Raw genomic sequence first — 143,309 nt, 5'->3', positions numbered from 1 at the left:
TGGTCTTGAAGCTTACTGTGTTGGTGAGAGGCATTAAATGCCATGGTGCCTTTAATATTGGGGACTGGACTCAGTGATCCAAGAAGGCACAGCAACTGCTGTGTTTTTTGTATGTCTGCTTTTGTATATACAGTATTGGGTAGTGAGTGTAGTACCCAAAGTTTTTGAAAGTATTTTATTTATTGATTTTAAAAAAAAAAAAAAAAAACAATACAAAACACCTTTGAACCTTGTTGGTGGAACTGGTGTCTAACTTTGTAAGACAAAAACTCTCTTTAAGGAGTGCTTAGCATGGCAGGATACACAGTTTGTGTATCATCATTGAATGTTTTTCTATTGATCATCACTATGCCCTTTTTTTTTTTAAAATAATAGCTGTATGCTGAGTACATGAAGGAACTCAGCAGCTGCTACTTCCACAAGAGCAAGAGACTCTAGAATTCTGTCAACTTTTGATTGTTCTACTAAGTAGCACCTGGCTCCTGCTGAGTTCAGAACCAGTTCCACTTTTTCTTCCCATGTCAAACAGTCTCAACAACTGGATCCTTAGGAAATTATTCTCAAGCAGAAGCTAAAACATACTGCAGTTTGACAACCTGTCCATATGAAATCCTGGTATCAGTTCAGTTCTTTGAGAAGAGATAATTGCATTATGGAAGTTTGCCAATTGTACAGTTATTTTCCAAAGCCTACAGAGTTAATTTCTAGGAAAAAGTTTATTCTTTTGTGGTAAACTTCTAGGCACATTTTAGCAGGCTGTCGGTAATTGGGAAGTATCTCTTCCAACTAGTAGCTCACTCCATCTGCCCTGGGGACAGAGGGCTTTGTCTTCAGGTACTTAAATTCTGTGCCTAACTTCAGTTAATGGTAATTGAAGGAGGAAAGTAGCTCTTCTTATTATAGTGCAAGTTCATAGGCAACTTCAGATAAAAAGTCAAAGCCTGTACATTCTAAAGAAACTGATTAAATTATTCTCTCTAGTGTGGTTTACACATTTTAAAAAATGTATTAATGAGAAAAGTTTAGTTAAATAGCACGGGGACTAAAACTTAATGAAATGTGCCTGTGTATTGTCTGTTTATATGTTGTATGGATCACATAGTATTAATTCTAGAGCAATGTTCATGAACTCGTGCCTTTCAGAGTACATTGTAACCTCCCACAGAAGGCAAAATGAAAACACACCAACTGGAGGGGAGAGCAGGGTGTTGCTCTGTATAATTTCATTGCTTCTGGGCGTGTGAAGATTAGAAGCCATTGCTCTAGAGTGAGAGAGATTAGCACCAGCACTTCGTGGACCTAACTGAGCCGTGCTGACTGTGTCAGCCAGTGTTTTTATTTAGATGCACTTCAGGGCGAAGGCTAATTTTAATGAAAACATTACTTCTAGAAACAATTTTTAGAGTAATTATCTTTGTGCAAAGGGACTGCTGTGGCTAACGCTGTCACAGTGCCATGTATTCAGCTGTTCTGGTCATTCCCATCCATCCTATGAAACAGAAATGCAGCAAAGGCTGTGTGCTGCATTGCACTGTACTACATTTTAAACTTGTAGCATTAATCATTTCCACCTTCATGTTAGGACTTCCTAAGATGTGCCATAATGCTGTGGAATATGTTGTAATAATGAGTTTGAGACTTTAAAGTATGTTTTTATTTTACAGAAGCTTTATTTGAATTTTTTTACGGCAAAAGCTGAGAAGGAGAGAGGTTTTTAAGTGCCAATGTTAGAAGCATAGGCTGCCTGTGTGTAGAGAATATTCAATGTCTGTAGTAAACATGGAATTCTACTCTGGGTCATTCTGTAGTGGCACCTACCCCATCCCTGCAAGTTATACTGAACTTAATATGGTGACTTCTGTGTCTGAAGTGTTGCAGTGTTAACACGGATCCACCACAGTCTCCCTCCTCCCTGTCAAACCAGTGCCGTAGCACTGTGGCAAAGGTCCTCTGCAAATAAACTGCTTGGCTGATTTACTGCACTTCATGTTTATTAACACAAGTATAAAACAAAAGTATTCTTGATACTGAATCTGTCAATGTGTTAAACCAAGACACAGAATCTTTACTTCTGCAAAATGTCATAGGCATCATCTTTCTTGCTGCATGTTTTGCCACTGCTGAGGGTAAAGTCTGTCAGAGTACTTTTCCTAACTGCAGAATTCATACCCAGCCAAAGCACTGTACTCTAAAATTCTGCATTTGCCTGTTTCTTATGTTTCCAGCATTAATTTCAAGGAAAACTAGAGGAAGGTAAACTGTATGTAGCTAATGGTACTTTGCAGCGTATAAAACTTGCTGTCATATATCTTAGAGGTAAGAAAAGGTTTAATTAATGAAATGTAGAACTAGTGTAACACTGAAAACTGGAGAATATAAATAAATTAATATATGTAAACATCTTGGTTTGTTATTCTTTCTCACTTTTCCAAGAATTTTCTTCACCCTCATGCTCACTCTTTTAGAGAATCTTGACAGGAGAACTCAAGAACTTCCATCAAAATACATGCCACCAGTTTCAGCTTCTCTTGGCTTTCAGCACTATGTGCAGGTGTGACTTCGGCAGAAAAAGAGGAAACAGGTCCTGACAGTGTCGCAATTTGTCCTTTGTTTGCATTAGGGACTACAGAGTTCTGGAATTAGTAAGATTTTCATTTTTCTGTTGCCATATGAGAAAACAAGAGTTTATATTAGTGATTGCTATGTGATACAACATGACGCTGAGTGAATTTAGAGAAAGCATCTGCAGAATCGAGTTGTATGGCAATCACTCAAACATCTCAGTGTAACTTTTCAAAGTGAAACAGGCTGTGAAAATGAGCTGAAAGCAGCAGTAGCTTGGCTCTGTCATCAGTTTAGGTGATTCTACATCTTTTGCGTTGCTATAAATCAATATTAAAATCAGTTTATTATAAACACTAGAACAGGCTGGACCTGGCTGAGTAAATTCTGTACCTAACTTCAGTTAATGGCAATTGAAGGAGGAATGCAACTGCCTTCCTTGCAGTGTGAGTTCATAGGCAAATTCAGGGCCTTCACATTCTAAAGAAGCTGATGAAATTATTCTGAATGACTGAAAGAATCTGAAGGGAGAAATGTGGGGAATTGATTTGGTTAATTTAGTCTTTAAGATGAGTACATTTTTTTAATGTTTCCCTCCACTTTTGATATTTATAACAGGGTCATTTGCATCACAGATCGCATTGTGAAGCAACAACCCTGAGCTTACATCACTGAATGAAAGATGGCCTGAGCCTCTGAAGTGATGTTCAGGGTGAAATTGGAGCAGAGGGCTTGAGCAGTCTCTTAGGAAGCACCATCAGAGCTAGAGGCTGTGCAGTAATGGGGGAGAAGGAGGCGGGGAACAGGGCTTTGTGAAAAGCAGAAGGCTGGGGCTGAAGGTTACTTGCAAGTCTTCAGTCCTTCTCTATTACACAACAGGCAGGTGCGTCACTTGTCCTGTCCCAGCCCCCACCCCAGATAAGCTCACTGACACCTCGAGGACTCACCTGGGCGGTGTCAAGTTCCTGCTGGAACTGAAATTTCAAACTCCGCAGCAGGCTGTGGGCTAACGACGACTGCGACCAGCCAAAAATATCTGTACAGACATCTACATTTTGTGCTTATATGAATAAGCAATGAAGCCAGCAGCTAAGGTCAGTTTTTCCTGCCTCCTGGTGGCTGTCAGTGTTCTCCTCAGGACTGCAGAGGCATTTTCTGTGCGTGCCTCTGTAAGGTTAGTCTATTTCGACAGCACTAGCAACAGGTCTGAGACTGAGCAGTGCGAATGCGGCCTGTATGGATTAAATTCTCCTCTGCTCAGCACTTGGGGGCTTGTGAGCATTCCAAAATCTGCTAATCTTCAAGCCTGTGACATGAACACCCAGTTCAGCGTCACAAAACTGCCATGGATAGCGCTGATTGAGAGAGGCAACTGCAGCTTTGCTGAAAAAATTAATGTGGCAGCCAGAAGGGGTGCAAGAGCAGCTGTGATCTACAACACACCGGACAAAGGCAACACCACCGTCCTGATGTCGCATTTTGGTGAGTAGCACGGCGCAGAGGGTCAACACCTGAGCATTTCTCGGAGCAACCTTATCTAATGTGAGGTGTCCCTGCCCATGGCAGGGACGTTGGAGCTAGGTGATCCCTGAGGTTCCTTCCAACCATGACAATTCCATGATTCTCTGGAGGTTGCTTGGCCCAGCACAGCTAGGCTATAAGGAAATGGTTGTGTTTGTGGATGATTGTTGCTTTTATCAAGGAACTCAATGGGGAAAAAAACGTGTTATGCAATTTGAGTCTAGACTGTAGTGCTGAGTAAGAAATACTCTGCTGTAATGTTCTGAGCTTGGTACAGTGTAGCCAAACCAGTAAGCCTCTGAAGTTCGTACCAGTTTTCACTTCTATAGCACACGGATTATTTTAAAAACCCATAGAGGGTCCTCTGAAAGCATTAGTAGGGTTTCAAAGTTAGAGGACACAAATGAACCAGCAGCACTGGTATATGCCTTGCAGATTGCAAGTCAGAACTTGCCTTTTTAAAGGTAATATTTTTTTCTAAATTGTTCTAATCCTTTCTGAAGAGTGACTGATCTCACCTTCTCAGATTCCCTAATTCCTTAATGAGAGGTTGGGCAAAATTGTTGTAATTGCCCATTCTGGCCCTAATCACTAGGAGCTGTCATTAGGGGACACTGTATTGCTTGGCATTTATTTCTCTGTGTGTTCCTCTGGGTCAACTCGTCTAATTAGCATTTTAGTACAAAGCATGTAGCTAATTCCATGAAGTACACCTTGGTGGAGCTGCACTAGAAATCCTTTGGCTTAAGTCTTGCTTGTCTGACCTGGTGAGCAAACTGAGTGATTTTTAATCCAGAGATGAGGCAGCATTTTACTGATCAGATCCCCATGCTGGGTCAGGTTGCCACTTCAGGAAGTTTCCAGCTGTGAGGCCCATGCCTGGGCAGTTCACTGGAGTCAGCCTCCACCAGCAGTTGAGCAGGCTGGCTCAGAGTCTTAGCTAAGCACCAACAGAAACATCACAGGTGTTTTATAAATGTAACCATCGGGAGAGGCTCAGCTCAAAGAAAAAAAAACGCATTCTAAGCGTGGCTTAGAAAGCACTGAAAGTGCAATGGCTTGTACTGCACAGCTGGTTTTGACTCTCCTGATACTGTGATAGACCTAATGTTTCCAAATGGAGCTTAAATGTTTCACTGGAAATACGTAGCAAATAAACGAAGGCTTTTGTTCTACTTCTGGAGAAGAGATTTAGACTTCAGTGGCCTGCATGTTGATTCAGATTCACTGGCTTTTTTCATTTAGTTTTGGAATGTGCCAGCTCATGCTAACACTGAATGCATAAAGAAGTAGCTGTACTGGCTTTATGTAGCTGCAAAATTGGTGCCCACTGCATTTCTTGTGAGCAATGGTGGCCCCAGCTTGGCCCAAGCTGAGAGCATGGCAGGAGCAGGTATCCTGTTCCTCAGGAGATCAGGTGAGGAGAATGGGCTGGAACCTTGTTTAGACATACTGAGTTATTGGGGATGTAACAGTCCCAACAGTTAGATTGGAGTCCAGAGTTCAGACAACTATTAATTACCAGCTCTGAAAGCAGACCCTGATTTTTCAGAATTTTTTTTCCCAGAACTAGAAAGACTTTTTAAAATCTTGAAAGCAACAGATTTATCACCTGAGAGTACATTTCGTGAGACAGGGGGTCTCATCTTTCTTAAGTTTGATTTCTTTTTCTCAAAGATAAATTGTGATTTTTACAGAGTCAACCACTAGGACTGAACTGGACATGAGAATCTGTCTGGGGGCAAAGAGGGTTTATAAATCAATACAGTAGTCACGTGTTAAACACTGTGAGGGCAAAATACTTCAGTGAGATGAGCTCTTTGCCTAATCAGTGTAGGAGAAATATCTCCCTGTCTTTGTGGCCCTCAGTGCAAAGTGCCGAGCCATACCTTCTTCATGTGAAACAGGAAAAGACTGGGAGGGGGGCAGTCACTGCAGCACAGTGCTTAGAGCAGAAGAGTGCTTGGAGATGACTCATTTTTCTACTGCAGAGCTGTTAACAGGACTGGAATCTGCCAATAGTGGCATTGTCTGGAGAGGAGACTGCCATTGGGGTAGGAGACCTTTGGCAATGAGACACCCTATTGGCAGAGCAGTGAGAGAAAAATCTGCCTTGCTGTTGTCAGCAATCTGTAAGCTGACTGAACAAGGAGCAGCAGTCTGGCCTCCAGGTTATGGGCCAGCTCTTGGTTTGGCCAGCCCTGACATCTTTAGTCATCCGTCTGTACTGCTCTGCTGCTGTCTCCTTGGTTGTTTATTGGGCCTTGGCTGAAGTTTCAGAGAATCACGGAATACCAGGTTAGAAGGCACTTCGAGGATCGTCTTTTGATCAACCTTTCTTGGTAAAAGCAGGATCTAGACAAGATGGTCTAGCACCCTGTCCAGCCAATCTTTCAAGTGTCCAATGTTGGGTAAAACAACCATTGCTCCTGCTGCCCTCCTCCCTTCCTGCTGAGCTTACCGTAAAGTCAACAGAGCTCTCTAGTGAACCTCATTTTCTGTTAGAACAGTCCAATGTAGGTATTTCACATCATAAAACACATGCTCAGTCTTACAATGAAATAGTTTGTTGAGGGTGAAGTCCAGGTGTGCAGTAAACATTGGTAATTTAAAGTTGCTGGGAAGGAACAAAAATGAAAAACTCCCCTCTTGGCGACTCCTCCTTTGTCCTCTGCCACAGTTCCTTTTACTGGTCATCAGTTGTACCTGTTACTGGGTGTTGATTCATTGGTACACATGCTCAAGATAAAACCGAGGTTTTATGATCAAAAATTTTAGCCGTCAAGATATTAGAAAGAACTTCCTCGTTCCTCTCCAGGTACACAAATCAGTGGTGGCAAAATGCTCTACTTGGATCTGAAGGATTTTCTGTAGATGTTTGTGTCTTATTCTCCTGAAGTTAGCTTGATCCAATGGTACAGAAACTAAGTTTTTGCTAGAAGAAAAATGTATCTTTTTTAGTAGTTTCAGAACTTAGTTGATTTGCTCTGGAAAGGAAATGGAATATGCATCTGTATCAACATTTTTCCGGTTCCACTCCTTGAAACTTAAATGGAAATTCCAGAAATTATCAAGTTTTTGAAACGTACCCAAATTTAAACAAGGTGTTTGGGGGGCCCTTTTTTAGTGACAAATACCAGATGACAGCTGGTAGCAGAACAACACCAAGTCTGCAGGCACAAAGCAGCTGGTTTTGGCCTGGTGAGGGCTCTATCCTCTCAGCACTGAGATTTTTCTCCTGTTCATTAACAAGGGAAAAATAGGAGACTGGAGATAGTAGAAAAAGTTGTTATAATAAAATTAAAACACTGTTATTGCTACTATTTGAATACTAGTCCAATATAGCAGCTAAGCTAAAAACATCGAGTGTCTTCTGAAAGATTTTTCCCAAGGGATTTACTAAGACCCAGTGAAAGGGAACTCTCTTACTGATTAAATACCCACCAAGGGTCATGAAGAGCAGTAGCCTAGCAGTATGGTTGTACAACAGGAGCAAGCAGACATCTGTTTGTCTGTACAATAGAAATAATTGGCAATACAAACAAGAATTGGGAAAAAATAAAATTATTGTGGATCTGCATTTCCTTCCAACTTATTTCTAGGATATCCTGTAGCCTCAAAGTCTAACTTCTGTTATCTCAGAAATATTTTGAGATAGGAGCTTATCAGCTCTTTGTGCAATACCTGTTATACACTTGAGGGTTACATGTCTGATAATGGAGTTTGATTTTTCCTTTTGTTTTGAAAGCTGATATAGAATCTTGCTCAGATTCCCCTCTTAACTAGGTTATTGTTGCTCATTTATCTTCGGAGTCATTTCTGGTTTACAGCACATTTTCAGTCATCAGCTGTTTACTGTAAAAAAAGCCTGGCTCTCTGTCCTAGCTTTGAACAGCCTGTGGGATCTGCACGTGGAAGCAAATGAACTTCCAAGAATGGTCATGCAAAGCAGATGCCATGAACTTCCCTTTTCATCTATTCCTTGCGAAGTAAGAGGCTCTGCTAGCAGCAGCCCAGATGTCTCCATGAAGTCAGTATTCTCATAACATAGACTCAATTCCTCCATTTATTGTCTGAGAAGATTGTCCCAAGTGCCTTCATGTCTTTGATGCAGTGAGAGGCCCAGAGGCAGGGAGGGAGCAGCAGGAAGGGTGAAGCACACAGCCCTTCACCAGTAGGCTGTCGCTGCCAGGAGAGGCTGGGAGAGCTGGGGTGAGTCCATCTGCAGAAGGCTTGAGAGGTTCTCATCACTGTGTACAAATTCCTGATAGGGCCAGGGAGGGGAAATATGATGGAGCCAGACTCCTCTCAGTGGTGCCCAGTGTAAGAAGCAGAGGCAATGGGCACAAATGAGAAGTTACATAAGGAAAAACTGCTTCATTATGAGGGTAGTTGAACAGTGTGGAAGGCTACTCAGAGAGGTTGTGCAGTCTCCATCCTTAGAGATACTCAAAACCTGACTAGACACAGCTGGGCTCAGAGCCAAGTTTGGCTATCTGATCTCCAAAGGAGGCATCCTTTTCATATGATCATAGAGTCATCATAGGATCATAGAATGGTTTGGGTTGGAAAGTACCTTAAAGATCTTCTAGTCCCAGTCCCCCTGTCAAGGGCAGGGACACCTCCCACTAGAAAGAGGAATTCCTTTCAGAAAGGCTCCCAAGCAGCCGTAAAAAATCCTCTCAGGCTGCACTTACCTCCACAGAGCACAGGCTGCCAGAGATCTTTGTTCAGGTTTGGGATTTTCCATAGCTCCCAGAAAATGGAGCCAACAAAACCCAGAGCTTCATGACACTGGCATTTAATACTGTTCCTTTAGCTTCCAAGGTAATCAGTGTGATGAGCACTGGGTTTATTTCAGGTGACTGCAAACTGTGGCCCACTTGTTCATCCATAAACTTGGCAGTGAACACATACAGGGGGCCCAGATTCTGCTTCTGGAAACCCAGCAGAAGGTTTGCCCTGGGACTACAGCGAGGCTCTCTCATGAGCTTCCTCAGTTAGCAAAGCTCAGGAGCGGCTTTGAAAAACTTTAACTACCAGAAAAAGAAGCCAAGCTGTTGGCTGACCATTTCCCCTAAAAAAGAGTAAGGTGGCCTCCTCTGTTTAACCTGCTGGAAACAAACAGCAAAAGAAATATTTGCATCTAATCAAGCCAGTCAATCTGACTTCTAACTAAAAGTGTGTGATATATTATAGAACCTGCACAGCTTTCCTCAGCCACTTATCAGTGGAGCCTCTCTTATCAGTCATGCCATTGCAGCTGAAGTTTTTAGTTGCTACAACCCAAAAACTGAAGAGAAAAAAACCTGTAATGGTAGGAGCCTGAGGGTTGCCTGCAGGTGTGGGTGAAATGAATCCCAGGGGGCTCTGCAGAGAGCCAGTGGTGAGGGTCAGCTCCTGGTGCCTCTTCTTTACCCTGGCATCACTGTGAAACAGTGAAACACTGTGAAGGATCAATGAAAGCCAAAAAGGCAAACTGTGAACTGCCTGAGCATAACCACCTGAGCAAGGAGCTGGATGAAAACATCTAAGAGTAAAAAGCTCGAGAAAGATCAAGTTTAAATTCTGATCTCCTGAAGCCTCCGGTGATTTGGAGTGTGGCTGAGGCTCAGGCCAAGACTCAAGCTTGTAACCCAACTGGATTTGAGCATTTCATGCATTGTTTCTCATCATGTTTTGTGACAATTTCTCCTGGTGAAGCACAGAGGATGTGGTGGAGAACTACTTCTCCAGGAGCTCAGTGCACTGACTCACACCAGGCAATAACCAGGTTTGGTTCCTTATCACCTGAAAGAATTTGAACTCATTTTCTTGCTTCCTTGAAGATCCCCTACCTTCAGGCAATGCATGTTTTGCACCACAGCACTGCAGGGCTGATCCCTGGCTCTACCCAGGACGGTGAACATGTAGAAGTAGAACAGCAGCTGCTTGGAGTAAATAAGCTATTTTGTGAGCAGATCACCTAACAAAGTGTTTTTGGTTTTTTTTTTTTGTTTGCTTTATGCCTGTTCCCTCTGACTCCATGTGGGTAATGTTTTGTTCTTTTCCCCTTTCCTGTCTATGTGATTTTCCCTCTGTTCCCATCACAAGCCTGAAAGTCTTTTTGCTTCCTTGTTCCTTGAGCTACTAAATCTAAGTCACACAGAGGTCGGTCTCTCCCTGGGCAGGGGCAGTTAGGAGCTGGCAATCCAAGGACGACAGCACGTGGCTGTTGAACCTCAGCTGTCTGCCTATTGAGGCCACTGGCAAAGTTCCATTGACATTACTGAAGTTTGTCACAACCTGCATGCTAATTATGCTGTAAGCACTGAGCTCTTACAGTTGTCTGATCTTTAGAGAGTGTTGCTGCCTTCAGCTCATGGTTGTATAAACAAGGTTTTCAAGACCAGCTGGATTCACTTCTAAGCTTTCCCTGTTGGACATAGTGAGGGCTTTTCACAGAGCTTGTGCAGATTTGATGGAGAAAAAGTCAGAACTGAAGCTGGGCATGCTCGTGCCTTGTGACAAAGCACCTCAGGGATGTGTTGCTGATTTGTGCAGGTAGCTGCAGTCTGTGGCCCTGTAATTTGTGCATATGCACAAACAAGCATCGAAAGGGCAAACATTTTGACTTGGACTCATTTTTTCCTCTGAGGGCCAAGTATCACTCTGTTTTGCTCTCAAGGATGTGTTCAGGCTGCCAGTCACCTGATGCTTCTCAGTTGGTCAATCCTATGGCATGCACTATATGGAAAATCTCAGTTCCCAGCTGGATAGAGATTGCCCAATGCACTGCAGGGGAAGGAAGGCACTGATTCAGCCCCCTGCATGGAAACTCCACTGTCACTGAATAAAGACCACCACTGAATCAACAGGTCTGAGCAGCATCATGCTTCAGCTACATGTGAAACCAAAACAGACCTAAAGTACATGTTGGCTGGCAAGTCCTGGCCTTTCTTGCATGAGTTTGGGTTTTTTTTGGTTTAGTTTTTCAGAGGACTTGTAGGTGCGTTTTTTTTTGTTCAAGGCTCCTTGTCGTAACTTGTGGGGAATGCTTTTATCTTTAACTTGCTTGCATCTCTTAAGTATTGCTTATTTCTATTTATCAATCAGCTTCCTTTGAAATGAAAGAGGGAAAAGGTAATTTCACGAAATTGCAAGTGTCTGTGAGGAGAGGCAGAGTACCTGTGAACTCTGGTCAGTGTATGAGCATCCGTCCCTCCTGTACCTTCTGCCTCTGCTGACTGTTTTACCCCCACTTTCTGGGGTAGCAGAAGGCACATGTAGTGCTGTCAATGATTGGTCCCACTGTGCCAGAAATACAGAGAAACAAAGTATGCTTCCCAGGCACCAGGGACTCTTGTGCACATCTGGCTAGCTAAGGGAAAGCGTTCAGGGCCAGCACACAGGAGGATCTGACGCACCTCTATTTTCCACACCCAGCCAGCAGAGAGTTGTAGGCTGGAGCTTCCAAGCTGTGTTAGAGCTCAGATTCATAGTAAAACTTAGCAGCAACTGGCCACCTTTGTGTGTCTTCTGCATCTATGTCTGAGGATCACCTCAGATTCTCCTGGAAGCTCCTAAGCCCTGCAGGCAGGAGGTAGGGAGGTGTCCAGGCTCTCCATCTCCTTGTCCTGAGCCTGCCCTCCTTGTAAAGCAGTGAAGGACCACAAGTTCCATTCTCGTACCTTATTTTTTTTTTTTTTCCAACTAGCTTACAAACTTGGAGTGCTTTAGCACACACCATTGCCTACTCTGGAGCAAGTCACCTACCCAAGCCCCTTCCATTGCTGGTTGTGGACATGAGCTGGTTCTGGATAAGGAATGCACCATCTGTTGTCTTTAACTTGTGATTCATGGATTTTTTTGTCCCATGACATTCAGTTTTGGTTTTCATTCTGGGGCACTCCTTTTGATTGCTTTTTCCATTTTTGTAAGTGCTTCTCCTTTCCACTTTGTTCTTCAGTGGAGAAGGCCCAGAGACATGGTTCACATCTATATGCAGCAGTTAGAGGGTTCAGTGCTGGCCCCATTAATGCTTGGCCCTAATAGAGGTTTCTTGTGTCCTTGTGAGCTTTCTTCCAAAGACAGAGATCCAGAGCTGGGTACTTGAATAAAGAAAAAAATGCAGTTTTAAAGGACATGAACCTACAGGTCTCTCATCAGCAAGATGCCCTGAGTGATCTGGCTTGACATTAAAAAAGAAATACTTAGTATACACCTATTTTTTTTTATCTTGAAAAAAAAGATGTTTAAATATTTATTCCAGTAAGTTAAAGCTCCAGATAATGATAGGGTCTATCCCTGTAGAATGCAGTGACAGCATTCCCAGCATTTCACTTTATCTGAAAGTCATGTCCTACTTTTTGAACTTCTCAGAGTCTTCACCAGTAGCCAAGGGGGAAAAAATGAAAAGCAAAATTACACAGCATAAGCTTTTAAATAAAAATCTTCTAAAGTTAAAAAAGTCAGCCCTGTGCCAGAAATGCCTTCATGCTCTACTTGTTTTAGTTATAATTCTGATTCTGTGGGAGCCCATTAATGCTGCCTATCCTGTCATTCTCACATCTGTGGTCATTATGGGCCACAGTGCTTTGAATTTCAGGAACTCTGAAACAAACTCACAAACAAACACAGCAGAAGTAAGTTGTACTACTGTAGGATACATTGTACTACATGTCACAGCCTCTTTCTCCAAAACAAAATGTGCTTTCTCCACACTACAAAATCTCAGTGTTTAATAAAACAAACAAACAAACAAACAAATCACAAAACCAAGCCAAATCAAAACAAACAAAAAAAAAAAAAACCCAAACACACTACTAATCATCAAAAATCCCCAACCTATCAACCTTCCTCTTACCTGGTCCTTGTGGGCTTCCTGGCAGCAGTGACTGTTTCTATTGCTACTCAACGCACAGCTTTTCTGTTGTGAATTGCAGGTAACTGAGGTGCAAGTCATCAGGCAAATGATACTTTTTCAAAGAGGAGTGAAGGTCACACTTTGGCGAGGCTGCAGATCTGTTTATTAATTATCATTCTGAAAGAAAATTTAATGAGTGAAAGCCCAAAAAGTTCTCGGTGTGAGACATGCAGCTTAAAATAGGTGTAATCAGCCCACTGCTTTAAAAGACATTGTTTTGACTCTGCTGGGGTACCCCACAGCACTCCAACATAGATCCAGCCACCTCACTTGGCTGTTTTCAGTTGTGCTGCTGGAGGACCTTCTAGCTGTGCCAGAATGCACAGGGTCTGCTGGCCTCTTGCAAGTGGTTTCCTTGCCAAGCCAAGCAAGGCTGGTGACTTCCAGTGTTTATGTGGAAGGACAGGCTGCTGTCACCACGTGTGCACTTTTTTGCCCCAGCAGAAGCTCTCAACTCCCTTTGCTTTGCTTGCCTGAGGAATTCCTGAGCTGTGGTGAACAAGCTCTCTGTGTGTGCCAGCCCTTTGCTTACTCTGTTGTTTTCAGGCAAGTGGAAACATTGCCTGAACAAGGAGTCAGAAAGTTGGTATAAAATAATGCCAGGGCAGCAAGATGTTGCCAGTCACGTTCAGAGCAATTTTGTTTCTTGTCACTGCTGAGCTGCATGGTGAGAAGCTTGGGTTGAAGCCCCATGTTCATTTTGGTGAGATCACACCAAATGTGCTGTGGGCATGTTGCCACCAGGAAGTAGCTTGGACAGCATGCACGTTTCCCACCAGCTGCTGAAGAGCAGTGAAGTTAGCTACCACCACCCAAAGCCAGGCTGGGGGTGAAGAACAGCTGTGTCCCACCACAGAGCTGTTGCCATGCCCTGCAGCTTTGCTCTCCGGCAGCAGAAACATCCTCACAAACAGCTGCACCTGCACCCATGCTGCTGCTTTATTAGAACCACGTTACAAACTCTGATGTATGGAAGCATAAGAGAATGTGGATAAGCCTTATAGTCAAAATTCACAGAATTATAAGAAGTTGTGTAACCTGAGGAGGTTCCAATCTTTGTCTTTCATCCTATTTCATCTTGGTGAAAATGCCAGAACAAAACATCCCTAAAGCTTTAGAGGCATTTGAAGTTGAGCACTTTGGTTGGCGTCCATTGCATCAAGCTTGGTTATATTTTCAGTGTTGTTAAGTTGTTCCCTGCACCCATATGGAACAGGTGTTGAAACAAAACCATGCCTCTCTTACTGCTTACAGATACGCTTCTTCTTATAGCTAGAGATGTTACTGTTGTCTGTGTAGACATGGAGCAAGAAAATGTAAGGTTTGTTTAGGTTAGGACAAAAGCGTTCTCTTAGAATCATAGAATGGTTTGAGTTGGAAGGCCCCTTTAAAGGTCATCTAGCCCAGCCTCCTGTAGTCAGCAGGGACATTTTTGACTAGATCAGGTTGCTCAGAGACCCATCCAACCTGATCTGGAATGATTCCAGTGTTGGGGATTCTACCATGTCTCTGGGCAACCTGGGCCAGTGTTTCACCACCCTCACTGCATAACATTTCTTACTTGTATCTAGTCTAAATCTCCCTTCTTTTAGTTTAAAACTCTCACCTCTTATACAGCAGGCCCTGATAAAAAGATTGTCCCCAACTTTCTCACAGGTCCCCCTCAGGATTGAAAGGGCACAATAAGGTGTCCTTGGAGCTTTCTATCTTCCAGGCTGAACAACCCCAACTCTTTCAGCCTTTCTTCATAGGAGAAGTGTTCCAACCCTCTGATCATTTTTGAGGCTCATTCCAAGAGGTCCATGTCTTTCCTGTGCGGGGGACTTCAGAGCTGAATGCAGCACTGCAGGTGGGATCTCACAAGAGTAGAACAGAGGGAAGAATCATCTCCCTTGACCTGCTGCCCACACTGCTTTGGATGCAGCCCAGGACACAGCTGGCTTTCTGGGCTGTGAGTGCACATTGCTGGGTCATATTTAGCTTTTCATCTATCCACTTGGTAAACTTGGTGTGTTTAGCAATGTTGATCTTTAGCAAATTGCTTCATCTGCTCTTCATTACCTGAATGAAGATGAAATGGCAGGGGTGGACACCAGTGGACTGGGTTGGTTTCAAAGCTTCTGCCCCCAGCTGTCATTCAAACCTGAGCTGAGTTTGACCATGTAATGCTCATTGTCCTGCATTTAGCACAGGTGAAGTGAAGGAAAACATGTGCCATGGATCAGCTCCGAGCTATCAGCCACATGGATGTAGAACCAGCCAAAAGCCTGCAATGGAAATGGAGCGGTGCCAGCTCATACCAGATAGGGTTTAGCTCTGTGTTTACACTAATTCTGTTGGTGATTGCCCAGGCAGCAACTGATCTTGTGCCATGTAATCAGGGCACAGGAAAAATCCTTTCTAGAGGATGGGCTCCCACCCAGAGAGCCTGCCAGTGTGTAGTGACACGTGGCCATCTGGGGATGTGTTTCAGCAGCTCCTGGTGCTGGGGGAAAGTCCTGCAGGCAAGCTAATGGCAGCAGGGCCTCTCAATCAGGAAAGCAGCTATTTGGAGAAGAGGAGCTTGAAATGTTCTTGTTTCTCCTGTTATCTCCCTTTCTTGCCTCAGATTCCCTGGTGAGGCTCCACAGCATGTCACACTCATGGTTGCAGTGATTCTGCCAGCACTTTGACCACACTGCCTGGTGCAGACCAGCCTGGTACAGGAACGTGTATGCACCAGAGCAGGGGCACAAACTAGCTGCCCAAAACATAACTGCAGAGCCCTGAAGAAATGGGGATTTTCATTGCCAGTCACACAGACAAAATAACAATTAACTGTACAAACACAACTAAAACATAGATAGAAAAAGGTGGTTTTGGTTGAAGTGGTAGGTTTATGGTGTATGTCTAATGAGAAGGAGAACAATGGCCAGTGAGTTAACCCAGCAAACACAGTACTCTATAAACCAATTTCAGGTAGAACTGATACTGTGTGTGGCTGAGTGTTCAGCAAATATTAACTCAACAGTGGGAAGCTGGCTGGGTAATGGCTGGACCCTGAGAGCTGGGACTGCTGTGCCCAGGAGCTGCTGTGGAGTTGGCCTCTTTAGGGGGTGATCAGAGGCCTTCTGGGACTCCTGGTGCTCCCTTCCTGGAAGCAACCTGGGAGAGTCATCCATTGCCCCTGAGAGGTGATGTCAGGAGGAACCACCGCTTCTGAGAGGACAGGCTCTGAGGCTGGTGAAGGGTCTGGAGAACAGGTCTTATGGGGAGATAAAGCTAATCCTACTGCTCTCTACAACTGCCTGAAAGGAGTTTGGAGCCAGGCAGGTGTTGGTCTTTTCTCCCACAGCTAGAAACAGGGTGAGAGGAAATTGCCTTAAATTGTGCCAGGAGAGGTTTAGGTTAGGATATTAGGAAAAATGTCTTTAACCAAAGAGTGGTCAAGCAATGGAACAAGCTGCCCATGGAAGTGGTAGAGTCACCCTCCTTGGAGTTGTTCAGAAAATGCCTAGACATGGCAGTTCAGGACATGTGGACATGGTGGTGTTGGGCTGATGGTTGTACTCGATGATCTTTCTTCTAAGGTCTTTTCCAGCCCTAATGATTCTGTAAGACCTGGGTGGGTGACTCCTTGCATCTCTCCTGGGGAGCCACCCCACCTTCTTGCCCTGGGAGGTGATCTGGTGGCGGAGGCCCCCGGTATCCTCTCTCGGGGCGGCCGCGGCTTCAGGGCTCGGCACCCCCTGACCAGCTCCGGCATCGGCTGCAGCGGGGTCCAGCAGGGCCGGGGACTCCCGGTGGGGTTCCCGCGGCGGGCGGGGGGTGGGGGTGGGAGGGGGCGTGCCGCGGCGGAGGCGGCCCCGCTCCTCCCCCGTGGGCGGTGGCGTGGCCGCGGCGATTTTAGGCGGTATCGGCGGCGTCGCGCTGTGCCGTGATGTCGTCGGGGACCGCGTTGCTGGCGCTGTCCGCGCTGCTCTGCGCCGCCTCGCCGCTGGGTCCCGGCGGGGCGGCGGCGGTGGCGGTGTGGCCCGCCTGGCTGAACGTGTCGTGGGAGGACGCGGCGGACCACAACCGGAGCGGCTGGGAGGCGAGCGAGAGCGGCCTGTACGGGCAGGACTCGCCGCTACAGGGGGCCTCAGGGGTGCTGGTGCTGCCCGACGGCCGCGACTCCTTCAACGCCTGCAGCGCCGGCACCAACTTCAGCGGGGCCCCGGCGCCCGGCAGCGGCGGCTCCCCGGGCTGGCTCGCCCTCATTCAGCGCGGCGGCGGCTGCTCCTTCGCCGACAAGATCCGTCTGGCCGCGGACCGCGGCGCCGCCGCCGCTGTCATCTACAACTACCGCGGCACCGGCAACGAAGTGCTGCCCATGTCCCACCACGGTGAGCGCCCGCTGAAAGCCGGGTGGGGGAGAAACGCATTAGCCAGAGAAGGCTCCTTGCGCTGGGAATTGGCCCTGCCCGCCCCTGTAGGGTGCGAGAACAGAGCACGTCTTGGGTTACCCTTCAGGTGATACAGCCTTTGCTGCATAAACCCAGCTTTGGTATTCAATAAGAGGCTGAAATTCTTCAGACTCTCCTGCACAAGAAGAGGTTTTGCCTCGACTAGCCCGTCGTGTGCACGGCGCCGCTTTTGTTGAGTTCCCTCTCATTAATGAGTAACGGCTGAGGCTGCTGCCGTGGGCTGGGGACGAGCCGGCCGCTGCCTGAGCTTGCCGACCTAGGTGGGCTGAGCACGGGCTGCAGGTGTGTGTGGGGTGAAGGCAGGAATCGTGTCTCCAGCTTGTCTGGGTTTCTGGCGTGACTAGGTAGCTGCCCGGAGTTGATGGATGCTAGGGTTGTTAAAGCCTGTAATGTCTTCAAAGTAGATTTTGGGCCCTGAAAGTAGGCTGCCTTTCCACACGGACACTTTGCCCCCCTGTCCCGTGCTAACCAGCTCAGAAATAGAGGCTCGTAGTGGGTAAATTCACAGCAAAATGCCACATCCAGTGCAAAGTGGTTAAAGCTCTTTAAAGGTTGCTTACATTTGGCAGAGACTCATGACAAGCTCTCTTCTTTTGCTATGGAAATTTTTCTACTTGCCAGCAGTGTTGTTTTGCTTTGTGTTTTTATTTTGTTTTCTGAACTGCCCATCTTTTAAATGAAGAACAACGTTTGGCTGTATTTTAGGTTAGTGCTTACTGAGAATCAGCCCTGGGTTGAAAGCTGTGTGACTGCCTTCTGGTAACAACAGGAGCAGGTGCCCTGTCTGTGGAGGGGCAGGGAAGCTGGCATTGGTGGCTCTGTCGAGCCCTGGGCTGTTAGATTGGTGCTCATGCACCTTGCTGGAGTGTTTGGGTTCTGATAAATGGCACTTTTTTTGGGGAAGCTGCATCTTCTGGAGAGAAACAAAACTGTGAGGATGAATAGTGAGTATTAAAGCTTTGACTGGTTTGAAAAACGACTATATCCTTGCAGTACCTCTCTTAGAAGGGGTAGCGAGGGTTTTTATCTTAGCCATGGCAGTTTGTGTTCTGGTGAGACAAGGAAGCAGTAGCTGCCTGGGGAGGTTCGTTGTCTGCAACCTTAATGAGCTGTATGACCATCTGCACTCAGTTTTAAGAATTTAAAACATATGGTCTGGCCTTTCTAAGGCAGAGCTTTCTTATGTAATTAAGTAATTTGCTGACCAATGCTATTGAGATCTGGCTATTGCTGGGTGAGTTCCTGCTGCTGACAATAGCATCCCTGCCCCAAGCCCTGTTTGCCATGTGCCTGTCTAACCCTGCAGCTCTCAGAGGAGCTCCTTTGGCACTGCTGACCTGGGTAGTCGCTGTTGAACCTATTCTTGAGGGGATGGTATATGTCCTCCCGCCCCCTTCTCCATCCTGGGCATCAGGAGACATCTTGGTATGGCATCTTAATCTTGCTAGAAGCTGCCTCTTGAAATAAGCCATCTGCTCTCTGCAGGGCCTGCTTGATGAGAAGTTCCCTCCTTTTCTGTGCTGTCCTTAAGCTTTCTGGCTGAGGGATTTAAGTCAGAGTGGCCCTCGCTGTCCTGATTATCCTGCATGATGAGTTACAGTCTTGAGGGCATGTTGAAGCTTTCCAGCTGAACTGCAGACAAACAGGACAGAGACTACTTGGAAAGACAGCTTCTGTCAAACCACTTATTTCGTCTGCATGACTCCTCCTTGCCATGTCCTAGCACAATTACTGGGCTTGTTGCTGCTGTTGCTTTTGTTCTTTGTCCTTGTTTTAGCCTCTTGCTTTCTCTTCTGTTCCACTCTCCCTTTACTTCCTCTCTGGATTTGAGTTATCTTTTTGTATTATTGTGGTCATCTGAATTGCTCTTCTCACCTCTTCTCACAGTGATGCCCTTCATTCTGCTCACAGGCTTTGGTAGCATGCTATGCTTGGGCTGCCTCTGCCCTGTGCCCCTGCTGTGAGCCAATGCTCTCCAGTCAAACTTGACAAGCGTTGCAGGCTTTCAGCACAGCATGGCCAGGAGGAAGCAAGCTACAAATAATCAGCCTCATTCGTTTTGCCAAGCGCAGGATACTCCTTGTATAATGCTGTGTGGTGCTGTAGACTGAGCTCAAACTTGAGAGAAGAGTTTTTTCTGAACTGTGTTTTGAGACTGATCTTCTTTTCTCTCCAGTGGTGGCACTGGATGCTCTAACTCTTCTGGATGTGGTGAAGGTAGCTGTGCTCATTAAGGACAATTTTTGTGCAACTGCAACTCCTGCTGTTCCTGTTCCTAACGGCTGCAGCTGTGCTAACAGTGACTTCACAATCTGGGTTTCCTAACTGGCTTCATTTCTGCTTTAACTGAGCCATCATATGCAACCAAGTGAAATCAAACAATGCTGAGCATTTCCTCCAAGCTGAGGCAGTGGAAATAGCAGGAGGTGGCTTTGCAGGGCTGAGGGGGAGCTAAGCTAAGCTTTCCCATCTCCTGACGTGGCTGGGATAGCATCTTCTCCTGCTTCTCAGCAGGGCATGGGAGCTGTCATCAGCCTGGCAGAGAAAGAAGGTTCCAAGTGGGTGGGCCCTGACGAAAAGTATGGCACAGCATGCTTTGATTTGCAGAACTTCAATAGCAACAGAAGACAAAATTATTAGCAGAAGCTTTCTAAAAGTACAGTGTGTCTTTTTCTGGGGCTGTCAAACTTGGCTCTTGAAGCAGATTTTTTTTGTTTGGGGACTTTTGTATTTACACTTGACAGCAGTGCTTGTCCTAGTCATCCTGCTTCCAGAGACTTTTTTTCTTATCATATTTAGTCTGATAAAGTCTTTGTTGCCTATATTAGTGCTCTGTGTGGAAACCTTTTAGCATGCCAACTTGATAAACAAAACCCAAACCTTCCCCCCCCAAAAAAAACCACCACCCAAACCTAACAACCCCCCCAACTCACTCTGACAAGAAAAACAACAGAATGCAATAAATAACCAAATCAAGATATAATCAGTTCCTGTCTATCCCTACCTAGTACATAGAATACCAAGGATTTAATGGAGTCCAAGGTAATATTTACTTTGTAGTTTTATAAGCACAAAACTGTATCAAATGGCAAACTTGAGTTTAAGTTGTGTTCATGTTAAGAAGATGGTACCATTCTGTGGCAGGCTGGGCAGGGTTTCGAAGTACAGTTCTGTGTGCTTATAATTTTACCTCTCTGTAATCTATATTGACCTTCTGAAAGACATTTGATTGGAGAAAAAGCACATGACAAGTGGCTTTGATTTAAAGGTGGACCTTGATTTAAGATAGAACCAGGCGTTTAAGTGGCTTTGGTGTCTGAGTATGGTAGTAACCATGAAAAGTGTTCTTTGGTGTTAAGCGTTTCCCTACAGCTGGTAAAGAAGGATTCTTTGCAGAATTCTATTGTGATTATTGTTTAGTTTTGGTTTTTTCTCTTGTCATGTAATCTAGCTGTGAGAAGCAAATCATCTGATCTGATCAGGGCTTATGCTGGAGGAGCACGGCTTAAAATTCTGGCTGAAACAGTGCCAGTGTTTCTCAGGGCTAACAGGATCTGGTTCAAGTGTAAACTTGCATCAGTGGGGGAAAGGGAAAGGAAAGGTTAAATATATAGCCCTGCCACTTAACTTGTTCTGCAGGAATTTCACTGTGATGGAGGCTAATCTCCATATGCTCAGAGGAAACAGCGAATGGCAAGAGTGTGCAATTGTGTTCTGCTCCAGCTCTGTGTGAGGCACGATCTTTAGAAACAAGCTGAAGCTTTGCTGTGACATTGAAAGGCTGATGTGACCTGTAAAACTGTTCCTGTGAAAGATGGAGAGAGGATGGTAATCCCAAGGCAGGCTGCGCTGGCGTTTTGTAAATGCTGCGTAAACAAACAGTGCACCTCTCCCATGCAGTGAGTGGAGATGTGTTCAGGGCTGAGGTGAGGAATGAGGATGCATGGTCTAATTGATACTTGCTCTTCCATTTGCCATGGCTGGGTGAGCCTCTGTAGATTGTTTAGCACTTCCTACCAGCAACTGCCTACTGAGAGGGAACTTAAATGGATCCACTGTGCCTGAATCATATCTGCAGTCTGTAATGCCTGGAGTTCGTAGCTCCTTGAGTCTGAGAAAAGCTGTCTGTGTGCTGCAAATTTTTGTGCTCAGTTCAGTTCTCCTGGCTGCTTGATTTAGAGTGAATGATGGCACAGCTATAGTGGGGTTCAGAGAACTGACTGTGGTACAGAGCCTGCTGATGATCCTTGATCTTCCACCTGCAGGGTATGGTAGGGGTGCAACAGTGAGTTGGGTTGCCCACAGCAGAGAGTTCTGTGAGCAAGTATGAGAGGTGTACTGGGAAACAGGGTTGACTAGTCAGTGCTGCTGACAGCTTCTGATCCCTGCCCTTGCTCTTTGGGTTTACTGGTCTGCTAAAACGTGAAAGGATGAATTAAAAATCCTAAGTGACAGCTGTGGCAGCAGAGGCTTCATTGTCTGGGACATATGGCCCTAAAACAATGTTGGTGCTTGTTTGCCTCCAGTCTTGAATGTGCCAGTGAGCAAACAGTGGTTGGGCTCAGCACTCTTCCTGTTGTACTGAAAGTGACCTGTTGTCTTTCTGCAGACAGATGCCTTCTGGCTTACACTGTGATGACTTAGATTATTTTACCATTAGCTTTCTCAAACTTACTTGTTTCTGTTGAGCTCATAGCTGCTACCAGTATGTTGAGAGCAAGGGATATTAGCTGCAAGCTCAATCTCCTCGAAGAGGGTGAGCATTGCATTCATTAAATCAAAACTGCTGAAAGCTGTCTGAGTAACTTTTCTGAAGCATTTTCATTAGGGAATGCTGATTGCTTTCTCTAGGGGTTTTAGATGCTGTTTACTAGATTGAAAGATGATGCTTTACTCTTCCAAGTGCAACTGACCAAACAGCATGTGAAGAGAGCTGTACTACAGATCTCACTCATCTCAGTGCCCTTACTAAGTCTTGGCTGCTGTTTTAAAGGATGATTTCATACTCTGAATGTTCAAAGGTTTAGGACTTGGCAGCATTTACACAAGTCTTAAAGGCTCAGAAGGGAGAGGGAAATAAAAAAGGATGGTAATTGTTGGATTCACTTGGCAAATAGCAACTTTTAACACTACTTAAATTAAATGTTTGACCTCCAGTATCCCCTGGGGACTCATGGAAACTCAGTTTTTGTGAGAATGGATTCAGTCTTGATGTGCTTCTGTAGACACACAGCCTGTTTGGTAAAAGCTTCTCCATGCTTTCTAATGTGGAAGTTGTATTTATCCACAGTAACTGTTAGGTGACCAGTGTGGAGGCCAACCTCACTGTAGAGTCTCCATAGGCAAACGGGTGGTAGCTCCTGAGGAGCACATGGCAGTCTCCAGGCAAAGGCTGCTGTGGGCATGAATTTTCCAAAATACATGCTGCTTTTGGGGTAACAAACCCACCAGTGAACAGGGAATTTCTCTTCTTCCCTCTCTGCTGTCCTCACCATGCCTCTTCTAAGGCTGTCTCTCATCTTTAAATTTCCCTGTAATGCTCCCTGCCCCCTTCATTTTAATTTATTTTTATTTTCCTTTTTAATGCTCTGGCTATTGCTTCCTACTCCTGCAACTCTGGTAACTTGTTTTCAAGTGTTTTGCTGTTGAATGTTTACCTCTGTACTTTATAAGATTTATATGTTGAGGAGGAAGAGATCAGGCACAGTGCCAGCTGCCAAGTAAAGCAAGCTGAAAGTAGATTTCATTAAGCTTAGGTGCTACTGTAAGCAAGAGGACAGTTCAATCAAAAAGCTGGGATCATAAGGAGCTGGTGCTTTCAATAACTGTGAAGTAGCCTGGAAGTGAGCCATTCTTTTATCTTGGTGCCAGGTAATGTTTGGGATGGAAAGCGTGCAGAACAGAAGAGGGAGGGACAAGCCTACCTACATATCAGCTTATCCAGGCTTAAGTTGCTCCTGGAACTGTGACTCCAGTCACCCTCCCCTCTTGCAAAGGAGAGAGCTTATCAAAGGGCAGTGAAGGCATGAGGATGACATTTCCTCTGATGGTGTCTGCAGTGGAGGATGAATGCTGGCATAGGTGCTGCTCAGTCAGATCTGTATTCCTCATTAGACTTGGCCCTGTGCGGGTGGATGAGAGCAATCATTACAGGTTTTGTCAACATTGTGCCGTGGCTGAGAGCAGAGCCAGTGTGCAGGCATCTGGTTTCACAGCACTTCTCTGAGGCTGAGTACAGCCCTTGCCTCCAGAGCATGGTATGGTGCCAAGACACTATGGCTTTTGTGTGCAGCGCTGGCCTTTCATCCCAGCTGAATTGCATCATGGCTGTGATGTGTGCTTGGGCTCTGTGCTCTCCGTTTATTTTCGCTTCTACTGTAACAGATAGCAGTGAATTTGTACTGGGCTGTTCAATAAACACCAGAAATCCCCTATTTCTTGCTATTTCAGTCCAGTGAGATAGCCAACATTCAAAAGAGACAGTATTTCAAATACTCTTCTTCCATACCTGAAGAGCCAGGTGTGCTACCCTGGTAGGAAATGGTTGGAGAATCATCTGACAGTGTCTTTCATGTTAAAATACAGGAGACGTCTTGATCTCCTACTGCCTTTTTGCTAATGTAGGAGGGATGCCAGAGGAATACTACTAGCTGCTTTGAGGCTGAAGTGCTGAACTTCTGTCCTGCAAGCACCGTATTGCAGAGATAAAAGCAAATATCCCACCACCATTTCATCTCTCTAAACAGTCTTCTGATAGTGAGCATGCTGTGATTAAGGAAAGCTTATCCTTTCTTTGGGAATTCCAACTCTGAAATCTGATTTTTTTTTTTTCCTTGTTTTGTATGTGAAGCAATCAAAAGAGAACCAAGTTTCTTCTATTCTGCTCTTTCTGAGCACGTAGCTTACACAGTGGTCAGCTGGGGCAGTCTATAGCAGTGGGAAGGGGTTGTGATTGGTTATTGCTCTTGTACTTTGAACAGTTTGTGTGTGACTGTTTTCTGAAGACTCCTCTGCAAGACCATGCAAGCTCTTTAAAATCCTTTGTCCTGTAGTAGTTCTATGGCAGAATTTACTCAGCTGTAGCAGCATGCCTGCAGCCTTTAATCCGTTAATAATTTCATCCCTCATTTCTCAGTCTCTTAGAGCGTTCAGAGGAAAACAGCTGTCTGGATTTCTGTTCAATTCCTTTGTAAAACAAAAACATTATATATATATTATTAATTTATCTGGTCTTGATTTGCTACTGTGATATTAGGCAACTTCTAACCAGCTTGCCGTGGCTAGCCTGTCAGAAACCCACTTCTGCAGAGGGAAAGAATGTTTAACTTTGATTTACTGTGCTGTTTCCTTTCCTTCCGCTTCCAGTGACTTCTGTGAAACTGGTTCTCTTCAATATTAAAACCCCATCTGAGTCCTAAGGAAAACTCAGTGTTGGTTGGATATTAGGGAAAAATATTGTTGACATGGCTTGCTGATGCCACTAAGAAAAAGGACTTGCATGGCTATACCCAAGTGAGGTGTTAGGCAAGCTACACGGTGAACTGTGCTGGTTCCTGGGAAGAGGAAGCTGTGGCTGTGCCACAGCAGATGTGTTGGTTGGTTGCACAAGATGCTCTTTGAACAGTGTGAAATGATACTGGCAAAACTCTGGGCACTTAATTTCACTCTGCTTAGAGATAATGCAAAACTTTGGACTTACAGAAAGGGGGAAGAATTACTGCAGCTAGGATGTTGGAGCACGTGTGGTGTGCTATCTTTTTCCTTGTTCTGAAATAACTAAGAATCATAGAATGGTTTGGGTTGGAGGGGACCTTCGAAGGTCATCTAGTCCAACCCCCTTGCAGAGAGTAAGAACATCTAGAACTACATCAGGTTTCTCAGAGCCCCATTCAACCTGGCCTTGAATGTTTCCAGGGAACTCCTACCACCTCTTTGGGCAACCTGTGCTGGGGTTTCACCACCTACTTCTGTCCTTACATTATATACCCTCTTTCTTAAGTCTATTGCTTTTCTCAAACGTTTTCACAAAACTGTTGTAGCTATGTCTACTCCCAAATAGGAAAGGGTCCCATCATGATGTTTTACAGCCTGTTCTTGCTAAATGTTGATAGAGGGGTTTAGCTTTTGCTGAGGAAAAAAGATGTCAAGAATTTCCCCTAAGTTGCACTGAAACCTTTAAACTGAAATTAAAGGCTCTTTTGTGACACAACTGAAGCTTAATTTGGTTGGTTTAAAGCAAGTTTAAACAATGCAAAATGGTTCCAATGCCTGAATGAGTTGAGAAATCAACTTTAGAATCATAGAATTGTTAGGGTTGGAAGGGACCTCAAGGATCATCTAGTGCCAACCCCCCTGCCATGGGCAGGGACACCTCACACTAGATCAGATTGCTCAGAGCCACATCCAGCCTGGCCTTAAAAACCTCCAGGGATGAGGCTTTCACCACCTCCCTGGGCAACCAGTGTCTCACCACACTCATGGTGAAGAATTTCTTCATAACATCCAATCTGAATCTAACCATTTCTATTTTTGCTCCATTCTGCCTAGTCCTATCACTACCTGACACCCTAAAAAAGTCCCTCACCAGCTTTCTTTTAGCCCTCCTTAAGATTCTGGATATTTTTAAGTGAGGCTAGAAAAGCTGACTTGGAGCTGGAGCTTTTGAGTTGGCTTCCATAGCATGCAAAGCTGTCAAACAGCTGGAAGTTAATTATTCACTGCAAAAAGCTTTGCCAGGGCCTCACAGAGTAGGAAACACATACATGGCATTTGTCAATGTCACCTCTAAGTATTGCACAGAGAAAATGTTAAATATTTCTCTTGGACTGAATGAATGTTCTCTGTGGTGTTAGGTGGAGTATTGAGGTAGAGGAGGGGAAGCTGTGCAGAGATGGCATGATTCATAACAGTATTTTTTTAAGTTTTGAAGGCACCTGATGTTTTCTGTTAGATCTGAAAATGGGCTGCACCAGAAAGTAATGACAGTGGTACAGCTGCAGTATGGTTATCAGTCTGAGCCAGTTCAGTTTTCTTGGTTATGGAACTCAAGTGGTGAGTAAGAAATGGGCTATTACAATGAAGATTCAGTAAATTCCAATGCTAAAAAAGGTTTCCTTGAAGCAAAAGTTGGGTTTTGGCAGTTTGTTAGCTGGGAAGCTTAAATGTGGCCTTCGTAACTTGAAAGGGCTTTTTTTTTTTTTTTTTCCACATAGCAGCGATTTAAATTACTGGAGGTGCTCTCCTTACTCCCCTTTCCAGGTTGTGCTGCAGTTTATTAAATGCACAATGCAGAATTCCATTAAGGTTAACGTAAGGGTGAAGTTTTTTCTTTTTTTCTCTAATATATGGAAGAAAAGGCAAAGTTCATGAAGTGCATGAGCAAAGTTTGACTTGAAACTGGTTGAAGGAGCAGCATGCACAAAGCCCTGCTTCTTCCTCTTGAGCTGCCTGTTGTGAGTGGTTTCAATTTGTAGGAACCTGCACAGGAGCATTCAGGAGGCAGGATTTTACCCTGACAAACACACTGCTATAGCAACACCCTGCTCCCCTCAGGGAGGTTTGCTTACCAAAACTGGCTGGGAAGGGATGGTTGCTGTGAAAGCAGCAATGGGTGAAACTTAGGCACTTCCCTGTACTTGGTCTGGTGTTTTCATGCAGTCATATGGCTCAACTGCAAGGCTGGAGATGCAGGACACTAGGGATAAACTTTAATTATGGTTAAGGTAGCATTCAAATTTCATTCTAGGTGAGGAGAGCTGCCTGTTACATTTACACACATAGCTAGCAGCTGTGCTTTTGTAGGGCTGATGGGACCTTCTCATGCTTCCCTAGCAGCACAGCAGACCTCGGGTCAAAACCATGAGCAAGCTCAGCGTCACCATTGTTGCGTCTCTTGTGGGCAGAACTTTCCTGTAAGTCTGCATGCTGTGGCTGTGGTGTCTGGGCTTTTAAGCCTTGCACTTCCACCTAGAGTGCTGGTGTAGCTCCCTTCTGAAGTTATGTTGGAAAAGCTCTAACAATAGTGAGTTTTTTTGGGGGTGAGAAGAAAGTCATGTAGGCTTTAATTACTGCAAAACCTGGTGCATCTCCTTGACACTTTGAACTCCAGCCCACCTGGAAATTTTAATATAACTATGTGAAAGGGTAGATGACTTCAACAGGTCCCAACAGAGAAGTGAGAAAGCAATGCTCATTGCTGCATATTAATAATAAATATTTATGGAAACACAGTTCCCTCTTCATAAAAAAAAAAGGGGGGGGGGGAAATGTCATTAACACCCAGAGAAACCTGTGCATAGTATTTGTAGAAGCTGTACTTGTAATATGCCTGGGAAGGAGGTAGTTACTTTAAGCTGCTGGGGCTTCTCATCTCTTCACTTGCATGGAGGAGGGAGAATAAACCAAAACCAAACAAAAACCAAAGCCAAATCTGAAAATCCCATCTCGTGTGGGAATCGCTTTGCAGTTCAGTTTGCCCTGAACACACTGTGACAGATTTTATGAGTTGCTTCTGTGGGGAGAGAGCTTATGATGATAGTTGAGCAAAATGCAGAGACACTGGAGGCATCAACACTCCTCTAGCATGGATCTTTAATGCAGTTGTTGCCTTGAGGTATGCCGTGGAGTCACATGGCACATAGGGACCTACTTGTCTGGGACTTAGTCAAGCGCAGTGGCCAAAAAGCTAAAGTTCTGGGTATCCTGTAAGTTGTGTATACCTCATCTGAATAGGGCAAACAATGCTTTGCCATACCCTGTTTTGAAGCAGGTGATTTAATTTGCCCAAAGATCTAATCTTTGCCTCTATGTGCTTTAATGCATGAACAGACTAAAAATTACTGCTATTAAGGCATTAACTAGGTTATATTTACAGCCTGCTAAATATTGTGGGTTGATTGTTTTCCAGGACTTAAAATTTGCTTCGTTCAGAATAAATATCTGTAGCATGCATGAGAGTAGCACTGGATTACAGTAATCTCTTTCATGAACATGAAAAAGCAGATGCTTACTGTGCTGAAGTTAATGGTCCCAGTTCTGTGCACCTCCTGCACATTGCATTTCTCTGCTGAACTGCCAAGACTGTGCTTCATGTATACCAGGATCAGAAGTGTAATGGCAGAACAAGTGAAATCTCTGCAGAGCAGAGTTTAAGTACTTATATAAACAGCCACAACTCTACTCCATGTCTAATTAAACCTGATACAGGAAGGTAAAACCTGGATCCCAGTTATGCTCTTCTTGTGTGCCAAATGTGCCTGTGTCCCTGAAAGCCATTTAAGTTCTCGTGCTTCATCTGTGCCATCTGTGTCTGCAAACCAGTATCCTTTTGACCAGCATGTTGTTGTTATGATTTTGGAATTACCTTCTGCAAAACTCCACATGTGCAGAGGCAGATTTGTCTAAAGAATAACTTTCCAATTTCATAGAAGGTGGGAAAGGAGAGAGGCTGGGAAATGTTTAACTAAACAGGTCTTGCTTCTGTTTAGCAATGCACCCATTATTAGCTAAGCAGGCAGCAGCTTAATCTCACCTTCCAATGTCCCTTAAAAAGTGTTGCAGAAAGCTTGACCTGAATTGCAAAAGGTGACATCTATGTGAGAACCTGGGGTTTCTGTTAGATTTTTGCCACGTACAACTAATTGACTTTTCTCTTGCTTTTGCTGGAGTCTGGGAGGGGAGCAAGCTGGCAGCTTAGGGCAGTTGCTATGCTTGAGACACCTCTGCAGATGCCCTCTCAAATAACTTGTTTCCATTAAGATGCCCAAGCATTGGCAGGAGCCCCTGTCTGGGTTGGTGGTTTCCAGGCCATCAGTAACGTGATGGGACCCTTTTAGTAGCTCAGGAAGCATTGGGCAGGGATGATCTTTACTGATTTTATTCTAGAAGCACAACAGTAGTCCAAAATGTGGATTTTGTGCTTCTATCTTACCTTAAGCCTAATAGTACATCATTGAATCTCCTCTTAGCAGGCAAAGGAGGTCTTGTTTTCTGCCCTCATGACAGTGATAGTGTCAAGGCATTGTATAGGCCGTCCCCAAAAAGAGCTTTGGAACTGACTAAACTCCTGTGCTACTGACAGCCAAAAATTAGGTGCAGTTTCTGGATTCCTTAGCCCTGCTGTTTTCACAAGGCATTTGCTTAACTTCATAAGATGCCAGGTTAGCTTAGCCTTTAGAAATTAACTCCTGGTCCCTAAGAGACTGCATTACAAAATATTGAAGGTGGATGCTGATGTCAGGCAGTGGGGGTTCACTCCAAGGTGGGTGGGGGAAGTGGTGCAGGTGCTGATGGAAATGACCACTCTCTCACCTCTGCCTTTGTTGCTCTAGTGCCAAAGCTACCAGCTGGCCACTCGTGTGTTTATCTAAAGCAGAACTAAAATGGCAAGAAAAATCTCTAGGAGGAGAAATGTCAAGAAGACTTAAGCTTGTCATCTAATGACATCATAGTGAACTGAGTAGCCTAAAACTTAAATGGAAGATTCTTTTTCTTTCAGGGTATAACTCGCTCACAACGAATGGTTTCATAGCTGTGAAGTGGTTTTGTAGGTTGGTGGTTGGTGGTGACATTTCACTAACAGGAATCCTTACCCTACATCTTGTATTGAGCAGAACCACAAGTTATATTTAACTAGTGAGACACACAGGAGTAAAGGGGAATGAGGCAGAACAAGCTTTTTTGCCTTTTTTGGCACACTTCTTATTTTCTTCTTGTCACAGCCTGTTCTTTCACACTTTCTTCCATTCTTATGGAAGTAACTCTCAGCTTCTGGCTTGACCTATGCTTAATTCTTTAGTTGCTCCTAACACCTGACTCTAGCTTACTTTGTGCTATAAGTCCTGGTTAATCATAAAGGACAGCAGTTGTTGTCTGGCTGCCTTTTAATATTTTTCCCCCTTCTATGCAATGTACTACTTGTTACATGGAGCTTTCTGAATAAAAGATGAGTTTAGTGACACCAGGAAGAGTTGCTAGACATCATGATTATCCATGCAGGATCAAAGGCATTACATGAACGATCTGGAAAACAGAAAAGTGCTTTTTCAAGTTAAAGCCTTTGTGGTGTAACAGCAGTTGTAGTCGATGTTAATTGGTCCCTTCATTAACAAGTGTTTGGCTGGGAGGTTAGCTGGAATACTAGAGTAGCACTTTTTTTTTATTCCTTCACCATGCACTATGTTATGAATGTCATGCAACTAATGGTCTAATGCAGCGAGACTGCTGACTGGCTAGTCTTCAAATCCACTTCTTTTTTATTTATCTTGGAGAGGCCACTGAGAATATACTTGTCTCTCTGCCCACACCCCCCCTTTTTTTAATTCTCTTAAGAGCTTCTGTTTTATTGAGACTATCTAGAGAGGTACTCAACAATACTGTCAAATTTAGAAAAGAGATATTATGAAGTAGCAATGGAGCAGGAAGGGTCCCTAAGCCACCAGCTGTGCACCTGGTTTCCCTGAGCAACCCCTAGTGACCTTTCTCAGTATGGGATCTATTTTTAACTTGATGTACTTCAAAGGCATATTGAAATGTAAATTGCCAAAGTGTTGAGTCTAAAGTAATGACAATGTATGCCATAAATGAGAGTGAGGGGTGTGCTATGGAGAGGAATGAATTCTAAATATGCTTCGCTTATGCAGCTCATAGGTAACCTGACATATGCTTCAGCTGAACAAGCACATGGTGGTGGCACTTATTCCATCAGCTCTTGCTGAATCTATAAATGCTAGTTAGGAACTTTCCAGTCTGATCTTTAGTGCTTGAATTGGAACATCCAAAACAATGACTTTGATACCATACCTAAGAACTGAGCATGGATTTTCCTTCTCCTTTGCAGGTGCTGAAAGCATCGTTGCAATTATGATTGGCAACCTGAAAGGCATGGAGATCTTGCACCGGATCAACAGTGGCATGAAAGTCACCATGGTTATTGAAGTGGGGAAAAGGCAAGGTCCTTGGATGAATCAATATTCCATCTTCTTCATCTCAGTGTCATTTTTCATTGTCACAGCAGCAACCATGGGCTACTTTATTTTTTATTCTGCTCGGAGACTCAGGATTGCAAGAGCCCAGTCCAAGAATCAGGTGAGTTTGTGTGTGCCACCACTTTGGGGTTTTTTTACACCCCTCAGACACTGTGCTGTGGATCTTGAGGACAAGATACTGGCTAAGCACCAAAAATCACTAAATTTGTTCATTCCATAGGAAGGCAAGAGTGATCTTTAAAATGCTAAGAGATATAAACAGCTTAAAACTTTTCAGAGAAACAGCAAAAAGTAAACTGTCTGGAGAAAGCAAACTGACATATTTAGCTAACTTGTCTCCTACAAATTCTACTCCTTGAACTGCAGTGCAGCCATAGTGCTGATGTGTAGGAGGTGGTGTGAGAGGTAAACTGCTTTTAGCTGACCCTCACGCTTCCCACATAGCACTGCCTATGTGCTAGCTGTAATGTGAGACACGACTGCAAATGCGTCTGCAAAATGGTGCATGACTTTGGCTGACTTTCTGTAGACCACAAGCTGCTCATTGAAAACTGCTTTCTGACTGAAGCCTTCTTGAGAATTGCAGTGACAGCCTCAATTAGGAGTTAAAAGAAGAGCACCTTTAAATTGTGCTCTTTTAAAACCCCAGGCAGGGGTTTGCTAATGAGTTAAGTTTCCAAGTAACTCACTTCTGTGCAATAATCTCATCAGCTGATAGGACTAAAGCTTACAGCTTTGTCTTCAATCTGCCTTATACCTGCTACTTTGGGGCTTAAGTGAAAGCCTTAAAAGTGAGAATAAAGTCCTGGCATGACATCTGTCAAAGGTAATGGGCTCAACAGTGAGTGGCACAGATGCAAGCACTTCTTCAGCCTTGCCCTTAGAACCCTTGGTATTTGCAGTGCCTTTTGCAGGAGCTGCCTGAACTCTGAAAGAAGAGTTCTTAGAGTCCTTTCCTACAGACACCAATAGCACAAAGATCTAACTCTGGCTGGGCTCAGAATATGTGAATTGTCTCTGGATCAGTGGTTAAACGGTTAAAGAAGCAACAGACTTCTCTCCCATTGCAGAAGACCAGTCCTATTAGGTTTCTTTGCTGTGCTGGGGATTTCAGACCCCTTGAGCAACATCTTTCTGAAATAAGCTGATGAAGGTAGAAGCTAGACCCAAGTAGTGAATTTCAGGCCAGTTTTCAGGCTTTCATAACTTTTTAAAATTGGCTTCTTTGAAGTGTTAAAATGCAGAACTGGTGTTGCTCTTGGCAGGCTGAGAGGCTAGCTCTGGTAAATGACAGCAGTATTCCTAGAGTTGAATGCTGGGTTCTCTTTAGTAATCACAGAACCTAACTCACTTGAGTTTGTGTTCTGAAAGCCTGTAATCCAAGTGTAGTCTTGTGGATGATGGTCAGCTAGCTATACTCTTACTAGGTCTAGAGATATAACAGTGACCTGAACTGTATTTGTGTCTTGTGTAAGCTGTCTGCCTCAACTTCTGGACTAGGTCTCCCCTAAATTTTAGCCCATTTGCATGTTTTGGAGTTGTGCCACACATGGCAGTGGTGTGAGGATATGATAAGGGACCAAGGGTACAATAAGAGATGGAAGAGCAGCATTGGAAGTTACCATCTACCTGTGAGATGTACCATTGTTGCTCCTGGATGCCATATGGAGATATTTGTGTAGTGCCTTTCATGAGAGATAGTGTGAAGCTCTGTAACTTGATGCTGTCATCTTGCATCTCTCTTCTTGGACAGAGGTGCAGCTTCCTGTTGATGAATTGTCTTTTTCATTACCTGCCATCTACCCTGGGCAGGAAAAACTGGGTGTCCAAAAGGTGGTCTGCAGAATACACAGTTTATCAAACCACAAGAAAATTTTTCTTCCTTTGAAGGTATTTAACAGAGGAGTTGTGGAAGTCCAGCTCTATTCTGAGCTACCAGACTTTTAACAAGCTACAAATGTTATTAATGCTTCCAGTGGCAGACAGTACTGGGAAAATCCAGCCTGGTTGGCTAGTACCTTCACAAATTATTTCTATTTTGGGCTCTGTGTGCACAAGATGTTTATTGCAGATTGGGAAATAACATTAATAAATGACATGCCAGTTCCACATGATTTCAGGTGAATTTAAATTAAGGAGCCTGTAAAAGTGCTTTATAAAGTTTAAGAATAGAAGAAAGCTTCCCTGTAGTCAGGGGGTAAAAATGTATTATTTTGTTAAAGTGAAACTCAAGATAATCCAGAATTGTTTTCAATTGATTTTTTTTGTACCATGGCTTCTAAAGGCTGACCATGCAATGATTAGATAAGCCTAGAATGACAAAGTTCTTGTCGGTTAAGGTGAACGACTAAAAGATAATGCTGCAATGTTCCCTGTTAGCTGACTGAATTTTCAGTGTATATCAAAAGTTTGTGACTTAACTGCTTTGGCTCCAGCTTGCATGCTACATGGGAACTTTCCTGTCATTGTTCAACCCTTTGGAAAATCTAATTGCCTGGACTTCAGTCTCTTGTTTGGGTGGAGTATAGAAGTCTGTTTTAAAGGAGTGTGTTTTATCTCCTTTATTGCACAGATACAGAAGGGTTATGCATTCTTACAGGTGTCTTTAGGAAACACTCAAATGTTGGTAGTTAAGTATTACAAACATTCCCTCTTTCAGAAGGGAATTGCTGTTCTGAATGACTCCCTTTACCCTGTGTCACTATTCTTCAATGCATTACCTGCCTTTTTTTTTTTAACCTTCCCTGTGGCATTCTATTGTTATTGTGTGAGGAGTCTTTTAAAGTGTCAGTCTAATAGCTGAACCAAAATAAACACTTTTGAATTGCTCTGTAGAGTGATAGGATGAGCCAGTCATGAAATATGGTAATGATCTGTCCAGGCTTGTTCTTTGCAACCAGGCTGCAGCCCAGGAGAGCTCTTGCCCTGGAATGAAAAGGATGAGGGAGCTTGACTCCCACTTGTTTAAGGGGTAGGACAGAAAGAGGGGAGAACATTTTGTAGATGCTTTGTGTCTTTTTGCAAAGGCTTCTTGAAAGCAAGAGCCTGGCTAGATAGTTTCATTCATGCATGGGACTGGTAGTAACCCTGCTTGAATTGCATGACTCCCAAGTATTAACATATTGACAGTATGTTTTTCCTTTTCTTTTGGCTGGGGAAAAAAATTCAGACTTAAGTGGTTTCTGAAGTAATCTCTTGGTTTATAGACAGGCTGTTGAGTGCCTTTTAAACTTGGCTGTTTCACAGAATATTAGGGGTTGAAAGGGACCTTGAAAGATCATCTAATCCAACCTCCCTGCCAGAGCAGAATCACAGGAATGTGTCCAGGTGGGTTTTGAATGTCTCTTGAGAAGGAGACTCCACAATCTCTTTGGGCAGCCAATAGTTTCTGTACTTTTTGCTATGCCTACTTGCTTCTTTTGATGAAAGCATGTTTTCTGGACAGCTTGATCACATAAAATCCAGGTTTTAAACATGTTCTCTACAAACTTTTCTTGAAGCCATTAGCTGTCTCTTAGCTTGAGCAGGAATTGAATATGTCAGTAATGTAAACCTGTAAAAAGTTTCTTTAAAAAGTTGAATGACCATAGAGAAGAGCTAGTTGTACTGTCTTGCAGTCCAAGCAAAAACATAAACTTAGTAGCATGTCTGTCTTAACTGAGTTAAAATAGAGTAGTTTGTTTGGGTTATTTTTTATCCTGAATCAGCTAGCTAAACTGTTCACAACCTGCTAGTTCTTATCTGAATGCATGTTTTCTTCTGGGCTTGAAATTCAAGTACCCACCTCTGTGATCTCTTGTTACATCATGAGGTCTGTGAGCAAAAAGCCAGAAAAACAAGTTAAGTGTGGTAGGTGGCTTGTTGCCTTTCATCTGTGAAGTACTGGCAAATTCAGTTCCTCAATAAATTAACTTTTCTTAATAATGCAAAATGGCCAATGATGTTATCTGTGGCTTGGTTTCTAATTTAAGCTCAAGTCTTCACTTCCGTGATTTCATAAAGATTAGATGTTGCATCTGAGAAATTGCCTAATTTAATGGCTTTGGAGGAGGTTAAGTTGCTCAACTTCCCACCAGCCCAAACCCTCTTCATGGCAGTAGCTACATATGGGGAAGAGCTTCCTTAGCTTATAGGAGGAAAGCAGGAGTTCCTGACCTCCTTAGAGCTTGCTGGCATGCACTGCCATGACCGTGCTTGCAGGACACCAGGAAGGCACCTGTATGCAGAAAGGGTTGGAGATAAAATGAGTGTTTGACTAGGAATGACCAAGGACTAAACAGCAAACTTTTTTTTCAGTTGGGTACCTCTCTACTTCAACTTCCACCACCAAAGGCTGGATGAGAGATGGGATTTGACCTGTTTTGTAACATCTTGATTCCTTTTTTCCCCAGCTTCAGCTTAGTCAGCTGTTTTTTCTAGAGTTGCCGAGCTGGGGCTTTTAGACTTTTAATGTCATCAACATTTGTTTGCTTGGAAAACATGTCTTCACAAAAGGCATTGACATTTCAGGTTTGAGTATCCTAGATCTATTGGTAGAGTATCCAATAAAAAGCTTCCTCTTGTAACCTCTCTCTGTCTCCCCAAAGGGGTGTTCTGCTGTACTTATCAAAATCAGTGTTAAAGGTGACTTTGCCATTGGTACATTTCAGGAAAAACAATTAAACTTGTGCCTTAATATTATATTGTTTCAGTAAATTATTAACAATACAGCCAGTTGAGTCCTGTCTAATACGCTTGGCCTGACATTAGATGTGTAGATTAGATACTTCATGGGGGAGTACATTCCTAGAAAGTTTAATTTTCAATTAATAACAAGTAGTGGTGACAGACAATTCTGGCTGCATGTGAGAAGTATGAATATTGTTGCATTCCTGCTCTGTTCATGTTACCACATTTGCTGCTGAAACTTTTGGGAGCCTCTGTGTTTGCTGAGACGAGTATGTGGCTGCTTCTCCATGGCCTCATTAAAACATTAACAAAGGAAATGTCATTATAAAATTAACCTTAAGTGAAATACAGAAATGTCTTGATGTCTTGAGCAGAAGACCTTCTCAGTCCTCAAATCTGACTAGTTCTCATTCTTAAATACCTGAAAACTTGTTTGCATTCTTCACTTTTGGATTGTATGTGCATCTTCCTTGATAGTTGTTAAGAGCTATCAACTACTGAGCTCCTAAGTGTGCACACTGATGCTGTACCTGAAGATCCCAAAGCAACACTGATACACAAACAGATCATTTTGCACCAAAACTGTTTGACAGGGTCCCAGTGGATCATATAAATCATTTTGTTTGCCATTAACTGTTTCAGCACAGGGAAGCTTATGTAGACTTGAAATACCAACTCTTGCTGAATTTGTGAGGTGTCAGCAGCAGCCCTCCCCCCTTCTGTTGTTCTGCCACCAGCACTGCACCTTCATCACAGAAGATTCTTGTTACTGAAATAAAATGCATGACAGGAAGTAATGCTGGGAAGCTAACGGTGCGGGGCTCCTGCACAGAGCAGCTGCACTGGGCAATCAGTGCACTGGGAGGGAGAGGACAGACATACTCTTTGTGTTGGCAAAACAGCACCAACCTGTGACCTTTAAACAGAGATGCTGGCTCTCCTGCTAATTAAATGTTTTGCAGTGACAGCTGGACAGCAACAGTTGCCAGGCACGCTGGGCTGCTTCTGTCTGCTCATCTCTGTCCTCCTATCCTGACAACAGCAAGTAAATGACTGCATGAAAGGCAATGGGGAATGCTTCCTCCTGCTTACATTTAAGCTGCCCTGTAATCCACCTCGGGCTAGTCACTTGATTTGTTTCACACCTTGTGCCAAGGGGAGGGGAAGAAATAGCTCTGAGCCCTGGTTTGGTTTTTTTCTTGTTTCCCTTCATACATGTTACTTTGAACCAATATTGAGATAAAACTGCATTCTTCCATTTGACAGGAGCAGTTGGTGTTAGGATGCTCCTGAGCTGTATGTGTTCTGTAAAGCAATCATGGCAGAAGCTAGTTCAGGGTGCATTGGTAGTAGTTGAGCTGATTTGCAAAGACTTCTACCTTTTACCAGGATGTGAGTTTGTGCCAGGAAATTGTCATAAAGTGAGTAGTTAAAATTATTGTTGAACTCGATGTTCAGTCCTCTGTACCAAGTCAGTTTGAAGGCTTCTGTTTGTTTTGGCCAGGTATTGTCTTACATCTTCTCAAATAAACCCTTGAAATTCCTGTGCTTTGTTGAAAAGGTAAAAACAAAGCACATCCAAATGCTTTGTCATCCAGAGTCGATAACCACATCAGTATGTGCTGAAACCCTTGTTTCATGTTGTCCCTAAATAGCATGGTCATGCTTACTTGGCTTCTTTTGATAGCATCTAGGTTATAAAACTGGTGCCAGTTTGGAGCAGGCACCTTGGTAAGTATTAGTAACCTCCACTTAAGAAAGAAATGACTGTGTTTAACCAGGGCTGCTTTCTGTTACAGCGACAGCTGAAGGCCAGGGCTAAGAAGGCCATTGAACAGTTACAGCTGCGTACCCTGAAGCAAGGGGACAAGGTATGGCTGATCCTGAGCATTATGGCACATCCTGAGTGTGATTCTTAGTACTGGAGCAGGATACAGAAGTCTCTCTGAGCCTCTGTCTCTTACAGAAGTGGTTTCTCTTTCAGATCAGGTTCTTTCCCACGGTGCAAGGCTTTCCAATGTGCACTTTCAGATAAAATCAGATAATTTTTTTTAAAACTGTTTGCTTGCAGTTTTTCTAAAATGAGAGGTCCTAATTTGCTGGCATGGGTGCCTAAACGTAGACTAGTATATCTAATCAGCTTCCTTGGTTGTTCTTTAGTAACTAAAACTGGAGGCAGCATTTTCCTAAACCTCTACAGCAATGCCTCAAATAATCCAATGATGATTTGCAGTTGGATTTCTAAACTATGAAATTAGACTTTCAGTGCTTCTGTCATCTTGACTGAGTGTCATGGATTGAGTTGAATCTGCTGCAGTTATTCATACCATGCTGCAGTCATGCCAGCTTCAAAAATTAAAGTATTGGCTGGAGCAAAGTATTATGGGGCTTGAAGTTCAGATGGCAACATGGGAGGCTTCCTGTTCTGATGGCTGCTTCTGGGTTCTTGGCTGCTGGTCTTTTCTGCTGGAATAGTGATGGGACAAGGAGGGATGGGGAAGGAGTTTTCTGACTTGGGCTTTTGGCTCGCTGGCTTCTGCTTGCTGCTGCTTTGTGTCATGCCTTTTTTTCTGCAAATAGGCTAAGGTAATTATGCATTTTGTACTATGGTTTTTCTGGTTTTGCTCAGTAAACTCTATTCTGATCTCACTTTTTTGGTGTCTCAATCCAGATTTTTTGTATGTTACTTTTCCCTCACTTCTGCGTTGGGAACATAGGTTAATCTATTGGCTTGTTTGGTTTGACCTGGTTTGTTCTGATTTAAACCGTTGCACTAAGTAATCCACACAACATGTTTATATAACATTACATGGAAGCTACTTTAGATTACTTTAGCTAGACCCCTTTGTATTAAACCTGATGGTCATTCAAAAGAAGCCTTGGATGTCTGTTAAGATTAAATTCATTTTGCCACTTAGGAAACTGGTCCTGACGGAGATACCTGCGTTGTGTGCATCGAGCTGTACAAGCCAAATGAAGTAGTGCGCATTCTGACCTGCAAGTAAGTTGTCCTCCAGACTTGCCCCATAATCCAAAATCTGGACACTTGCCTCTTTCTTACCAGTTGCTCCTTCTGTTATGCTAACAAAGCTGATCAAACTTTAATCAAGCTGTTGCACAGCAAGAATTCCTGCATCTGTCAAGCAACGTTTTGAACAGGAACTGTGTGAATACACACTTGCAGCATGTCCCCCGAAGGCCTGTGCTCCTAACTTCCCCTGTGAGTGTGTGTTGACAAGTATAACCTAGCAAACTGCAGTGCCTCTCCAGGGCATGCCAGGGCTTCTTAAAGATTTTGTTTTTAAATTTTTAATTTTTCCTTTTCCTTTGCTGATGTATAAGAATGTTACCTCTAAATTGCAGGTAACTGGCAAAACCACGTCCATTTCTTGTCACTTAGTTTACTGGTTACTAAGGGGGTTTTGTGCTAACTTCTGTAGTCCAGAAGAAAGCATTTCTATGACTAAAACAGAGCTACAGTGGTTTGTTTTTTCTAGGTTTCTCTATTGTTGTATCCCATTGCTGTGCTTCTGTGGAAGCCCAGTATTGTAGCACCAAGATGTTATTTAATTTGATTGCTCCTAATGAAGCCCTTTCAGGGCTTAAGGAAACCTGTGCTGTGGGACTTCCCCCTGGGCCTGCTGAATGGGACTGCTGGCAAAACTTCTAAAACCAGAGGGCTGCAATGTAAACTGCATGAATTTTGTATGGGAAGAGGTTTTGTAACCTGTGGAGAGGGTTTCAGAAAAGCACTCGGAAAAACTTTTGATGTAGGAAAGATAAAGTTCTCAAGAATGGAAAAAAATCTGTATCTGCTGTTGTGCTGAGTGCAGTGTCTTGGCAAGCACTATAAGCCTGAGCTGAGGTTACAGGTTGTAAGAAGGGGACAGTTTTGCAGTAGCTATCTCTGCTCCCAAGCAGTAGGACTTCTAAGCTGTTTTGATTTCACAAAGTTGGCTTGTTAAGGTGTTATCAACAAACTTTCAGTCATGTGCATTAATGATTATTCAGTTGCCTTGTCAGGTTTCTGCTTGTGGATAGTGCTGTTTAGTAATGAAATGGGTGCCAAGAGTATGGAAGCATATAGATAGGAGATCCAAGTTCTCATTATTTCCCTATAAACCCTGCTAATCTTGATGTGTAGTTGCAAGCAATGCATGACTTAAGAGGAGACTAACTTCTTTTGAATGCATTCTTTATACATATTTACTGTGTCAATGCCTTGCTCTCAGAGCGCTTCTACATATGTTTGTGGTGTTTCATTCCTATTTGGCCCAAATGTAGCTCTGAAGATGGCTGCATTTACTTGGTAATCTTCATTAGTGGTGCTCTCTGCCATCATCAACCATATTACATTCTCTCATTAGTTATAAATTGGTATTTCCTGCAAGAATGTACATATGTTGATTACCTCCACAATGAAAACATTTAACTTTATCCATGAAGGAAACAAGCAATAAAATGCTCCTGTGAGTCACATTGGTGGTATCTAAGTATCTGGGGTGTGTGTATTTGCAGAAGTCATTCTTGCCCAGATAGTCAAACTGAAGGCATTTATAGTAACAGTACCCAAGACCAGTATTAAGTCCAAGTACTTAAAATAGTCATGCATCAAGGAATTTGAAGTTGTATTCATACTGGTGCAGTTGGAAAAGAGGTGCTGGTTATATGGTCTGAACTGCAGAATGCTGGTATCATATTGAGTGTAGAATATTAAGCACAGGATGTGGTAATCTCTGCACTTGTCTCATAATAGAGTTCTGATTAATAGCAGTTCATGTCTGCCTTGCTATTTCTATTCAGGCTGCAGGAACAGGCAGATTACAGGATTTCAAGTCATTTTCCTAAATCTGTGGCCTAATTCAGCCTCATTGTGGAACTGTCTTCATAGAAGAACACATTTGCATCTGTAATGGCTGAACTATATTTACTTTGAGTACACAGCCTGCAAAACATTCACTTGGAATACACAGTGACTGCACAAAGTAAATGTGTGGGGGTATAGTTTATCTTGATGACATAACTCTGAGGTGATTTTTCTATATGGCTTTAACAGAAATAAGTATTTAGTCATCTGCATGTGCTGTGACAGAAATTAACCTTAAAGCTAAGGCTGAGATGTCAGTATTTGTATTAGTTAAATTCCCAGCTGGGAACGTAGTGCACACAATGTTGTGGGTTTGGTTGTTTTTTTTTTTTTTTGTTTGGTTTGGGTTTTTTTTGTGATAATGCTGAATTATAGCAACTAATAAGCATAAAACAGCTACAGGTTGAGAGGTCAACTGTCTCTATCTTTCCAGTGAACCTTGTGGCAAAATAAGGTAATCTGTTCTAGTATGAATAAATTCCCAGTGTTTTTAAATGAGCCTTCATAGCTGCCAGATAAACTGTTTGCTTAGTATGAAATCTGACTTGTTGGTTTGTGGGTTTTTTTGTTTGTTTGTTTTTCCACCAGCCATCTCTTCCACAAGAACTGTATTGACCCCTGGCTTCTGGAACACAGGACATGCCCCATATGCAAATGTGACATACTCAAAGTTTTGGGTGTTGAGGTAAGTCAGTAGTCTTCAGTTGTGGTAGATGCCATTATCAATATTATCCCAGTGTAGTAACCATATTGAGCATGCAGTGCAGGCACTGCCATGTTAGTGGTGAGATGCTGTAGGAATAATTGCCATGTGCCCTTTAGTGAAGCCTGCAGCTGACCTGGTTTGAGTTGGTATCATGGGGCAGAATGTAAGCCAAAATTGATTGTAATGCATGACTGAATTGCTCATAACTCCTGTGCTTGCAGCTATAGGAGTTTCTCAGAGCTTCAAGCAGAATTTGACATCTCCTACTGTCCCTGAAACCAGCCTCTATTCAGTTATTGAGTACCCAAAGACCTTGAAAAGTGAATGTGTCAGCGTGTGTGTTTTTCATAGAGCCACATGACTTCCTAATGTACATCAGGAATTTCTGATGTGTTCTGCAATTGATTGTTGTGGCCTGCAACTGATTGTTGTGGCAAGTGCCAGCGGAAGATGCTGTTGCAAATGCCTGATACTGCCTGGACCAGCTGAAATTGCATGCCAGGGCTTTCCTGGGGAAAGATCTGCACTAAGTGGAAGGAAGAATCTTTCCTGGTACTAGGCAGTAAAAAGGAAGAGCTAGGTGAAGAATGCAGAAGCTGCACCCAAACTTCCCACTGAATTAGGCAGTAACTGCTTTTCACCTATGATGCTGGAGGTTACCAGAAGTTTTTTTTCAATTTTCAACTTTTTTTTCTGCATATAAGTTCATTAGATTCCAGTCCTTGCAACCTGCCAACACACATTCCTAAAGGGAAAAGAGACCTGCAAGCTGGCTGGACAAATCTGACTTGCACCAGGGGAACAATTGTAGGAACTTTTCAGACCTATTAATATGAGACAGGCTGAAAGATCCCCCATGAGTTTTGGAGTTACAACCATCTGTAGCACCAGCAATATGCCAGAGTCCTGGTTTTCTGAAAGTCTGGGATGACTTCAGAAAGACTGAACTAAAGATGAAAACTTAGATTAGTTCCAAACAACACAAACAATCTTTTGGGAACTGATCCAGCCTCTGAAAAATGCTGGACTGTTCCTTGTGCATTGTCTTGCCTATGTGCTAAAGCTGTAAGGAGAGCTGGAGTCCTGTAAATATAACAGATGATGTTTTATCATGTGAAATGAAAATAGGCAACATTGATCACATCTGCTTCTGCAGCTGGTGGGGCTGCTCCTCTGCTTCTAGTGTGGCCTGTGAGTGGTCAGGCAATATACATGGGCACTGTAACTGGGGTGCTGTAGTAGGTGGAGGCTCCCTTCCATGTGTGGCAGGTTTGTCCTCTTTTTTTCAGTGCCTAGATCTCTTGCTGCAGCCTAAGTCTTAGTTTTGACAGAAAAACAAACATAAAAGCCACATCTCTGGTGATGTCTGTCCCATCTCCTGGGTTGAAAGGAGAATAACATTTGGGCAAAATTGAAAAAGGGATTTCTCTCCGTGTCAGAGAGGCACAAAAAAAAGTATCCGACCCGGTTTATGAAGGCGTTGCAGGGATACGCTGCAGGCCTGCCAGGCAGGTGCGAACCTCTGCTGCGGCCTTGCCTGACAAGAGCGAGGCTGGCGCCGGACAGCTCCCGGATAAGGGCAGGGGAGCTGCCGTGTGCGCGGAGCGGAACGAAGAGTCTCACTTCCAGCGTGTGGAGCAGGAGGAGCGGTAACTCCTCGGGCACTGCGAGCTCTCGGGGTCTCTGAGCAGAGTCCCCGCGCTCTCCCTCCCGCTGCCCTGAGCGGCCAGACAGGCAGGCAGGCGGCTGTAACACAGCCCAGGGGGCGGGCGGCCGTGCAGGGCCTGACGGGAGTCGTAGTCTTGAGGTCGCGGCGCTGTGCGTCCAGCGGGCTGTGAGGTTTGCAGCTCCCAGTATGCTCGGGGGCAGCAGCGCTCGCTCCGCGCTCCCCGCTCCTCTCCTTCCCCGCCCGTGCCTTGGCAGCGGGGCTGTGTGCGTGGGAGCGGGAGGCCGGGCGGCACGACGGGTGTGGGCGGCGGCGATGTGGCTGAAGCCTGAGGAGGTGCTGCTGAAAAATGCCCTCAAGCTGTGGGTGCAGGAGCGCTCCAACCAGTACTTCGTGCTGCAGAGGCGGCAGGGCTACAGCGAGCCTCCTGTAGGATATGTTGCTCCATGCGTGCATGAGAGTGCCCCGTTCAGGCACCTGAGTGAAGCAGAAGGCACTTCCTGTAAGCTGAACATCAGAAGTTGAAATTGCATCCCTGTAAGCAAGTGAAGTGATGCTGGATTATTTATACGGCCTTGCAGGCGTGGATATCCTGGGAAGATGCAGCTTCCTACAGAGTTCTAACTGTTTTGTGGGTTTTTTTGTGTTTGTTTGTTTTTTTTTTTTTCTCCCCACAAAGGCGGATGTAGAAGAAGGAGCTGAGTCTGTGCAAGCCACAGTATCAAGTGGGACATCAAATGTCTCTGCAGTTAATGAAGAGGATAATCATAGTGAAACAGCATCATCTGGATATGCCTCTGTACAAGGAGCAGATGAATCTGTTCTGGAGGAACATGCACCAGCAGAAAGTACGTCTACTGTTTCACCTGTTTTGCTAGATTGCATTGTACTTTGCTGCTAATGCTATGAATTAGGTGGAATTTGCTTTTAAGAAAGAGCAAATTATCTGAAAAATGTTTTTCAGTGTTCAACTTTGCCAACACATGCTCAATATTGCTGTTGATTTTACAAATTGAAAGGTTCCAGGTAAACAAATGGAAATACCTAGCCTCAGGAATAGCCCTGGGGAGAGGAGTAAGTGTGTGTGTGTGGGAAGCTCAGAGGCATAAAGATGCTCTGGATGTTTACTAAATTGCATCAGGGCAACAAAGCTATTCAAGTACATGAAGAACAATTCTCTTGAGGAGCAGCTAAGGAAACTTGGGGTTGCTTAGTCTGGAAAAAAAGGAGGTTGAGGGGAAACCTTATTGCTCTCTGCAACTATCTGCAGGGAGGTTGAAGTGAGCAACATGTTGTAAGCAATTTAGTGGAGGTGGGTGTTTGTCTCTTCTCCCTAGTATTAAGTGACAGAACGAGAGGAAATGGCCTAAAATTGTGTCATGGGAGGTTTAGATTGGATATTAGAAAAAAATGTCTTTACTGGAATAGTGGTCAGGTGTTGGAACAGGCTGCCCAGGGAGGTGGTGGAGTCACTGTCCCTGGAGGTGTTCAAGAAACATGTGGACATGGTACTTCAGGTCATGATGGTGTTAGGTTGACAGTTGGGCTTGATATTGTATGATTCTGTTTCCTGCAGGATGCCTAGCTGATAGGAAAGCTTTTGTTTGCTGCGAGCCTCCTGTGGGATGTGTTGCTCCATGCATGTATGGTAGTGCCCTATTCAGGCACCTCAGTAAAGGAGGGGGCACTGCCCGAAAGTTAAACATCAGAAGTTGAAATTGCATCCCTGTAAGCAACTGAAGTGATGCTGGATTATTTATATGGACCAGGGCCTCATGTATTCTTGGTTTGAGTGGCAAGGACACACACACTAACATCAGCCTAACAAGATTAGTTTGTAGAGAGAAGACCTTACTCTCTGAATTAGGCTGTGTCCACAGTTTATCCTGAACCAAGTCTCTAGAATTTGTCCTGATGCCTGTATTCAGCAGCCCTGCAGTTACATGAGAATTGCCAATCTCTATTAAAGTTGGATTTTGTAGACTTACGTGGCCTTCTGACACCTGAGTGCACAAGCTAGGCTTGCTCAGATCAGGCGAGAAGTGAGCTCCACAGAAAGCAGATACCTTTATAAATGACAGGTAGTGTTAAAAATGGGCTCACAAACTAACAAGGGGCAGCAGAATAGTAGTCATGGGAGCATGGCCTTGGATTTCCCACTCTGCAAGAAAAATGCTGGGAAAAGACTGCTGCAGTGGGCTTGTGGAAATAAAGTGTGGTTTGCTTTAAGGTAGTAGCTTGCCTGTGTTAGTTCTTAACTTGTCTTTTCTTGACTTTGTTCTGGACAGATGACAACATGCATCTTGTAAACAATGAATCCCAGCCCTCCACTGTGCATGTCCTTCCACATGTTGACAACCCAAGTTTTGAGGCAGATGAAACACAAGTTCGTGAAGTCAAATCCTAAGAATGTGCTGAGCAATGTGGTTTAAGCCTTCTGCAAGGAGCTGCCTACCGTCATCACATGTATACCAAACATTGCAAGACTGTAGCATTAAAAATATTGCCTTGTCAATGATGAGGTCAAATGGACTTGTTCAAATCATAATGGTATGGTTTGCAATCCTTAAAACTGCGTCTCCTATGTGGAATTTAGTTTTAGGACTCTTCAGATAAAGCTGTCTTAAATATAAAGAAAAACATCAGATTATAACACTAAACCAAAAGTTCCATTTTCAGCAGAGCTTCTGTTCTGTGTTTGAGTCATTTAAATGGGAAGAAGATTCTTTTATGTCATAGCTGTCTATACTGCGAATTGTTTTGACTGGTGGTTTTTGTTGTTTATTGTTCTAATTCAAGTGGATTTTCATTGATTTTGATCTGGTCTAATACTTATTTAACAGACACAGTTCAGTTTAAAACAACACTGTATGTAGTATTTCAGTGCACTAATTTGATAGGAGAAGGTATCAACTAATGCCTGTCAAACTGGACTTTGCCCACAGTGTCTTCGGTTCTCTAGTAAACAGAATGATTCTCTACCTCTCAACTCTAACCTGCCAACCACACATTCCTAAAGGGAAAAAGAGCTGCAAGCTGACAGGCCAGATCTAGTTTGCACAATACTGCAAAGGGAACAATTGTTGGAACTTTTCAGACCTGTTAATATGAGACAGGCTGAAGGATCCCTCATGATTTTTGAAGTTACAACCATCTCTAGCACCAGCAATATGTCAGAATCCTGCTTTTGTGAAAGTCTGGGAGGAGTTCAGGAAGACTGCACTGAAGGTCTGCTGTGTTGTTTGGAAAGAATCTTTTGGGAAGTAATCCAGCCTCTGAAAAACGCTGGACTGTTGCTATGCATTGTCTTGCCTGTGTGCTAAAGCTGCAGGGAGTCCTGTAAATGTAACAGATGATTGGAGAAATTGCCATCTGTGGGGAGTTGAACTGGGGTCAAAGAGGAACACTGTGTGTTTCAATAAGTGGAGGGCCTTGCTCAGCAAAGGTAAATAAGGACATCTTACAGATGCACTTTATTTTTTTTTTTAATCTCTATCTATGGCTCGTTTCTGATGTTAGTAGAATTTTATCTTAAAGCCTACAATAAAGTACTATTGAATCTGGAGGGGAAACGCAATGCATTTTCTTTAGCTGTAGTACAATTCAAATTGTTGTAAATATTTCTTGATTTGTATTGAATTTGAATATGAAAATGTAAATAAAACTATATTTTGATGACCCTGACTTACATTAAATATTGATTGCTCTCTCTTACATGGAAACAGATGCTGAATTTGCTGTGTCTTACAACCCCCAAATTAATTCAGTTTTGAGAAGCCAAAAAAACCCAGCAGTACTTGTTCAAACTAACTGAAATAAGAAGTATTAATTATATACTGGATGCTGCTGTTAGTGTGTATTGAAATTGCATTGAGAGGCTTCAGCCTTCAGCTGTACTCCAGAAAAGGAAAAACGAAGCAGCTTAGGGGGTGCTCAGTAAGGTGTTTGACAGAGCTCTGAACTGTTCTAGGCAGGTTTGGCACAAGGCAGTCTGATGTTAACTCTTCAGATTGCATCTCGCTTTTCTCTGCCAAGTTGCTCAGTCAATTCTCCCTTACTCAAGTTTATCCTTACTTGTAAGACAAAGCATTAAAATTAAACCCAAACAAAAAAAAAAAAAACCAAAACCCCCAAACAAATAAATGCCCTTTTGTCTGTGTGATACTATTAGGTTTTGTAAAAACTCATCCACTCCCATGGCCAGTTTGGTTGTAGTTAATCTCAGGCTTTTTAGCTTGGTTCCAAGTCTAGTTCAGGAAGCAGTGGTAGGTTATGAGCTCAAATAGAAAAGCTGAGTATAATCAGACTTCACTCCAAAGCTGTACTTTGCTGTGATCACCTTTCTGTTTTGTATCTGATGTACAGAACAGAGAAGGGAACAGCCAAGCAGTAAATATACAACTGCCAAATACTGAATTTTCTTCTAATTTCAAATGCTTCTTCCAGTGTGTGGGTTATAATGTAGTAGTACTTTACAATGATACAGTCTTTCAATTCTCTGCCGGTCTTCTGAGTTTAATAGGAATGAGTTTTGACCTTCAAGAAAGGAAGCAGTTCAGATCAATTCCATGTGTTGAAAGGTGCTTTGGTTTTTCTTTTTAACCCAGTCAACGTGTGTTCCTTTGTTTATAGAGTTCAAGCCTTTCTATTTATTTCAGAGCAATAAATCTGCTTTTTCCCCTCTACTGCTATTTCTAAGGGTAAGGTGGATGCACGGTGTTTTCTCAAGGAATGCACTAGTGAAGTATGGTAGGATGTAGCAGTTCATTTCAGAGAACTCACACTGCTGTAGCATCAAATGGGGTCTGTGTGTTTTGTCAGGATGTGGACTTGCTCGGAGCACTTATGCTAATTTTCTGGAAGAATTTAAAATTCTTGGATCGAATGTGAAGTCCTGCTAAAAGAATAAATGAAGTGTGTGTACCTGAACAGTATCTGAGCTACTGCTATGCAGAAGAATGTTGTGCTTCTCTGGTTTTGAAGCTCAACCTGCAAGTCTGCCATGGTCTTGTGTGTGCAGATCTTTGTAAATATTGGCTATGTGAGGGGTTTTGCTTAAAATGTGGAAATCTTGCGCATGTGATAGTGGAGTTGAGTTTCTTGCTGTCTGACTTCGAAAAAACCACTTTATTTCACTGAACTCTGCAGTGGTTTTCCCCTTTGAGAACAGTGCAGCAGTTTTACCTGCTGTAATGAGATTTTTAAAGCTCTACTTTCACTTTGTCTTTTCAGGCTGCCATGGATAGCAGCTGTCTTTAGCTGACCCTGCTTAGAGCACTGTGCAGCAAGTGGGGTTGTTTTTGTGGTTTATTATTTTGTCTGATTGGTTTTTTTGGTGATGGTAAGGCTAGAATGGCTCTGTGTTATGTACATGCATATATATATGCACTGTGGTACTCTTTTTCTCCAAGGAAGAAGCAAACAGAAACATGCCTGGGGATAGGGTTGTTCCTGAAAGGCAACGCGCTTGCATTGCTGCTGTGGTGCGAGAGTTTGGAGGCTTGCTGTATGTTAATGTTTACATGTAAGAGGCTGGAAATTTTGTGCCACAAACGGTAACAGTTGCTAAAAGTGTGCCTCTTGATTCAGTTAATATTCCTGTTGAATCGCACGCAGATGTCAATTATTCTGCCCCCAAAGAGAGAGCAGAACCAGGCTTCAGCATAATCTCGAAGTGTTTACTCGCTGTTGTCATTTCTCTCACCCCCAGGAAAGGTCTGATCTAGGCATTTCACTCAAAGGCTTGAATGCTCTTGGGGGGGGGTGCTGGGAAAGATTATTTTTTATCCCTGCATGAAGAGGAAGCCTTGTCCCCTACTGCTGGATTACTGTGCTTTTTTTGTAGACCAGGCTTTACAGCAGCAGGATTTTATTTCAAATCCTGAACTAAAATAACATTCTCTCGTACTGAGGAAAATTTTCAGTTGTCCCTATAGGAACATGGTTATAGCTGAGATACTTGCTTAAGAGAAAGGCAGGACTTGTGATGGGGGACTGCAAACATATAAAAGCAGTTTGAGTCAAAAATGCGGTTGGACTCTTCCCATCTCAGTCTTTCAATGGAAAGTTCTGCACTTGTTAAATGACCTAACAGTTGGAGAGAATAAATACACTCCTCTACCTTGGCTGTGTGATTGAATGCATTTTCATTCTGTGTTTAACATACACCAGGTCAGAAGGTAGCTCTGCCTTCTTGCTCAGGTTTCAATTGATGTTTTTCCTGTGCAAATTTTAAGAGTTCTGCTCCTGTAGGGGGTGTAGTGGCTGGCATTTTGGAATAGGTGAAAGAAAATCTATTAGTTTTGGCAGTTTCATTTTGGGTTTATGGGAAACTTTAAATCAAATTGCAGTGTTCACCCACTGTGAGCTCACAACTCTGTAATCATCTGTGCCAGTTGTTTAACTGTTGGGTTATACAGAGTGAAGCCAAAATATATAGCTATTTATATAATCTTGGCTCTGGGTACTTGAGGGAAGTAATCTACCATTCCTAGCAGGTCTTTAATATAGCGGAAGAAAAATTCTGCAGCACTCAACTGATCTCTGTTGCTGCAGAATGCATTGATTAGACTGATTGTGCACTGATTAAGAAAGAATTTAAGTGCCTATAAATAAACTCCTCCAAGGGACACTTTTTGCATCTTAATAGTATTTAAGAATCCAGTCCCTGAGGAAACTGCAAAAAGGATACTAGAGACCTTGAACTAAGGGAGAGGAAAAATAAAAAAAAAACCCAGATGTTCCCAAGCAGCAGCATTTTACTGTTGATTTTTTTACCTCATTAAAGTTTGAATCTTACATAAGAAGCAATGTGTGTCCTAACGTGTCCAGCATGTGTGAGATGCCAACAGCCAAGCTCTGGGTTGGAAATGCAAAGGGGTGTCTCTCCTTACAATTAACATTGGAATTAGGAGATCTGTGTTAGATCCTTCATAGGTATTTCATATACAAGGGCTTGGCTAATTGGGGAAAACTAAATGGTAAATACTCTTACTGGGAATGCTCCTAGAAGGGCAGCATCCATGCAAGAATTACTCTGTCAGTTCATCTGGTGAATCTCCAGGAACCCACTAATGTCTGTTACTCCATCAGAGAGACAGACATCTTGGGGGGGATTGAAGAACCTGCCTCAAGTTTATCTAGTTGTCTCGTTAAGGTTTTATCTGTGTTAGTCACCACACGCTGGCTAATGATGGTTAATAAGTTTTTCCTTTCTAGTAAAGGTAAAGCACCAGAAATTCATTGCTTTCTACTCTGTTATAAAAACAGATAAAAAGAATAGTAGTGTGAGTTAAATCTATATTCAGTCCCAAAGATGAAACCTCTTAACGCCACAACTTCTCTTGTTATGGCACAGTAAGTGATTTGAAATATAAAAGAAACAAACAGGGTCTCATACCAGGGAAATTCAGCCAGTTTTGGAGCCTTCCAGCGAGTGAAATCTGATTGCACACTCGGTTCCACTTTCACATGGTGCCTTTGGGTAGGTGGTTCCTTATGCAGCTGGAATTGAACAGGCATTGCCAGACATCTTTCTGTGAACACTTGGCAAAATATTGCTGCACTTGTGCTCACGAATAGACCAGTGCTGGCAGAAGTATTTTTGGTAGTGAAGTACATTCGGGACTGTTGAAAGAGATAAATGGGAAGATGGGATGAAGCAAAAGTGCTAAGTTTGCAACCAACAGTTAGTGCATGATGTGCATAATTTTTTTTTTAGAGCTTAAAGTAGACAGAGTTTAAATAACTGCATGCTGAATTGTTTGTATTATAAATAATCAATAAAACATTACTCTTGGAACTCTTAGGAAGGTCAGTTATGCTGGTGTGTGCCCAGGGAGGGATCCAAAAGAACAGCAAACTGCAAATAAGTTTCTGCAAAATGAGAATGTCCTACTTGCTCCATTTGTATCAAGTGACAGATTGTGGTGGGATGAATGAATTTTTCACAGAGGTGGGAAAAGATGGTAACTCAGCAGTTCCCACCACCAGCGACCTGGAGCGGAGGATGCAGTGGCACTTCCATTCCTGTAAGGTGTTTTTGGTTAGCATCAAAAGAGACCATTTAGGAAGCAGAGTGCTATCAAGTGTAAGGCCTCAGGGAGAGAGTTGGAGCTCTTTGGGACATAGTAAAGTGAGTGGAGAAGAAACAGCAACAGAGTGGGCTCAGTAATGGGCAGATTGAGCAGCTGGATGGCAGTGATCATGACTTCATGATGAGCTGAGAGTTACACTCTCAGAAAGCAAGTCCTGAGGTCATTCCACAGCTTTGGAAAATCCTCATTTGCCAAGTAGATATAGCGGAACAGTTTCAGCATCTAATCATTTTTTTGCAACCAGGCTGTGAGAGAACAGCTCTTAAAGCAGGAGAAAACAACAAAAACCAGTAAGAGCAAATACTCAATTGCAATCCCTGAGACAAAGAAGAGAAAGTCAACCAATAGATCAGCTCCACCCGAAATTAGCTTTGAATTGTGTTGGGTGATAGAAGCAATGAGGCAGATTGTCTTTTTATCATGTGAAATATAAATACGCAACACTGATCACATCTACTTGTGCAGCTGGTTGGGCTGCTCCTCTGCTTCCGGTGTGGCCTGTGAGTGGTCAGGCAATATACAAGGGCACTCTGACCGAGGTGCTGTCCTACGTGGAGGTCATGGCTCCCTTCCGTGTGTGGCAGGTTTGTCCTCTTTTTTTCAGTGCCTGGATCTCCTGCTGCAGCCTAAGGCTTAGTATTGCAGGAAAACAAACATAAAAGCCTAACGCCTCTGGTGACGTCTGTCCAAAACTGAAAAAGGGATTTCTCTCCGTGTCAGAGAGGCAGAAAAAAAGAAGTATCCGACCCGGTTTGTGAAGGCGTTGCAGGGATACGCTGCAGGCCTGCCAGGCAGGTGCGAACCTCTGCTGCGGCCTTGCCTGACAAGAGCGAGGTTGGCGCCGGACAGCTCCCGGATAAGGGCAGGGGAGCTGCCGTGTGCGCGGAGCGGAACGAAGAGTCTCACTTCCAGCGTGTGGAGCAGGAGGAGCGGTAACTCCTCAGGCACTGCGAGCTCTGGGGGTCTCAGAGCAGAATCCCCGCGCTCTCCCTCCCGCTGCCCTGAGCGGCCAGACAGGCAGGCAGGCGGCTGTAACACAGCCCAGGGGGCGGGCGGCCGTGCAGGGCCTGACGGGAGTCGTAGTCTTGAGGTCGCAGCGCTGTGCGTCCAGCGGGCCGTGAGGACTGCAGCTCCCAGTATGCTCGGGGGCAGCAGCGCTCGCTCCGCGCTCCCCGCTCCTCTCCTTCCCCGCCCGTGCCTTGGCAGCGGGGCTGTGTGCGTGGGAGCGGGAGGCCGGGCGGAGCGGCGGGTATGGGCGGCGGCAGCAGGGAGTGAGGGAGCCGCGGCGATGTGGCTGAAGCCTGAGGAGGTGCTGCTGAAAAATGCCCTCAAGCTGTGGGTGCAGGAGCGCTCCAACCAGTACTTCGTGCTGCAGAGGCGGCGAGGCTACGGCGAGGAGGGCGGAAGCGGGCTGGCAGGTACTGCCCTCTCTGGGGGCCGGGGCAGAGTCTCCCCTCGTCTCGGCAGTGAGGCGGGGCCGCCTCAGGTCTGGTCCCTTAGTGGCCAAAGGAAGGGCTGGAGGGCGAAGGTGGCCCGTTTGCCGGTCCTGGGACTCCCGCGCTCCCGAGGGGCAGGGAAGATGGGAGGCTTGGCCGAGTTCTGTACCCCTTGACCTTAGTGGGGTTTCTCATGTGGTTGGATTTTTCGTCTTTTCCTTGTCCTGAGAGAGGCGTTTCAGAAAACACCCTCTTGAAAAGGAAGGTTTGATGGACTTTCCGTTGCGCTCCGTGTGGGACGGAGCCTGCCTGTGCCCGCGGTAGTACGGCCCCGGGGGGACGGTGGGGATGTGCATCCTGGCGGGGCTGGGGCCTGCGGGCTTCTCTGGGGCTGCCCCCACCCATGGGGGTGCGTAGCGCCGAAGCCAGCGTAACCCAACACTTAGTACTAGCGTAGGAACTCTTTGCTCCTCCAGCGGCCACGCTGGCAGCTAGATTTGCAGCTTGCTGGAAGAGGAGACGTCAGGAGAAATGACGGATCTGGCTTGCTTTGGCAAGGTGCTCACTTACAGATCCCTTTTCCTGCATGCATCTGAGGCTGCCTGAAATGAGCAGCTCCTGCTTTGGTATTTCTGAGCACTCATTTTAAAAGCAAGCGCATGATTTGATGGAGCTTATCGGGACGAGTGGTTCAGGAGAATGACAGTACATTGGCCACTGTATTATAAACTTTATTTTATACGTACTTGAAGGTACGGAGATGAGTTTCTTTTTTCGGTTGTTGTCTGTATCACTGACATGGTAGGGGCCCCAGCTACCACTGAGACGTCAGTTGTGGTGGTAGCTGATCAGACTTGAACTGACTCCTTCATAGTCCAGTGGCATCTGTTGTTGATGCTGGCGAAGAAAAATGCTACAGGCAAGCAGAGTAAAGTTGTTTCTAAGTGGGATATGGTTCTTGCATGTTTTGCATGAATTTCATCTCTCTGGGGTTTTCTAGGCTCTTTCTAATTGTGTCATCATAAACCAAATTATATTAAACCTGTGTCAATGTTGTCTGCTAAAACATTTCTTCTACCAGATAAAAACTCTTAAGTCCAAATTTTTGGCTACTGAATTCCAGGTGTAGAAATTGCCCTCACAGCTGGATTTGGGGCACCTTCATTGGCATCTGAACCACTTGCAGGGCACATGAAAAATGTAAACAGAGATAATTACAAAATCTCACATTCTCTTCTAGGGATATCATAAGATGATAGATAGATAGATCGATAATGTTAAGCTTTGGCTTAAAACCATGAGTAATATTTTGCAACCTTGGAAGTCTTGTGGTTATCAGACTACATGGGCCATTCTCTCCTCTGTTGGCTTTAGAAGCCAAGGAAGGTGAGTCAGTGTGAAGGTTGTATTTCTCTGTGATAACATTCATTTAGGAGCTGTGACTAAAAATGATAAGAACCAGAATTGTTAATTTAAAAATATCCTCATGGGCTTACAACTGGACAGACAGCTGGGAGCTCCTAGTGCCCTTTGTTTTTTGTTGAAGGTGAGGCTTCTAATACTAGTCTGTTGTCCTTGACAGCATCTGACAGCATGGAAAAACACTTGAATGGGATAGTTCCTATAGTATGCAATTTTAATTTATTTTTTTTTACTGTGACATTTGCATTTGTACATTTTATTTCTGTAGCTTTTCTCATAATGATTCATACAGATTTCATTTGTGCAAGTTAATGTTTTTCACCAGCCAGAAATAAAAAGACTGACATGTTATTGAATTAAAATTCTGATTAGGAAAGATTAACAAGAAAATAGTAGTTAATGTAGTTACATTCGTGCTTGCAGGTTTGAAAATATTCAAACCTCCTAGGTATAAGGTAGCATAATTTGCTGTACTTGGTTTTAATTTTACGTTGGTATGTGTCATTGAAGAAAAGAAGCCCTTACTTTAGAAAAAAAAACCCAAAACAACAACAAACAAACAACAACAAACTGCTTTTGTCTTATGAGGTCATTGCAAATGTGCCAAGCAAAATCTTGTTCTCCTGAACAGCATTTTTCAGCTGGTGAGACAGTGCTAGAGGTGACTGGGAGCATTGAGGGACTAGGAAGTTAGGAATGAAAGAAGCAGGTAACAGTGCAAAGCTTGAAGGAAGAAAGGGACAGTGCTTCAGGAGTGGGAAGAAAGATGGCAGCAGTGTTTGAATAGCAGTAAGGGGACTAGCTGAGGAGGCAGTAGCGAAGGATTCTCAAGAATACAGGAGTACACTTGGCAAGGCAAACTTGAAGAAGGGGAGATGTGAGTTTTGAGAAAGCAGCCAACACCTTGGAGAAGGTACAGACCAAGGATAGATGGCAGCAGAAGCCCCTGGAGGAAGTCTGGGAATTCTGGAGCTGTCCTGGGTTTAGAAAGAAGGCTGCAGTTAGCTTTGTTGGTATGACCTTCTGTAATGACCAGCATGACCAGTTTGTGATCTGTAGATGATACACTTGGCTCATACGGCTTGTGACCACACACACATATGGCTACAGCAGATGAAAATGGACAGAAATATCCTATGCTAGTTTTTCTTAGCCTTGACTCTCTCCCTGCTTAGCTTTATGTTTCATTCTCTTTCTTTTCTTAGACCTCACCTTAGGATACAGATACTGTAACCTGTTTGACCAGTTCTACATCTGGTAATTCAGTGTGCAATAGGCTGTTGTTGTATGTCTGGCAGTGCCACTGTGTCACCACTGTCCTCTGGTTGTTCTGTCTTCTGCAGAGCCACTAGGGGAGGGCTGCTGGGTTTTTCTGGAGTGTATTGGTAAGGATATAGTTAAACAAAATGCAGATGGCCCACATGCTGAAGCACATTTATGATAACACAAACCCTGTGTTGTGAACGTATGTTCTGTAACCAGTGTCTAGTGAGATGGATGTTGGTCACAAAGACATTGCTTTGGTTACTGTTTAGATAGGACCTTAATTAGGAAATCAGTATTCCAGGAGTTGTTAACGATATGAATGAGTATTAGGTGTCATAAAATGCCAATCTTTCTCTGAAATGTGAACAAATTAGGTATGTTTTCTGCTTCCATTACTTCAATTTTCCTCTTTGTGCTTGAGAAATTTAAGTAAAAAGTCACTGTGAGTGGAGGAAAAACTTATATCAATGGTTGGAACTACTCTTCTCAGCTTGTTTTATGTGCAGTGCTTGAAAAAGTAGGGGAAAACTCTTTGAGTTGTGGATTCCCTGCAACAGTTCCTGTCACCCTGAATCTGTAGAAGGCCCCTGCTCCTATTCCTGCTTTTTAAAAGATGTAGCTTGTTGTAATTGTTAGCTAGTTCACAGGCATGAAGGTTCAGTGGAAGGGCAGACAGAGCTAGGCTTGCATGTGTGCTCTGGGGAAATTTTCCTTATCTGGTATCTGTCAAAAGGAGTAATGTCAAAGTATATCAAGAAGTGGATATCAACAGCAAGAACCTTGTCACTAACAGAATTTTGTGGTTGTCCAGTTTAAAAAAATACTTTGTGATCTTCAAACCAACTTCAAGAAATCTATTATTCTCTTGCAGAGGAGGAAACTTCTTTGTAGCAAAGCAGTATGTAGTAAAGAAGATGCTTGCTTTTCAAAACTCAAAGGTGCTGTGACATTTCTAAATATACAGTAGTAGTGTAAAATGCAGAAATCCTTTATATTTATTGGTGTTTTAGCACATTGTTTTGTGTGGCTTGCTTGCCCTGGGTCCTGAACTTGAAAGGAGTCAAAAGGAAAAAGTGATGGTTAATAAAGATCTGAAATGATCTCTGCTGCATATTTTTTTTTTTCAGCAGCAGTAGCAAAGATTATTTTGCTGTTCATATAATTGAGATATAAATAACAGTATATTTACATTTGGGCATGACAGGTAAGAAAATGACCATCACACCCTTCTCAATTCGTGTTATGCAGCTGTACAGAAGCAAAGATGAGGAGGAGCTGTGATATTTGCAATGCCTTTCTCTGTACTTACCAAGGAGACTAATAATTTTGCCAGAGTTGTGGTTCTAATAGTTCCTTCTTTCAAGGTTATCTATATTGCCACAGATAGTTCTACACAAGGGCTTGGATACCTACCATTGTCTTAACCTGAGTTATAACCACTGACCATAATGTACTTGAGTTATTGTAAATAGAGCTGAAATATTTTTTCGCTGAAGGCTTAAACCTGTCTTCTGTCCCAACTGACTAAGAACATTTGCTTCTCAGTCCATACTCAGTATTCCATTAAACTGAGGTTTCTGAGTCATGTGATCAAGCTCACTTGGGAAATAAAATTAAGCAAAAAATTAATATTTTGAGGAAATAGAAAAAAGGGTCTTATTCACAAGTTGTCACTCACGTGTTTTGAATCAGATATTCAGAGACAGTGGCTTTTCATACTTTACATACTGTATTTGTATGTTAGGGGCCTCAGTCTGTTCTTAAAACTGATCCAAAATATTCTGTAAAACTCTTGTTATGGACAACAGCTTTATCCTGTCTCTGTGAATAAGTATTTACTGCAGTACAGACTTATAGTGTGGGTCTCCTGTGTTGTCGTTTGATAACAATTCACTCTGGATGTGTGTTGCTCCCCTGAGATGATATCCTGTGCTGAGAAGCCTTTGTAGAAATTGCTTGGTGTCTGCTACGTTACCCTGGTAGTTTGGGTTTCCACAAACCTGCATCTTCTGATTTTTAAAGAAAGGTTTTGCTGAAAATTGCAGTCTATTTTAACTGTAGTTGGGATGCTTGAATTTGTCTTTGCAGATTTTTTTTATTCATGCAATGGATTTCAGTTTTGTAGTGATTCAATAGTTCACATACTAGTCCTATTGAATTTACTCCTTGCAGTTGTATAAGATCTTTTTCCCTTTTTAATTCACAATTTATTAGCAGGTTGACTTTATTGTTAAAAAAAAATATTGAAGTTAATTATTTTTATTCTTCACATTTACACTTCTCCAAATCTAAACATTTGAGTGTTAGGACATACCTGTTTGAAGCCTTTCGTAAGGTTACTTTAGGCTTTCTTGCTGTGAGATGTCCTCTGTCCTCACAAAGCACTTTTAGGCCTAAGATAAGAAGGTGAGTCTCTGCTGATTCCTCACAATTAAGCCAGTGGCCATAGCCATAGAATTAGTCCATAATGTTCTTTATCAGCTTAAAACCAAATCTGTAGTCCGTATCACATTCGTGTGCAAAACAGTACTGACAGTTTAGGTAACTGATACTAACTGATACTAACCTGGTACAGTTTATTGTGTCTAAAAATTTAGTGACCTTCCATGACAGAAACTGTGAGGGCATTTTGAGTCCTGCTTTTGAGACAACTGTTGTAATCATTCTCTCAAGCTGAGCAGTTTCATCAACCTTACAAATGGTAACTCATGTCCTTTTATTGTATATCATAACAGAAAATGGCCTTAGGAGAATTGTGAATGAAATAATAAAACATTTGCTGAATCAAATCCAATTTTGAGATCAGCCCAGTTATGACTCATTCAGTAAGGCAGAGCTCTTTACACAGGCATAAATGTTGTGATCTATTCAACGTCTGCCTTCACTTAGAAAATATAAAAAAATTCTACTTTCCAGCAGTGACTTACAGTCTATGAACTGCAGACAAGATAAGATAATATTTTTGATTGATGCAATATACTGGCACTTAGATACATTTTTTTTATTATTATTTACTTCTGGGTGGTTTTTTGTTTTTTTTTTTTTTAAGAGAAGCAAAAGCATTCTGTATCTTGAGTAGCCACAGTAAGCCAGTCACACAGGCTTTATGCTGGATTTGGGCTGGATGATCTTCAGGGTTTCTTCCAATATTCTGTGATTCCAATTCTGAAGGTGAATCCTTAGGAAAACCATGTTCTGAGGGTGATTGTCTAGACCTCTCAATTTTGTCTTACTTTCCTTTCTGATATTCTTTCACAGTTGTTATTTTTCAGAATTTGAGAAGGGGTTAATGGGAAGAAAGTGGAACAAAAAGTACCAGAAGCCAACCTAGAATTCTGAAATAATTTTAAACATATCCCTCAGAAGTTATGTGTGATGCTTATATGGAATATTAAAAACATGAATTGAAAGATTATTTTCCATTAAACATAGAAGGGTACTTGGAGGTGCTATAAGTGATAAATTAACCTTGCTCTCTACATTAATTACATTTTTGGGGGAATGAATGATTTGGATCTATGATCTCAGCAGGTTTGTGGAACAGACTTTGCAGCATCTCTTTGGATGATTACATCTTTTGTGATTTTTTTTTTTTTTTTTAGGTAGTCTTATCTCATACTTTGCAGTTCTGTAAAACTTTTCTGTGTACAGGAAGTACAGTATGTTGTCATGGGAAAACAGTGGGATTTTCATAAATATAAGATGTAACAGAATTATAGTCTGCTAAGACCTGTTTCCTGTGACTGGAAAGCAGAACAACAGTAAATGACTAATTAAGAGGTAGTTTAATTATTGCGTGTGATTGCTGAAGTCTGGGAACTACCGCATTGCCTTTCAGGTCATCCTCTGGTTTACTACATGGCTATTGCTTCCAAGGGGGGCAGTCATCTCAGAAAACTTCTTCACCCTCATTTTATGTTTATAATGGCTTTTGCTGTATCAAAATATCATCACCTCCCAGAGAGGTTCCTCAGGGAGTATTTTTTGCTTTACTCATTTGTGTTGCTGTTCTCAGAATTCGTTAGCCCTTGCTTGGGTAGCATTTCTCTTCACTAAGAAGGGAATCAGAAATGAGTGGACGTTTCAAAGCCTTAGCTTCACTGTGCTGTATACATTTTCTTGAACACAACAGGTCTTCTTGTGGGAACATTAGATGCGGTGTTGGATTCTACATCGAAAGTTGCTCCATTTCGCATCCTGCATCAGACACCAGACTCCCAAGTCTACTGGTCCATTGCATGTGGTATGTACCATGATTTAGAAGCTGTTTATAAAGTGAAAAATGACAGAACTAAGTATGGGATCCATTTCTGAGTTAATCCTCTCTCATTGTAATTCATTCCTATGACCTCTAAATGGTTTAAAATTATTTGCAAAGCCGTGGTTGACAGTAGTGTGTGATTCCAGTTTTTCTCAATATATCTATGGACTCTTCATCCTACAGATTCATATTGCTTGTCTTCTGCAGTAGTCCTTCAAGTACTAAAGCCTTGATGTTTTTTTAGAATAACACAGGCACAACCTTTTCTTCTGTAAGCTGCAAGTGTAATGTGGCACAGTTCAGGATGATAATACCCATGGGAGTACCCAGTATACTGTAGGTAGGAGCAACAGGAGCTCCTTATCCTGATGGTTTCTTCTACTCTGTTTGGTAATTAAAATTATCCAGGTTCCCAATTATGGTTAGAGCTGAATTTTTCCTCACAGAATCATAGGATCATTTAGTTTGGAAAAGACCTTTAAGATCATAGAGTGTCACAAGTCTGCTGTGCAGTAGTCCATCAAGTACCCTTTCTCATGTTGTGTTATTAATCAGTAGGAAATGGAACAGAAGACTGACCTTAAGAGTGGAGTATGTGAGTTTTCTTAGAGCATGCTTCTTCATAGGATGCATGGGTTTATTTTATTGTGGGATGTTTTATATTTAAGTTTTGTAGCTTCTCTTGAAAAATAGAATCTTACTTCCTTTATACAGACTGTTTAAATAGTGGGTGTCCAGAGAGTCTTGCATTCCAAAAGTTGAGAGTACTCTTAGTCTCATGCATCAGGAGTTTTTATTCTGAGGCATGGACTTGTCTTTATATTGAATTAATTACTATTGTTGTAAAAGTCGCTATTGTGGAATTAATAACTCCTGATATTTATTGAAAAAAATCTGAAAGCATCTATAATTACAGTGAAATAGAACCATGTATTTTAATTCATTTTCCATGCTTTTTTTAAAAATCAATGTTCTTAAAGAAACAAGACTCCATATAGACTTCTCCACAGTCTAGGCTTTCCTTTTAACTGCCTGTGGCAAAAGATGAGCTTTGCAGAAAATCTACCATTCTGCAAAAACACATGCTTGAGAAATTCCACTAAAAAGTGCTGTGCTGTTGTTACATTGAATTTTACTCTTGCTGCTGTATTATGAATACACATGGATATACATTTAGCTGTTTTCATTACACAGATTTGCTTGCTTAGGTGTTTAGTTTACACATTGCATGCTCTTGTTCATGTTCTGCAAGGACTTCTCTGAAGGGCAGAGAGAACTGTTTAATCACAATTTAATGACATTCATTACATGTCACTTTAAAAGAGCAGCCTTATAAAGTTGACAGAATTTGAACAGTTTGTGTGTTGGCAGTAAGTAAAATGTTAGGACTGGTTCTGAAGAAGTAAGCTCTGATAGTGAGGCTATAATAAATGTACTTGAATAAGTATGTTGTAAGTATACTGTGGAGGATTCTAATGCCATTGGGTCACCCCTTGTGAAAATAATCTACACTTGAGGACTGAATTGTTACAAATTCTCTACTGCATAATCATTCTTAACAACACAAGCCTACATAATGTAGTTGTACTTTGTGTTAGAAAACAGTTTGTTCCTTCTGTGAAGCAAAGAAATTGAAGATGCTGTTTTGTTCCTGCTATTAGATATTAAGAAAATAGTGCTCCTAAATATTTGTTAAAAAGTTTAATCTTTAATGTGTCACATCTGTGCCTCTGAGTCACACTGTGACTCAAATAATTGGTTACATGTGTAGTCTAAGAAAAGTAAAAAGTAATTAGTTTGTGATTTAGTTGCTGTGTTAATTACTCTTTATAATTTTTTTAATTGTTGTTGCAAATCGACTTGTGTAGTGCAGTCTATTTAACCTTATTTAGAACAATTTCTGTTCATTCCCAAGGCAACCTTAATTCTGTGGAGTCCACGGAAAGTTGTTTAATTAGTCTTTGCAAAGTAAATTGAGAAAAAATAAATTGTTAAAGGTGTGTTCTTGGTTAGGGGTATTGATAGTCTATGATTATGCTGACTCATTTTATTTGTTATTTTACAGCAGAGGATGAATCTGCCAATTAATTTTATTCTAGAGTCCTTTTATTCAAACCTATGTAATTGTTTTTTCCTTCTCTTTCGCTGTCTCCTACCATCTGATGGGGTGACATCTGTCTTTAAAGAACTGACTTTGTTGACTGTACTGACCCTCTACTTGCCTACTACTACTCTTGTTTCACTTGTGTCATCTCTGCTCGTTACCTTGTTACCAAGTGCCTGATTTGTAACTGTGAAGAGGATGTGGCTGACCTGCCACATTTCTCTAATTACAGAAGTAGCTAGTGGGTAAGAGTGTTCTTTTGTATTTCAAGTAAACCAGTAATCTAAACCTATTTCTGGAAAGTTCAGGTGAGACAAGTTTCTCTTTGCAGTGACATTCACCATGTAGTAGGTGATAGTTCTCTGAAGCTCAGATTAAAAAGTAAAGTAAATAACAAGGTTGGCTTCTCTCACAGGTGTTTGAAGATGCAGTATTTATAGTTGTGGAACACTGAATTTTATCTTGCTCTATGGTTTCTACATTTCTTATGGCTATTGATAACAGGGGCTTTACGTTACTCTTCCTTGGCACATATGTAATGACATGAAAGAAAACAGCCCCTATTCCTCTGAGTTTGAGTCCCAGAGGGTCCAAATGAAAAAAAAAAAAAGCTAATTCTGGTGCTGCCAAATGTCATTTCAAGGGTCACTCAGCTTGTATGATCAATGAGCCTTTTTTCCTGCATCAGGAGTTAGTTCTGGTATATGTTTTACATGTGGAGTATAGTTGTGCTTCTGTCCTCTTGCAGAAATCTACAGCTGCATGAAAATAATGTGTTGTTTGGCATTACAGCAAAAGCAGAACTTCATTGTAGGCAGGATGACGTTGTTTTCTGAATGGTGGTTACCTACACTTTAGCATGGTTAGAAATATATTTAAAATGTGATAGAAAATGAGATAAAACCATGTAATAGTTGATTGTTGTAAGCAGAATAAATGGTTGTTTCAAGTATCTAAAGAGAAATCTTTGCTGCCTCCCTGGTTGCATCCTTTGCATCCTTGCACATGTTAGAAGGGATTTTGCACAGCAAGCCTGTCTTGGAGTTCTCTGGAAACTGTTGTGGGCCAGTGATCAAAGCTGAGGATATCAAAGACCCAGATTTAATTTTCTCTTAGTCCCATGTATTTGCTCTCACATTTTCCACCTTCTTAGACTACTAGACTGGGATTGTTCTAGGTATGCTCTGATGTCCATGTTGAGGAGGTAGTACTCGGCTGAAGGAACTGTCAGTCCAAGTGAGGCTTCAGCACTGAGCTGTACAATGTTGACAAACCTGAGGTGCTTCTGGATGTAAAGGCTAAACATAGCTGCATAAAAGGCTTAAAGGAAAAAACACAGCAGTGCACATTTTTAGTACACATAAGAGTTGGACAGGAAATTTGAGACTTGTGATTTGGACTTGGGTATCTAAATTACTCTGGGAATTGGGAATTCCCTAAATATTCTTTTGATTATTGTTTGTAGTGGAACAATTAAAGTCTGTTCTAATTGTAAGTAATACTAATTTTCTCTTTCAATCAGGATCCAGCAGAGAAGAGATAACAGAACACTGGGACTGGTTAGAACACAATGTTATGACAACTTTATCAGTATTTGATTCAAATGAAGATATTACAAGCTTTGTCCAGGGAAAGATAAGAGTAAGTAACAGGCACATGCCATAACTGGGAGAGGCTAAGTATTTTTTCTCTTTAAATGTACACTACTAATAGGTCCCCTTTAGAATACAAAAGGGCAGCACTGTAATGCTACATACTTCTGATTGTGGCTGTTAACTCCAACAAACTCTGTTGTTCCTATTTATGTCCCCCACACTTCAGTAAGGCTGTTTGATGTAAATGATATGCCACATGCCTTCAGGTAGTGGTCTAAAATTGTTGATAAATTATTTCATAATAATTTTAATAATGCTTGAGAAACATGTAGTATATTTTTGTGAAGTTGCAACAGTTTACTTTATATGTGCTAAATATTTAACACAGGAATTCTTGCAGTTGAGGAAGATATTTCAGAAGAGGGAACATGTGTCTTGCCTAAGTTGTGGGGGAGCTTGAGAGATGAGTCTGAAATAGCACATTTGAATTGTGTCTTGTGTTCTGATCCTCACACTATTCTTCCTGTTCTAAAACTTAGCATTCTGCTAACAGGATGGAAAGTTATATGTATGTAGGTACATATATGACACCCACCCACACGTAAGCATATGTGCAATAACTGGTTGTTTTATTTTAGGGCTTGATTGCTGAAGAGGGAAAAGGTTCTTTTGTAAAAGAAGATGATCCTGAGAAGTTTCGTGAAGGTCTTATGAAGTTTGAAAAATGTTTTGGATTGCCTGAGCAGGAGAAGTTGGTTACCTATTACTCATGCAGTTACTGGAAGGGCAGAGTGCCCTGTCAGGGATGGCTTTATCTTAGTACCAACTTCCTTAGCTTTTACTCGTTTTTGCTGGGAGCAGAAGGTAAGTAAGCCTTGATGCAAACATAAAATACTTTATGAAGATGAATACATTTGTGTAACTTACTATTCAACATCCATTAGTGTTCTTCCTCTGTATAGGCTTCAGAAAGAAGGCAGACCTGGTACAGTTGACTGTGACTGAAAGTTGTCTGTTGTCTTTAGTTCATGTTGCATATTCAGCCTGTGAGGGTTACAGTTATTTACACAGGCTTCACCCAGTGTTTACCTGGGTGCACTGCACATTGGTGATACACACTGGTGATAATTGCACATCTTTTTTCATTCTGTGTAACATTAGCTTGAAATGTCCAAACAGATGCCTCTAATAGTGTGAGGTATAACTGTATTTATATGAAAACCATAAAGCATAAAGAAACTGGGATCCTTCCTAAGCTAATTTTAATTTGTATTGGGAAATGCGTAGCTAAGGGGCATAATTCCTCTAAATACCAACATGTGATCGACGTACTTTAAGAAGCCCTACTGGTGAAAAGTTAAAGTGAGGTAGCTTAAGTGATGGTGTTTGTTTGCAATTTGCAGTTTCACATGAGAGCAAGGAAAAGGTGATGTAAGCTTGTGCTTAATATTTTTCTTTCTATAAAATATCTTCTAACGAATGGAATGATTTTGTAGAAATTATAAAAGGAGTGTTTGTTGTGTATGAGAGTTTGTAGCCCTTTCCAAGTGTGCTATCATTTATATTGTTTAATCATATTTTATTAGTGCTGTTGACTACTGCTTTTTTTTTGATATGAAGGTAGCAGCTAATGAGAAGTGACTCACATCCACTTATGATGGTTATTTTCAGTAAAACTTATTATCTCCTGGGATGAAATATCAAAACTTGAGAAGACTTCCAATGTGATTCTGACAGAGAGCATTCATGTGTGCGCCCGTGGGGAAGATCATTATTTTTCCATGTTCCTGCACATTAACGAAACATTCCTTCTCATGGAGCAGCTGGCAAACTATGCTGTTAGGAGACTTTTTGACAAGGAGACATTTGAAAATGATGTTGTCCTTCATGACCCCCTGCAGATCACCAAGAGGTAATACGTTATTTACAGCCTGTCTGGTCTGGGCCCAGTACCTTTTTAGGCAGAGGGGAAGAGAATCCTTGTCTCAAGGAGATATGTAAACGTCAGCAAAGCTGGTGTTCTCTTAAACAAGTGTGTCATTAAAATTTGGGAGCAAAGCAATGTGAGGCATTGTCATTTATTGTTACTTTGCAGAGTCAAGAAGGCAGGGAGTGATTCAGACCTTCAGAGCTGGTCTTCACCTACAGGCTTTATAGTAGTTTTATTTTTTTTTAAGGTGTTCTAGCAGCATTTAGGATTAGAAAATTAAAAATGGAGCTGCAGCATCTCCAAAGAGACCTGATAAGGAAGGATAAAGTGGAGAATAAGTCCTTTAATAGACATGTGTGAATGGCTTTTCTGCCACTGGAGATAGGTGTTAAAATCAGTCAGTTGCAGATGATTGCACGGATTTCCTTATGTACAACAATGTTTTAGGCTATTGGAAAGATAAGTGTGTAAGTAACCTGACAGTTAGGATTGTGCCTTCTTTAGGAAGGTGTGTGATTATTGCTTGCAGTAATTCTTACGGCTTTTCTCACTGAAATATTCAGATTTTCAACTGTGGAGCACAGCTATTTACTGTGAAAAGTAACATGGAAAGGCAAATCTGTTGTTAGGTAATCTAAATTCACATAAAGAGACTAAATCTTTGTTGGATAATGTTACTGATTTGAAAATCAGAAATTATCATAAATCACTTTTCTAATAATTGCTGCTACTTAAAGCTACATGCACCTCTGATTTAAGGAAAAAAAATCTATTTTTTTTTAGCACATTGATAATAAAACCTAGTTTATATTCTATTTCTTGAGTAATTGATACTGTAGTTTGGCAGCAATGCTAGAGAGGGATGTTGCTCTATAACCAAACATTTCTGGCTGCAGTTACCTGTGAAGAATTAGCTCATGGCAGGTGTTTACAGCATGTGCTACATGTAATTGACCTTCTGTCATGCCAAAACTTGCTTTAGGTTTAAATCGTCTCTTCCGATGGGTGGAGAGACAGCAAATTAGGCTGTTAGTATGTTTGTTTCTGCACTGCCTCTAGGTCCTGATTCAGCAAAGTGCTTTGCTTTGTAAGAACATGCTGGAATCTATTTCTGCTTAGTGAAGTGTTTAAATATTACATTAAGTGGGTGTATATAGATAGATGTGGTGCTGCACTTTGTTGCCTCTTCAAGAGAAGCATCGAACCCTCCAGCTTAACCCCGCAGATTATGACAGCATTATGTTTTACTGTCTTTTTCCAAGGTATTTTTAACTTTTGTATTTGTAAAGACATTTTAAACTGACTTATATTTTTTCTTTTCACTCTCCTACGCTGTTTTTTTTTTTGCTTGTTTTTAATCTAGAGGCCTAGAGAGCCGTGCCCACAGTGAGCAATTTAGTGCATTCTTCAGGCTACCCAAAGAAGAGACATTGAAAGAAGTTCATGAGTGCTTCTTATGGGTCCCTTTCAGTCATTACAATACTCATGGGAAAATGTGCATTTCAGAAAACTACATCTGCTTTGCTAGCCAGGATGGCAGCCTGTGCAGTGTGATCATTCCATTAAGAGAGGTAATGCAAACTACAAGTCAGAGCCAGTTATACCAGAAGTTTTTGCACACATTTTGTGTAGTTTAATGTCAATTTAGCAGCTTTTCATTAAGGTGTGCTTACTTTACATGATGTCATACATCTCCCCCTCCCTTGGATACTGCATATTGGAATTCTGTTTTTAGGTTTATATAATTGCTTTCATGTTTCAGCTTTGCTTCCTCTGTCTTCCTTCCCTTTTCTATTTACTCTGACTTCTGTAGCTGGGTGCAGAATCCAAATTTTTAAGTACTTTTTCTTTCAAATGAAAAAGCCTGTGCTTAATTCTTTGAAGTTAGTAAGAGAGTCTCAAGATAAAAAGTAACAAAGTGCAGAGGGTATAGAATCTTGAAGATTAGTAATCATGATGCTTTGTGTTTTTCTTAGCTCAGTAATGCAATTCTACAGCAGTTGAGTAGTGGTCTCTGTTCAGAAGTCTACAGAAAAATCCATTGACAGTCATCAGTGCACAAGTATCAATGCCACTATAGCTGGTAGTCTGAGCAGACTGTGTAAGGACCGTATTTTAAAGGACACAGCACTTGTATTTCTTTAGAGTACTATAGCTAGATTGTGGAGCAAGTTCTGGAAAAGAAAACCCTTCTCCGTTCCTCTCTTGACTTCATGTGATCTGTGCCATTGCCACGTTTCTTCCAGTGTTAAAAGCTTTTCATCCACACCCAGACATGTTTTACAGTAGCCTAAAATTTAGCCAGGTTCTTTAATTGCTCTACACACTCTGTGTATACACTGCCTGACCTGAGACACCTGACATAGTGAGGTGAGCTTAGCTAACTTCAGCAATATACTTGGGGTTCCCCACCTAGATAAAGAAATTTGTTTTATTGTCTGTAAATAGTTCTGCAAACAATAGAGACTTCCAAAACCTGTGAAAAACAAGAGGCTGTGTTAAAGAAGCTGACTCTAAATTTGTTCCTGTGGATTGTGTCTGTTCTGTGTCCTCACCAGTTGCTCTATGGTACTGCAGTTTCTTTATTTCAGTGGTCTTACATTCTTTACCTATAAGAATGTAAAGGCATTGGCAGTGGCAGTCAGTCTGGCTGTTCATGGTTGTCTCAATTGCATTATTAAAGTGTATTAACTATTGTAATCTGTAGCTGTTCCATCATGGCAATTAAAATCAGCTCCAGCTGTCATGTGTTATGACAGCTGTCTTTGAAAGGGTATTCTCAGTGGAAATTCATTCCTGTGAAACTTGTTTCATTTGATTACTTGCAAAAGCTGTGTTTTGTCTGCTTGGTTAAGAATGGTAAAAATAAAATAACAGCTTCAGCAGGTAGGAGGCGAGGTTTTGAAATAAGCTCAGCACTCACAGCTGGGAAAACATTTTCAAAGATTTTTTGGTACTCTGTTGAAAATCTGTTTCATAATATTTAATACCTTCTGTTAAATAGCTCCAGACCACTGAGCTTTGAAGTAGTGAGTTTGTTACTTGCCTTACTAATTCTGCTGGTGTGGTGCTCTGTGCTACTGTTTCATGTACATGTGCATTTTGAATAGGTTTTCTCTTTTGGGAATAAACTGGTAAAACTTGTTTCCTAATTAATGAATCATTGTTTCTGTAGGTTACAGGGGTGGATAAGGCAGATCCAGCCAACAGGGGAATCAGCATCAGTACCAAAGGAAAAACAGCTTTTCGTTTCACAGAGCTTAGAGATTTTGAACAGCTGGTGGCCAAGCTCAGAATGAAATGCAATGCAACTGCAAGTCCACAACACATCATAAATCCGGAGGTGTGTGCATGGTCAGGTCTCCCTATCTACTACAGTTCTCATTATGAATATTTGTCTTTTCATAATAAAGTTTTTGTCTATAGAGATGGATATTTTTCAGGTACAGCCTCATGAAAGCCCAGCTGTGCAGAGCCTGTGTTCATTTATTTTGGAAGCCTGCATTTGGTACCAGTAAACTTAAAATAGTGAATTGTGATGGTCTAGAAGCAAAGTGGTTTCTGGTATCAGTGCTGCCTCTTGAAGGATTGTTTGGCATTTATAACTAGCACTAATGTTTATTTCTTTTTCAAGGTTACAGCCAGTTCTGCCTCTGACAGCCCAAAGGATTTGGATGGAGGACCATCAAAGATGGGTCAGAAAGATAACAGCAAAACTGTTGGTACAGAAGCCCTGATGACTGTCTACCATCCTCAGGATGCTGAGAATCTAGACTCTAAAATGGTAAGGGATAAAATGGCCAGCAGTCTTTTGGAATCAAACTGAAAAGGACTGACGTATATTCAAAAAGTATTCCAGCAAGACTGGTGATTTCCTCTGGGGCTTTGCCAGTCTTTCCACTGCATTTTCTGTGTTTAGGGGATACTTCTGCATGGTTCCATTCAATTTTCTGCTCATCTTGTTTCATAATGGTGTGTCTTACCTTCACGGAGCTAATTCCTCCTGCTTTTTCCACTCCCTCAGGAAAGAGCTGGCTGTTTGTTTCCACTGTTTCTGCTATCTCTGCCTCTTTCTATTTTGCAGGTGAAATACCTGTAACTTCTGTTTTGTCTGAATAGGGAATTTCTTGCCAGCTTTCAGTTTGTGAAGCAGGTTTTACCTACATGCCGGTCCTGCTAAAGTTCACATGCATACACTGTTGCCTTCTATGTTGACAGAAATTGCTACTTTGTAAAAATGTTCTATCCAGTTGATAAATATTTGATTAAATGTAAAACCTCTATGGGCATGAGTGGTTTTCAGCTAATAGTTCCCCTCCTTAATCCAAATCGTGCAGAACAAAGTCTTTTTCCTGATTAGTGGTTCTCTCCTAATGCCATTTGGAGCTCATACAAATAAACTGAGGAAAGACTGAGAAACTGTTGGAGAATAATGGCACTGATGTCATGACATCCCTCTGTGTGCTTCCCACCATTTTTAGCCATTCTGTTCCAAATCTGTCAACTAACATAATGCAACAAAGCATGATGAATCACAAACAAAAAAAAAAAAAAAAAAAGGGAAGCAACCTGTTCTGCCTGTTGAGTTTCTGTGGGATATTATTTCATCTGTAACAGTTAGTACATTTTTATTGCTGTTAGCAAAGAACAGTTAGTAGATGTTGAAATTGAAATATGTTAATTTATCAGAGTGACTAAGCAGGTGCAGATAATCACTTGCTTGATTTCTTTGTGCCATCAGTGCCAAATAAATAGTTTTCCTCATAGACCCCTGAAATTAGCACAGAGAAACCTACCACATGCAGTCTGAGCCTTCTCTTTACTCTGTTTTTTCTGGTTGTCTTTTCTACTGCTTTCATTCAGTGTTATGTTTTTTTTCCTTCTATTGATTTACCCTTTACCCAGAAAACGTTACACTGCTTATCTGGAAGGAACAAAAAATGGGATAGTTTCAAAGTGGTCCAAGTTACAGTAACAAGGTTTGTTTGTGTATATCATACAAACACACACACACATTTACAAGAGAATAGTTGAAAGGGGATCTTACAAGAGGAACTTTTTATGTACCTCTGACTTTTTTACCATAGTGATTACATATAGTGTTAAATTTTCTTATCCTTTTTACTGGCAGTGCGTTTTGGGAATGCCTCAGGAAAACTGTCATAGCAGAATTCATCTGTACAGCTGAGCCTTGCACTATTTAGCTGTCTTACTGTTTTATCACTGTTAACTCCCTTTCAGCCCCTAGTACTATGTGGTCTTTTGATATTTATCTATTTTTGGACCAGAGCTACAAATGGTTCAATCTAGAGTTAACAAATAGAACCATCTACCTGTTGATTCTGTATTAAAAAAAAAGTCTAGCAGAATAGTGAACAATAAAAATATAATTAATAGATGGTGATTACTTAATTTAAAAAGAAAATCCAACTTGCATACAATTACTGCTCTTTATTGGTTGGAATTGGGAAGTAAGGAAAAAGTTAAGGTTAGATGTGGCTTGAAAAACGTGAACAGGAATGATTGCAGTAAGGGGCTTCAAGTGCATGTAGAAGTTCACCCATTTGTTTGGGTTCAGAAAGCAATTTTCAGGGAAAAATCTGTGGTATGTTGTTAAATTCAGAGAGAGTGCCTCTGCTGAGGGGCTCCTGTACTTGTGTTTGCTGGAGGATGATGGAGGATTTTGCAGATGTTTGCTTGACCTTACTGTCTTGAGTCATTTGCTGTTGGAAGGCATACGAGATTAGGTTTACCTTCCGTCTGAGCTAGTGTAGAGATTCTTGTTATAATGTAGTTTGAAGACCAATAGGTCATGTAGGATATTGCTTTTTATGCCAGACTTACACTATGCACTGCTCTGGTTTGCATCAGCATTCATTTCACATGTCGATACGTGTGCCAGTGCTGTTATTTCATGAATATAACTGAAAGCAAGATTTGGTTCTATACTCTTAAACCTAAGGGAAATATTCCAGTTTACTTAATGCTTGTTTGTCCTCTGCTTTTCATAGCTGAAAGAAAAAATGAAGGAACAGTCCTGGAACATCCTCTTTGTGGAACGGGGACATGGTGTCAGTATGTTTCGAACAAAGAAGACTCGAGACTTGGTTGTAAGAGGCATCCCAGAGGCATTAAGGGGAGAGCTCTGGCTACTCTTCTCAGGTATTGCAGAACAAGTACAATTGAATCATCTTGTGGACTCTGTGAATGTTCTAGTTACTGCCAGAATGCAGTCTGACAAAAAATGCCCTTACCTCTGGCAACTTAGCCAAATCTTTCTGAAGAAAGACGCTTCAGAATGATGAACAGGATAATTTTGTCATGATTTTGTTGTGCATTGATTGAAACAAAACCTACATCTGCTTCTTTTATAGCAAACTCCACTGTAAAATAATGACAGGAATATGTGCTGTTGCAGGAGACAATCAGTTTTGGGAAAGCCTCTTCGCTTGCTGAAAAGAAAAACATGTTTTGGGGACTGTAGTGTAATTGTTCTGATTTAAACTTTCTGAGATAGTGTTACCAGACACACACACACAAATGTATTCCTGGTAGAGAATTTGGCCCCCATTATTGGCCGCTCTTTTGCTGTATGCTGTTGCTTAGCTTAAAGAATGAGACGTACAGGACTTATGGACTTTCTTGTACCTATGGGATCTCTTGCCAGAGCTCTGAGTGTGCTTTTGTGGCTTTCTTCTGTATAACACACGTGTGTCAGAGCACTTAACCTGGGTTAATTTGAGGCTCAGGGAATTAAGACACTGCTTTACAACGCCTCTGTGTGCTTTCTGTTCCACTTCTCTGAAACAGGGAAGCAGCAGCCACTGGCTTGATCAGGATCATACAGAAAGCCTGTGTCAGTCTCAGAAAATTAAATGCAGATTTTGAGGAGCCACCTTATCTGCTAGCTGTACTTGCTGAGTTCCTCTGAACAGACCTTTCTGCTGTGCCAGGGGATCTGTTTATCAAACTCATTTTGCATTCTTCATTTGGCTTTCTGTATGGCAGTTCCTTCTGAGGACATGTGAACACTGATACGTATTTGCTAGTGTTCTGGCAGTGTTTACATAGGCACTTATGCTTCTGTTACCAGATTGGTCCAAGACAGGGTCATGGAAGATGTTGACATAGAAGTTATGGAGTTAAGTAGGTAAATACTAGTCCTTTGCCTAGTTTTTGTAATGTGTTCCCAGCTCTACAAACAGAAAGTTACTGTGTCTGCCAGAAAACCTGGGCAATTGTAGGTGAAAGGAAGCTTTCTCCCCTTCCCCCAGTGAGACAAAAAAAAGTCAAAATAGCTTCATAATGGTAAGTGGCTTAGATTTCCTCCAAGTCTTATTATATTTCACATTTCTGGTTTTGTTTCAGAGTAATTCCATTAATTTCAGTAGAATTACTCTGATAAATTACTGCAGTAATCTGGAGATTTGTGAGGTACCTAAGTAGTCACCAAAAATTCTTACACAAATTGCAGACAGTCATGTAAATGCTTTACTGTTGTTCTAATATTGTGCAATTGACAGGTGCTGTAAATGACATGGCATCCAACCCTGGGTATTACACTGAGCTGGTGGAAAAGTCCTTCGGAACCTGCACTTTAGCTACTGATGAAATTGAACGAGATTTACGTCGCTCCTTACCTGAGCATCCTGCTTTTCAAAGTGACACAGGAATTTCTGCACTCAGAAGAGTTCTTACAGCTTATGCATACAGGAATCCTCAGATTGGGTATTGTCAGGTACAGCAGTTTTGATACTCTTAGTGTTGGTTGTCTAAATGCTCATGATGGCAGTGTAGTGGCACCTATAAAATCAATCACATATATACGTTGTGGTTTCTTGGTCAGTGGTTCATGTTGCTTATTTCATCCCACTTAAGTAACATGAGTCCATACGTTTCACTTGAATTTGTTGATAAATGCTGTCATGTTCACTTCACACATGCCTCTGCATTCTTACTAGATTTATAGTACGTAAAAATATTTGTATGTTGTTTCAATACTATGCTCTGTATTTAATAATATAGGGGGGAGAGTTTTATACTGAGTGTGGCTGTAGGATACCCTGGTGCTCTGAAAACACACTGTAAAGTGCTTTCAGGATTATGAATTTAGTAGATGGCCACAACTGTGTTTTCACCATGTTTCCCAGTAAATGCTTCCTTTGCTGTTTCAGGCAATGAATATTTTGACATCAGTACTTCTGCTGTATGCCAAAGAGGAGGAAGCATTCTGGCTTTTGGTTGCTGTGTGTGAAAGGATGTTACCTGATTATTACAATCGGCGAATCATCGGTAACCTCCTTCTGTCTTTTTACCTGTCTGGAACTGAATGTCAGTGATCATTCATTAAGAACAAATGTAAGGAGTGAGCTGAAAGCTGAGCAGCAGAGAGAAGCTGTTGCATTTGGTTTGTTACTGTGAAGTAAAAAATGGAAGCTACAGAAAATGTCAAGACTCCCCCTTCCCAGAAGTAGGATTTTCAGATAATGAACTCTAGGCATAACTACTCAGGAAGCAGTCAGTTAGACTATTTTACTGTTCTTTTGGAATTCCAGCTGTAATTCATGATACTCAGTCAGCTTAAATAAGGGAAAAATGGGTTACTCCAGGTCCAGACTTAGCCTTTGAATTCACACTCACTACTTGCAGGTGTATGTGCTTGAAGAAAACTGGATGTGAAGTTTCTCTCTAAATGCAGAGAGGATATGCTAGCTGTCACGGTAGATCATTGGAATTAGCACCCATAAAAGTGCTAATACACTTTACCAGCACCAGACCCACACATAGAGTGGATAGCTTCCACTAGATAGGGGACAAAGGCAGTGGTTCCATCCAGCTAGGCCTGTGCTTGCTTTAAAAACAAAGTTGCATTAGGACAGGGACTTTATTTTTGGCCAGTGCTCTCTGTATTAAGATTTGGGTGGTGGGTTTTGTTATCCTTTCCCTGCAGGTGCCTTGGTAGATCAGGCAGTGTTTGAGGAGCTCATCAGGGTTCATCTGCCTCAGTTGACAGACCACATGATGGACATGACTTTTTTCTCCTCGGTGTCTCTCTCCTGGTTCCTTACCCTTTTTATCAGTGTGCTGCCTATTGAAAGTGCAGTCAATGTGGTGGACTGTTTCTTCTATGATGGAATAAAGGCAATCTTGCAGCTGGGTCTCGCAGTGCTGGAATACAACATGGAGAAGTTGCTGACTTGCAAGGATGATGCAGAAGCAGTCACTGTTCTCAACAGGTATTGGTGTAACTGTGGTTCTTGCAGGTTGTGTAGCAGCTGCTATAATTGCAGAGAATGGCTTGAGTTGCAGGAGACCTTAAAGATCAACTAGTTCAAACCCCTCTACTATGGGCAGGGACACCTTCCACTAGATCAGGTTGCTTAAAGTGTTATCCAGCTTGGTCTTAAACAATTCCCGGGACGAGGTGTCCCCGGCTTCTCTGGGCAACCCGTCTCAGTGTCTTACCATCCTCATATTGAAGAACTTCCTAATGTCTAATCTGGCAAATGACTGCGATATGGGAGTCACCAGTTATGATTGTTAAACACTGATAATAAGAATTTCCTTTTAGTGATAATTTTAAATGTTTTGAATGTGTTTGAACAGGTTAAAAATGACAAAATTAATGAGTTTTATTTGAAGAGACCATGCAGCCTGCTACTTACTGTGAAACCTAGCTGTACTCATTTAAATATTTAGCACTTTGAAAACCAAACTGTAAGGGCACATTCATCTAGTTTAAATATGTTAAAATTTAAAATGTGTGGTGAAATTTTAATTTTCACTTGAACCAAACAAGTACTGTTTCCGCTTGACACCCACAATTTTAATGGTTATAATGAACTCCTTTTGAGGTCTTGCTTTCAGAATCTGGTCTGGCACTAACACATCTGTTGCACAGTCAATCCAGCCTGCAGCATGCTGCTATATTTAAAAATAATGATTACAATAGTTTGCCTCTCCTCGAGAAAAAGGAAGCTATCAGTCCATAGACGTGAGATCCTTGATCTTGGCAAAGGAACTGGCCAGCCTCCCAAATGGATCCTTTTAGACTGGTAATGCAGTTGTGATGAATACGTACAGATCAAACATGTCTTGGCTTATGCTTCTGCAGGAATTAATATTCCTTCCTTCTGCAGGAATTAAGGTCAGACCAAACCTCTTTTGCCCTCTCCCGGTTATGCAGTATAACCTTGCTAGATGGATTAGAAAACCAGAGGAATGCTGAGTGGAAGTGACCTTGGCAAGTCTCTAGTCTAGCTTCCCACTCAAAAGAGGCTTATTGCTGGCCCTAGATCAAATCAGGCATTTTATTGGCTAGCTGGGTCTTAAAAATTCCCAAAGCTAGAAGCTCTACAACTTCTCTGGATAGCAAATTCCCACATTTATCTGTGTTACTATTACAACGTATTTGTGCTACTCCTGTTGATATGCTTTGCTATTTCTTGTTCTCTTCAGCAGATGCTGATGTTAATCATTTTGCTGTGGTAAAGTATTCCTGCTCATTTCTTGTGTGTTTGCTTTGTGCAGATTTTTTGACAGTGTCACTAACAAAGACAGTCCTTTGCCTCCAGCTGTGCAGCAGGGCTCCAACCTCAGTGATACGAAGAGTGACCATCCAAAAGTGGACATTACTGATTTGATCCGAGAGTCAAATGAAGTATGTGTTCTTGTGGGTATGTTTTCACATCCTGTGCAGTGTTTACATTGCATGGGCTACTTTAAAAAGCAGTGCAGCTGCAATGTACAAACTGGAGTAGGACACCTCTCTGATCTGTCTGGGTTGGCTGAAATTGGGCCCTGTAGTTTGTTAATCCTCACTTGAAAAACTTGTAGGTTATGGAACTGTTTTGATTTTTTTTTTTTTTAACTGCTTGGAATGCTTGCTAGATTGTCCTGAGAAGACTTCCTGAGGTTTACCCCAGTTCATCTATTGCCATCCCTCATTGATGTTATTAGTGTGTCAGATAAATGGCAAAGTACAGCAGAAACAGCCCTCACATTCACCAACTGAGACTGATTACTGCACATTGCTGATAGTGGTAACATTTGACATAACAACCCCTGCAGGAAGCTGTGTACTTGAGTAGTTTAGTGTATGGATTAAATGAATGTTTAGAGATGCATCAGGAAAACCAGTTATGATCTTTGAACACATTCTTTAAATGTGCAGGTTTGATTTTGGCAGCATCTAGCTTTGCAGCTCTGCACTAGGGAGGAAATAGATCTAGCTTCTCTTTCTCCTTTTGTCCTCAGGTTTTCATGATATGTTTCCTTCCTTGACATGTTTTGTGTCAGACTGTTAATTTGTAGATACGCTTCTGCTCAGCCCATCTGAAGTGAAAGGAAAGTGAAATAAGAGATTTGTTCACATTTTGTTTCTTCCATTATCTGATTTCTTTTATCTATATGATAGTTTTGTTTTTTTTTTCCTTTTCTGAGTCTCTGTAATATGTTTCTAGAGAAAGACCCACAATACATCACTTTTGGAAAAATGTCCTGGCCTTGACTTGAAAAAGATAAACTAACTGTAACTCATAACTTAGGAATTCCCTCCTTTGATTTTTACTAGAAGAGAGCTTGCCTTTGGTAGGGTGAACAAAGACAAGACATTCAAGTTCTCTTAAAGTGTCTTTATAGCCTTGGGCTAATTGTATAAAAAGTCTGTACTGCTGCTATCACTATTGTTTCAGAAGAATGATTGTAAAATGCTTTTAAGATTCTTGTAAGAACAGTTGCAAACTATTATGGGTCTTTCTTGTCATAGGGAGACCTCATAGTGAGGGTGAATGCTTGCAGAATAAAGAACATTGCATTCAGAAGTGCAAGCTGAAGGTTTCACAGAGGTGGAGTCGTTACTGAAAGACAGAACAAAAGAAACTTGCTTTCTTCTTCTCCTGCCTTTGCAGTTAGGTGATGGGACCAAAGCCATAGCCTCTGATTTGATAAGGTTTTTGAACACTAATTTGGGCAGATCCTTGAACCTGAATCTCCTACTTCCAAGCTGACAGCCCCATTCCTAGGCATGTATCCCCATTTCTGTCTCATAGCCCCTTTTTTAAATGCCATTTTTTTCTTTAGTGGAAACTGAATTTCTTCAAGGCTGGTAAGTTTCACAACCCTTTGAGAACTGCTGATACGAAGTGAGAGTCAATTTCCTGCTCCCCTTTTTGACCAGACAGTTAACTTCAACACAATGCTGTTCCAGTGAATGGTTTTATTTCATTTCACTGTGGAAATAAAATAAATTTTGCAATGGGAAGGTTGCTGCAATGGAGTATGGTCATTCTGCAGATAGGTCTAGTTACAAATCATAAATAAGGGAACAGAGATGTCCTTTGTGATGCTGTTGCTTTGCATGGGTCTTCAAGTTAAATGAAATTAAGTGAAAAAATCTGGAGCTGATTTTTAAAATCATGTTTCATGCCTTTATGACTCAGGCATAAATGCAAGACTTATTCTTTGGCAGTCTAATCAGGTATGAAGAAGATGTGTTTAGCTAGAGAATGGAAAAATGTGTAGTGTTTTAACACAACAAACTAATTTAGAGTTTGATTATACATCTTATTTATAGTCATACTGAGGCCATTGCACAATATCAGTGCCTGGAAGCCAGACCAGTGAATGAGTTATGATTCAGAGTTGCAGTTTCTCTCTGCTTCCTCTTTGTTCCAAGTCAGAAGTATGCTGTCTTCACAGGAACACAGAAATACAGTTGCGGAAGAGAACTCCAGAGGTCAGCCAATTCAACTCCTTGGCCAGCATACACTCAGCTCGTCCTACAAAAATGTCTAATGTAGCTAAAATTCTTCAACAAAAGAGAATCTGCAAAGACTTCAGCTCATTGTTGGGTTTCTCTGCCTTTCTCAGAAAATATCCTATTATCCAGTATACTTCTCCTTGGATGCTCATAAAGTGTTACAAGAGTACTCAAATTGCAGCTTTCTCTGCAGCTTCTTGTTGATATTAGATTGTTGTTCATCTTTTACCCTTTCAACTCTTATTTTTTTCCCCTAGTTTAAGCACTAGCAGTTCACCTAACATCAAACCCTATGTGCTCAGACTCTCTATGGCTATGTTGCAGCTTTTCATACCTTGTAGTCACCAGCTGATAGCAAAGTGGGATAAAATCCCTTCCTTTGTCTTCCCATGCAGTGGACTACTCCAGTTTCTTCTTTCTCCATCAGTCCTTGAAACACCTGCCCTTTTACATGGGTTAGGCTGAATGTTAGTGCTCTAGTAAATTATTTTTTGCTCAGAGTTTCTGGGATCTTCCTTTGTACTTGTATTGTACTTAGATGCAAAAAGGACAAAAATATTTGCTTAGATGTACCTTAGGAACAGTCAATTTCATGGAGCAATGCCTTTCTTCTTAGAGATACGGTGATATTCGCTATGAGGATGTTGAGAGCATGCGCTCCAGGAACAGACTTTATGTCATCCAGACATTAGAAGCTACAACCAAACAGAATGTGGTGAGTGACTTGGAAGAGCTAAACCCTTCCTTCTGATAAAATTAATTCCCTTTTGGAAAATTCTCAGGACAGTTACATTTTCCAGGGCAAAATGCATAATTTTATGTACTGAAATCTGTCTGATGTGCAGGGTGTGTGTTAGCCGAGGTTCGGCCTGTGCGGTTTCAGTCTGTAAATCACAGCAGGACCATGTGGTCTTGGGTTACAAATAACACTATCACAGACAACTTCTAAAGGCTGGCATAACTCTGACACTTTGCATTAACAGGCTGACCTATATTTCCATTTACCGTTGTTAAATTGTTAATACATTTCTCTTAGAGGCATAGAACACTGTGCACAGTGCTACAGTGAAATGGTTCATCACCTGCATTTTTACTCAGGGAAACAATGTCAAATGTCTCTGAAGAGTTCGTTGTTGTACTGCAGTCAACAAAGGGTTGTTTTTGTCTGCGGCGGGTGTGGATGTCCAGTAATGCGTGCATGGCGTGGTAACTCTTCGGGTGCCAATATCTTCCATGAAGTTCAGACTCTTGAATGAAGGTGGAGGTTGCAAGGAGCTTCCTTTGCCTGTTTTCTTTAGTGTCTCGTTTCTGATAACTGATGATACTAGTAGTTGATTTAACAAGCAGCATTTCTTTCTGTGGTAAATGTGGCTTGTTGCAAGTGATCCTAAATGATGTTCGTTGTGCTAAGGTGATAACTCTTGCACTTAATTTTATAAAACATATCTATTGTGAAGATGGAACCTGGCCTTGTAGCTGACTTGTTTTTAAAAGCTGTTAACATTTTAATAAATTATTATTATTATTTGAAAAATGAGGGTTCAGCTTCACTCTTGAGAGTTGAACATGCATATGCCCGTTATAAAGGAAGCTGTATGTTATATATAATTATAAATAATTGAGTTTTATCTCCCGGATTTCATAGTGTAGGCTCAGTGTATACAAGTAATGTGACTAGCTTTAAGCTTCCTTTTTGGGGGGAGAAAGGATTTCTTTCAGTTTATAATCTTCTGATGGATTTTTAAAAAAGTTCTATGCTTACTCCTAATTGTAACATGCCAAAACCTGGAACATTCAATTTTAATGTAGAGTTAAGCCTTCCATAGCTTTATTTTACAAGACTGTCTACTTAATTTTCTCTTAATTTTGTTTTAGCTGCGTGTTGTGTCCCAGGATGTGAAATTCAGCCCTAGTGATCTTGAAGAGCTTTATGAATTATTTAAGGTAATGTGCCATATGCCTCACTTACCAAAGATCCACCTGAATGGTGGGCTGTGTTATGGGTCTGAAACAGTTTTAACTAGATGAGGTAAAAGATAGATTCAGTGTAAGTTTTACATGCCTGCTTTAAATGAAATTACATAGCTAACTCCCTGTGTCTTTCACTGGGAGACAGCTGTCATTTCAGAAAATGTAACCTTTTATCTTTCCCTTGCAGAAGGAGCACTTTCTTTCCTGTTACTGGAGTGTCAATAGTCCTGTCTTGCAACATCATGATGCCAGCCTGCCATATCTTGACCAGTATCGGATTGATTGCCAGCAGTTCAGGCTTCTCTGTCACCTCTTGAGCCCCTGGTCACACTGTGCCAACAGAGACTCGCTTGCACTATGGACATTCAGACTGATGGATGAGAGCTCCCACTGCCTTATAAACTTCAAACAATTTGCCTGTGTTCTTGGTATGAGAACAACATGGACATCTAGCACATTCACAAGAGAACTCCATCTTGGAGTAGTCCTGGAGTGTATCACCTTCAGTACACTATATAAAGAGCCTAAGGAGACTAGCCTTTTAACCTAGGGTCAGACAGTTGGATTTTAAGCACAGAATATGTCTGTTGGGAAGAGACCTCAAAGATCATCCAGTCCAACCCTCAACCCAGCACTGAATGATCAGCACTAAACCACAATCCCTAAGCGCTAGGTCCACATGCCACTAGAACACCCCCAGAGATGGTGACCACCACTGCCCTGGGCAGACCATTCCAATGTTTGAGAACCCTTTCAGTGAAGAAATATTTCCTAATTGCCTGAACCTCCCCTGGTGCAGCTTGTAACTGTTTCCTCTAGTCCTGTTGCTTGTCATCAAGGAGAAGAGGCTGGCCCCTCCTTGCTCCATCCTCCCTTCAGGTGGTTGTAGAGAGCGATGAGGTCTCCCCTCAGCGCCCCTTCTCCAAACTCAACAACCTCACATCCCTCAGAGGCTCCTTGTAGGCCATGTGCTCCAGGCCCTTGATGAGCCTGGTTGCCCTTCTCTGCACATGGTCCAGCACCTCAATGTCCTTCCTGTAGTGAGGGGCCCAGAACTGAACACAAACTCAAGGTGTGGCATTACCAGCACTGATTACAGGGGATGGTCACCTCCCCGTTCCCTCAATCATGTGATACTAAATGTAAAGGCTGTTTAAATGGCAAGCCAAGTGCTCAAAGTATATTTATAAGTTTGAAGGTAGAAGCTACTCTATTTAGGTGAATGATAAAGACTTAAGTTAGAAGAACTGTGCTCTTATTTTATTCCAGTTTCACCATGAAGTGGCTAACAGAGGGCTTTACAAACTAGTAAATTTTCTGAGATGTTAATCCCCTGGAGAAAAAAAATCTCCTGTTCGAGATGAAAATTAAATACAGCTTTATCATCAAAATACCAGAAAATTAGGCAATGTTGTGATCTCATTGTCCAGCTTGTTTGGTTGATGATAAATGCTTCCTCATATTAAGCCAGCTCATACACAGATCATGCAAGAGGACAAATGTCCTATGTCTCTGGGGAACTGAAAGTTATGACTCTGTTCATCTTGATTTCAAAGTGGTATTGTTCAAGAAACCAAAAATTAAGGGAAAATGCTGAGAAAAGATTAGTGCTGTATTTCTTTAGTACTGTGGTCTCATTGTAGCAAGTCATAGACATTATTAGTGTTCTTCCATCAGTGTAGGGGAATCTCAGGCACAGCTGCAGGTGAAAGTGCCTTCCTTAAGCTTCATGTCTTAATTTTATTCCCTGTAAGATACGACACGTCCAGTTCCAACCTCCCAGGGTTGTATTTGTATAGGTGAAAAGAGCTTTTTAAAGTTTGGTCCAGCTGAACAGACTGTCTTGCCTCTTTTCTCTGACAGATACCATGTATAATGGGAGTTTCACTGACAAACTCAAGCTGCTTTTTAAGTTGCACATTCCTCCTGGTGAGTAAGAGGAGGTGACATCTGGGGAGGCCTTTTCCTGGCTTTTATAATCTTTGCATGTGAGTTTTTTTCCTTAGCTTTACTTTTTTTCCTGTTGTCACCAGTCCTGGCTACAATGCAACCCAACAGCTGTAACACAGATATGTTTCTTCTAGAGTGATCTGTTCTTTGGGGATGACTTAATCTGCTCCATCAACATTTCTCTTCACAGGGATCATTTGTCTTCACAAAGCTTTTGGGTTTTATCACAGCTTTGGTAATGCTTGGGCACCTCAAAACCTCTTTGTTTATTCATTTATTGCAGCATTTACTGAAGTAGAATCTCTGAGCCCTTCCAAAGGTGATGATCTTTCAAGAGAGGAGCTGATACACTTCAGCCAGCTCACTGGTAAGCTCCACAGTGCAAGGCTTTGCCTGAAGAATATTAGAAGGAATCTGTTAATTATCCCATGGTGAAAAATGGGGAGCTGTCTTCTGAAAAGCAGTAAATCCATGTCACTCTTAACAAGAATCTTCTGTGAAGAGCTTCTGCAGGTAGTTACATCATCAGGTAGTGCAGAATTTGGGGACAGCTAGTCTGATGATTGACTTTAAAGGGTGTTTCCATGGAAATAGTGGAGTGTATTTGGTCATCATTTTTCAGCATAGTAGGCAACCTGTTGTAGTGGTTGTTGAAGTGGTGGCCATTTCACATTTGCATTCAAGGCATGAAGGGATATGATATTTCCTACCTCAAGAAACAAAATATGCAAATCTGTAATTATTTTGAGGCACATAAGCAAACATTTCAAATCCTTTGCTTCCATTTTAAAGCTAGTAAGCTGAAAAATGTTTTGTGAGGTGTAAGTTTATGAAGATGATAAAATATTGTTTGGAAAGCTGCGCAGTTTTACTTCTTTGGAAGACAGATCCCTTTTGGTTTCTTCAACTATCCAAAAGTACCTTATCTGTAACATATGGGTACTGTTCTCACCACTGTTCAAGACATGGGCCATGAACAAGATGAAGATTATTTGCTTGATATAATTGATTGCTTTTCTTTGGTGATCTCCAGTCTCATGATGGCTTCTATTTTTAAAGAAAGTATACAAATCTTACCATGTGGTTTCTTCTTGGCCTAATCTGTGTTGAGAACACAGGGGTTGGTGAGGGTCTTGCTTCTTAAGAAAGGAGTTTTTGATACAAGGAAATGAACCATTGATCCTTCTTTCCCAAAGAAATAACTCCTCCTTTTTTCTCCTCCTAAACTGTAGCTCCATCTGTTGGGGATAGTCTTGAAAGTGACTCTTTAAAGGACAGCCCAGAAAAAGGTAAAGAATCCTGGATACTCATTAGGTAACTGTGTCTTTAGAGGGAGTAGAGCTAAGAAAGTGCATGGTGACAAAGTGTGCTGAGTAACATCATCTCTGGGACAGTGCCAATATTATTTATTATTATACTTCTGTAAGTATAGTCCTGGGGTCAAGAGGATGATACAAACTCTCATCCTGTTGAGTCCTTGGCACCACCACTCTACTGAGAAGGAATGACACTGATGATGCCACATCTTCTGCTCATCATCCCTCATGGGGAGCTCTTTGTTCTTCTTTGTTCACTTCTTTGTTTTTTGTTTTTGTCAAAAAGGGAAGGGGAAAGTTGATATCCAGGCATATCTGAAGCAGTGGCAAGATGAACTTATTAAAAAAGAAGAAAACATTAAGGATTTGCCACGAATGAATCAGGTAACTGTCTGGGTCTTATTTCAGTCTTTTTGACTGCTGTTTATCCTTTAAGTCCTGTTAGTAGTTTTCTAAAGGATTTGTAGGATCCATTATATGTCAGACTTTCACACTGATCATTAGACTGTGGGGTTTTTTAACTGCTGCAACTGTAAGCTTATGAAGAGAGAGACTTTCAGACACACTTAGGATTGTCAGGGCTAGTTCACACCCATACTGTCATTAGAGCAGCTCTTGTACCAGGTCCCTGTTGGCAGCAGGCACCAGACTGAGATCACAACGTGTAGTAAACCAGGACAGTTATGTTGCTGTACTCTGAATAGTCTCCTCTGCATCTCTCTGTAGTCTCAGTTCATCCAGTTCTCAAAAACTCTGTACAATCTGTTCCACGGGGATCCTGAGGAGGAGCTGTTGTACCAGGCTATAGCGGTGGTTACCAGCCTCCTGCTGAAAATGGAAGAAGTTGGGAGAAAGCTGCAGAGTCCCACATCAGCTGTGGAAAGTCCAGTTGCCATTACGGAGGTGCCTGCTGAAATGCTCGGAAAGGGGCAGACTGAAAGCAGCTCTGAGCAGACTGAAAGCAGTAGAACACAGAGTTTGAGTGGGAACCATGAATGGTCTTTTGCCTTTGAACAGATTCTGGCATCCTTATTAAATGAGCCAGCCTTTGTGAGATTTTTTGAGAAACCTCATGACATAAAAGTTAAAATAGAGAGTGCTAAAAATTTACAACTTAAAGCAAGAACCAGAGTGTAGCTTGCTTTAGCTTTGGCTCTGAATTAACTACCCTTAGAAATGAAGGTTGTTCATGTGGAAATTGAGTCTGCTGTTTACACAGGGAACAGATTTTGAAGAGTTAGGTTTAAATACTAGATTACTGGTATGTAATGTAAATAAAAATAGCTTGAAGCACAATCACTTTCTTGCATTGTTCGTAAGTTTCACTCTGACAAAAGAACTGAATAATATATTTTCATTGCCATATTATTAAAATATGCAACATTGCTTGGATATACTGGATGTGACTATTGCAAACCTATCTGAATGATGGTTGCTACAGAGAGGAAAGTTGCCCTACTCTCAATTCCTCTGGTCCTGGACACTTGCAGATTCCAGCCCCTGGTCAACAGTTTGCAGACCGCATCCTCCCAGTCCACGTCTCAGTTTTTGCAACAAACAAGTGGTTTCCTGCTTTTCTAGCTCAGCCTGCATACAAGTTCTCTCTCCCATCTTAACAGCAATCCTCCTGCAATACAGCTGAAAAGGATGGAGCTTGTTTGGTCATCCAGGCTGCACGCAAATTAAAAATGTAGTATAGATTGTTGAAATCAGGGGAAAGCAGTGGTTAAATCTGTCTGACCACATGGTGGTTGTCATTCTTCTTGCAAGGGGAGCAGTTTGCTTAGTCTTTGCTTAGGAGCACAGCGATGAAATCTATAGTTTTGCTTATGTTGGAAAAGCCCAATTGCAAACCATCTTTATCTGCTTCATAGTTAACTGTATGCTGACTGCTGAACTGCTAGGGCCACATTGCAGATGCTCCTTTGTCTACCCTGAGTCCATACCTCAACCTAGTAATTATTTTTAACTTTCTATAGCTCTTTAGATTATTGCTGCTGTAATATTTTTCTATCTGCCAGGATTCGTGGCAACAAGAAAATCCTCTGGAATCTGACTTGAAATTTCTGATATATACAAAATGATGTAGTAAAGATCCTGTGAAGGCAAGCTCTGCCACTGTTAGTGCTGGTAAATATTGACCCTGAACCTTCAGTGGGTAAAGCTAGAAAGTTTCTTAGAGAAAGAGGGGAAGAGCTTGTATTTTAATAACAACAACAAAATAAACTGGGGCTTTCTGCTAAGCTAGTTAAAAATAGCTATTTCAAAAGCCTATATGACAATCTTTCTCTGCAGAGCAGCATTATTTTTGTACTGTGCATGTTTTTGTAAAGAAGCAGAATGAATGTGGTATCCTCACTGAGGTTTTTCTTGCAATAGTAATATAAATGAAGAATAAAATGAAATTTTACCTTGTGTTATATGCACTTGGTAAAATACCATCATTGCAATTGGTGTTAAAGTTCCCATGTTTCTTCTACAGTTTTGATCAAGAGCAATGAATTTATGAATTATTTCTTCTACTCTCCCCTGTACTCTCAGGTATTAATGTAAAATAAAGTTTTATTGAATGAACAGTAACTCCAAAACCTATATAAAACCCATATATGTGAGAAGTGAGGAAGCTTTTTTTCAGAAGCCTTCTCAGAATAACCACACTTGATACAACATAATACTGATTTGTATTTTTATGCATTAAATAGAAGAACTAATTTAATCCATTTGTTACTTTTAAAATGTATTTACTCACTGCTTTACTAATGTTTTAGAAATACAAAGCCGCTGATGATGTTCCAGTCCAGGGTATGCTCAGATAAGGTTTGCTCTGTGAGTAATTCTTCTACAACTAGCCATGCCAAAATGAATGGAGCTCCATGAAAACAGAGGCAGCTGCCCATCCAAAAAGCCTTGGTAGGTTTGTAAGGGATATTGTTTATTTCAAGAAAGAGTCAAAGCTGTGTACGTTTTGGAAGCAAAGTAGCACAGAAATATGAAAGCCTTGCAACTAGATGGTTTTTGTTTGAGAGCCAAGAGGGCAAGATCTAAGTACAGAAGACAATACTGATGGAACCTGCAAAATGCAATATCCTTGTGATATTACTTGGTTTGGTTATGCAAAACTGCAAACCTTTTTAAAACAGCATTTTCTATTAGTTGTCAGTCCAAGAGACCATAGAGCCATTGCTGGTTATGGAGTAGCTGTTGTAGGCTATCATATCTGCCAGCATGTATGTAATTATATACACATAGTTTTAAGGGGGGGAGTTATGATACATAGAAGAACACTAACCTTTATTAACTGCATGTATTTTCTGTTCAAGTTGTTTATATTTCTTTCCCCAAAAGGGGAATGTCTTTAAATCATTCCTGCAGGTTGATCCAGCCAGACTAGTCAGAGTAGCCAGGCAATCCAGCCTCAGCAGGATAGTGGGTAGAGCAAGGTGGCTTCCAGCAGGCTGGCAGCACTCAGGCAACTGCCTGACTGGCAGGTTCTTCCTTTTGGAGCATGTGGATCACAGGTTTATCCTTTAGAGTGAGCTAGACATAGCCAATGCCAGCTATTTCCAAGAGAGTGACCCAGGCGTGTTTGCTAGGCTGATTCCAGTGTGCTGTAACACTGAGGGACAATTGTGCTTTGCTTGTGATAGAGGAATTCTGGAGTTAGGAGGTTTGCTCCTTTCCTTCCTTTTCCCATTGGAGATAACTGGCTAACAAATACGTGCAGGCCTTATTTGGGATTGTGGGAGCTAGTGCAAGAGAAAATCTTTTCCTCTCTTCCATCCCAAAGGTTGATGCCTTGACTTTAAAGCCCAGGATCGTTAGGAACAAAGATCCCTATGTGATAGAGGTTTTTGGCCATCTGAAGTTCTCGGTGATGCAGATGAACCCAGAGTCATACCACATTGCATTAGGAGGCTGCAGATGTGCACATTTCTGCTGCAAGAGATCATCTGCCACATGTAGCTGGGAACTGAGCAGAAGTGTGAGCAGGGAGTCTGGTGGTTTCAGAGTGTCTGACCCAGAGTTACTCAGCTTCTTCCTGAGGGGGGACTTTCCATTCAGATGGGAACTTGGAAGTTTTCAGAAGTGTTTTTGAACTTTGAACAGTTCATTCACAACCAGGAAGCAGTGTGGTTGAATACTGATGTGTCATTTTAGCTATTTGGTTTATTTCTGTAACAGTTTTTGTGACGTTCTCTGCTTTTTTTCTTCCAGTTGTAAGTAATAAATGGATGTACATCATTCATTACAAAATAGTTGTAGGTAAGATGAGCTTCGTTAAAACTAAAGATGCTATTTATACAGTTTTAAAAATTGCACTACCTGCTGCAGTGTCACCAGTGTGATTTGGCAGCTATGCCACGGGTGTTTACCCTGCAACACTCTCAGTGGCTGCCAGCATGCACTGCACAGTCCTTGCTAGTGTCTAGGCCGTGATTGTTGTTGTGCACATCAGATGCCTTTTGTCAAACATAATGGCTAGCTTGGGGAAGCTGTCATGTTCCTGCAATACAGAGTGTGCTGCTCCAACAGTCTGTCACCAGGCCCTGTGATCCAGGTGGATGGTGGCAGCCTTGACCACCACAAAGAGCTGGCTGCTTGACATTTTTGTGTGCTGAGTTCAGGGCTTAAGAACACTAGACAAGGGAACAGCTCAACTAATAGTAATAAAAAATATAAGCCCCTTCCACCATGGGTGAGAACCGCTTGTGATTCAAGCAGCAGCATTTCCTGTGACACAGGAAGGGTTGCAGAAAAAGCACTCTGTGTTTCTGTCCGTTCCTGACACAAGCTACTTGTTCATCACTCTAATAGCTAGAGAATAATGTCTTTTTTAGAAGAATTTGCTACCATAGTGCTCAAGCAATAGCTGTGTGCTGATTTTATTAGAAGTTTCTCATCCAGTTGTACCATACAAAGTTCTTGATTGGGATTGCCATTGTTGACTAAAGCAAAAATGAAATATTCCAATTTGTTTCCGGAAAAAAAAAAGGCTAGTTTGTCTTCTTTCCTATGGCTTTGTCACTTTACCAAGAAGGCAACACGTTTGTGTTGGCAGGTTGGCTTTTTATACAATGTATTGTATGCCAAAGTACTGTAGAACAAATGGGGTGTTAAATAAAAATGTCACTTAAGAGGAAAAAAAAAAAATCTCTGTGTTGGGGACACTATTATTTCTCATGACAGACTGTTACAGTTCCTTCAGGAGCATTGGTCATGTAAAAGCCACATGTAGCAGTCAGTGCTTTCCAAGTCAGTGCAAGGACCAAGCAAAAAAAAACCATGCAAGGATGTCAGCCTCCCCCTAAGTGAAGGAAAAATGAAGTGATCACATAGATTTTGAAGCCTGGGACTGGTTTAGCCTTGCATACAGCCTGAGCTTGCTGAGTTAGCCCAGGCAGAGTCCTGTTACTTGGGTTTTCCATCCAAATGAATGTATTTATAGTGTGCAGACATTCTACAGTGACTCTGATGTCTTGTTGTAGCCTAGACATTGCTCTTAGAGCTGCTGGCAGTGGTCATGGGAAATCCCAGTCTCTGCTTTGACCCCATCACTTCAGCAGTTCATACTTGTACCCACAGCAGCTGCTGCTTGTGGGCTGCTGGAAAAGCAAGGAGCAGATTCAAATCCCCAAGAACAGGCCCCTCTCACCCAGGGAATAATAAGAGTACATACTGTGGAAGAGGTCTTACAAGTATCATTTTATTTATTTTTCTTTTTTTTCTCTTTTTTTAAAATACTATGTACAATCTGTTTAAAGCTTGTCAAAACGCACGGGCTCCCATTCCATGGAGCTGTGCAGGGACATAGATTCAAGACAAGAATAAAATCTTTACTCTTCATCTTCATAAGACACTTCCTTTTTCCCATTACAAAATACTTTTAAGAATAGTAACATTTATAAACGTATCTATATTTGACATCATATAAAATAAAACAAGATTTATACTCAGTTCTAAGATTTTTCTTCTTTTCCTCTGTTTTTCTTTGTTTTGTTTTTTACACAGAATATATACAATATATACAGGAACTTTTCACTGTGTTTGTCAAACCAGCCTGATGATACCCACCAGGCTTTAGCTTATATATACAAATATACTAAAAGTGCAAGACTTTATTAATTAAAGCTGCCTGTATTTTCAGAGGTCTGGAATTGTGTTGCCTGTATCTATATCTTTTTTTTTAATATAGATATACACATACCTACATATATATGTATATTGAAAATACATATAGCTGTAGATCTATATATGTATAGAGAGATATAGGTGCTTGGGAACTAGAAAGCCTCGGAACATTAATAGGTTGACACTGACACTGGAGTCCAACTCTCATGCCAGCAGCATCTGTCATGTTCCTACCCTCTGCTTGTCACCAACAAGTCAAGCTTGCATCCTCTTGTGAGCACCCAAGGGAGTGTGAACTAAACCCACCAGCAATCCTCAATTCCAAATGGATTCCCAAAACACAGGTCATAGCTAACACCGAGGTAAACAAATACAAATCAACCTGAATAAAGAGATTTATTTATGTGGTTTTTTTTGTGGTGTGGTTTGTTTTTTTTTTTTTTTTTTTTAGAGTGAGTGAGAATATAAGGCAAAAATCCCATGGCCCTGGCCCAGCCTTCCCCCAGCCTGGAGGCAGACAGAGCAGGGACCAAGCAAGCCCCAAAAAGGGTCTGTGGGATTTTGTCCTTTGGAGAATGTTTGGAAAGCGTGGCTCTACCCGTAAGGCAGTGCCTGGGATACCACAGCCACCCACTGCCCACCAGCAGCTGGGGTGGGCATTGGGAATAAAGGAAGGGGGCGCATGATAAAGTGCATTGTAGGTCATTGTTTTAGCAAGGCCAACCTAACATGTAAACATCCTTGCAAACCTCTTGTGCTGCTTGCTGAGGGCCTGCGAGCAGAGGCAGCAGTGCCACCCTTCCCGCCTCAGCCCTCCCTGTCTGTGCAGCCAAGAGCTGCCATCAGAAGGACTGTGTCCATGGCACAGCCCTGTCCGGCACCCTCTCGCCCTCCCACCTCCCCCCAGACCCTTTCCCGACCCTCATTTGCTAGACTTGGCTTCAAAGCCACAGCAATGCCATAAAACTGCTCCGCCTTGGCTACCTCTCTACCAAGCCTTGCTAAAGAAAACCCCAACACCCTCCCCACCCTCCCCCAAGGCCCTGATTTCAACCACCACAACCTCCAAGATACATCTGATTGACACTTGCCCTGGCTGGACCCATACACAGTGATGAGACAATGCAGACCAGCCATGATGATGTGCTGGGGCAATGCAAGTTTAATGGGCCAGACATGGAAACACATCACCTTTCCCTCTGGTCAGCCACACACAAATGTGTTTGCCTGTCCATTAACTGTATGTGCCAAGGTTGGGGGCGGGGGGGAGGAAGGGAAAGAAAACAACAACAAAAAAAAGTAATAGGACTTACTTAATTTAAAAACCAACTAACCAAACAGAAAATTCTCTCCTACCTCAGAGGCCATGTGCCAGCCCTTCTTGTAGCCCCTTGCACAAACTGCCCTGAGCTGGAAAGATCTCCCCCCACCCTATACTTGGCCCAAGACTTGGGGTCTATGAGCCAAAGGTTGAGGCTCCAGATTGCACAATGAAGGCAGGTGCTCTGCATCGCACTACCAACAGTGAGGTAGCCTCAAACCATGGCTCTACTGTTAGCCACAGTTCCTAGCACTAACATTGTAACCTCAAGGCTAAGGATTGCCAGGCACTTCCTGGACTCTATCCTATAGCCCACAGCACTCCCCAGAGTGCTGCTTGTGGCCAAAAGGCTGCACCTCCCCTCTGCCTGCTCTGCAGCCTGCACCCCATCAGCACTGGCCTCCCAGCCCAATGCCCCAGCCAAAGTCAACGCCTGTCAATGTTTTTGCTGAGGGAGGAGCGCTATGGAGAGCCAGGGGCTTGCATGTCTTTGAATTGCTTGACTACCCCTGCCCCGGCCAAAGCACCAAAGCAGCCCAGTGCCTTGCACCAGCCCCCAACAGAAGATCCTGAACGCTGCAGGTGCACTCTGCTCTGGCAGCCTGTCCTCCCACCATAACCACTGACAATGTGACACATTAAAACTCTGACCCCTTCCTCTAGGAAAAAAACAGTGGGTGATAAACAGCCCCTTGTGCAATGGGGTCAGGGCATGGCTGGGGCTGGTGGTGAGGCACGCTGCAGAAAGGCTGCAGCCAAATCCCTCTCTAGGGTAGATCTGGCCTACTCTATTCTTGAGCTCACTGGGAAACTTGGTCTGCTGCAAACTCTTTCAGTCAGACTGAAAGAGTCAGGGCTTTTTTCCTGCCGCTGTGACACTGAGAGCACACACTGGTGCCTGGCCTCAAAGTTAACAAAATCCTCCTAGTGCTGCTGTGCAGAAAACGTGCAGCTGGGGAGAAGTGAGCAAGCTGCCTAGATATAGGTACAGCTTTACCTGCAGCATTAGATATCTCTACCTCTAGATAACATACGTTCTGTTAGCTGTAACTGGTTTTTTGCCTGTTAACTTTCCCCCTCTTTCCTTGGAATACAGGGCTGCTTGGGGTGGATCCTGCCAAAGGCTGCCCCATCACTACACAGTGGTGCAAAGAGCCAAGCAGTGCAGCAGTCCAGCTGCTGCAGTGGTGTGAAGAGCCAAGGAATTGTCTTGCACAAGAAAAGAGCAAAATGCCTAAAAAAAGGCAAAACAAACAACAAAACCTAAAACCACGCTTTGCTTGGATTCAACAGAGGTTACGAATTAACCCATCCCTAAACCTTGCTTTGACTGCCAGATGGAGCTTTGATGCTAGACAGACCTGGTCCTGACTAACCATTTTCTTGCAGAGCTTAAAGCAATGGCCTAATCCAGCTCCTATGTTTGGGCTCCAACAGTGCCCAAAAGGTTAGCACTCAGCTACCAACGCCGCAAAGAAAAAAAAAATACATTTCCTTTTTCCTTTGGAAAGACACAAACAGTAGGGACACTTCACTATATACCCACTGAGGAATACACTGTTTTTTGAATTCATAAATATAAACTTATCGTTAAAAAGCGACAATTTACAAAAATACAATTTATTGCTGATCCTATGGGTTTGTAACATCGCTGGCGTGGTTGTGATCAGAACGTTCCAGGTTTGCCAAATTGAAACATGATCCAGCAAAACCACAAAGTTTGCCGTCATATGCTGTCCTCTGCTTGTTTGTGTTTGTGTATAGAAACGGATACAACTACATTACTTGAAACAAAACAACCAAAAAAAAAAAAAAACAACAAACCAAAAACCCAAACAGGAAAAGTAAAGATTCTTTGTCTCTCTAACCTGAACAATACTTGGCTACTGGAGTAAAAAAAAAAAAAAAATCATATAAATTCATCTGCACTTGTTAACCAAAATAAAACGTGACAAATGTCTTTCTAGCTGTGATGTGAGCTGGTATAACAACAGTTAAGAAATTCAGGCAAAAGTGGTGTTATGTAAATTAGCAGCATCATCCAATCTCCTGGGAAAAACAAAAAATTGTGGGACTGAGGTATAGAAAAAAGGAAACAAAATCCACAATGGACCTACTACAGTGAAACAAGTTATGTACATGGTAATCCAACAGCGTCCTGTGGGCCGCTACAGTCTGTGTATGTGCTCCAAATGCTGAGTTTAAATTCACAGTGACTTTCAGCACTGAAGTCCTGAATGCAGAAGGGTTGTTTTTCTCCATTGCAAAGCAATCCTTGTGATGACCTGATAACTAACCTGCCTGTAGCTGGGAAGCCGTCACCTTCCGGTTGTACTGTGGTGCTGGGCAAGAGCATGCACGGCTGCGGAGCAGCTTCAGAGAGGCTGCGTGGAAATCCCAACCAAAGAGCTGCCCCCTCCAGCTGGGGCCGGTCCCTCCAAGCAGCCACCTTCCCCGTGGGGCCCGACCTCACCCGTCCTGCACTCTGACGGTGTCGTCCTCCCCTTGCGTGCGCCCGGGGTGCCGAGCAGCTGCAGCCTCGGTGGTCCCTGCCTCCTGCACCTGGTGTTCAGGGCAGCTGCATCTCGGGGTGCAGGTCTGGCAGGTTGCAGGCCTGGCTCTGTGTGTGGCGGCTCTGCTGCTGCGGGTGGAGGAAGTAGCTCAGGGGGTTCTGCTGTGGGGTATGGGGGGGCTGGAAAATGCGTGGGGTTGGACCCCCAGGCACCATCTCAGGACCTTGCATCTGTCAAGAGACACAAATCCAACAAGTCAGACCTGCCCTACTGCCTGTCCGCTCCCTCTCTTGCTGCAAGGCCGATCTTGGAATTGTTTAGGTTGGAAAAGACCTCTAAGATCATTGAGTACAACCATTAACCTAGTACTGCCAAGTTCACCACTAAGTCATTTCCTGAAGGACCATACATATCTGATAATGAGGTAAGTCTTGCAGAGTGTATTACTTTTTGTTAGTCTCAACAACTTCTCTCCTTGGCAGTGTCAGTGGTTTAGCATGCACTGATGAAGCTGTGCTTTGAAAAACCCAAATCACCTTTCCCAGAGACTTGTGTTGTTTATTATAGGAAGTAGTGATGGCAGCTGATAAAACCCCTTGCTATGCTTACAAAAGAACTTATCTTTTTACCATGTTTCTTGCCTGGATGGGGAGCTGTGTTTGAAGAACTGGCAGTTTGATAACAGATTTTCTTGGAAAACACATCCTTGAACGGGTGCAGAGCCAGCCTGGAAAGGCTGAGCACTACTGTACATGAAGGTACATTGGGGATGGAGGATGTGCAAGTGCACTGATCAGGTTTGATTAGGCAAGACCCATTTCTTCAAAAAAACCAAAACAGCCTAAAACCAAAGCCATCTCTGTGCATCCTGTGGTAATGTTCCAGCTCCATTACCTGAAGGTAGAGTCGGTGCTGCTGGATGTGTTGCTGTGGCCACTGGTGGAGATGAACTGGGGTGCTTGCCTGGTGGGATGTGAAGCTGCTGTGTGGGATCATCAGAGACGGGGAGAAAACTGGCGATGGGGCTGGAGGTCGGACAGTGCTACAGGTGACTGGTTGCATCTGTATTGGAGGAGGCAAGATCTGCTGCTCTGCAACGAATCTGCCACAAGGAGGAAATTAAGGTGTGAGAACCTAAACCCTGTCCCACCACTTGAGAAAGCGCTGGGGAGCCCAGGTGCTGCAGGAACCAGACCAGAGCAGGGTTTGTCAAACCACACAGAATCTGGTGAAACCATGACCCAGATTTCCCCCTCCGCATCAAGCACGGACTGAAACTGCAGAAAATGAAGTTTTTTAAAACTGTACATCTCCATGACTTGATCAGACATTCTAGGCTTTACAAAAACCAGAAAGCAGTTAAGTTTTTTTCAAAGCATTTTAGCCACCAGAAACTTTGTAATTAAAAAAATGTTCTCATTATTTTGCCTCCTAACCTGCTGAGCTTTTGTTTTTTTTTTTTTAAGACTGAGACTGTGTGACCGTGCACAAGTTTTTCAAAGTAACTTTCAGAGCCATAAAGTTCCCTGCTAAAGCACTGTGTGAAAAAAAAGGGCCTACAAAGACTCACTTTCCTTGCTGCCTGCTGGCACTGCTTTGTGTGGACTGGCCACTGCTGTTGGTGGTGGGCATCATGGCTTGGATAGACTGATCCAGCAGCATCCTGCAGTAGAAGAAAAATAGGGGATGGTCAGGGAAAGGAGAGATCCAAAATCCTGTCAGTCTATGACAAAATAGCCAATGAAAGAGGATGCTTCTTGTCACCTTGTCTAATGCACTTGCAGAGGTGAGCCAAAACTTGCTAAATCTTTCATGTATGAAATGTTTTACAGATGATGAGACATCAAGGGTTTATCACAGCCAGGGTGGTGAGACACTGAAGCAGGTTGCCCGGAGAAGTTATGAGTGCCTCATCCCTGGATATGTTCACAGCCAGGTTGGATGGGAATTTGAGAAACCTGATCTAGTGGCAGGTGGCCCTTCCTATGGCAGGGTGTCTGGAGGTAAGGTCCTTCTCAGCTGAACCCATTCTATGCTTCTTTGAGTTCAAAATGACTGGTATGGCATGGCATGCACAGCACCATGCTTGCACACAGACCAGGCTCACCACTAACCCAAAGCTCTACAGGAGGGGATGATGTGGCATCCAGAGGCCATCACCCCCCTGAGCCCAGATGTACCTGCTCTTCCTGCTGCCCAGCTTTTGATATTTCCTGTCACTGTCATCAGGACAGTCCCAGCAGGCTGTGTTCATACCTGAGGCTCCTGTCCTGGCTATAGTCAGGCTGCCTCTCACTGCTGTCAGCTGGCATCTGTGCAGCCACTGCAATGGGATGTGTTTGTGACAGCACCATGGGATTGTTGTAGAGGGGCACTGAAATGCTCGTCTGCCCTGGCAGACAGGTTTGCTGGGCTTGGTTTCCTCTCATTAGGTGCTGTTGCTGTTGTACCTGAAATGAAGACATAGATACCCATGTAAGTTTTTTAGGTTTAAGGCTAAAATAACTGCTTCCAGTATGCAAATGGGAAAAGAAGGAACAGCAGGATATTCTCCCCAAACACAGCAGCAGGAACAGTATAGCTACTGGGACAACCAAGATGTTTACACTTATTGTCCCTGCACAGCAATACTGTAGGAGCAGTGAGTCTCCTGAGAAAAATCAGAGTAGAAGGGTAAGAGCATGCAAGGCTCAAGAAGGAAGAGACCAGCTTAAGGGCAGGAGGAGTGCAAAATAAAGCAAGAAAAGCATCTTATCTGTCCTTTAAAGCAATAGATTTGGTCTTTTTTACTTTTTGACACCATTATTTCCCAAGGAGATGTGACCATCTATATCATCTAGTGAGGACAAACTTGTTTCTCAAAGCAGCTTTCCAAGATGTCTCAGGCCAAATAAATGAATCTTTTAAAATGATGCCTGCTTCCCCATGATACAAAGCCACAACTCTCAAAGGCTAGGAACAAGCATCATGTTGCAATCACAAACAGAAGCAAGTGGGAGCCCAAACCTCCTACTAGGTTTTTCTCTGGTCACCAGGATGGCTCCAGCTGTTCCCAGGCCTTAATGTTTCTATGCTACCCTGGCTTTCATTTTTACAGTGGAATGACATAATTTGCAACTGGCTTTTGAGACAAATTCCATAATGTCAGAGAGGGAATCAAACCAGCACAGAAGAGATATGCAGGACCACGAGGATGAAGAATACAGCAGATAAGTATTTAAAAGCCATGAAAGGGGACAATGAAGACAAGGACCTGGGTGGCTGTGCTGCAGGGGTCCCTGAGGAACGGGTGCGGTGATGGCAGGTGGGTGCTGCGGTAGTGTTTCGTCCCCGTAAGGCCTTGCTGTTGTGACTTCTTGGCTGTGGTCTGCTTGGGTGTCCCTGCTGGTTGCAGTGGCCTCCTGGGACTCGGGTGCTGCACGTTGTTAAGCACAACAGGGACTGGCTGCTGCATCAGCATCTTTGCGTAAAACAGACATGTGAGTTGAGGCAGCTCCTGGGGTGGCTGCACTGCCTGCCAGGTACCAGCTCCCAGGCTGGCCCTGTCAACACAGATATCACTGCAGCAGCAGCACTAAAACCAGGGGCAAAGTGAACCATGAATAACAGAAAATCAAATGTTAGCCTGTGCCCAAATATTTATTCAGTGCCATGATCACTCCAGCTCCATTACAACTGCTGTGTTTTGCAGCAATGGCACTGGAGATCCAGCAGCACTAACCAGCCACTGAACCACTGAGGTTTTGTGCAGTGGGGACTTCAGATTATATTGAGATTGTTTTTTTGCAGATCATGAAAATTATTGATACAGTACTTAGGCAGATACTGATGGCATTCATCTCTCAGGAGCTATTACTCCTACATCTGGGCCCAAACCGCCAATTTATCCAGAGCTCACTTCTAAACGCTTTTGCCACTGACAATTTTGTTACCAATCTGCATGCTCAAAGAAAAAGCAAACAGCTTGTGGGTTTGGGAATCCAGGGGGAGTTGGTACCTGCAGATTGGAGTCTTGCACTAGCTGGAGCTGCTCCTTGATGACATGGAGCTCTTCTTGCTGTGTCTTGATGTCAGCTTGCAGTATGCGAGTCCTCTCCTCCAGCTGCTCTTTCAGCTGATGCATCATCCCCAGCTGTGTTGGGAAATGGTACACTGGCTGTGGGGAACAGAATAACAAGATCATGGGGTAGGACCAGCCCTGCTACTCATGTTCATGGTGATGCTGCCTTTGGAAGAACAACTGCTTCTCAGCTTTTGCTGTAGAAAATACAGTGCTGGCAAAAAATGGCAATTGTGTATTTAACCAAAGTACCTTTGCACATGCAGAGCGGCAGCAAACTGGCTCATACTCAGTGCCTCAACCCAGATCTTGGTCTGTTAGTTTTCTGTGCAAATGTAGTGTCTCTGCACAGCACTACCCTGTCCATTTAGTGACACCCTGCTGAACTTGGATCACTGCATCTTGTGCTAGGCACTGCATGAAAACCCTTGGCACATCTCCAGGCTGTGCTTTCAGCAGTGCTACTGATTATAGTTGTCAAATGTCAGGGCCAAGTTAAGCTGTAATATTGTCCTGGGATCCATCTTTCACACCAGCACTGGCTGCTTGCAATCCCTGTATTCCAATCTGCATGTTTACTACACTGACCTCAAAGTTCTGTGAGGATGGACCTCATAGTTATGGTTTATTACTCTCACATTTTTCTTCTTGTTTTTTTTTTTTTTTCTTTCTTTTTCTGGCCTAACTCAAACCTTTGACGACATGTCCTTCATCTGCCAAGGCAATAAAACTCCCAGCATTGTATCAGCCTGTAGTTAGCTCCCAGCAATTCAAAGAGCAGCCTTCAGCAGTCCCCAAAGGTTTTGACAAGTGTAAATCTTCCTCTAAGCTATTTCCTTGGGTGTCCTGCCTGCTTGCTCTCCTCACTGAAACAGATGGTTGCGGTAGTTTGGTTCCAGGTAAAGCCCAGTAAGAGCAACAGAAAGGACACTGAAACTTTGTCCCCACACTGGGGCAGCCAGAAAGGTGGTGAGAGCAATGAACCAGAGCCACTGAGTCTGCCCTGCTGACTACCAGTGTGTTTAACAAAAATAAACCACATACCATCACAGTGTGCTGAGAGGGGACTGCCAGCTGAGCCACGGGATGTTCACCAGGGGCTTGGGCTTGAGCAGTGGCTATGGCCTAGAAATGAAAACTTCACCTTACTGTAGGTCCATAGCACCTCTTGTGAGGAGCTGGTGTGATACCGGCTCATATCAGTGATGAAGAAGCACAGTGAATTAGATAACTGCATGTGGAGATCTGAGGATGAGTCTGAAGGGAGAATCTGAGCCTTCTGCATGCTTGCTGCTAATTGCAAATCCTCAGTGTCAGCACCCATTTTTGGATAAAGGTCATTTTGTGTGTACAAACCCCAAGAAAAATGGGCTCACTGTGTGAGAAGGTGTTTGGCCTGGAGGAACAAAGTAAAGCCTGAAAGGAGGTGGCAGAGGACTCCCCACCAGATCTGCCAGGCAGCGGCAGTCCCTACAGCCCCAGAAAATCCATGTTCAGGTTCAGCATGCTGGGAAGTGGAGGTCCAGCCTCTCTGAGGGCAAGATCAAGGTTTGTCAAGCTCATTTATTTACAGCATCACAAAGGCTTTTTCTTGCAGGGACCACTGACCTGAGTGTTTCCAGCTGATGCCAGGCGCAGGGCTGTTTTCTCCGCCTGTCCCCCTGGCCGGGTGGGTGTGCTGGTGTCCGTGTGTCGCATGGATGAGGTGGCTGGAAAAGACAGTATACTGTGATATGGTAGACCCATGCTGGGTAGCCTGGCTAGGCTTGAACTCCATGTGGATGAGCAGTGACCCAAATGCTGTAAATCTGGGTGCCCAAACTGCCCCTTCCATGGCCCCTCTGGGTCTCCACCAGACCTGTGGGGTTTGCATCTGATGCTAACATCCTGTTTTATTTTATCCTTCCCTCCATGGGTGTCTGCAGGTGAGCTGTCTCACTTTCCCCAGCAGGTATTTCAATAAAAGTTTCAAGTTCCTGCACATGGGCACTGTGGGCACCTTGTCCCCAGGACAAGGGGGCCCTATCCTGGTAGCTGGAATGAAGCACCAGGAAAGCCAACAGCCTTCTGCACACCTTCTGCAGGAATTTATCATCAGGGACCAAACCACCTCATAATGAAAGTTTTACCAGTAAGGTTCAGGACTAAATCAAATTGCTTTGGCTTAGCGTGTCACCTCCTGTGCCCTGAGTCACTGCAAACAACCACAACCCTCAGCTGGTGGCAAACAGGAAAAGCTGCTCTGATGCCGGCAGTAGCCTAAGAGGGAGAAGGCGACAGGCAGACACAGATCTGCTGCTGTGCCATAGCTTGTTATAGCACAGGATGCTGGTCCCGGCGCTGAGGACCCCTCTCCAGCCTTGACTCGGTCACTCCCAGCCGAACATTAGTACTTGGGAGGCTGCTCTGCCGCCCCAGCCCAGTCCTTGTCCCCAGGATGAGCTGTCCCCAGCCGCGCTGGCACGTACACGCAGAGTCGGAGAGGGCTGTGTGCGAGGAGCGCCGGGAGCTGTGGGATGACAGCGACACTCCCTCCCGGCTGGCGTCCTGGCTGCTGCCGCACTGCCCCACGTCCAGGTAGCTGCTGTGGCTCTGCAGGGAGAGAAGCACAAGTGGTGAGGTGGTGTTCAGGAGAGGATGGTACTGGAGGGGACCTCCACCTCCCTGACTGCTTGTTGGCAGGGAAAAAGACTGTGTGCACCAGGGCCAGCACTGCAGCACCACATCACCAAACCCTGGTGCAGTATTTGTTCACCCTAAAGCCTTTAGGTGCACACAGGACCCTCAGGATCACACCCCAGCCACCCTGGCTTTGGGGCAACGCCACACATTTCATACAATAATGTCTGAAAAGCAATGAGGCTAATGGAATGGTAATTACACAACAGTCCACTTGAAATTACTTTGATTACTGGTTTTGTAAACTACTGAGAGGAAGAATATAAAAGTAATTAAAATGATCCTGTTAACTGGGTAGATGCATTGGGATGATGGGGTGACTCAAGGCCATGGAAGTTACTGCTCTGGTTACAATTCTACACTTGATGTGATCCTGGCCAGTGGTATAAACAGAGCTGAAATCTGCAATAAATTTTTTCCCTTCACTTCCAGTCTTTGAGTGTCAGTGGTGAGCTGGCATTAACAAAACAGGTACCATGTGGTACTGCCCCATGCTGAGATCCTCTGTGACTCACTAACAGTGGAAGGTACAGCAGCCGAGCCTCCAGATCCAGCTCCTTCTGCCCTCGATATTAGGTGGCTTAACCTGTTGTTTGAGTACTGGTGTCAGAAAGATAATGAAGAGCAGGACAGAAGCAATGCAACTGCTGAATTTGCAGTCCTATGCCTGAACCAAGATGGGCAGTTTACAGCCATGAAGTGGAAAACTTCTCAGGGTCTGCTTGAGTCATAACCCAGCTGAAGACTTGGAAGGAGATGGGAGTAGAGGAGGAGGAGAAGAAAGGACATATTTTCTTAAGGTTAGCATGTGACTACTTGGTTTGGTTTAAACACATATTCATTCAGCTGTGAAGGGATATGGCACCTTTAGAGAAGAGGATGCCAGTTCAATTGATGATTCTTCAAGGCCCAGATCTCGCCTTCTTTCAGCTCGAACTTCTGCATAACTGGGGAAAAAAACATAAAATAAACATTTAAAATCCATTTTTTCAGCCTGAATATTATTTACTGTATGGTAACTATACAGGTCACCGTGGAGTTTTCATGTTGAGTCACAAGCTTTGCAGAGCACACACACATACGCACTTTCATATACAAGGTGCTTAGAGGAACATCATCATATACCCTGCCTGCAATCTCTGCATGTGCTGAGTTTCCATAGGTTAGAAATAACAGGGCACAGTCCCAATCCCACTGCACACGGGACTGCAGAGCCTATATGATTAATTGCATTAATCATTGCATGCACAGTTGTAGACACTCCTCTGCAAATTTTGGCCCTGGATGCCCACAAGCCAAACTAATATAAAGCAAAGTGCACCTGGTTATTGAAAACGAAATGGGTGTCTTTGTCCTCAGCAAGGTTTTCCTAATAAAGGGGATTCTCATTTCCTACAATGAGGCAGAAAAATAATCCTACAGCTTCTGTGCAGGTAAACTGCCACAGCACATGTACATTCCTTTTCTAACCTGCTGACAATCAAGAATCAGTATTTTGCATGCTGTACAGTAGCTTAGTGAGACCAAAGCCTGTGCCTGGAAAGGAGGAGGAAGCCAGGTCCCCTCTTTCTGAGGGTGCAGAGAGCACCGTGCAGCATGTTACAGCACAGTAACTCAATTGGGTGGGAGCTCTGAGTACAAACCAATAGCTGCCCAGGTGCAATGTCAGGTGCAGGAATCCCCAGCAACATGCTTCTAAAAGGATATATTTGCTTTCCTTACTATTTTTTCTCTTAAATGATAAAATAATTACAGTAAACAATGCCATATGATTCATTACTGGGATAAAATGGAGAGGAGGTTTTAAAGACTCTCAGAATTTAGGATACTGAAATATTAATGGGCCATAAACTTTGTGAAAGGCAAAAGAAGTCGCTGAACTAAACCAATTTATATCATTGTAGGCAATAGATCTTCCTGAAATCACGTTTTAACTTATGTTTCAGTAATATTCTAAACCTTAAATATTGCTAAGTCTTCCAGATAATATCCTAAACCTTAACTATATGAGAGAGAATTGAATTTCAAAATCTGTTTAGCACTATTATCAGTAGGCTTAAGAGGGTCTACAAACAGAAAGAAGAGACAAGTTCAGAGCTCAAACTGAAGACAAATTCCCTGGAGGATGGTAGCAGCAAAACAGCTCAGAAGCAACCTCTCAAACATTTGCTTGACGTGTAGTTTGCATCTGCACACATAGTTCTGATCACATGCTCCTAGTTGGTGGTGTCAGGTGTTATCAGTCTGTGTTTCAGAATACAGAGAAGAACCCCGGTTTGCTAGCGCTTGTCCTTCTAGATGTTGGACAAGAAAAAGGGCGACTAGAAAAGAATTCACAAATTGATTCCTGACAGTAAAGAAAGAAGCAGTGAGCAGTATGCTTACTCAAGTTAGTAGAGCACACCAGCATGTCATTAGTTTTCAGGTCTTTCAGTAAATACATTGTGGCAGTTTAGGCTGGGTGCCCCCTGCCACTGCTGCATGAGATACACCTCTGGTGTCCTGGGTGTCCACCCATAGGGGTGGACACAGGAAACGACGTATTTCTACCCATAAGTCCTGCACCCTATAAGGCCATCTGCAAAGTCATTCTCTTCCTCTTTCTTCCCTCTCTGCTCCCACGGGAGATGTCCTCTCTTATCGGGTAATGCCGGGGGAGTATCCTCAAGGCCTCTTAGGCCTGTCTAGGCCTAATGCCAGGAGGAGAATGGAGGGGGGGCAGTCTCAGACCTGGCCAGCCTGAGACTTGCCTAGCAGCGGGAGGGGGAAGAAAGAGCCCTGGGGGGTTTGGGTTTACCCTCAGGTGGGAAGAAGGGAAGGATTGGGAAGCTTTTGGGAATTCTGTGAGGGGTTCTGTACGCTTTGGGATACTCTTTGTCACTATGCTTAGTAGTTTGTAGTTTTTTTTTGTAGCCTCACCAATTGCTTTTCCATTTAAACTTTCCATCACTCTCCAATCCGTTTGTGTGAGTCTCATTCTTTTGTCCCTTTCGGGGCAAGAGAGGATCTGTCTGGCCCCAAACCAGCACAGATTTTTGGTAGCAGAGGATGGTTACGATCCATCGACCTCTGGGTTATGGGCCCAGCAATCTTACTTGAGCTGACAGAGGTAACCAAGCAGATTCCTCTCCAGAGGGTGTGTATCACAGAGCATCCCACACACACTGCCTTCCAGCATGGGTTTGCAGCTTCCCACTAGAGGGGGATCCTGGGCTGCATTTCAGGTGAGGAATAAGGCAGCAGGACAGCAGCTAACTCCAGCTCATAAATATGTAAAGCCTTGATCAAAAAGTTTGTAAGAGATGTGTGCTCCTATTCACGCCATAAAGCCACCTGACTCTTAACAGCTTTAATTCTTCCCATGGCCACATCATCACTAGGGATAAAAGGGGAATGTAACTCACTGATAGATTTGGCAAACAGTGGCTTCCAGGTTTTTGGCCCCATTGCCAAAAAGCTCAGAGCGTAATGAAAACACATTGTGCCTTTCCCCATGCTCCCTGTCATCATAGTTTTATAGAACTGCATGCCATCTCAGTGTGTCAATATGCACAGCAAGTATTTGGCTACCACAAAACAGAACTAGAAAAAGTAATTGGACATGTGCTTAGGGCTTGCTCCTACCTAACTACCAGGTGAGTGCAAACGATGAACTCTGGTTTGGAATTCCACTGGTGGTAGGTGATGTAGTAGTGTGTCTGCAGCCATATCCATTGCTGGCCTTTGGTCAGGAACCGATAGTAACAGGACTTTCCCTTCCCAAACTGCATCACTGATAAAAGAGAAAGCAGTTTATAGCAAACAGAAATTTCATGGTTCAAAGGTGATTAGAAAAACCACTCCTTCCCATACCCCTCTTCCAGTGCTGCTGCTGTACTGAAATGGCTCTTGTGCCTTTGAAAACGCAACTGATGATACGCCACATATCAAGCTCCTATCCGAGTTTTCTTCTAAGGGTCCCCTTTGCTATTTTAAGATTGTTCTTACAATTAATAACTGGCATAACTATGTATCTAGCTAGATTCTTATATCTTACTTGTGGGGTCCTCTCAGATAAACATCAGCAATATAAATTAAACAGTAATGGCCTTTCACATGTGGGACTACATTTCAAAGACTGGGAGCTTGAAGACAGGCCCCTAAAAATGGCACAAAACAATAAGAAAGTAGAACTCTAGCAGATTTACTGATACTTTTCTTCTGAGGGATGACCTAAATATACCAGACTGGTATATATAATATCAGGGCACATCCAGAAGAATCTCAAGTGATGTAATCCAACTGGAAAATAATGACAGGAACTACATTAAATAACCACATTAATTGTTCCTGGTCTGCTAAGAGTACAAAATGAGACATGCTCACTTAAAATACCCATAATTAATGCAAAGTAAAATGCAAGCATGATTTAAGCAAACCCATTTCACTTCATAGTAGGCAAGATGCCTGCCCACAGTGGTCAGCCTGACGAACATCAACCACACTAGCCCATGTATTTTTACTCACCTGAACACCTCTACTTTGTCAGATACCAGGACTAACTTCTTTAGCAATACCATTAACAGTGAATGGCACTTAGCAAAGGTCTTCTGGCTAGCATGTCATGCTGGGATCACTCAGCTCCTAGTGCCAGCAAAGATTCCCTGAAGCTACTTCTCTAAGTCACTTTCCCATCTACACACTTGCTGCACTTGAGACAACTTTTATCTAGTCCCTTGCACAGCTTCACTGGTATGCTCAGCCAGGCAATGTGCTTCCCCACTGCACAGACAGGCAATCCAATTGCTGCTTTCAGGTCTTTTGGTGAGCTGAGCCTCCCGATTGACTCTGAAGCCCAGAGGAGTATCAACACCCCAAGAACTGTCACAAACAACAAAACTCACAGGGTTTGGTATTGCCACTCACAGACTGGGGGCAGAGGGTGGAAGGTTCTGACTTCTATTTATTAATCTCATGTCACTCTCAGACAACCTGGGTATCTGCCAGTTTGGGAGACCTGCACAAAGAGCTCTGATCTGAGTGAATCCTGCAGGGATTCAACCTCCCAGGTAAGCGTCAGCTATGACACCCTGTCATGTGCAGAGAGAATTCCCTCACGCCCCAGATAAAGATGCTTTTTGTGATGACAGAAAAGGTTTTACACGAGTGACAAAGGAGATCAAAGCCAGAGAGGAACTTACAGTGTTCATGGCACCTAGCAAGAAGTTCCAGGTCATCTGCGTGGTAGTAATCATACCCTGACGTTCCCAGAACCTCAAAAGGTAAATATCCTATAATAGGTGGAGCCCTAGAAAGGAAGCAAAAGGCAGAGAGTGAGCACAAAACCTGACACTTTGACATCCTGGCAGATATGCTGCAATACAAGCAACCAAACCAGCTCATCAGTTCCCTTGGCAGGGAAATCAGGAGCGTATTTTCACACACACACGATGACGTATTTTCATATGTAAGCAGAAAAAAAAAAACACACAACAGTGAGGGAGAGGTAAAAATTGAGAAAATGAAAACGTGTTTACTCCTTCATAGCCTATTCATTATGTGGGTGTAGAGAAGGGCATGTACGTATGCAGGTGACTCAATTCATTAAGCACGCTTGTGAGACACAGCTTGAGAAATGCTGTGGCTGCTCGTGTGGGTAATAACTGGGAGCTGGAGTAAAATTACCCACTAGGTCGGATGTAAATGTCAGCTGGATAGTGACTGGAGAAGAAAGAGTGAGTAAGTAAGTGGGAAGTGGCAATGTGTGCCAGGACCAGCTTGGGTAAAAGAAAAAGTAATTGTTTCCATGGAAAATTTGGGAAATTATAACCAGAAAAAAGTTTCTGTGCTTGTGGCAAAGACAAGAATAGGCATGGGGCTGATTTTAAGGACTGTTATTTCTTATGGCAGACAGAGAAGGAATGGATGAAGTGTTTAGATAGGCACAGTGCAGTGACTGACCTGACTATTCTGCCATTAGTTCTAAATCATTTTTTTCCCTTGGCAAAATCTGAGTTGCTTTTTTGTTTTTGTTTTTAAAGCATGCAACCTAACAACACTGAGCTTGCGCACAGACTTCCCTGGAGCCTATAGCTTACCAGTATGAAAAGCACTGAAATGTAAGGATAAATCCACCAGTTTTGCTTCTGCTCCCTGCCTCAGTATGCCACCTCTTATCCCTCAGTGCTCCAGTACCCTCCTGCTTGCATCAGCTCAAGCACTGCACTTACTTGGTGAGGCAGGAGCTGTGCTAAACTGGCTCCAATTATTTGTTGGATGTGGATGATCAGCTGCTGGATGTGCTGATGACATGAGGCTCAGATGCCAAGTTCAGCATATTCCTCAGGAGTGAGGTGGTTAGTGTGTTAGTGAAACGGTTAAGGATTCAAAACCAGGGCAGGTTGAAGGTATCACTGTTTATCAAACATGCCTCTCCTGCTGTCCTTTTAGTATGTCAAGTGACTCTCTTAAGGAAGGTGAATGCCATGAAGTGGCCAAGAATATGAGCAAATAATTATATTAAGTATAAATATATTTGGGGTTGCATGGGTCAGTCCTAAGTCTTTTCAGATATTAATGTGGGAAGTTCTCCTATCTTGGCTGAGTAACCCAGCTCCACATTTGTACTCAAGACACACAGTGGGCATAGATTATTCAACTAAAGAGAGGCCAGACAGGTCTACAACCTCCTTCTTCCCCATTGCTGTTTAACAGCAGCCCCAGGAGGGTCAAGGTCTGAGCAGGATCTCCCAAATTCCAGCAGAAGGAGCTGGCTGGAGGAGCCAGCCCTCCACACTCTGTTGGCAAATCTGTTGAAACAGAGTACATTTAGTACACAGTGGTCTCCACCACAATACAGCTTTATTTATTCAAACAACTTTTCATAGAGCACTGTGTCCCTTTTCCTCATGTGACCCAGATTTCTGCTAATGATGATAATATCTGTATTATTAAAATGCCTTTCCTTGCTGTTTCTTTGGCAGAACGTGCCAGTACCTCTCCTATCTTTAATGACACGCTCATATTCAAGACAATGGTGTCTTTCAGATGCTTTCCGACTTTTATCAGAAGACTTTAAATCAGAAAGCAACCACAAAATGCTCCTCATCTGTCATTTGACAAGGAGCTGCCTTGTTTGTGGAACAACTTAGAAGTGTCTTCTCAGCTCAAGTTCCATCCTTGAGGCCTGCAACTCGCTGTGCAAATGGAAATGCAGTCTTCAGAGTGCCTTTCCAGTGCAGTCTTTTAATAAATGAAGGGGAAATAAGGAGGTGATCACAGTGCAGAAGAGAGATGGATCATTATCAAAGCTGACAGGTTTATTTCATCAACACATATTTACATGTAGACCCAGAATACAGTTCTCATCTAGTTTTCTAGTGTTTATCCAGATCTATGGAGTGCATTATCTGTCTTTACTCCAATTTATGTTGTTGTCATGACAGCAAAGGTCCTGATTTCAGCTCATGCTGGGTACCCTCTGCCCCTACCTCAGCGTCAGGCATGATGAGCTGACGCAAACACGCAGGAAACAGCCAAACACCCAACAACACTTCACAGTGTCCTGCAGATTCTCCGGGGGAGAGGCTTGAATCCGTGATTAGATGAGACAACCCATATGATTGCCTGCTCATTCTTGGGTCTGGGCTCACTGCACTCTCCAAGCTGTCACAAACTCTGCCTCAGCATCTGCATCAGCTTAATTTACTGTCAAGAACAATGGCTTCCTCACTGGGGATATCAGTGGGACCAGAGTGGCTGCAAGCACCTGGTGCAGAGAGATTCCTCTCTGAATCACAATGCAGATTCATTGAAAGAGTCTTCTACAGGTTTCAAAGCAGCTCCAACTTGCCTTATTCACAGGAGCTGGTGGGACACAGACCTTTGGAAAACCAGCTCCCTTCATCTGACAGTGAAGTGAGGGGCTTAGGGCTCTTCTACCGATCTTAAAGTGAACACAGGATTCTGAAAATGTGCATTATCGGGCAGGTCAGTTCAACAAAGTCCCTCCAGCAAGATCTGGACAACTTGAATAACAAGCTGACTGTCCCAAACCACACAGCACTAACCATAGGGCTGTTGCAGGGTCAGTTCCTGCCAGGTATGATGTGCAAGGTACACATCTTGCTTGCTACATAAATGCAAGCTATTATTAATTGATATTTGCTCTCTTTCGTTTTTGCTCTAAATGTGCAGATGATACTTAGGGTTTCTTCTCCCCAAATGTTTTTTTACCCCTACAGCCTTATTTACTAGCCTTCTATTTCTAGCAATGAATACCTTTGCACAGCTTGCAAAGGGAGGGATAATGGAAAGGGTAGGATTTTGCAGTGTGCTTATGCATACATGCCAAATACAGAGAAGTAAAAGACTGAACAAACCCCTTCTTCTTCTGAAGAAGAAAATGAATCCCACATTAATCAGCTTAATCACCAAGCTGAATCCTAGCCCACTGTATGTCTTTGCCAGAGACAAATTTGCAATTAAATCATCTAATCCATGTTTTTTTCTTTTATTTTTGTAAATGCCATCATTTCTCAAGGTGAAAATCAAAAATTTATTGACACAGGAAACGATTTAGAAGGGTTCCCAGAAGCTGTGCTTGGAAAACACAGGAGATAAACCCACACAGGGAACAGGACCCACACTGCTCAGTTTCAATGAGTTAATATTGTGGTGAAGTTAGACAGGTTTATAGTCATTTTCCTACCATTTAATACAGTGTCTTACCTGTCTAAAATTCAGAGAAGAGCAAAGCATTTTAAGAATGCTTAATAAGTATATAAGTTCAGAGTACTGTTACTTACTCAGTTAGCTATTCTACTTGGCAATGCTACATAAATGCTATTTTTAAACTACAATTTCTTTATTCTTCAGTAACTAACCCCAAACCTCTTACCTGTGGTCCAAGAATAAAAACTTCCATTCCAAACTATGCCTTGATGTAAATTCTTCACATGGCTCTTCAACATTGCAGAGCTCCTGCAAAACAGTTGCCACATACAGACATTAAATTTTATGAAATGACAAAAGGAGTCCTCTGTATATTCTTGGCATAACAAACACTATCAAAGCACAGTGCTTTTAAAGCACTGCGTATTTTCCTCCAAGGACTGCATAAGCCTTCTTTTATAGATGCATAAACTGATGAAAAGCATCTGAATAATTTACCCTAGGTTGAATTTCAGAGCTAGGATAAATAGTCCAAGGGCCTTCTCTTGCACTCTGTTGGTAAAATTTCCCAGCTTTTTGTAAATATTGGTATCTGAATGTGGATTAACAGCACCAGGTCCAGCCTCAAACCGAGCTGGTGAATGCTCTCTGGAGCAAGAAGCACCTACAGTGGTTATCACTGCCATGACTGCACTGCACCACAGGACTCTTACAGACCATGAAACACAGTCTTCTTACACAGAGAAGCAACCAGCTGCAACTTTTGAGGTGGTTTAGCTGGTCACATTGTATTGGTGCTTCTTGGGCTAACTGCTCTGGGACAGCCCATCACCAGACCACCTCTTCACAGAAGCCACTACTGCTTTCACAGAATCAACCAGGCTGGAAGAGACCTCCAAGATCAAGTCCAATCGATCACCTAACCCTATCTAATCAACTGAACCATAGCATTAAGTGCCTCATCCAGTCTTTTCTTAAACACTTCCAGGGATGTCGACCCCACCACCTCCCTGGGCAGCCCATTGCAATGGGCAATCTCTCTTTCTGTGAAGAACTTCTTTCTAAGATCAAGCCTAAACCTTCCCCTTCACAGCTTCAGACTGCGTCCTCTTGTTCTGTTGCTGGTTGCCTTTGTCTCTCCTCATTCCAAATGCTTATGTTGCCTCCCACTCTGAAACACCGTGGTCTCCTCTCTCAGTCACCAGCCCTCTGCACAAACAATCTGTGCTGCTGAATGCGCTCTTTGAGAGGCTGCTGCAACACAGATGCGCTCCCAAGAGCCCAGCAGACGGCTGGTGGCAGCAGCAGCGGCTCCGCTGCCAGGCACTGGCCAGCCCGGAGACGAAAGGTGAGACGCAGCCGCCGAGCTCTCACCTTTAAGAACTGTGGTGTGACAAGACGAACAGTTGCTACAAGGCAAATCTGCTCCTCCGTGGCTGACCTGAAAGCTCGTGCAATAGCTGACTCAAAGCCATTACAGGAGGGTGTAGGCACTAGACAGAACCAGACAATTTATTTAAGAAGAAGAGGAAGGAGAGCTTTCTTTTCATGTTAAGACAGGTACAATGACTGATGAAACCCAAGCAATGAACTCCTCCTCCCCACAAGGCAATGCCACACTGATACACGCTGATGTTATTTAAAGTATGACCCTTATGGCTTTGAGTTACACAGTTGTAACCACCTACCCCTGGCTTGCAGGGAAGCTTTGTAACAGAGCTCTGAGCGGCTCAGCTACAGTCTCCTTGTCAGCCTTTCCCAGCTCAAGACTTGCAAGATTCAAGATTTTACAGGCTGCTCAAACTATTTAATCTTTAAAATGTGTCATCTGATTGTCACAAGTGAAACAGAACAGCACATTTTACTGGTTACTTGAATAAATAGGCTGCTTTACAATTGGCAGTGGGTACAAGGGAGGTAGAATCAGTCTGCTATCACTTCTTCAAACACAGTATGTGGAATAAAGCTCTTTTCTGACCAGCAGCCTCCCCACCACTTTTGTATGTAAAATATCTCCAACATACCCACAGCTCATTCCATCTCTGCCAATTATGGGGCATTTTCAGCTGCAACAAGGCCTTTAGGAGGCTACAGAACAACACAATTTACAGGAGAAAGGTAAAGGTAGGCTGGAGCTGTAACTTACCATGAGTAAAATACTTAAAATCCACTACAAATTTCACATATTCATACATCAGGGGTTCATTTGGATCTAAGCTGCCTCTTGCTAAATGGCAGCAAAATTCTACTTGTTTTTCTGCTGAAACGAGAGAAATAGAGGGAGGCATACACAGTGTTATCAGAAGTCTGCACTTGAGCACACACCACTTACTGATCTAGGTGCTGATACCAACTCTGCTGTTGCGGTATCTGAGCACACCCTGCTAAACGCTCTCCATAACCCTAAGTAAAATGTGACTACTAGGAGCAATGATTAGCTGCTTCTGCTTAAGGAGATCTCTTCTTACCCTGTCTCCCATGGCTTTGTAGCCACCCCACTATGCAGGGCAGCAGTATTTTTCTCTGACTTTGTCCATGCACAACTTCACGGAAAACTGTGAAGTGATTTTGGAGCACTCTGGTACCGCTCAGCAAGACCCAGATCCAGAAGCCACTGAAGTCACCCTAAGCCTTTCCATTAACTGTGGAGGGCACTGTGCCAAGCTTTTACTGAATTTTTTGCCCAAGGTCTGAACTCCATGGATTAGACCATGTGGTCTTCAGCCAGAGGGAAAACAATCCCGGGCAGAACACCAGTGTGAGGTCTGCCCAGTTCCCACTGATGTCTATGGGAAGTAGAGTAGGGAAGCAAGCACTGCTTGGCCATGGCAAAAAAACTGGTAAATGGGGGTACCAACACAAGCTTGGTGAAATGTGGATGACATTAATGCCTGCAGGGAACATTTTCTGCAGGATGGGAACGTTTTGGAGGTGGGAGAGCAGCCAGCCATACAGATCTGGATGGACTGTTCAGATAGGAAGGCTATTGCTTAAATTGCATGTAGGGTTTCTTAGGTGTCATGAGATATGCAAGCTTCCTAAGGAACAAACACTCTGCCAAAACCCTTTAGGATTTTCTCCTGCCCTTCCCCTAAATTCCTCACTCCTTTCTCTGGTTCAGTCCAGCATCTTGCCTTGGGAAAAATTAATTTAAGATTAATTAATGAGGGCAACTTCACTGCCCCATGCTGCAGAGGAGACAGCAAAACAGAGACTGTCTAAATCAAAGACCAAGTACTGGGAGCATGTATGAACATTAGATGATGTGCTGAATTAAAACCCAGAAGCAGTAAGTGCAAGAAAACAGAAGTGGAAGGCAGGAGAATGAAAAAGCTGGAGAGCTCTGTGCAGGCTCCCCAGGGGGGGCTGTTTGCCTTTGGCAAATTTCCCTGAGTGACAGAGAGGAGCAGAGCTTACCGTTCAGAAAATCAGCTGCAACAGGATCTGTCATGAGCACATGTGGAGAAAGGAGCTTGTACACCTCGCTCTGCTCCCGCTCAGGCAGAAAGTTTAATATATTTTGGTCCACCAAATCTGACTGATACAAAAGAGTGTTTTGTCATGTTCAGCAGCACAGCCTGACACAACCACACACCTCTTCATCCCACACAGAGCACAGACGCTGCCTGCCTAGTGTGGATGCTTAAGACAAGGAAGCCCAATCAAGCTGCAGATGGATCTAGGGCTGAATATAACCCTAAGATTATTTTACCCTGGGGTTGCTATCTATTTGGCAAAGGTTTGAATGGGTCCCAGAGTCTGCCCTTCAGTTCAGTCAGATGCAAGCTGGAGAAGAGTCCTTGGTACTGTAGGACTACAACATGATGAGAAATATCACACCAAAACTAAGATTTGAAACGTTTCCCTTTGGAAGCACGAGACAGAAATGGAGAGCTCACATACTCTGTTTGTCTTCTAGGCTGAATAACTAACAAAATCAGCTTCATCTGCAAGTGTTTCAGTTCTGATAAACCCACACATCCTAACCAAAGGGGTTCTACCAAAATGTCAGCATGCATTTGTTTGTTTGCATGCCAGGAGGTTCAGTCAGGTTAACTGTGTGCTAAAATTTGCCCTCATACTGCATCATTGGCACCATCATGCTTGGCATCAGATAAATATCTAAAAGGGGATCTGCAGAAATTTCTGCACCCAATAGCTAACTGGTTTCTAGAAATTCTCCCAGAACACTCTGGCGCCATATACTTGTTGCTAAAGATCATGGGCCCAAGGTAGAAAATCTCCATGTCATTAGAAGAGGATAGATTCAGTCCTGAAATAATCTTTAAATTATCTGCAAAGAGCTCCGGCATGCACAGATTTCACAAGCATAAGATTTTTCCACATCCCTGGTGGGATCACCCAGACCATCCTTCAGATGTACAGACAAGTGCTGAGCTATGAGTACAGTGATTTTGCATAGGGCTGTTTTGTAGCTAACTTGCAGACCCTAAAACAGAATCTGTTACTCACAGGACCTTGACAAACTCCCTAAGACTTCATTGATTTATTCCCCACCTACAGTCAGTTGCCTTTTTGGCTGGACAAAACCCATCCCCAGTCCTGCAGTGATGGGGCAGTGGTAAGGCAGGGGAATGATTCTTCAACATATTGTGTGGTCAGAACTTACCGGTAAGTGTCCAAGCAGAGATGAAACACTATCAGATACATAAATAATAATCCCATCAGTGGTAAGGGCAATGAGAAAGCCATCTAGTGCCTAATGATAAACAGTAGGAAAAAAAATTGAAAGAATTATGCAAGGGAACAATTTGAAATACGATAGACTCTAACATGATGCCTCTAACAGCCTAAAACTAACATAAATCAATTATGGAAATGATAGCTCAATGAGGAAAAATAAAAATGACACATGCTGTCTGATTCAACATTCTTTTTAGATTCTTACTTGCTCATTTATATCAAATTGACTTGTATTTTTCACCCAGGGAGTATTTATTCAACATGAAGCAAGACAGTGGTGGTTAGAATTTCTACACCTACACAATTCTAGTGACTTCATTCACTTCATTATGTGTTCTGCATTGCACAACAGTTAACCAGTTTGGTGTGTATGAAGATGTTAGATATCATCATGGCAAACCCAGCACTGTGGATGGATGAATAGATGAATGGATGGATGAATGGATAAGCAGAGACAGGAAAAATACACAATGCTGTATTTTTAGCAATTTATGGACACTATAAACAGGATCTAAAGGTTTATTTATTTGCTTAAAGCACTCATTTGTTAGGCTAGTGACACGAAAAATTTAAATTCTATTTCCCCTTCCTTATTCACAGTGGTTTCTGTCCCTTTTGAGTGACTTCACATGCTTTCCTCTTTGGGCGTTCTCCCTCTTCTTAGTGCCTGTGCTTTCCTCTTTGGGTGTTCTCCCTGTTCTCACTGCCTGTGTTTTCCTCTCTGAGTGTTCTTCCTATTCTTCACAACATCTTCCTGTACTACTGACTCAGAGTCTGTCCCTACTCTTCTCTAACACCTACCAAGATCTAGGAGGTTTAATCTCCACCAGCATCATGCACAAAATTAGCTCTTCTAAAGAGAATTGTTACGCTGCTCTGCAGCTTAGCTACAGGGAGCCAAAGGTGCAGCATTGACCATCTTCCACACCTCAATGTCATACTCTGCCTTTGCTGAAAATAAGCCCTCTCTGGAAAAAACCACTGATTTTAAGGGAACTGTTCAACAATCTAACATAGTCCAGCAAGCCAACAATCATTAAAGGGCTTTCTCTCCATTGCCACTTCTAAGGGGGGGATTTGTTTTGATTTAGCTGGAACAAACTAGCTTATTTGGTGAGAGAAATTCCCAGAAAGAATGAACAGACTTTTCCAGGGAGGTGAGTCATGACATCCTGATGAAAAGGAATAAGTAAGACACTGCAGCACCTCCCAGCTCAGCCCGGCATACACCCTTATTTTGGTGGGGCAAAGAGCAGCAGCTGCCCACACAGGGTAGGAGATGTCCTTGCCAGAGGAGCATGCAGCACAAACCTGAAGCCACATCCTTAAGAAAGGAAAAATGCAGGCTCCTGGGGTGTTTGTAGATCAGCTACACCTTTTAGAGCTGTTCTCCTGGATGCACTTAAAAGCAATCCAAGGAAAAGATACAGCAGTCACATCACAAGCACAGCACCACAGCAGCAGCAAAAGCAGCAAAGTAAATGCTGCCTGGCTAATGGGACGTGGGAGGCAGAGAGCTGCTCTGCTTTTTTTCAGGTCCTTTCAAGTTTTTGCTAAAAGTGCTAGCATTAGCAGCTCTCCTAAGAAGGGCAATTCTTTTCCTCTTTCACCAGGCCAAATTTGTCTTCATTCCTAAATGAAAAGCTGTTTATCTTTAGGGGAAGCAATCATATTTTTAATTCTGCGTTTGCAAAGCATTTAGCACAACGCTGGTCTCCCTCAGGTTTGTATTATATGTGCCAGCAGAGTAGAAATCATTAACGTTAACACTGGAACCTACAGGTGAAAAGGAATTGTATAGCTCTGATCTACTCCACTGAACTGATTACTTCTCACTAATCTATGCAGCTTTAATTTCTTCTTACCTCTAACATCAACTGGGTGAACTCCTCGTTGCTAAGAAATGAAGGCTTCCAGTCTTGTCTAATCTCACAGGCTTCTGTCTGTGCTGTGATTTCTTAAAGAGAAAACATCAAAAAGCAACATGACTCATGCTAGTTCAATTTCTTTTCTTCATTTTCAAGCAAGACTAGATTTCTTTTAAGAGGAATTTCTTCTTCAGAGGAATCATCCTCAGATCATCCTCCACACAAAATGTTCTTGTATGCAACAGTCATTTTCACCACTGTCACGACACAAGCACATTAGAAATCAAGCAAAGGAAAAGGAGACATTTTGGTCTGAAGAAATCCTTCAAAAATTAAGGTCAGTGGGCTAGTTTCAGAGTGGCTGAGTATCACCATGAGCAGAGAGTGTCTGACTCCAGAGCCATTTCAAGAAGGCTCATGGGTATGGCCAGGCAGCAGAACAGGCTGTACCCAGCCATCTCCTACCCCAGGAGACCTGGGGACAGGGCGCAGAACCCCATTTCCCCAGGCTTTTGTAGTGCATGCTGCTCCTCATCTCTCTCTCCCTCATGCTCTGTTTGAGAGGGTATAAAGCGTGCCAGGGGATGCAAAGGCCAGACAGTCACTGCATTATAAAGCACATGGCACTGCATCTTTTCAAGCATATCTATGTTTAACTGGTCAGCACTGCATTCAAACCTTGCCCATTTCCTGAGGCCAACTGCTGTGCCTTATTCTGCCCCTCACTTAGGTTCATGTCCTTCCTGGAGGTCATAGATGCTTGGGAAAAAGAGTTTTCATCTTCTGAGCAGAAACTGGCTGCAGAGCCAATGTCTTCCACAGGACCAGACCAGCATCTTCCAGTACCTTTCTGTTTCTGTAAGAAGTCGATGGTCCTCTGCAGTATTGTGGACTTGTCCATCTTGAGAGGGTGGCCATGGCCCTGTAGCATCGTGCAAAGCTCTTTAATGAGGACATTGAACTGGTCTCTCCTCTTCTTTTCGGATTTGTTGCGTGATGCCCTGGGTGACAGAAATGTAAATACTGCTAAGTAAAATGAAGTTACAGCTCAATCCAGGGAGAGGCAAATGGTCCTGCCCCAGCAAAACACTTTAAAATACAAGAATCTAAACTCTGCTGGGACTACTCATTTCTTTAAAATTAGACATGGGCCTAAGTGCCTTGCTGCTGCTTAGATCCTTGCAGCAAAATTAAACTCACTGTGAACAAGCAACACCTGGAGGTAACAAACATGATTTACAGCCATTTGAGCAAGACCAAATCCTTACATACATTTCAGAGGCATCTCCCATTGCTTCAAAAGCACTGATAATGAGGTGAAAGTGTTATGGGTGAAATTTCTCCAGTAAGAGATGATCTGGCATCTTACATGCTCCCATTTTGCCCACCTCATCATTATAAACTTTTGGGTTGCAGTCAGTACACAGACATAGAAAGGTCGAAATGTGAAGGATTCCTTATTCCCTGATTTGTACTTGCAAAGGTAGCATATCAAGAGGCAACAGTGTGCAGAGACAACTCAGCTGAAGAATAAAGTCAAGCACATGTATCTGGTTTTGAAAATCTGCTGCCCTGATACATGAAGCTGGAGATGTTAAGAGTTTGGCTGCAGAAACCACAGAGTAGTTTCCAGTTTGCATTAGTACAAATGAAGAACGTTTTATTAGAGTTTTCTCCTCCGTTAAACACAATAAAGGAGAAAACAAATTCATTCCATTTCTTCCAATGTGTTATCTGAGATAGGACCTACTTTCACACAACCTCTTCCAGTAATAATTATGTTCTTTACAAGTGTATTCACAATGATACATGCTTCCTGTGATCTAGATCAAGCGTGGTATGCAGAAAGCGTTTCTATTCATATTCAGGCTGGCATTTGGAGGTTCTCAGATCCAGCATTTACATTCACAGCCATCTCTGTTTTGGCACTCGTGTATGATGACTGATTAGAACTGAGCCAAGTGCTTCTCTGAAGGGACACTAACTCCTACCTGTGCTAAAGCAGGGCTGCTCTCTAAGTTTCACAGGGAGCTCTACCCCAGGTGGGCAGCACTGCGTGATGCCAATAAAATCACAGGTCAGGAATCCTGCATCAAGATAATAAACAGCCATGGGATAACATGAGATTCTGAGGGCACAACAACATAATTTAAGGACCACTCAGCTGATTAACCCATTGCAGAGGTGGTCAAACACACTACAAGGAGTTTGAAAACAGTGACTTAATCATGCTGTTTGTGGTCTGCTGTACACAGCCTGAACACTGCCTGGGGGTTTTGCCTCTGACATCAGCAGTCCCAGGTACTTTTCCAAGGATCACCCAACATGGCATTTACAATTCTGCTTTGAGAGAGCTTCCACTCTCAGTGCTCTGTGTATCCCTTCATACCTCTTTGCCCTGTCCTTCTCATCTTCATCCATCAGTTCGTTTACACAGCACAGGGTTCTGGAAGGAAAAGACAGTACTTACTGAGACATGTTCCCTGATCTTGTTGAGGATGTCAGAATGTGGAGCCTACTGGTTTGTACTTTATGACCTCCTGAATGTTTCAACCTTCCCTTTCCCCAACTCTACATTTATTGTGTATTTTCTTGCTTGTTCTGTCAGCTGCTGAGGCCTGAGAAATGAAACCATCGCCATATGCCCAAACATACAGCTACATAAACATGACTTTAGAAGGAAAGAGCTAAGAGCCAGCAGCACCTTTGCCTGCCTTTGATCTCCCCTCTGCCACAGGATGGGGAACGCTGCCAAGGCATCACCACCTCTTCTGCAAAAGTGAGAGCTGATCTGACTTCCACGTCTGTACCAGGGAGCACCTGCCTGGGCCTGCTTTGGGAAATCAAACAGGCTGCTGGTTGGTTTCAGGCACTGTGATGCTTGAAAGGACCTGAGATTTCTTTCCCGGTAGAAGGGCATAGGAAGAAGAAGGAAACTTTCTCCCAAAGGATTAGTATTAGACAACAGCAGGGGACTATAAGAGCATCTAAGAGATGCTAGGATAGACAGGTTCATCCAAAGCATCCTGTAGCAAAGAGCCACTGCTTGCACTGGTGGACTTCCACCACATCATCTGAGTAACATCCTACCACTGGGATTCATATCCAAGATTTCAAGTTATAACTTCATTATCTGGCACTAACCAGGGAAAAGAAGAGGATGTGACCTGAGTTCCCTGGATTCTATACGTTCCTGCACCATAACAGTCACTGGGGAACCCTGGGAAGTCAGGCAGATGTAGGCCACATTGTGTCACTTCTGCTGGGTTGTACCCTTGCCAGACACCTCCAGAGGAAATTGCACCCATCCTTGGTGTCAGCACCAATCTGCCTCCATCTTTAGTGAGCACTTTCACTGGCAGAACCCTCCCATCCTGCCCAGCATCCAAGTGGCATTTTTCAATGGGAACATCCAAATGTTTTTTCCTGCTTTGAGAGTACTCCAATCTCAAACAACTTGATGGCTATAGAAGTAATATGAAATAAATCCACCCACAACTGACAGGAAGTCAAAGATGCTGCTCACAGTAAAAGCTACAAAAATGTATCCTTCCTTTCCTGTTCCAAGGCAAGAATCTTCCTCCCTGCAGATGGGCAAAAGAAATTGTATGATTTCTTTTGTCCCAAAATATGAATGCACTCCACAGGGAGGGTGTGGTCCTCATTGCCTGAGTCACCAAAAGCTACAAAGCAAATTAGAAATTACCTGGTCTATTCCTCAGATTCATCAGTCCAGACTGATGGAGTGGGGTTAGCACTTTTTATCACCATGTAAATAGAGACGGAGAAAAAATAATCCTGTAAGGAAAAGTAAATCCAGTTAAAACACGGTTGCAGACAAGACTTAGACTAGAGAGCAGCAATCACTTCAAGCTGAAAAAGTCTACCACTGTAAATGAGAAACATGCTCAAATATAACTGCTGAAAGCTCAGCAAAGCCCTCAGGATCAGGAGGTGGACATGTTCTGGGACTCCTGGCTCTGTGTGCACCACCCACTGCTGCAGAAGCAGCCTTGGAAGGCCAACTTGACTTCTCATGCCCAAAAAGCTATGTTGCCCAGCAAGGAAAAGGAATGGTTCTACTAGCTTAGGGCACTGAAGTTTGATCACTGCTTCCAAAGTATGACAGTTTACCTTGCACACATGCTATGAAAACCAGTGACTGTGATCCATACTTCGTCTATCTAACCTTGCAACCCAAATCCTCCTTCGAGATAACATGATCAGCTAAAGGCAGCACAAGCCACAACCACCCACCAGCTGATGGATTTAAGGCTTCCCATTAAGATTTGATACTGACTGGACCTCCCTGCTTTGAGCCTAGGTTCATAGTTGTTTCTCCTGTTGCCATTAGTTCCAACATCAGCTTAAGACGCTGCAAAAAACTCACTGCCACTGCCAAGGATCACATGTTTGTAACCATGATGAATGAGCAAACATATCCCCACGTTTTGGATCATTGAAAGGACTAGTGAGAGCTTGCTTGTTTCCCAACTAGTGAAAACAGCTCAAAGGGAAGGAAACACCAGAAGGTGGGTGAAGAATTACTGCAAGAGACGCACATCAGACATGCACACTGGAAAGGGCTGACACAGTGAGAGTGCTTTGCAGGGGAGGTTTACACGAGTGAGGTGAGACAAAAGGCCAGATTCCTGCTCATTGCACCTCTATGAAATGATGTCAGTCCACTTCTTGAAAAAAAATTGGCTGAGAAACAGTGTTATACAGTTGTTGTAAAGAGTAAGATGGAAGTTAGCTGCAAGAAGCTTGAACCTCCTAACACAAAAGAACATATACAATGCCTCATGTGTTTCAGTGCTAAGTGAATCAGTAATACATGCAGTTGGGGGTGAAGTGATCCTTTTCAGTTTGGAACATGAACTTCCAGGGAAAATCTCATACAACTCTGGATATTCTCAGTGAAGCTGCTACTGAACAAAACACCTGCATACCAAGTCTCAACACAGTGGATCTGCTCTGCTTATGTTCTCACAGCTGTTATATGCTGGTCAAGTTACAAGCTTCTACCCCAGTTCAAAAGGAGTGTCTGATCATATTTTACCCTTGTGAGCTACCATAAACCCAAGGTGCTCATCTTAATTACTGCTGCTCATCAGTCAGTGCTGTTTTATCCAACTCATACAGTTGTTTCTCCTCTAGAAGTATGACTCATACAGAAATTTCCTAAATAATTTCAGAGATATGTAGGTATGAAGAAAATTCCTTTTAAAGCAATGAGTTACGTTATAAAATTTGCTTGTGGAGCAAATTTATCACCATTTCTCTGGAAATATTTTTTTTCTGTATGAGTTTAAGCATACAAAAGTTCAGCCAAACTAAAGGATGCATCCCAAGCTTGGAGTGCAAAGCTTTACACAGAAACCTTCACTCTGTCTTTCTTGCCCATGGGCTGTCCAACAACTGGAAACTCCCAGGAAGCCTGACAGGTTTTCTGCCTTGCACATGTGGTTGCCCTTCCAGCCTGCTTGAATAGCAGTAAGTTGAGGGAAGCTGTTTGGTCACTGAGTCAGACAACAGTCCAGTTAATACTCAGCGAGTCTAAACTGGGAAACAAACCCCAGATTCTCCAGTCTCTATGATGTGAGCTGCACCGGGCAGAGGAATGAGGCTTCCCACGTCAGTACCAGTGGGACATCCCCAATGAGTGTGAGAAATGTGTTCAGTCAATACCAGGCTTGGAGGTTCTGACAGAATACATGGCCATAAAAATCACTCACAGGCCCAAACACACAGAGAAGCTTCTTGCATGATGCAGCAGGATGGTGAGCTACAAACAGTCTTAGTAGAAGACACCTAAGGACAAACTATTCTTAAACAGATTAAGCATTTCAGGACCACATTTAGCTAAGTGCTCTTTGTCTTGTTATGAGCTGGAGCTAAATATAGTAACCAGAATACTTAAGAATAGTTTCATAAGGGTTGTATATACACTCCTCAGCAAGGTAAGGCACTTAGCACTACTGACAGCTCTATGTCTCCACGTTAAGAGTATTTTAAATAGCTCCAGATAGAATCTCTTTGACCTTAACCGTATTAACCAGAGGGATCAAATTTTTATTTATTTATTTCATTGATTGCCTCCTGAAAATCCCCTCCTGGAGCACTTGGAGAGAAGGATTTCTGAACTCTGCAGGCAGGTAAAGAGAGAGGACACTTGTCAGTGCTGCTCACATCATCTTTCATCCCACTTACAAGTGGTAAGGATTGGCTTTTTCACGAAGAAATGCACATCCATCATCACTTAATGCCTTCTGTAGAGAGAAAAGATTTTTTTTTTCCTCTTGTACAGGGAGTCTCAAAAAACACTAACAGCCTTTTAAAGGCAAGTTATACTTTAGACTTTTCAAATATCAAAGTATTTGAAGTTGTTTCCAGGGTTACAGAAAGAGTAATGAAGTAGGACAGCTTTAACAAGATGAATGGACTTCTCAGTCATGCAGGTAATAGTTCAAGCACCGTTCCATGCTATCTGCAATATTCTGGCACATTTTTTTACTGAAGACAGAATGGGAATTTTAAAAAATCCTTTGTTTTGCAAAACTGTGCCTGACTTCCGGACCTATATAAAACTCCAGGCTTTTGACTAAAGAAAACATTTGTTTATTGGCAAATAATCAAAATAGTAATATTTCCTTAGGAGAACTCTTAATGGAACATCACATCAGTAAGAATTATCACCTGAATGCAACAGTTTCTATGAATGCTTCATTATAGATTTAATTTTAGCTATTTGGTTATGTCACTAATAGCAAGGCAAAAGTCTCTCTGAGTGTAAAGATGCACATTTCTTTGTGATCAGCAACAAATGCAGCTTTCAGTCCCCTAAGAAGGGTCCTTGAACCCAGCTAATTTGATTGCTTTTCCCAATTCTATCAATAGGTCTCAAGGTATTCTCTATGCATAAAAACTTTACTGTGCGTGTATATACTTTCATAATATTTTTTGAGTAATGTATGGCAGTTAGGGATTCCTCATATCCATACTGTAGGAAATACTTTAATTATAGAAATGTGCTGTGCTAGTAATTTCCACAGATTTTACATGCAATGAATCCAGCAGAGAGTCCTCAATTACAAGATGGAACACTGTGGCACAATGCAGTCATAAATAAGAGAGTTAATGCATTCCCCAGCAGTATGATTTGTATGTCAATATGCCAACGTTTCATCCTTCTTGAGGCAACAGGAGGGCCTGGCTGTGGCTGACAGCTAAACAGATGATTTAATTTTTAAAAGACAGAATTTAACCTTTCCAGTAAAGTGCTACTGATTCAATTATATGATGCTAATGTAAACGACATTTGAAAAACCAAAGAGAGCTACTGAATCTTTATGGCTGTTCAGCTCCAAAGTGATCACCACACGAATGTTCAGTTCAGCTCAGAAATGCTCACCACTTCCATTCATGTGCTGGAGCACCAAAGTCCTGCTGCCTGTCCTTTGCTGTCCACTGCCAAGCTCTCCAGACATCACCCATCACACAGAGTATGAAGGAAAGTCACGTCAGCAGCTCTTACAACCCTCTGCTGCAAAGGCATTTCTCTGATACTGAGCGGATATGATGACAAACTTACTCACTCTTGGAACAAACACTGCTGGACGGGCTGTGTTCCAGCACTACAGCAAAGCAGGCAATGGCAGCAGTAGCTGCTCTGTGCAGCCTCAGCCTTACTCTCTGCTGGAGCATCCCACCCAGCACTGCCCTGCCACTGCCACATCGTAGCTCATTGTGAAGGCACAATGGGGAAATGCAGACTAAAACAGATGTGGCAAAGGAGTTACATCTCTATTATTTGATCTGCTTGCTTAATTTTTTTCTGCTTGCATTTGACCCTCCTCTTTCCCTGCCATGCCTTCCATTCTGTTGTTCTTCGCTCATTCCTGCTCCTTTCACTTATCCCCCTTACTTAACACCCATTGGTTTGGAATTCAGAGGATTGGGTCATTCTTAAACATGGCTTCTATTCATCCTCTTCTTTCTTGTATCATTTGGCCTTTATCTTTCCACTGGTTTTTCTTCTGCAAGCTTTTTACGTTCTTTTTCTCAAAAGAGAAAGAAATGTTACAATAATATCAGTATTGAGAATCAGTCAGCTGTTTAACTGTGGGAACTCAGCTTGCCCAGATCTGATCCATGCACGACTGCCAAATTCTGTTTAGGAGCACACTGCCTTAGGGATCATGCTGGTGGAGGTCAGATGGGTATCTTCACAGAATCACAGAATTATAGAATTAAGTTGTAAAAGGCTTTTAAGACCATTGAGTTCAACCATTAACCTAGGACAGCCAAGTCCACCACTAAACCATGTCCTTAGTTTCAATACAGTCAGCTCCCACAGCACCTTGGTCCAGGTGCAGGAACATGGGGTCCTGTCCTGCCTGATAGCTCCTAATTCCAGGTTCAGACCCTTTGCCTCTGTGGAAGAAGTGGGATCCCCTTCAGTTGAGTGGTGGAGCTGTGCAGCTTCATCCTTTACAGAAACACCACCCTACATCTCCACTGCAGGACAGCTGAGGGAAACAGGCCAGTCCAGCACACTCATCTGTGGCAGCTAACACCTTCACTCTTAGGGGGAGTCAGGGCAGGGTGACATGCTGTAACTGTTCCCGTATTTCCACACAACATCTGTGTTTACTGGACTGTAGGTAATCATGGTGAATCAGTGAGGCAACCAAATATTCTATGTCCTCTTCCATTAATCTGTCAGAAGTGGATTTTTTTGTGCCGCCATTGTAACAACTGCATCTCGATGCGTTCACTTATCTACAGCATACTCTCCCCTGGTTTATTGAGCTCTAAATTTAGCTTGTTACCTGTGACAGATTTATGACTGAATTCATTATAGCAGTAACAGCTTCAGACAGAAGCTAAGAGGTGCCCAAAGAAAATGGATTATACAAAACAATTACACCATAAAAAAGGCTGTATCAGAACACTGTGATTCAGCACAGAAATTAAATGAAAGATACAGGGCAGGAACAATGGTGGTGTGTTGAGTTTTGGAGGATATGCTGTTTTCTGACAAAAGAAAGGGGGGGAAAGGATTAAAAACTAACAGACACTTGAAAAGGAAAAGATGATTACTGGAACATTTTGTTCTCTAGGATTTTTGTCAGATCCTGGTGAAAATAGCTGGCCAAGTTTGTTCTGTTCCAGCAAATTACTAAACCTTGCAGGGTAACGATTCAAGATTGTAGAGTATTATTTAAAATGTCTCCAGGGTTTCTGTAACAAGACAGGCATGCATTTAATTAATTCTATCAATTTGTCTAATAGCTCCTTAAAATTCTCAAGACATGGCAAAAGGCAGAACTGCTGATTCTGACACAAAACTATGCTTCTAGATTGCATTATGCTTCTAGAATCTATGAGCAGGGTAGGACAAAAATGCATATAAAAATAATAATTCTGCAGTCTTGGATGAATACCTGTGTCATGATTCAGTCATGACAGGAAAGGTAAATGTGTGTTGTAGAATGAAATGATGATGTCTAATCTGTAAACACTTCTGACTTGGTCAGACATAGAGCCAAATAACCCTTGGCTAATAACACAGCTCTCCCTCATGTCGGATGGGAGCAAAGGCAGTTGCCTACAGTTAATCCTTCAGCAGAAATCAGGATGAGTGTTTTCATGGGACTGTTTCCAGGAAAGGCACACAGAGCTAAAGAGAAGGCAGCAGCATTGAAATCTATCAGGCAGAAGTCTTTTGAACAGAATGTTCTCCAAAATTTCCAGCAAACACGAATGCTCCTAAAGCTCTGTTTTGGCTGGTGGCTGATCTGATGGTGCAAATGCATGTGTGTGGGGGTGAGTGCATAGACAGACAGACATAAACACACGTTTTACTTCAGAGCTATTTGCAAAAACAAACAAACAAACAAACACCAAGAGCAATTTCTACAGAGGAAAGCAACAGTGACATTCAGGATGACTCCTGCACCGCTCACTTTCTGATGTTGGAGGTTAAGTAACTATTCCTGCTGGGGGCATGTTCAGGAAAGGGAGCAGAGCTCCTCTCATGCCTCAGGCCACTTTCTATCATAGTCACTTCTGTGGCAAACCACAAAGGGTGGGGAGTGTGTGTGTGAAGTTTAACCCAATACATTTCAGTAATGAAAAGAGTGGCTCAATAAGCTAAAGCCCCCCACCCCAAACTATTGATTCTGCAGCTTAAACAATATGATCATAAACCCACTGCTGAAGTTCTAGCTAATTTCAGAGTTTTTTCAGAACAGTTTCAACACTTTCAGAACAAACCAGCTTGGAACAGTTTTGAAAAGAACCAACACTCTGTTAACTTGACAGCATTAGCTTCTGCACCTACTGCAGAACTGCCTTTGAAGCAGGTGCTAGGCACCTTGTCTTCAGGGATCACCAGCCGGAACTTCTCCCTGGGAGGTGCTGTGGATTTTCATACCACGAGGCCGCAGCTCGCATCAACTGTGTTTATGGCATTAAGTGAAGCCATTGGGTCCTATCTCAGGTTCAGATTTTGTTTTGGCAACTGCGCAGATACTAGGACGAACACACCAAAGCTTTCTTTTTGGATGTGTTACCCTGAAACCCCTGTTGCAATTCCTCTTCTATTTACTGTGGATGAAATTCAGCCCAAGCAGACATCTACATTAAGTCTCATTAAAGAAAGTCTCATAAAGTGTCATTAAACTTCCTACTTTTATGCCTTATGCTCTCTCCGTGCACAGAATAAATGTAATCATCAGACAACAAAGAAAACCAGCTATTTAATTAAACTAAATACATCCTCCTCTACTTTTCTCAGTAAGAGAACACCCCCAGCAACTACCAGTTCATTGAAAGAGGCAATAGTAGCATTTGTGTCCTTATTTGTTCTCATTTTCTCTTCAAACAATATATATTTTTTTTCATTTCTGCTTTTCCTTTCTCAGTCTTGTATATAAAATGCATTTCAGATGCTTGGGGATAGTACAGATGAGGAGATGAGCACTTGTGCTTTGAATTTGCTTGTGCTGTAGGTTGAATTAATAATGCAAAATTAAATGTAAGGCCCAAGGGCTGCTTCAGCTGAGTCAAGAGTAGGTCCTAGGTGGTTCCAAGACTGCACTTCCAAGGTGCTCTGCTCTCCTGAGGAGAAAAATGCTGTGTATGACTTGGCTTCAAAGTTCAACTGTTGCAAGACCTGTAGGAGCTATTTTTGGATTCTAAGACTTTTATTCAAACTCAAACATCTTCTGTCTACAGCAGTCCCCTGCCCATTGCCCTATAAATGCACATCAGCTCACTTCAAAGCCTGATAGCAACCACAATTGATCTTGGGGTCAGGAAGCACCTGTGAAAGCGATGTACACGCCTGTAAAAGGAAGAGTCATCTACCAACTCCCTAGGCCATTTAAGGCAAGGAGCCTGATACTATCAGGACTCTTCCACTACATGACCAGATGTTTAGCATTGTCAATTCACATCCACGCACTACTTCTGCCCCTTTCTGACAACCAAAAACTGACTGCAAGTGCCACAGATCAGAGCCTTCTGGAAGCACACAGCTTGCTGCACCTGCACTGCCCTGTCCGCACTCGATGGCCTCCAAGAAAGGGCAACCTGGCTGCTCCTCTGTTGCTGTTGGGCAGCACATGGGAAAGCAGCCAGCTGGGCTGGATGCTGTACAGACAGTCTGCACATAGCTGAGTATCCTTGGCTCTGTCATTTCAGGGCTTCCTTAGATCTGCTTGGTCCTCTACACAGTCTTTGGCTGGTAAAGTGGGAGGTTGTGGAAGTCTGGTTCTTGTTCAGCAGCCTTTGATTTCTGCTGAACAGTGTCTAGTCTGATGCACTGCAAGCAGGTTGCTGCCATCCTTTCTCTCCTCTAATGCGTTTACATTAAGAAGCCTTGACACACTCCATAAACACAGTTATCCATCTTTGTTGTACAAGTGAGAAAATAGGGGCACACATTCTACTTCTGTCTGGTTCTATGAGTGTCCCAGTTTTGGGAAGCTGATTTTGAAACAGTAAATGCAGTTCCAGCCTAATTTTCAGTAATTCTGAAACCCAGAATAAGTGCCTACAAATAATGCACATTTTGGAAAAGCTCGACCTAAATCATTGACCCAAGGTCACACAGCAGACTTAAGAAGTGAATCCAGATGTCCTGATGATTAGCTCTGTCTATTGGCATTCAGTCAAGCTTCCCTCCTAAAATAAGCTTCCTGAAGCATCTAAGACTATAGTCTTAGAACTCCCTTAAGTACACAGCACTGGTAAGAACTGATTTTCAACGAAGGAGGGGAAAAGAAGCCAGTTTGTTGTTTTTTTTTTTCCTCAGGTGATCACTGGCTGACCAATGAAAGGGCAGCTCAGAATCATTTGATCTCATATTTCTACCTATAAATAAAAGGAAGATTTTTCTCCCTTTTCAAACATATGAAGGAAGAAAATGCTCTGCCTCAGTAATGCTAGACCTGAGTAATTTAATCTGCTCTCTGTTGCAATCTGTTTCTCATGTGTATCACCAGCCTGGAATTTCTGGAACTCAATACATAAGGAAGCTATTCAAAAAAGGAAATAGTATGACAAAAGGATTATAGATAGGTCTGAACCAGATTTAAAGCCTCCCTATACCAAAGGAGAATTCAGCTCCTGGGATCCAGAGTTCAGCTTCTTCAGCCCAAATCTCAAACCCAAAGACTACCACAGAGAGGAATTTCCCAGAGCCAGAGCAGCTCTTACATCTGGTTCAGAGGCAAAAGAAATGAGTAAACAGCTTCAGGAGAGCTGCATTGGAACAGCACCAGCTGTCTGAACAGTTAAACTGCCAACTAGACTAGACTAGGTTGAGTTGGAAGGGATCATCTAGTCCATTGCCTGACCAATTCAGGCAAGGCTGTCCAAAGGCTAAAGCACATTATTAAGAACATTGCCCAAATGCCTCTTCAACACTGACAGACCTTGGGTATTGGTCGCCTCTCTAGGGAGCCTGTTCCAATATTTGACCACCCTCTTGGTTAAAAATGCTTCCTAACGTCCAGGCTATGTAAAAAAACCTGTGAGAAAATCATAGAGAGCTTTAGTAGTTAAAATTCAAAGTCTCCCATGCAAGCTTGGTTAGAGTTTTATCTACTTATCCATTAAACAAATATCAAAGGATTCACTTCAACTGACCTCATTTTACATCTTTGGCTTCACATATCCAAGTTCAAGCATGAGAAACTTCTTTACCCTCTTAGTGTGTTTAATTCTGGAGCATCCCAGGTACAGTGTGCACATAAGTCAAAAGGAATTTAAATAAAGCGCTTACATTTCAAAATTTGTCTTATCCTCACATGGCTCTGAAAATTTCGTCTGCTTTCCTTGAATGATCTGCTCACATCTGCTCTCCAGCTGAGCCGTGTTCATGCCCCACTGACCTTACCACTGCCATCTCTGTAATCTTGCAGCTGAGAATAACCAGCAACATACCCAGTCCCTGTAAGCATCAAGAGCCTTTCAAAAAGGAGGAAACAGAAAAGAATCAGCCTTTATATAACAGGGAAGAGAAAGATCTCAGAGAAAACCCATTGTTTGACGAAGGTGAGTAATGGAAGATGCATGCCTTAAGTGCCTTGGTCCAGCTCCCTTGGGCAATGGGAAGCAGAGGCGTCAGCACCTTGCAGGATTATGCTCTGCAGCAGCAGCTGGCAGGTATTTTTCTAATAGAGAGAACAGCAGCATCATTCACACTCACTTGAGTCTATTTGCTGCTGTTCCTATTCAAACCTGGCTAATCCGATCAAGTTATTTTTCGGCCTGTGCCTTAATGCTGAATAAGTAAACACCTTTCATAAGTTCTTGAGCCCACTTGTTTCAAGTATAAGGGCTAGACTTGAGCAGAGAAAACTCATCTCATTACTCAGAATTTCCAAAATCATTCACAGCTGTCTTGAGGTGGCATTTTTCACCCACTCTTTTACATTACAAATATATAATATGGTTGCAAAGGGTCCCTAACAGCAAATAAATATTAGTTTCAGCTGCCCTAAAGAACAGCTCTTTGAGTTGAGAATTGCTCTTAATAGCACCAGTTAGACACTACAAGGCATAATATTTTCTGTGGCTACCAGCCCTTCTCCACAGATGTCTCTTCTTGTTTACTATGAAGTGGACAGAAGACAAATACAGTCGGCAAATGCATTTTGGACAAAGTCAGGCCTATTTGTAATATTTGCATTAAGTAACACTAGAAGACTTATGCACCAGAAAAGATGTTGATCCAAGTGTAATTCCATTGCTGTTACACCAAGCATGGATTTGAACTACTGAACCTTACATATTTTTTTTTTGAAGAAGAAGAATTGCTGCCAATTACATTACTGGTATTGTTAATAATATAATCAGTTTTCTTTCCCTCTTTAAAACACCCCCCTCTACTTCTTTCTCTTCTCTGAGGCACTTTTAACTTCCATCCAATATTCTCTTTTGCTCTATCTTGTCCACATCACTTCTCATCTAGCTCCTCCAAAGATGGTTATTTGTTTTGAAAGGATATTTAAACAATTAACTGCAATCATATTCATCATTCTGCATGGTACTGCTGATAAGCACTAGAAAAATATAATGAGAAAGCAAACCTTCCCCTCAGAAAGAAGAAAAGAGAAGATAAACATCCACAGATCTCTCTCTCCCTTATTACTTTGCTATCTCTTTTAGACTGCAAATATGTCAGTCACTGAACACCCTCATACTAGGTCATTATTGTTACACATATTATGCACAAAGACCCAAGGCCTCATTCTGTCGTAGATAAGACACTCAGACACGTCCTTCTTCCCCCCTTGCAGTTTATTTGCACGGCTGGCTGGATAATCAGCCATAATAACCCAATATGACTCAGCATGACTGAATGCCCACTTTGCTTGGGGGATTCTCTTGGAGGCTTTTTTTTTTTTTCTCTAAACTATTTAAGACTGGAAAAGATGTGTCCCTCCCAGACAGTGTTTATGGAAAAAGGGTTTAAGTAAACATGAGACCTGGGAGGAAAGGCAACAGATCAACCACCAACATTTCTGCACTCATGCCCCCACAGATGCTCTGGTCGCTTTAGCTGCCCTGCCAGTGCTGCAGAGTGCACGGTCCCTTGTCACCTGCTGCAGCACAAACAGTGGGGAACTCTTACTGACAGCAGAGGGAGGACACAGGACACTGGTTGTGTCCCATGAGAATGGGCACCCCTGAAATTAAAGACATAAATGTGGGGTTTTTGACATCTACATGCTGTCTATAGATTACAACTGCACAAGCATGAGGAACATTTCAAAATATGCTTAATTTCACATCTGCAGTGCTCCAGGACAAAAAAACTCCTCCCAGTATGAGTCAAAATCAAGGCTCAAACACAATCAGTGAATTAAATACATTTGTCCACCTCTCTCAAGGGATAACTCTCCTCTGCTAACTAGAGCAATGGCAGCAGAGACAGGTACTGCCTTCCTGCTGAGCATCCTGGCTGTACAGATGTGGCTGATAAGGATGGCATATCTGTACCTTACAAATGTCTGTTGTCCCTGGTTTTCAAGTAAGAGACCAAGCCTGAAAAGTCTGCAGTGTGAGATCACATCTCACCTGGGAGAGAGTGAAAAGAGCATTAAAGAGCTGGCTCTTCATTCAGTCAGGTCTACAGGCACATGGTTCTTTTTTTAACCACCTGCATAATTCTCAGGTGAAAACAGTGGGATTTGTTTGTGCTTTCCAGAAGTAGAACAAACATGAATTTATTACCTAGGGCTTTCCTGACCAAAGCACCTTCAACTGTATACGCTGTGTACTAACAATGTCCACACTGTATTTAACGCAACAAAATTAGGCTGGCTGAGAAAACACACATTAAACCCAGCTGATGGAAAGAGTCATACTGTGAGGTACATGCATAAAAAACACATGGGTACAGAGGGAGCTTGCTTCTGTGATAATCTGACTACGTCATCCCACCAAGGCCAGCAAGATCCCCAACGAACATCTACGCAGTAGCATGAAGCCAGCAGCAGAAGTTAAAAACGCCCATGACCTTTAGCTGACAGTCCCAGTTTCCTCTGAATTTCACACAGTGTTGGAGGGGCAGATATCACATACACTCCCAACCTCCTTCTTTCATGCGCTGCTTTTGTGCACGTCTCCCAAAAATCACAAGCAAAACAATTTAGTCAAAAGTCAAGCAGCATAAACATTCCATTAGGCAGAGAGGCAAGTGAACTTCCTCCTTCCTTTTTTAGCTTCTCACCAGCCCTTCTGCAAAAGATCAGCAGTAAAATTCCTATCCACTTTACTAAAAGTAGCATTACACCCATCTTGATTTAACATTAAAGTTTCTTCCAATTTAATTTTGTTTTGTTTTCGACAAGTGAGAAGTGCACAGCAAACAGGAAATTGAAGCCATATTCTTATTTATTGCTTACATATAGACAATGGATCAAAGAGCCAGCAAAGTTCTCATGTAGCAATTGCCTGATGGGGACACAGAGCACCCTGTCCTCGTTCAGCTCGCAGCCAAGCACTCTGCTCACCACCAAAGCTTGGCTTCAGGTGGGCAGGTGCAAAACTGAGGCAGAGGATGGACGTTTTGGTGCTCAGGCCACCATCTTCCTACTGAAGCCAAAATTAATTCCTGTGCCATCATCGTATCCCAGCGGCAAAATCTGCAGCTTTGTGCTCATCCTGTGGACAAGCGCTGCACATTATAGACCAGGATGAAGCTGACTATTTATTAGGGTTAAGCATGCTTGGCTCTCTTCAAAGTGACCCCTTGGTTATGACCCATTCTGTCACAAAAAGTTATTCAAGGTAGCTGCTTTCTTCTACACTAACATTTAAATGAATGAAAAAAAATATCAAGTGCAGTACCAAAACCTGCTTCTCTTCAGCGTTCTCAGACGCTTGTTTACCATTGCTGCAGTAGAGGAATTGCTGAATGAAATATTTACAACTATTCATGCAATCAAACTCATTTTCCTTAGCAAATAACTGATTAGGTATCTCGCATCTGCTCCTGACAATGATTTAAGCCTGTGCTGATCCATATCTAGACCTGACATGAATGTTAATGTTTCAGAAACAGACATCCTTAATAGGAGGGTGACAACAGCTACCTGGGTCTGCAATTGGGAAGCTCTGTATCTACAGGTGAAGGATGACACAATCAGCCCACAGTTTTCTCTAACCTTATGACCTTAGGAAGCCTGGCAGAAGATAGAATTTAGAACAGAGCTTGACACAGCATTATCTTGGGAATTATCTTCCTATCCCTGTGAAAAGTTTTTAATATTTCACAGATGTTGGCTTCCTCTACGCAGAGCAGCACTCCTGCTCTGCCAGACTCCAGCCTGCATGTCATCCTTCCAGCCACATTTCTCTATTAGGGCTCTTTGATTGAGGCTGCTGCAAGTGTTGCAAGGCTGGGGGGAAAAATCAGCTGCTAGTAAAGATGATTGAAATGATTCCCTAATAGAGCATGTTGTCATGTCAGGAAAGACATAGAAATAAATGTCACGGTTTTTCTCAAAACCCAGCTGTTTTATAGGCACACAGTCAATGTCAATGCACTGTTAGAGAGAATAATCTAATATTTAGTTAATCTGATTTGATTAATCCAGCAGTCATCTTTTCCACAGGAAATTTATCACAAGACATTACATAAAAAGCAGGAAAAAGAAGCATTTATTGCAGTGGCTCCAAACTCCATACTCTTCATTTCTGCACAGAGTAAGGGAGAAATCTTCATCCCTCTCAGGTCAACTACAAACCTCTGCAATGTTGTGTCCAAGATGCCAATGACAAAAGACATGATCTGTATTACTGCTTCTTCTGCTAAGATGCACCATTGAGACAACAGTGCTTCCTAAGTTCTGACAAGGGCAACTAGGTCAGAAGAAAACTTTTAGCAACACCTATAATCACCAAGAAATTTACTTCAAGGTCAAGGAACCAAATAAAAACAACTGAAGAGAAGATTTGCCTGCAGAGAAACTTGTAGGGCTCTAAATCAAACATAAATGAAGTCTGTGTAAGTGTCTGAATAGTAATCTCCAGCAGAGTCAGGAATGCCTCATAAAAGTAGATTTCAAACACAACCCAAAGAAGATTAAATTGACAATTCATCTCTCTTAGAACTTCTATACATCATAAATAGGCATTATGCCTTCTATGTAAAGCAGCTCATTATCTGATTTATTCTCTGATATCTCTTCTTATTCAAACAAATCAAACCAGACTATATTAGAAAATCCCAGAATAGTTTCCTCGGCACTGCAGCTTTTGAAATAAGAAGATGATTTATATTTATAAAACTTTACATACTGTGCAATCACATTCATCACATCAATACAATACATTAGCTCTTAGGACAATTTTTAAGAAATATGCTATTCCAGTTGCATCAGTTATTAATATTCACATTCTGCCCTTAAAAAAAATCCAACAAACCAACTAGCCAACAACAAACACCCCAACCCAAAAAAAAAAAAAAAAAAACAACAAACCAAACAAAAAAACAAACCAACAAACCAATACCACAGAAGTTGTCCTTCCTTGCATTAGCCTTTTTTTGATCCCTCAAGTGAAAACAGAGATTCTGCTCTAGTCACAACAGCCTACTACCAACAAACTAATCAGTCTAACACTCTAGATCATGATAGCTCTACTATTTGCTTTTTCAACTATGCCCAAGATAAGGAATTCAGCTCCAGATTCTAAGCATGTGCCCCAGATAAGAAAAAGTAGGATCTTTGCACTTTCCAGACAGTGCAGCAGGATTATTGCTGAACCCTATACACTCTACTACTCTAACAATTTTGCCTGTGACTCTGTCCTTCCAAACTCTGAATTATTTCCAGAAAGTAGGAAAATGGAGTAGCAGAAAATTTTGTCGCATCACATTTTCAGCAAGTGTTCCCAAGTTCTGCGAATCTCCCCAAATAACTGTCTTCTGCTCTGGGGCCAGTGAGACATAGATACTAGGAGGTTTTGCAGTTTTGCAGAGCCAAAATCCAAGAGATGTGAAGATGTCCCCAGATAAGTGATTTAGCCTCACAGAAATCCACGCTCAAGTGGAAAGATCAATGAGAATTGTCTTTCCAGAACTGGCACCCAAGGGCCAATGCATACTGCCTCTGCAATCACAGAGCTGCACAGCATCGCTGCCATACCCAGATTTTTACCCGGGGAAGAAAATAAAGTAACTCAGTTTTTCTATGTTGACACATTGTCTCTCCTAGGGACAAGGCTCAGCCGTCTGCCATAAGCACAGCCCTCTGCCATAAGTAAAATTCAACAGAAAACGTGTTAAGATTAGCACAAAGAGTTTGTTTTATTAATACTTCCTACTGTGCCACTTCCATGAAAAGCCTGCCCCACAATGAAGCAATTACAATTGTTCTATTTGAGAGAAAAAGCAAACTGTTGATATTCATCTTTAATACACATGTTGGTAGTGGAGTCAGCCAAAGCCCTGCCTTTTTGCCACACATGACTCAACACACACACACATAATATAGCACTTAATAAAATGTGATTGGAAACAGTTTGATCAGAGTGAATATTTTTAATTTACTGTAAATTGTGTACACAGTGTACACTGCACTCAGAGACAGGACAAACAGGTTCGTGGCCAAACTTCCTCAGCAAGGGGTGTAACCCTCTCCAGCTATTACAGCCTCTCTAATTGCTGTGTTTGCTGTGACAAGCCATCAGTGGACCAAACACACAGCATCCTTCTCTATACATAAAAACATATCTGCAGTTTATGCAGTAGAGCCTTACACAGCCTAAACCCAAGGGCTGATTCCCACGAACATTTACCTGTCTCTTTGGTTGATACTCTGGAAGAGGTCTACACTACACTACATTTGATTTTAGCTAAAAGGTCACCACCACACAGAAGCTGAGAGCAGTTCAGCTTTTCCCTTCATCAGGGCCAGAGGTTCACCTCATCCCCCTCAAATAAAAACCTCTGCATTTGCTTGAAAATCATGCTACAGTGCTGCCATGCCTGTGCAAAATAATCCACAGTGATGGGAGCTGTTAGCAGCTCAGCTGTTGTTAATTTACTTCTAAATAAATTAATTAAAAAAAAAAGTTTACTGAGTATGTGGCTTATGGTCAAAACTTTGTTGTCCTGAAGCAATCTGCCACACTGTCCTGTGAATTAAAACAAGGCTAAAGTAGGATGAACCTAGAAGAGAACAAACAAACCTTATTAATTTCTTCTAAGTGTGTGTGCATGCATGTGTTTGTGGGCTGGACTGATGAAGCAAGAGAGGAGATTAGCATTTTTATGAATATGATTCCTGCCATTGCTACATACTCAGAAAGCTTGCCTAAGCTTGGGCAATTTATAAACAACAATAAACACACCTACAAATATCTTTCTGTTTATCTATTAGTCAACCAATTAATCAATCTGCCTATAGTTGGCATTCAACAAAGCACCTCACACCGACTTGTAAGTGAGGGAGAACATGAATTGTGGGGAGAGAGAAACCCAGTGAGTCTGCTGAGACATGGCACTGTCCTTGGGAGCAGAGAGGTTTGCCTGAATCATTGCCCAGGGAGGGCACAGAGAACAGCACAGGTGGCAACTGCAGGTCCAACAGAGATACCAGCCAAGCCCAGGATACTCAGTGTACAACTCTACTCATTTTTATTTCATGGAACAAGTGCCTGAGAAGCAGCCCTGGGCTGAGGTCCCAGAAGCTGATAGAGGTTTGAGTGCAGGATCCACAGACCTCCGTGCCATGTGAACAATGGCACAAGGAAGACCAAGCCCTTTGCACTCCCTGCCTGCTTGGGAGTCCTGGGTGTTAGAGACCCAGTGGGAGGGTGGTCCCTCTGCTGCCAAAGGTCATGTAGCACTAGTGTTCAGGGCTACCACATGTACATCACTGACAAACTGTCTTATGCTCATCTTCCACCACCATCAACAGGAGGCCATCTACACCTGCTCATGTGTGCACCTGCGTGTGTTCGTGGGTGTGCATATCAGCCCTCCAAACTCAGAGCTCCAAGTTCTTGTTCTGCCTCCCTCCTTGCTTCCTAAAGAAAGATCTCTTTTACAGTGTTCTCTGTGACAATGTTTAGCAAGTCTCTTGGTTACCATAGTGTTATGCATTAAAGAAATGTTGACAAATTAATCAATTATACAATTGTGTTTGCCTAAGAACACAAGTCACAGTCAGATGATTCAATGCATTTCAACAGCTCTGTGGAGCTTGGTTAACACACTTCCTCTTCTACCCTCTCAATATTGTCCTTGTTTGCACTGTCATTTTTCCATATTTCAATTTCTCTCTGCATGCAGCTTAGCAGGTATGCGATCTCTGCTTCAGGCTAAGGCAAGCTGTTCTTCTTGCTTGCCTGCTTGCTTTCTGTCATTATTTTTCTGTCCTTTCTTTCTTGTAATAAGATGCACATTGTGATTATACAGTCAACTTTCCTATAATAAAATCATGTTTTTAAAATTACTAATCCATCACTAATCATCAGCAATCCTTTTTTTTTTTTTCCCCTAGAAGTTATCCTGCACTGTTTGCAGAATTTTGCTCCAATCAGCACCACAGCAGATCTGATTTTAAGTCCAGCTTTGCAACTTAATTTAAAAATATCAGGTAGAAAGGGAGCACCAACCCCAGCACTCCAGTCTTGGAAAATAATACTATTAATGGTTACCTCACAACATCTCTCTAACCTGCCAAGATGCATAAAGGGCCCCAGAACATGTTCTCACATCATACTACAAACTTACAATGCACATCAGAAGCACAGAAAACTGTGTTGTGACACAGAAAAGAAGAGGTGAAGATCACTGCCAGTACTGCATGTCCTTGTACCCACACAAAGTTAATTTAACAATGCTAGCAACAGATCCCAGGAAATATACCATGAAGTACAACACAAAAAAATCTAATGAAGGGGTTAAACCAGGGTGCACACCAGGAAAAAATGCAGGCAACTGTGCCCATCTAATGCTACAAAGAGTCTCTACACTGTGCAATTTCAATGTCTAGTTCTTGAGAAGAGGGCAAGTGTGGGAAAAAAAGATTCAAATCTGAAGCAACAGGGAAAATTCATTCTAGCCTTGGGTCCCAAGAAAACAGCAGAAGCTTTGATGCATGGACTTAATAGTGCAAACAAAACCAGGTCCATTCTCCTTTTGACTTTACATCAAAAATATAGCTGTCCTGGAGACCAAAGGACTAAATCTGCAAACTTAATTTCCTATCTCCAGGAACTCTCCAATTTAATTGTATAATCTCTTTCATAAGATTATCAAGATCTATCTCAGAACTACCCTAATTGAAAGACTATTACACAACTTCAGTCCTGAGGTAGCTAGAAGCTTTCTTCTCATTTCCCATCCAAATTTATTAATAACCAACTTACACAATTTGATCCTGTGCAGGTGCTATCTTTCCACTTATTTTTCTGCTTTCTTCATATTTAGCCCAAACAGTGTGCAAGAGGACCTGCTCTCACCTGTCTCTTCGTTTGTTCAACTGGCCAGAGTGGACAAGTTATGCTCTTTAACCTCACTTCATACAACAGAAAGTCCATTTGTGTAACCACATCTCTACCCCTCCTACTGGGGAAATTGAACATTTCCTTGCCTGGGCTATCTAAAGCTAAGCAAAATCTCAGTGGGCTACTCCTTGAACAGCAGAAAACTCTTGGGTCCACCCTCTGCATGATGATTTGTACAAGGACAGTATCACACTTCCCTCAATCTCTCATATTATTTTCCTTTGATATGCAAGGATGTCACTGGTCTCCATCACAGCGGTATCTCACTGCTTGTCTGCAGGTATCTCCTGACCAGCCAGTGCATCCACATCTTTCCCTTCTGTCACAAAAGGCTCCTGTTTCACACTGGTAATTCTTGTTACTGTCTCCAAACTTAAAACTTTGCATGACTTTGCAGTCAGCCTTATTAAACATCATTTTATTTCCATCACTGAGATCAACAAAGTCATCTAAATTCCTTGCATATCCTCCTCTGTATTGACAATACCTCCCAACTTTGTGTCATCTTGTGCAGCTCCTGGGCACACATCCAGGTCCTATCCATCAATCAGCACAGCTCCATTCAACAGGCACAAGCCTGGTCCCAAGAGAGCAACAGCTCTCACCTCTCTCCATCTTAATGACTTTCTTTGACAGCAGCTTTATAGGCATGCAACTGTTGTATCTTTTCTTTAGCTAGCTCCTTTTCCACCTTTCAATTCTTGAATTAAACCATCATCTTCATTTTAAGCAACAATGTCCTGTGGGGCATGGTATCAAATGTTTGTCTCTAGATAAATTACATTCCTGCCTCACCCCACCTAAATAATCTGTTGTATGAAAAAGATGTTAGATTAGTCTATCACAATCCATCTTTGATAAAATCTTGTAATTCAGCCTGCTTCCTCATTATTTCCATGTCTAATTATTCTTTCCTACAAAATACGTCATGAGACACTGTGTACTGTTGCATTGCCTATAGTTCCCTGCATCACTATTTTAGCTTTTGACTGTATAGGGACTCTGTGTACAGGACACAAATACTTCCCCTCTTCTGCAAGCTGAACAGTCACGGGAGAGCCTTGCGTCAAGCAGTGGAAGCCTTGTGCCGCTGCTTTCAGTATTCCAGAACTGGGATTATTTGCATCTCATTTGTCTCACTAAATATTTAAGTTTTACTTGTTTTCTTTCTTTTTTTTTTTTTTTTAAACTTTGCTATGAATAGCTTTTAGTCTCCTGCAGATTTGTTAGTAACTACACTCTGTTCCAGAAGGTTCTGCTTTCATGAGAAAGTTGTGTCATTATTTAGAGACATCAGTCCTCCTTTAAGTTTAGGCATGGCTAAATTCACTTCTGTGCGAACTGACTAAATGCAGGTTTTGGTTGAAGCCAAATAAGTTCATTTGAACCAAAATAAGAATGTCCTTACATAAGGTCACATGAGGTTAATCAAATCACTTTAAAAACAGACTTAAACTAAATTGGTGTAATCTCCCCATGTAGACAAGGCCAAAGCCAATAATGGAATATGAAGTAGGTCAAAGTCTCTCATTAATTGTCCACACCTCTGCAGTCTTACTGAATCTGGTGCTTCTGAGGCTGAGCAGATGTGCAGCCAGCAAGCCCAGCTGTGTAGAGCTTGTTGAGGCTTCACCACCACCTCAACCTCACATAAAATTTGGGCTAAAGTGATACTGAAGTAATAATAAAGGGGCGTTGGAAAGGCTCCTGCACTGTTTGCTTGGCATTCAGGTGACAGGGCAAGGAGTTGTGCTGTGTTACACAGTCCTGCATGCACCAAAAGACGCAGAGAAATAAAGGAAAGAAAGAGAAGTGTCCTCAGCCTGGACAACAGAACATAGCATGAGAGAGCAGAGCTGCACCAGGTGAGCCCCACTAGCTGTGGCTGTACTGATGGGACCACAGTCACTATCGCAGCAGGATGACATGGGGCACATCGAGCAGAGTATGGCCTTAGGTGAACAAAGATTCCTGTGAAAGAAGGGAGTCCTCCAGGTCATAACAAATAAATACAGTTTTCATACCTGCCTGACTTCCATAATAGAGTTTTGGGACTGAAGTGCTACAGAGGTGTACCATTTTAGTAACACTAGCACAGACTGGTCCATACTATTTTGTGGTTCACAGGGTTTACTATTTTGGTTAAAGCTGCATTATTCCAGCAGAATCCATAACTGTTCTAGTATAGGCAGACAGCTTATTCCCCCAGTCTTAAGGAACGAGCTATGCTGGCACCAAAGCCTTTGTATTGCTACACATGAATCTTGAGAGGTTGTGTATTTTAGGGCAAAACAATGCAACTCCTGTGCATAGGCAAGCCCTAGCTCCAAACTATAAAGAAATCCCACTAATTTTTTGATATTGCTAATGAGCACAAGCTGGATTTGACATCAGCATCTTCTGAAATGTAATGCTGCTTCTGACACAATGAGAATTTAATTCCAAACTATTCATTTGCTAATTTTAATCTTCAACCCTGAGCTATTTTTGAGTACTTTGTGTTTGTCTTAAACCAAGCAAAATAATTTAATACAGACATAGTCTGAGTGGCTGAAGAACACGAGCCATCACGCACCTTACTGCCAAATTTCTCTGTAGTTTATTGCTTATTAAAAAAAAAACAACAAAAACCAAAACCAACTTTACTTTTTCCTCCAGATCAAATAACTCTAATCCACAGCTCAGAATGAACAGAATAAACGAGCAGTACACAACCACTCCTAAACTAATTTGCATTTTTCCTATTACATCTTCCAGAAAAATTCTAAAGGTTCAGCAGTAAACAGGTTCAGCCCAGGTGACATGAATGCCTCCCTTCCACACAAACTTCCACTGCTGCCTTAACTCCTGAACCTCCTCTGCTCATTAGTACTGTCTGCCTTTGTCAGAACTCCGCCAGTCACAGAGCCCTGAGTGCGGTCGCTACGGCACATCACCGCACAGGATGCTCTGCTCCTCCGTGACGCATTGCTCCCACACTGTGTTACTCTCATTAGCATGCTGCAGGAAAACTACCTTTTCCTAAACACACTTTCTAGAAAACCCAAAATCCAAATGCGTTTTTCTGACTGTGTAACTATGGTGAAGCAGGAAGTTTATAAAAATTACACCAATTCCCAAGCAAAACAGCACATGTGGGATGTTTAGTACAAGGGGCTCACACTGAAATTATCTGCTACTTCAAACAACATTCATAGGACCTACAACGACTGCAAACCCTACCTATCAAAAACATAAAGAGTTACCTCTTTAAGGCAAACTCCCATTTCCAAAGCAAGGGATTAGTGACCATTGATCCAGCAAAATAAGGATAGGGGAGCATCATCATTCTGCCTAAAAATGAAATGACTTCTGACATCCTTAAGGGTCTCTTCCAACTCGAGGTCTAGGATTTTACAATTTTCCCATCTGTACACCTGAACATCTCATCCCATTAGTTAAATCTTCATTGCACATGACAAAAACTCAGGATGACAAAAACTCAGGATAACAAATAACTGTGCTCTCCCAGGTTACGCTGCACCCTCGCAGGTGGGTAAAGCATGGGACATTGTAACAGCTTTGATTTCAGGTACGTTCTCTCCAGGGCTACTCCCCTACTGAAGGCATCTTCATTCTGGGATTAGTGCTAGCTGTCACTTTGGTGCCGGTACTGCCCCCAAAAAGGGGCTTCTATGCCAGACTTCTCCAAAATCCACTCAGAAGGAACCTCCTCTGCAGATGGTCCAGCAGCCTCCTGCCTTTGGGGACCGCAACACATTACAAAGGACAGGTTGTCTCCAAAGTGCGGCCGACACCTCATTTATGAATCACACAGGGCTCAGCTTTGAACCGTGCTTCCAGGGCAAGCTGGCCAGCACAATCAGTTGGCAATTTCTGCCATTAAGTGACCACGGCTTGAAGTTATCATTCCCAAATCCACAGCCGAAACATACGAGGCACTTTCAAAGCCCTCGTCATTCCCCGCTTACAATGGTCTGTGAAATCGAATGACACAATAACCCTGGCAGGAGAAGTAACTTTTCAACCTGGATTTTAGATGCTATCTTTAGGCACAAGACTCAGCCCGCAGGTTCTTCCCCACCGTGTTTTCAGATAAAACCGACAGAAATTCAAGACAGAATGACAAAGCTGCCATCAGGCCAAATTTAGCCTCCATCAAATCAGTTTATCCCCAACCCAGAACCCCCGCAGCTCTCTGCTCTGCTCAGTCCTGTGGCTGCTCTCAGCCGGCCCGGTCCGCGGGCACCAGCGGTGCTGAGGGTGTGGAACTGGTGCCCGGCTGTGAGGATGCTGCTGCACTCCAGCATCCCCGCTCGGGAGCTGCGTTGGCAGCGCCAGGAGAGCCCCCCCAAGCCTCACCCCCTACCACGGGAAACCCACCGAACAGCTGCAGTCCCGCGCCAGTCCTGCCGACACACCGATTTTGGGGGAGAGAGGGGCAAACCTGGCGACTTAAGTTATGGCTGCAAATTCTCCTCTGCGAAAGTTAATCGGGACCGTCCTGGAGGTGCCGGACGCGGGCAGGGCAGCCCCGCAGCGGGGACTCTGCCCGAGGCACACCGCGGCCCGCCTCGTTGCTCCCCGTGGGCTGCGAGTACAGGACCCTCCCTTTCCGCACCCCACCCCGGGAGGGTCCGCGGCACCAGGCTGTACGTACCGTTTAGAAGGATGCGTGTCCCGGAGCCGCTCTCAGTGCCATGCCCAGCCCCGGCGTCGTGCCTCCACGGCTCCAGGGGTTATCGCCCTCCCCGAGGTCCCTTTGCCCGAAGGAGACATGGCATGAGGACGGGCAGAGCAGGGGGACAGTTCTGGTGCGGCGGTGGTGGGTGGATGGGCGCACGGTGGGTAAGGGCTGCGGACGAGCTGCGGCGGGACTTGTGAAACTCGGCTGCGGCGGCGGCCGGTTGTGTAACGCGGCGGCGGGCTGAGCCCGTCCTCCCGGCACTGCACAGGCGCGCTCCTCCTCCCCTCCCCGCCGCCACCGGCGGCACCCGCCGGCCGCCGGCACCCCGTCGCGCGCGGGCCCGCCCGCATCGCCCCTCCCGCGCCGGGCGCGCGCCCCGGCGGAACGGGAGCCGCGCGGGGGCGGGGCGCAGGAGGCGGGCGGGGGGAACGCGCGCAGGAGGCGCGGGCGCGGAGCCCGCGGAGGGCCGGGGCAGGGCAGGTGGCTCGAGGAGCGGCGGTGCCCTTCGCCGGGAGGGGCCGGCGGAAAGTAGGTCACCGGCACCGTCACCGATCCGCGCCGCACCGGCAGCGAACAGCGGAGTGCGCGGCTGGGCTCGGCCGCGGAGCTCCGCCGGCATCGGCCGGTGCTCCTCTCCCTCGCTTCTGCCGGGTGTTCAGCGGAGGGGTAGAGCGGCCCGGGCTGCCCAGCCTCGCTAGCAGCCGGGGCCGCCCCGACTGCAT

General features: G+C 42.9%; 3 protein-coding genes across 3 annotated transcripts; 2 read left to right on the top strand and 1 right to left on the bottom strand.

Moving 5' to 3' along the window:
- The first annotated feature begins 16,907 nt into the window (after window positions 1-16,907).
- On the top strand, window positions 16,908-45,732 carry RNF128 (ring finger protein 128). The gene is made up of 7 exons (XM_054388736.1): window positions 16,908-17,352; window positions 31,271-31,518; window positions 37,886-37,957; window positions 39,005-39,087; window positions 41,542-41,638; window positions 44,005-44,173; window positions 45,614-45,732. The coding sequence occupies exons 1-7, from the start codon at window positions 16,908-16,910 to the stop codon at window positions 45,730-45,732; spliced, it is 1,233 nt and encodes a 410-aa protein (XP_054244711.1).
- A 6,977-nt stretch (window positions 45,733-52,709) lies between these two features.
- TBC1D8B (TBC1 domain family member 8B) lies at window positions 52,710-84,717 on the top strand. Its single transcript, XM_054388406.1, has 21 exons — window positions 52,710-52,839; window positions 59,678-59,788; window positions 63,433-63,551; window positions 64,144-64,369; window positions 65,177-65,417; window positions 66,799-67,006; window positions 68,611-68,778; window positions 69,070-69,219; window positions 71,447-71,597; window positions 72,959-73,173; window positions 73,610-73,727; window positions 74,386-74,671; window positions 75,966-76,095; window positions 78,812-78,910; window positions 80,071-80,139; window positions 80,354-80,594; window positions 82,030-82,095; window positions 82,400-82,483; window positions 83,349-83,405; window positions 83,719-83,816; window positions 84,159-84,717. Exons 1-21 carry the CDS (start codon window positions 52,710-52,712, stop codon window positions 84,567-84,569), a joined length of 3,378 nt encoding a protein of 1,125 aa, XP_054244381.1. The 3' UTR covers window positions 84,570-84,717.
- Window positions 84,718-93,451: 8,734 nt separating this feature from the next.
- PASD1 (PAS domain containing repressor 1) lies at window positions 93,452-117,788 on the bottom strand. Its single transcript, XM_054388500.1, has 20 exons — window positions 117,748-117,788; window positions 116,205-116,359; window positions 115,356-115,447; window positions 113,417-113,506; window positions 112,204-112,324; window positions 110,933-111,046; window positions 110,161-110,279; window positions 109,013-109,095; window positions 105,315-105,421; window positions 103,759-103,906; window positions 101,000-101,081; window positions 99,924-100,047; window positions 99,064-99,164; window positions 98,500-98,580; window positions 97,393-97,551; window positions 96,649-96,855; window positions 95,652-95,845; window positions 94,966-95,058; window positions 94,290-94,497; window positions 93,452-93,625 (listed from the first exon to the last, which is right to left on the bottom strand). Exons 1-20 carry the CDS (start codon window positions 117,777-117,779, stop codon window positions 93,452-93,454), a joined length of 2,484 nt encoding a protein of 827 aa, XP_054244475.1. The 5' UTR covers window positions 117,780-117,788.
- Window positions 117,789-143,309: the final 25,521 nt, after the last annotated feature.

Source organism: Indicator indicator, chromosome 17, assembly GCF_027791375.1.
Source record: "Indicator indicator isolate 239-I01 chromosome 17, UM_Iind_1.1, whole genome shotgun sequence".
NCBI classification, from domain to species: Eukaryota; Metazoa; Chordata; class Aves; order Piciformes; family Indicatoridae; genus Indicator; species Indicator indicator.
This window is presented reverse-complemented; position numbering and strand designations above follow the sequence as displayed.

What these genes read in the sequence shown, in the direction of transcription:
- TBC1D8B (XM_054388406.1), top strand. Translation starts at nt 52,710, where the DNA reads ATGTGGCTGAAGCCTGAGGAGGTGCTGCTGAAAAATGCCCTCAAGCTG. An exon ending in GTTTTTGCTGGGAGCAGAAG is followed by an intron (nt 64,370 to 65,176) that starts GTAAGTAAGCCT and finishes GGTTATTTTCAG; the next exon opens with TAAAACTTATTATCTCCTGG. An exon ending in AAAGGACAGCCCAGAAAAAG is followed by an intron (nt 83,406 to 83,718) that starts GTAAAGAATCCT and finishes TTTGTCAAAAAG; the next exon opens with GGAAGGGGAAAGTTGATATC.
- PASD1 (XM_054388500.1), bottom strand. Translation starts at nt 117,779, where the DNA reads ATGGATGAAGATGAGAAGGACAGGGCAAAGAG. An exon ending in CCTGCAGCACAGCCACCCAG is followed by an intron (nt 95,846 to 96,648) that starts GTCCTTGTCTTC and finishes TCTTCATTTCAG; the next exon opens with GTACAACAGCAACAGCACCT. An exon ending in GCCAGCAGGCAGCAAGGAAA is followed by an intron (nt 94,498 to 94,965) that starts GTGAGTCTTTGT and finishes TCCTTGTGGCAG; the next exon opens with ATTCGTTGCAGAGCAGCAGA.
- RNF128 (XM_054388736.1), top strand. Translation starts at nt 16,908, where the DNA reads ATGTCGTCGGGGACCGCGTTGCTGGCGCTGTCCGCGCTGCTCTGCGCC. An exon ending in GCTGCCCATGTCCCACCACG is followed by an intron (nt 17,353 to 31,270) that starts GTGAGCGCCCGC and finishes TCTCCTTTGCAG; the next exon opens with GTGCTGAAAGCATCGTTGCA. An exon ending in GGAACATGCACCAGCAGAAA is followed by an intron (nt 44,174 to 45,613) that starts GTACGTCTACTG and finishes TGTTCTGGACAG; the next exon opens with ATGACAACATGCATCTTGTA.